The sequence below is a fragment of the Carassius gibelio genome, chromosome B9 (genome assembly GCF_023724105.1).
Source record: "Carassius gibelio isolate Cgi1373 ecotype wild population from Czech Republic chromosome B9, carGib1.2-hapl.c, whole genome shotgun sequence".
NCBI classification, from domain to species: Eukaryota; Metazoa; Chordata; class Actinopteri; order Cypriniformes; family Cyprinidae; genus Carassius; species Carassius gibelio.
The window spans coordinates 27,275,587-27,388,883 of record NC_068404.1 but is presented as its reverse complement, the minus strand read 5'-3'; the positions used below and the strand labels follow the sequence as shown (position 1 = coordinate 27,388,883).

General features: G+C 35.5%; 1 protein-coding gene and 1 long non-coding RNA gene across 5 annotated transcripts; both read right to left on the bottom strand.

Moving 5' to 3' along the window:
- Window positions 1-37,186: 37,186 nt before the first annotated feature.
- LOC127964865 (uncharacterized) lies at window positions 37,187-37,525 on the bottom strand. The gene is made up of 2 exons (XR_008155146.1): window positions 37,417-37,525; window positions 37,187-37,287 (listed from the first exon to the last, which is right to left on the bottom strand). It is a non-coding gene; the product is annotated as an uncharacterized LOC127964865 (long non-coding RNA).
- A 23,913-nt stretch (window positions 37,526-61,438) lies between these two features.
- LOC127965365 (growth factor receptor-bound protein 14) lies at window positions 61,439-104,238 on the bottom strand. Of its 4 annotated transcripts, none has more exons than XM_052566159.1 (14): window positions 104,069-104,238; window positions 100,473-100,599; window positions 77,011-77,167; window positions 74,552-74,673; window positions 74,064-74,138; window positions 72,816-72,953; window positions 70,980-71,090; window positions 70,081-70,176; window positions 69,135-69,197; window positions 66,929-67,045; window positions 66,367-66,436; window positions 66,190-66,277; window positions 65,998-66,091; window positions 61,439-64,484 (listed from the first exon to the last, which is right to left on the bottom strand). In XM_052566159.1, exons 1-14 carry the CDS (start codon window positions 104,236-104,238, stop codon window positions 64,338-64,340), a joined length of 1,575 nt encoding a protein of 524 aa, XP_052422119.1. In that variant the 3' UTR covers window positions 61,439-64,337. The 4 variants fall into 4 exon arrangements, with proteins under 4 accessions (XP_052422119.1, XP_052422120.1, XP_052422123.1 ...); XM_052566160.1 differs by having other exon boundaries at window positions 100,473-100,596; XM_052566163.1 differs by lacking the exons at window positions 100,473-100,599; window positions 104,069-104,238 and adding an exon at window positions 84,976-85,396.
- Between the last annotated feature and the right edge of the window lie 9,059 nt (window positions 104,239-113,297).

Sequence of the window (113,297 nt, the reverse complement as noted above, 5' to 3'; positions counted from 1 at the left end):
AAGCACGGCGAAAACAGGTGGGATTTCTTCCCTCCCCCATCCGCTCCCCTTCCCCTCTGCCCCCTCTCTCCGAGCCTGACATCGGCTGGCTTTTGAGGGAGCCAGTGACTTGTTAGTACTCTAAGCAACACGAGGAACAGATGTGTCCCTGGCAGTGGATGGATGGTCACACTCCATCTGGTCAGTGCAGCTCTGGACAGGGATGATGAATACAGCTTCATCACTGAATGAGTGTCATCAATCCAGCGCGGCGGCCGTCCTCTCTGACAGCAGCAGGCCCCAGGTGGAGACGCCCAGAGAGAGGCCATTCCAGAATGCAGGTCAATCAGCACCAGCCCGAGCCAATATTAGCTCTCAATATATAGGATGCTGGACGCATTATGCCGTGAGATCAAGTCTAAGCTTTGCGGGAGAGGAAAGAGGCTAAATCACGAGGCTTTGATGTAGACACCGAGCAGGAGGACAAAAGAAAAGAAAGAAAGTCAAAGCACTGCACAGACAGACCTGGTAAACCGAACAGTAGTGACCGGATGTTTTGTTTTTCTAACAGCCTTGCTTCCAAACGTACGGTCATTAAAAAAAAAAAAAAAAAAAAAAAAAAACGTTTCAATCAAGAATTTGAAGCCTTGAACTAAACCAGCTCGGGCATTAATCGCATTACAAACGCTGATTTGAAGCACATTCAATATAAAAGTATAAAATACAAAAAGGGGAAGAATGCGTGGCTGCAATCTTGAATAAAGCTTGAATGCAATGTAAGTGGCTATGGATAAAAGCATCCGCCAACTGCATGAACATAAGCATTGAAAATAACAATCAAATCGGGAATGTAGAATAACTAGTGAATTAAAGAGTTTATGTGTATAAATATACATTTATTGATGTGTAATGCACAATATTCAGAAATATACAAATATTTACACACACACACGAACACGCATAGAGAGAGAGAGACAGTATATAAGATTAGTATTTCTATATTAAATTTAAAAAATGGCTTGTTTATTTACTTTTTATGTATTTTTTATTATTTTAATTTATTTAAATATTATTTTTTACTGAAAAACCCATGCTTTTTAACCTAAAATTTTTATTTATTGAATTTATTTTTAATCGTGATATACGCATGTTATATAAGCTTTAAAATTAATTATCGCTCTTGAGAAGTGTATATATATACACTGTAAATAAAATTAAAAAGATATTTTCATGTTTTCTTCTTCTTCTTCTTGTTTATTGTTATTAATTAATTTATATATTATTTTAATTCAATTTATATATTTATTGTGGGGGTGGGAAAGTTGTAATTGTTTCTGCTGTGCTTTTTGTTATTCTTTTGGATGGTACAACAAAATGTAATCAAATAAATAAATAAAATTGTGCAAAAACAACAAACAGAAATTGTGCCTAATCCATCCACAATAGACTGCTAATGTATAATTTATTTTCTAGTGCTGATCATCTTAAAAAAATATTATTAGTTCTTGTCCACCTATTTTTGTTAATAAATACCTATCCTTTGATGCTGCTACTGCTGTTCTTGATGTATAAATTGTGCATATGTACAGCTGATGTGTGTGTAAAGCTTCACTGAATCAATCACAGAAAGCAATAGATGAAAAGAAAGCCACAGTGTCACGACAGAATCAAATAAAATGTGCAGTAGTCCTGTACGGCTGGAATGGACTGACAACATATCGTAGGCCTGACCTTGTCATGGCCCATTTTGAATATGTTAACACTCCAGGGTTCCCTTGAACTGTCACAACTCCAGATCCAACACTTTTAATGCTTTCCCAGAGCTGCCTATAATAAATATCTCACTGGACGGCCGCTGGACGTTTCACCTTGTTTCCAGAGCTCTAAACAGCTCCGGAAGAAGATCGAGTCCATTCACCTGCTCTAGTTTCTGCACCTTTATAACCGTCTGCTGTACTCTCCATCATAGACGTGAAGAACGAGAGGAAAGAGATGAGAGAGAGAAAGCTCTGCAGGACAGTTTGTGATAATGAGTTGCAGTATTGGCTGTGGGAGGGGCGATTCGGGGCCTTGATGTCAGCGCTACGAGGACACGTTAGCTAGCACGCCGTGGCTCAATAACACACGTGTTTATAAATGATAGCGGTTCCAGCGGCATGCTGGGAAATAACAGGTCTGAAACCCTGAACCCTCCAGCCATGGCGCCACCTGAAAATATCCTCCTTCTCCTGCTTACCAACGCTTATTCCTCCGTTTAGCTAATGCAAAAACATCTATATAGTTTCCTGAATTGCTTCTGAATAATAATATACATATGTACAATTTTATATTATAACAGCCATAGTGTTTAAGTCAGAATCATAATAGATATAAGATTTTTTCCTGTAATTGAGATACTATTACATCTTTCAATAATATATTAAGTTTTATTCATTTTATTCATTAGAACATTTTTTTTTTTTCATTTTGGTTAAAGTTTTAGTTATTTTATTTTACTGAGTTTTTTTTAACTATGCATATATTTTAATTCATATTTATATAAGATAGATAATTTTTAGGACATCAGATTGCAAGAACATGTTTGAATAAAATATAAATGTAATGTACACATAAAATAGCTGAAATTATTTTAAATTTCTTTTATTTCTAGTAAAAAACAACTGTTAATGTTAAACTCAAACCTTAGCTTAAACTCCCAAAACCTGTTTGTTTTAATGAAACAGTTTGTTCAGATCAATAATGATTCACTGATGAAAATAATGATTCTAAGAAAAAAAATAAAAGTGTGAATTCTGAGTAGGGATACGCTGGTATCAGATTTTCATGTTGCGATTAATTGCTAATGATTTTATCACGGTATACGGTATTATCACGGTATTGGAATTTAGTTTTAAACAAGTGGTCATAATACAGTATTACAGGTTTAATAACTTTTTTCCTTGTAACAAAAATAACTATACAATAAAGCAAAACAGAAAAAAATATATAAAGTTAAAAGTTTTTTTCAGATTAAAATGCAAAAGACTATAAAGACCAATAGGTGTCACTTCACAATAAGACCTCATCAATTATCCATTAACATTCACAATGAGCAATAACTACATTTACTACAGATGTTATTCATCTTTATTTAAAAATACAAGTTTTAGTTTGTGTTAGCTCATTAAATAACACAGCTGCAACTTTTGATTTTAACAGTGTGTTATTAAATATTGAAATACTTAAGATTAATGAATGTTCAGAAGAATTTTTCATTGGCAGTTTGTTAACTAATGACTTAACTAATGTTAACTAATGAAGCCCTGTTGTAAAGTGTGAACGAACAATAAAGAATCAAAACACTTTCAAACTATATATATATATAGGGCATGTTGTAGTCCAGATTAAAATGAAAAAAGCCTATTTAGTCGAAATATTGAAGTATTTGGTGCTGTGATGAACACCATAGCAAATCCACAAAATCTGAATGGCTATTTAAAATTATTTAAATATGTTTTAGAAAATAGCACAGCTGCTTTATTTTTGGGGTTTCCAGAGTAAGTGCTGCATTTTCTGCAGTTTAGCGCCATCTGCTGTCAAAGAGTGAATGTGCTTTCATTCACGTGTTCCTCAATGTGCTTCTCATTCGTGCTTGTTTACATCAGAACCGCAAACTCATCTTTCAAGCAACATACAGCAGTGTTGTGCATTTTTACAAGTTGATGGGAATATTATTCTTAAAATGCATTCCAAATTCGGAATAATTTGTAATATATTATTATTCAGGGTATTTAGAAGCGCCCATATTCATATTCATTACAGTGATATATTGCATTACCGAATAAATCACATGTCTAATTCTGAGATATATATGCATAACTGCAAGAAAAAAAAACTACCTTTGCAATTACCTTTAATAGGTTTCCACGTTAATAATCAGGCATTGTCATCATGGAAAAAATCAAAGAGAGTCGTTAGCTACTTTTGTTCTCTGTTTACATTAATAATGTTTCTCAAAGCAGCCTGTCTGTAGATTAATTACAGTATGAGTAGCTCGGGAAGATAACACTGCAAAGAAGCTTCCAGCACTGCACCAAGATTACTACTAAACTACCCCTTCTTACTGCTCTTATCGAAAGATTTGTGATAAATTAGCAATTAATCCTCTTCCTTTACCTGCTGTTTGTGAGGTGGTGGCAGAGAGGAGGCCTATAAATAGCGTTAGCATATGTACTTAGCTGTCAAAAAGAGCAAAGAGGAACAAGGGCCCGAATGACCTCAGTGAGCGCTGGAATCCAAACTCACATACATATTTATTGGCGAGGTTCACCTCTAGTCTCGCTGACAGCAAACCTGAGCCTGCCACGGCAATCCCAGCCAAAGGGAATGTTAAGCTGCTCTTGTGGCATACTGCAGAGGCTAATATCTCAGATCAAACACATCTAATCATGCTTTTGTCTTTAAATAGCTAATTATTTTCACCATCACACATGCAGAGGTTTGTTTTAATGGCTGGTTCAGTGACAATTCTGTGTGCTGTGCTGCCAAAGCCAGTGGTTTCTGTGTGGCACCAGTTAAAAACATGAATCTTTTGTCTATTCCTCTTAATTCATGCAGCCTGGAATTAAACATGTTAAACAACAGCCAAGCGAGATATCTTCTGCTAACAATTACATTAGATTTGGACTGAGAACAGGACCTTCAAGAAGCTTCTACACTACCAGTTAGTGAAAAGAAACATGATGGATTACAGACTAAATCATGTTTGCAATAATGCAAATACTGCAGCGCGAGTCAGATGCCATGCAAGAGTCTTAAAACAATTAGTTGCATTTGATCATTTTAAGTTAAGTCTCTTTTAAATCAGAAATAATGCGTAGTTTTTTTTAATAAAGCAGTTCATCATACACATATAGGCTATCTACAGAAACAATAGAAAAAGCCAGCCATTACATTTTTTTTGTAATTAAATAAATTACATGCTTTGGATAAATGAATTAGTCACAATTAAATTACACATACTAAAAATGTCCAAAAAATGGAGACAATTATGTATACACTAATGTGTACATTAGGTAAATAATGAAATATAAAAGTGCCTTTACAAGTCTGTTTATTATTGGTTGGCTTTCCATATCATTGAACAACTTGTTGTAATTAATTCCACTAAATGAACACTTTAAATTGAAAGTGATAGTAAGTAAATCCCTAATATGCACACGGTTTCTATAAAGTTTGGGCTCAGTAGTTTTTCTAAACACTTTTATTCAACAAGGATGTGACAGTAAAATACCTATAATCTTACAAAAGATCTCTATATAAATGCCTTCTATTCATCAAAGAATCCTGAACAATAAAATGCATCTCAGTTTTCACAAAAAAATGAAGCAGCACAACTTTTTCAGCATTGATAATAATCAGAAATGTTTCTTCAGCAGCAAATCAGCATATTAGAATGATTTCTGAAGGATCATATGACACTTGGAGTTATGATGCTTAAAATTCAGTTTTTTTGCATCACAGGAATAAATTACATCTTAAAATATGTTTTTGTAAGCATAAGAGATTATTTATTTATTTTTCACCATGAGGAACACTTTGTTGCCCAGAATGCTCTGAATTACCCAAAAATCATCAAAAGATGTTTTTTTTGTTTTTTAGCAGTTGCAAAGAAGTATATACCTCTTTCTGTCATTCTAATCCTATTCAAATATCAGTTCATGCTGCATAATATGGTCAATTCAATTCAAATTCACACTCATGAATTCAAAAGGAGCTGGTTCTTAAATTCAAAGTTTTGCCTGCTCGTGGTGTGTGTGTGTGTGTGTGTGTGTGTGTGTGTGTGTGTGTGTGTGTGTGTGTGTGAGAGAGAGAGAGAGAGACTACAGGCCTCCCAGTGTCAGGCTGCAGTGGTTGAAGAATGTGTGTGTCTCTGTACTGAGTGCCACTGGCTTTGTGAAGCCTTGCTGAAACTGACAGTTCTCTGCTTTTACTCAGAGAGACTGACATACAGAACCAAGAGCAAAGAGACACGGGGTACACAATCTGGGAGCCATCAGCCGGGCAGATGTTTAGCTATACCAACCCATTTAAAAAAAGAAAAAGAAAATCACAAACAGGTCTTGTCTCAATTGTTTAGCAATGCAATGAGATTAAATAGACATATTGGTTGCAAGATGATGTGGTCTTTCATCTATATATAGTTTTGCAAAATGTATTTTGAAAAAGACTTTATTCTTCTAAATAGTTAATTTCAGTTTAAATTCTACTTCCTTAAGTTAAAATATAAACGGAAATTCTGCATTCCCCAATCTACCTCAAATGAAGAATTTGCTTTGAATGTAAAATTCACAATGCAATTCTAATCGATGCACAACTCTGACAATAAAAAGCAAGCAGATACGAGGAGCTGGACAGTGTGTAAATGACTCCTGCTTTCTGTCATCACAGGGGTTCAGTTCAACCTTTCAGAAAGACTTTAACATCAATGCTGCAGAAATATAGAAGAGAGACTACAGTAGACCAAAAACTTCAAACTCCCTCAAATTTTCACAAACATGCAACAGGTTTCTTATATCAAGCTTTTCTACACATGAACATGAATTAACATTAACTTTTAACTCAATAAAATAACATAAAAACCCAATCTGATGCAGAATCTGGGACTTAAACACTGAAGTAGTGAGAGTAAGTCAATACACAAGTGAATGTTATAATGAAGTTCAACTTTAAAAATCTGTATCATAACAGAACATTAAATCAGTGTTCATTTATGATTATTAATAAACCACTATAGCATTCTTTGATATTTTATAATCAGCTTTTATTTGTATAATTTATAATTGTTTTTCAGTTTTATTTTAGTATACATATATATATATTTTTTTTTATTAGTTTATTTTTATTTTTTTGCATTTTTATGTTTTAGTAATTTCAGCACTTACACTTATTTTACTTATCTGCCAAGCAACATTTCTAATTTTCATTCAAATTTTGTTATCTAATATTTATATTTTAATTTATTTCAATCAACAACATTTATTTTAATAGTTTTAGATTTAACAATAAAAACACTGTATTTTGTATTCCTGCTAAAACACTTGCGTTATAATTATTATTGTGCATTACTGACAAAAATGACGTAAGTGTAGTTGGCATCATGCATATGCTGTACATATTGTGCAAAATTTGTATATAACAAAATGCTAAGAGATTTTTGTGTCTATACTTTTTACTGCAAGCAAATTACTGTGATTGTGATTTTTGTTAAGAGCCGAGTCAAAACCATTATCTGTAGTAACTGACATTAAGCCATAAACGCTGTACTGTGTTTCTCTGTTGATGTGAGGAATGTGTGACGGTTTTCTTCAAACAGCTTCATTCCCTCAATGGCATGTGTCTGTTGTGTGTGAGTTTATCCAGGTTTCCTTTTATACCCATCAAACCACACACACACAAACACACACACACACACACACACACACACACACAAATACACACAGTCTAAACTCCATTACCTGCAGGAATGTGACCTGGTCAGATCATGAAAGCTTCTAAGATCAACAGCCCGAGTGTTTAAGAACAGCAGACCGACTCCATTTTCCATCTTTACTATGAATTTCCCAAACACTTCCACAGTGCAGCATCATTGATGACCAAATTCAGTGTCAGTGAGCTTAAAGGACAATCGCTTGAGAATCTGAAGTAAAAGAACATAAAAATACACAGTGCAGTACTTAAATCAGCAGTCCAGCCATAGTAAATACCATCTTGCATTTCTTCGTCTAAAAGAACACTTCTTGCTGTAATGTCTGTTCGGATGAGAGCTTACATCCATTAAAACAGCAATATATTCACAATATATTCACTTTGAAATAATGTGCTCCTAATAGGCATTGGTCATAATAAGTTATAATTATGAATGTAGGCTGCTTGATTTAATTTATGCACATTTTATGCACAGTGGTGTGTAATTCAAGCTTAAAGTATTTATCATCTTGTGCTGCCACATTCAAATGCAGTTCGGTCACAAATGAGTCATCTCATAAAGCGGCTATACATGATAATTCACTATTGTTTGTTTAAAAACCATACGATGCATGGCAAACTTGAACAACTGCAGTCAACATTCACAATTACAACTTACTGTGATCAATACTGATCTGCTTACGACCTTAACTCAGATGTTTTACTGCAACTACAAATATTTATATAATTATAAGCTTCAGTAAAGCAATTTGAGGAAATAAAAAAGTGGTAAATTTAGGCAATTTAAGGGGCCATTATTTTTTTTATACATAAAGTATTCTCATTTTTTTTCTTTCTGAAAATAAGATGATGTTATAATTCTTGCCCATTTTGTTTACCAAGATGATCTTCACAACCAAACAACTGTATACATTTTAAAATAAAAATACAACTGGCAGCAGTAAAAAGCTACATACTTAATTTCAATCATTTAACCAAAATCATAAAAAAACCCATTGATTCAAGGATGATGGAAACAAAAAAGCTAAAATGTAAACTCATTTCTGTTTTTCATGTCTGCACAATATTTTGATAATACAAAATGAAACTTAAATGCCACGCATGGATTCTTTAAATCATTTTTAAACGAGTTCATGAACCATCTGAATGAACAAACTAATTCATTCAAATGAATCTGACTTTCTGATGCAACACAACAGTACTTATTAAGCTATACACTGTAGAATATCTTTGTAATTATTTGTGTAATCCTTCTACACCAATTATTATTATTATTATTATTATTTTCCAGTCTACCACCACTTCAGTCTTGAAACTTGTTACTAGAAAAGCTGAACTGCAATTGAAATAAAAACTGAGCCATTGTCATGCAACATACTCATACTTAGCATGCCAGAAATCAATGTGGGCTTGTGGCAAAAATCGCAACAAAAATGCCCACAAACTCAAGATAAAGCCCTTCTTAAAGACCCGCCCCCTTCGTAAGGGTTGCTATCTCTGACAAACAATGGCGTTCTCACGCAGTGAAAAATACATCGCAGAGCAAAGAGAAAACTGACAATGTGCCAACAGGCCAGACAGAGCAGGTTACATCAGGTATGAAACAAAGTCTCAGCTTTGAAATTTTTAAGAAATTCAAACTAAATAATACCGTTTTATTGCTCTGTAACATGTGAACCGAACATCTCTTCCTCTTTACTACTAGTTATAGCATGAAATAAACATGAATGAACATCAGAAGGTATCTTGTTTCAACCACAGAAAGACGTCAATACATACAGACAAAAAGTCAGGCAGAAATAGCAGATTCTGCATTATGATTGGTCAGCTCACCTGTCAATCAAACTCCATGTAAAGGATCAATAAAATTAAATCTATAATGGCTTTTGTGATTAAAATTAAATGTGGAAATTAATAAATGTCAATTACATTTCGATCACCGTATGCTACATCAGATTGCCTTTTAACTTGTTTTTTGGAGCCATAACCAATCACACAGGTTTCTTCTGAGCTTATGAATGCAATGCCCAATCAGAGGTGTTCAGAATAGTCATTGAGTTGTTGAATGAGTGCACTTATTGACGGAATTCTGCACACTCACAAATTCTCTCATAAACAACAGAGTGCAGAAAAGTTTTCACAGCTTCAGTGATTAACAGGATTTTTTGCATAACTTGCAGTAGAATAGATTAGCATCATGGATTGGTCTTTGTCCGTGTAGCCAGAATATGTGACGTGACATTTTCACCAAACACAAAACATTTTACGTATGTTGACAATATATAATCATTAGTGTCATATAATCGACAATAATGATGTTATTGCAGACCTACCCTTTATTGAGTTCCTGTTTTTAAAAAGTATAATTTCAATATCATTTTAAACAGTTACTGGTAACAGTTGAAAGTATTCTGATTGAATTGGTTAAATGGTTTAAGTATTGTAAAAATGTCCCTGGAAATCAATTCCAGGGAGCAAATATTTGCATTTAATGTAAAAGTTAATTTCTCACCCTGCAAGTTGAGTAATTAGCTCAACTAGCAGGCATTGCACAGCATTGTGGTGGTGTATACAGGCTTGTTTCATAAATATGATAATGATGACGTCACACAATTTAACAATTCTTTCATTTTCATTTTATATAGCACCCAGCAGGTGTGAGTGTCTGTGGTCTCTATGGCCTACAACACTCTATAGCTGCAGAGACAGAGAGAGAGAGAGAGAGAGAGAGAGGGAGAGGGAGATGGAGACTGAGAGGTGACGGAGGGACAGAGCGGTGAGGGGGAGGGTGCAACTGCCGGCTGGGATTAGATACCTGAATCCAATCTTGAGGAGCAGTGGGTTCCAGCCACGCTAAAGTGTTTTCAGGAGAATTTCTCATGTTCCCCCGCTAGCTGATTACTTCCAGATTTTAGTTCTGCTTCAGCGAAGATGAGCTGCACGGCACACTTTTTGTCAGCTGTGGTTAAGATGCGGTTTGACACACGAGCCGTCCGGAGATGTGCTGTATAATCACGGTTAAAAGAGGAAAAGAGCGGGAGAGCCACTAGCGAATCATCATATGAAAATAGACGTGACATTAAATCATAAAACGTTACAAATGCAGACGTACAAGAGTGTGTGCTTTGATGTGAAATTGCATGTAAAAGTGACGCGTGTGATTTTTTTTCAGGGTGAACTTTAAGTCACTTGCAGATCGATATTGAAGAGTGTAAACACTTGCTCTGTACCTATTTATTTCAGCCTGACACAGCAACATGGGTGTGATTTTTCTGGGATGGGATGATCTGCTTGTCCAACCAAGCAGAGACAGGCAAGTGTGTCTGGGGAAACCTGTTTGAAAATAGTCATTATTTTTTATGTCATTTTGGTGAACACAACACAATGACAATGCAAGAAAGAATTATAGATAGAACGTTAGAATGATTGAAAGATAGAATGATAGAGAGAATGATAGATAGAATGACAGAACAATAGATAGAACAAAAGATAGAACGATAGATAGATAGATACGTTTCCAGGCTGTTGCTTTGAGTGGATTCTAGGGTGTTGCTAGTGTGTTTAGGGTCAATATTAGGGTGTTGCTATGTGTTTGTAGGATATACAGACAGAAGTATAATCAGTCAGAATATTAACAGCACATCAAGTCAGCCTAAGAGATTTAGAGGGAAATGTAGAGTCTCAGATGAATACATTTAAACAGAATACCAGTATGTTGGCTTTGACAAGCCAACATAATAACAAAAGCCTTTCCATCTTTAGCGCCACTCATTTGATTTGCATTTCAAACACGATTACATTAAACAGCAATTAAAGATTCATCATACAAACATCAGATGTCAAAAACAGCAAAAAAGTACCAAAACAGAATCGTCTTGCTTAAAGTTCTGAGACCGTGGCTAAAACTGTCTTGAGGGAGTTGAATCAAAGAGAAGCTGTCTCTATTTCTGATGCGACAGGACTAGCAAGCGCTCGTCTTCTGCAAACGTACTCTGTTCTTTCTACTCTTTGTTTTAAACTAATGTCAGTTCTGCTCTTTTTACTTCTACTCATTAACCTTGCTTGTTCTTCCAACTACACAGGCTTCTCAGCGCACCTCCTGCGACTCCTGTAAGGCTCTGCGTCTCTCCTGGGACTCACACAGAACCGAGAGGTTGCTTAATCATATACCCTTAAGCTCTGTGATTTTATCTGCCAAGAGTTTTTTTTTTTCTTATTCTCACTTTCTCCCAATCGCTTGCTTTGTTTTCTTTTTGACGTTTTTTTTGTTAATATTATTATTTCATTACTGTTACTTTCTTTGACACACGTCCTGAGCTCATCAAAGCACTTTATTCTTTACTTTCTCTAAGACAAAACAGAGAAACTGTGTTTGTAAAGTGGCCAAAATATAGTATTCAGGTCATTCATTCAATGCAGTACATTTTTATGCCCACATTAAATGTCTTAATATACGGAATAAAAATGGATTTAGGAATGGAAATCATATAATAGTAAGTTTTAAGCCAGGTTTTCTTGGAAATATTGTTTTTGTAATGGATGATTCATTTATAGTTTTTTGTTTTAGCACCTCTCATCTGTTACACCACACCCAAATTACATCTCCCATGAGCCTCTGTATCACTATCACCTTGCCACACCTGCACCTCATTCATCAGCTAATCTCCTTGCCACACCTGCACCTCATTTACACACACATATAAGCAGCACTCACACACAGCCACATTGGGAAGTCTTGTTTAGCCTGTCTGACATTTCCGAGTGGTTTTCCTAGTGTTTGTTCTTCCGGTGTATGATCTTGGATTGTTTAAACTGACTCTGATTCTTTGCTGCCTGCCCTGATCTCTGCTCATTACTGTTTATGATTTTGGATATCGCTAACATACCTGACGCCGTTCCTGATTTCTGCCTGTATGACCATTCTCTTAATAAAGTTTCTGTACATAGATCCGAACGCCTCTGATTCCCTGTTACAATATGAAAATTGGATGGATGGATGGAAAAAACAATAGATGGAATGAATATTAGAACAATAGATTTGTAATATTGAATGTATTACAGATCTGAAATTTGGGTTGATGGATGGATGAAAAAAACAGCAGATTTACAATTTCTAGACAATTACAATTACAAAGACAATTACAAATTTTAAAATTGGATTGATGGATGGATAAATTATAGAATGAGTGGTAGAACGAAAGACTTATAATATCAAGAGTTGATTACAGATATGAAAATTTTATTTATGGAGTGATGGATGGATGGATAAAACAACAGATGAACTCTAGATTAATTTTTGATCATAAAATTATTACAAATGTGAAAATTCTGTGGATGGATGGATAGAATTGCAGCTAGAATGGAAGAACGAACAAACAATAGATTAGTCTTAAAATATACAATTTTTACTGGATGAACGAATGGGATCTAAAATGGTAGCGCAAACAATAAATAGAATAGTTGATTCTAATTTTAATATCAAAAGGTGATTAATAATATGAAAATGAGCTTCACTGAGCTTCGAAGCTTTCCTGAGCAAACAGTGACTTTAGCTGAAAATGCCCAATATGGCTCAAAATGATGGTTTATTCTCTCTAGTGGAAAGGAGAAGCAAAAAATCACTGGTTTAAGCCATTTCAGAAGAATACACAAATATTGGGATATGTTCAGATTTTTTTACATAATATTGCCAGAAGTACTGCAATATAATTTTTCAAACTATCACCCAGTCCTGCACTAAGCACAGAAACGCCTCTTTTAAAATGAGCAGCTGTATGTTCTGCTCTCGGTGTGTATTTGAGAAAAGAGATTTAGTCCATCTCTGGCATTGTCCATCTCAGGAGATGGCTGTGCAATCTCAATAATTCAGCAGTGGAATTGCTACACTGTGTAAACACAGCAGAAGACAAGCCGTGCAGCACATCCTCTCTGTCTCTACACCTTCATCACATCACACTTTACCCTGAATATAATCCACAAGCCGGAATTTAATGATTCTGGTTCAGGTTCCTCAGCGATTCTTTTATGATATTTTTTAGTACTTTAGTACCACCAAGCTGCCTTTAAATGAGTCTTAATTATGCTAAATGCCATGTTTAATTTGATGCGAATGATAACGAGGCAGTGAGGGATAGATGTACGGTTCGTTCAATGGAGTGCAATGTCTTAAAGGGGTAGTTCACCAAAAATGAAAATTAGCTTGCGTTTTACTCGTCGACTTACAGCACTGATACGTGGATCCACTAGGTGGCAACACTCATAGATGGGCTGCTGTTTTCAAGAACTATTCGAAGAAGATTTAAATTGTCAGTAAAAACAACAGAGGACGAAAGCCATAAAACAGGGCAGGCTTAATGTGCTAGGAGACCAACATTATTAAAAACTGTTTTTATCTACATTTTTTATCTATACATAACATTTTTTGTGTTTTATCAACTAAATGATGACAATATACAACAAATTGTAAACATCCCTCACATGAAAACAAAATTGCACTTACACTTACCTTATATTGTCATTTTATCACAAGACTTCAGAACACATAAATCAATAAATCAAGAGTCTGAAACTGACGCATGAGGCTATATATATATAATTCAACTATGTATTCATTGAAAATGTATTTAAAAAAGATAAACTGAGTAAATAAAAAGCCATTTATAATAAGCAGATAATAAGCCATAAACCAATAACTCATGAGTTTGAGATTGATGCATGAGTCTTTCCCATAAGATAAATAATCTTACAATTTTAAACAAAATTATTAAAGGGGAAAAAAAAATTGAGCGAATCATGTGAAGAATAGTAGGCTAATACATTAGTAACAAAGACTTAGCAAAAAATTATATCCATGCAAATATATTTTAAAAACCATATACAATATTATATTCTCACCACTAACAGAACCAGAAATCATGAAAATTCCAACCTTGCTGTTGTTGCATTCAACATTATATCTGCTAAGATCATTACACAGAAGATGTGCACAACTGATAGATTCCCATATCAAAACCATCATTTGCCATGGTGATTAACTCATCAAGCTGTTACTATAGTAACAATACACCAACAGTGGGGTGCAGTCATCACAATTAACCCCTCTCACATTGTCTGTTCTCGTTTAATATCTCCGACTATGTAACCCATATAGAATTATCAAGGTAACACAGAAAAGAGAAAAAGAAAAAAAAATCTCTTGGGGGTTAGTGATTTCTTTTCTCCCAGATTTTTTTTTTTTTTTTTAATGATTTCACAGACCAAACTCAAAAAGTATTTGAACTGGTGCAATTACTAGAGTCAGGCCACAATTTGGAGACAGCATGCACACTATTTTGAATAAAGTCAAGCTAAAGAGCCAACACAGCAGCGATGCTGATACTTCCTCTTGTCATTAGGGCTTTAATTAGAGCTCTCACCAGAAACAGCCTGTCTCCATTCACGCTCCCTGAAGGAATACACCATGAGCTCTCTTTGTGAGCATTAAATGTGCCATCACTGAACATGTTTTCCTGGCTGTTTATTCAATTTCTCATCCGAGTAAAGCGATTAGCAGCTCTCTGAATGACATTTACAGCCTGTGTTATGTTTGTTGCGTAGGATTTGTGTGAACTGTTAAACAAAAGCGGTTTAATTGAAGGACAGACAGTGTTTAAACAAAGAAAATTAACAGCTTGGATCTTAAACACTACTGGGATTCTTCCGATGCTCATCAGATATTTTCTTTTTTCTTTTTTTCCACAGCACACATTATAGAGGTGATTCTTCAATTACTTAAATCATCTTCTTAAAGGAGCAGGACTAATCCAAAAATGAAAATTCTGCCACTATTTACTGTCGTTCCAAACCTGTAAGAGAAGAGTGAGTACACAGATTTGTTTTTTTTTTAAGTCCAAATTATGTTTTATCTTTGTTTAGCCCTCAGTAAGTGGTGGTGATTGTGTTGCAGTAAAAACTGACAGATTTATTTTATTTCAATGAATGTACTATATTTTAGTTTATTTAATATTTAGAATTTTGGGGGGATTTTATGGAACTAAAATATTTATGGACTAGTTTTGATCCATAGTGCCCCAAAACCACTTTTTGAGCATAGACCTGAAAATTTAATTTGTAACTTAAATTATCGTAAATCCTGAATCCTTTTGAGCACAGTCTTATATCTGGTCTCTTAAAAAAAAAAAAAAAGCAAAAATACACATTAAAAAAAAGATTGTTTACTATTATAAACAATGCACAAAAATAACATTTTATATGAAATATATATTTTCCAAAAACAGGTTTACTTTGAAAGCCAAAATCTAAACAACCTGTGTTCCAAATTTGAGGTTGATATAAAAAAAAAAAATACTTTCAGTAAGATTTTGTTTGGGCACAGTACCGAGCGTTTTCCAATAGATGAAATTCGCTTTCCATTTATTCTCAACGCAGTAATTTCTGACCACAAACAATACAAGAATGACTAGTTTTTAAGGACCAATTAACCTTTTCTCATCATGTTTTGTGTGTGTGGTTGCATTTGCTCACAGCAAGTGCCAAAACCTGTACCAAGTTTTAGACAATTCTAATTAAGTAAAACATTCTTAAAAAAACAAAATATAAAAAACGTTGGTCAAAAATGACTGAACAACGCAGAGAGTTAAAAAATTGAGGAATAATTCATCCCATAATGAAAATTGTTACATTTTTTTATATATTCAACTACTCTATGTTGTGTCAAAACATCTGCTGGCCAAAACAAAGCACATTAAAATGTATCAATAAAGAAGTCCATGCAGCGTAACAAGAAACACATCAATGACACTGAGGCAAATTTGTCGTATGTAGTTCTGTGTGAAGATTCTTCAGGATTCTTCTTTAGTTTTCCACAGAAAAATACCAGCAAATCATGAGGGAAAGCAAATATTGGCAATATTAAACTTTTGATGAAAAATAAAATAAAATAAACTTTAAAACCAGAATTGTGTGTGTTTTTTTTTTTTTTACCTTTCTCTTTACAAGATCCTCTAATTGAAGAATTACCCATATAAATGTATTTTAATACCAACTCCATTTCCACTCAGGTTATGATTGCTGTAAGGCTGGATGTACTAAATGTGAAGCCGTGTCTGGGTCATGCAGGTTTTTCCCTTCAAGTCTTCAATCATGTCGAGATGCGTGGGTCCCCTGCCGGTGCGTCTGCTTTTCGGTTATGCCACATTTAACTGACTCCTCCTGTCGGCTGCCAAGCCCCACCAGCCGGCCGTCCAGCCAGATGAACACAACACGACAGGTACGGCTGGCTCTCCAAACACCGCCCTTGTCCTCTGCTTCACCCCACAATCACAAATGCTGTCGATTCGCTTCACTCTTATGGACAGTCTGAGATACAGACTAAATAGACATGTTTTGGTTACATATGACTGATTCTGTCCAGAAGAAGCACATAACATCAACCAAACAGGATCTGCAGACCTTTTTTGTCCCTTTATCATGCAGCTACTGGTGAAACTTTTAGATTCTGGCGCTGATTTGATTGAATATTCTGCAGAATGGTTAAACAATCTTCCTGATAACTGAAAGATAATCATGTCATCCAAATTATTATTAAGGAATTAATTTGATAGACACAAAAATAGATAGAATGTTAAACAACAGATGACATAAAAAAAATTATAAAAACAGATAGAACGATGCAATGATGATAAAATGAAGAACAGCAGATAGAGTGATGAACTAACAGAACTATAGATAGAATGATAGAATAGTGAAAGAAGAGATTCAATGTCAAATGATAGACAAAATAATGAAATGGAGATAAAATGCTAATACGACAGAATGATAAAATGAAAGAACAATGAAACAATGAATAGAATGATAAAGCTATAGAAACAACAGACAGAAGGAATAAATGCCAGATACACCAACTGATAGAATGATAATAAAACAAAATACAATAAAATGCTAGAATGATGAAACTATAGAACACTCAGAAGAGCGCTAGATAGAATAAAATTACAAAAAAATATAAAACAATAGATAATATAAAAGATAACATTAAATCAATATATATTCCCTTTGTATAATAAACAATAGGTCGATAGACAGAATTAATTAAATTACTGAATGATAGATAGAACAATAGAACAAGGGAATAAAAGACAGAATATAATGATGAAATAGAATGATAGATAGAACAATGAAACCTTAAAACAAAAGTTAGAACAATAATGGCAGAACACTAAAATGATAGACAAAATGGATAAAACAAGCTAAATACAACATACATAACTATACATAGATAGACGGACGGATGGACGGACGGACGGACAGACAGACAGACAGAGATAGATAGATAGATAGATAGATAGATAGATAGACAGACAGACAGACAGACAGACAGACAGACAGACAGACAGACAGACAGATAGACAGAAAGACAGACAGACTGATAGACAGATAGAGACAGACAGAGAGACAGACAGAAAGAAAAGACAGACAGACAGACAGACAGACAGACAGACAGATAGATAGATAGATAGATAGATAGACAGACAGACAGACAGACAGACAGACAGACAGACAGACAGACAGACAGACAGACAGACAGATAGATAGATAGATAGACAGACTGATATACTGAAAGAAAGACAGACAGACACACACAGACAGACAGACAGACAGACAGACAGATAGATTGACAGACAGACAGACAGATAGATTGACAGACAGACAGACAGATAGATTGACAGACAGACAGACAGACAGACAGACAGATAGATTGACAGACAGACAGACAGATAGATTGACAGACAGACAGACAGACAGACAGACAGATAGATTGACAGACAGACAGATAGATAGATTGATAGACAGACAGACTGATATACTGACAGAAAGAAAGACAGACAGACAGACAGACAGAAAAGACAAACAGACAGACAGACTGATAGACAGAAAGCCAGCCAGACAGACAGATAGATAGATAGATAGATAGATAGATAGATAGATAGACAGACAGACAGACAGACAGACAGACAGAGACAGACAGACAGACAGAGACAGACAGACAGACAGACAGACAGACAGACAGACAGATAGATAGATAGACAGACAGACAGACAGAAAAGACAGACAGACAGACAGACTGATAGACAGCAGTGTTAATTTTGACACGAAATTTTAATTTAGTTTTAGTCTTAGTCTTTTGACTATAATTCTTTTTAGTTTTAGTCAAGTTTTAGTAATCTGATTTGTTTTAATTTTAGTCTTATTTTAGTCGACTAAAATTGCTTGGTATTTTAGTCGACTAAAATTGCTTGGTATTTTAGTCGACTAAAATAAGACTAAAATCAATAACAGATTTACTAGACAATTTTTTACAGCTGGTATAGGAAACAAACTTAACCAAAATATATAAAACACAAATTCAACTTTATTTCAACACAACTGTGTCTTTATTTTGATTCAAAAGCTTTTATGCAGCAACAAACACTGTCATGATAATGTAAACAATAACTAGCTGCCAATTGACCATCAATAAAAGAAAAATAACGTTAGGTCCAGGACCTTAAAGCTTACAGCTGAGCTGAACAATAAGTGCATACATTTAAAGTAAATATTTAATAAGTTGGGTGGATAAAAAAAGTAACAAGATTTTATAAGGTATTCATTTGTCTAGCAATATTGTATGTTTTAAATACTACAATATTGCTAGATTTGTATGTATAATGATAGGATGTGAACATTCATGTTTCACATGACTAATATAGAAATATTTGTGATATTGTCAACAAGTAGAACATTATAAAATATACTAAACATTAGTATTAATCAAATGTATTTATCATGATATTACGTATTAGTATTGTGCTCGCATCTAATTTGAAGAAGGGGCTATTTTACAGTACTTTTCAGTTCGTAATATTTAATGCTACAACATCTACGCACTGCACTATTCCAATTTTGCTTAGCTCAATAAACAAAAGAACATCGTTGTGAAATTACATTTGAGAAAATGTCCGGGTGGCTCGTCTGTAAATGTCTTTTCAAATTGGTTGTGTTCTTGCCACGAATGAGCGCTCCGCGTGCTTTACACTTTGTTTTGTTTTGTTCGTCGTCAAACGTGAAGTGAGCTGTGGACATTTTGTCGCTCTTTTAGACAGTAGGGACTTTAAGCAACAGCTGCGAATGGAACGGCTACAGCGACCGGAAGTTTGCCGTCACACCGCTGTAGCCAAGAACGTAAAAGTCAGTAAAGCAACGGTAAAACAGAACAGCGCAACGCAGCATTAATTCATTTATTGAGATCCCAAAAAATATATAATTTAAAAAAGCAAGAGAAGGATTGCTTTTGGCGTTAAATGACAATCTTTTGTCAGAAGAGGAGTTTTTAATATCGTATGATGTAAATAAGTCTAAAAACATAACATTTATTTACCTAACCTCTCACGTTGTAGCGACTCCGGCAAATCAGCTGTTCTCCCGTAGTAGACCGTTAAATTAGAACGTCACAAAGTAGCAGTTAAATTCGCGCAGGCGCAATACAACGCCAGAATGGCGTTGCCGTTCCACCAGAGGCTGTTGCTTAAAGTCCCTATCACCTCTTCGAATGCCGACTTCCCGGGAGCTCATAAAAACTGAAAACCTTCGCTTCACGTCTCAATAAGTCAGGCTCTGATTGGTTCTCTTCTCTCATGCAGTCTGTTCTGTTTTGCCGGTTCTTTTGCTCATTCCTCGCATCTCTCCCGTCTGCTGATTTGATTTTCGTCACAGTCTATTTTCGTCTCGTCCTTTATTCGTTGACGATAATGTCAATCAATTTAGTCATAGTTTTAGTCTCCATCAGTGCTTTCTATTTTAGTTTTCGTTTCGTTTTCGTCGGCAAAAATATATTCGTGACGAAAATAATGACGAAAATATTTAGTCAACGAAATTAACACTGATAGACAGAAAGCCAGCCAGACAGACAGATAGATAGATAGATAGATAGATAGACAGACAGACAGACAGACAGAGACAGACAGACAGACAGACAGAGACAGACAGACAGAGACAGACAGACAGACAGACAGACAGACAGACAGATAGACAGACAGACAGATAGATAGATAGATAGATAGATAGATAGATAGATAGATAGATAGATAGATAGATAGATAGACAGATAGACATACTGTAATCAGTCTTGACAGGTACCCACAGAGCCCATAACAGTTTGTTTGTGTAGGTTTTACAGATGAGTACACTGGTAAATAAGTTCCATATGTTTACAGATTGCCGTGATGCTCAGCAGCACAGCGTGTGTGTGGTGTTCAAAGAGTGTTAATTATACAGGCCGCTAATAAGTATGTATATGCATAATCGCATAAGTCTATAATTACCTAAACAGCGTCTCATTACATGCACGTGGTTAGTGTGTAAATAGTGCAGTTTTGCAGAAGGTTAGAGACAGTGCATTTAGTTACTTGATTACAGCTTAAACTCAACAGATGTAAAATGGAAAAGAGCGCAAATGTAACACTTCATTGGCTGCAATCTTAGAACACCCATAAAAATGATAGAGACGTTAGATGCATAAGAATATTTAATGCTATAGATTGAGAATAGCATAACTGCTGCAATTGGAAAAAAAGCTTTCAATTCAGAGAATTTTCATAGATAGATAGATAGATAGATAGATAGCAACCAATAGATAGAACAATACATTTATTGATAAAATGATTAGACAACAAAACGTAAGACAGATTCATGAAACAATAGAATAATGTAACAATAAACAAACAATAGATAGATAGAAAGGAAATGAAACAATAGAGGGCTAGAACCAATGAAACAATTGATAGAAAGATAAAATGATAGAGTGGTTAAGTCGAGAAAACGACAGAGGAATGACTGATAGAATGACAGAGCAATAAATAATGATAGATAGTACAAGAGAATGACAGAACGATAAAATGAAAGACAGAATGTCTGAACGACAAATAAACAGAATGATAGCTAGAATGAGAGAAAGACAGAACCAGAGAGCAAAAGAAGGATGGATATAATGATAGAACAACAGAGACAGTAGAATGACAGAGTGATAATAGACAGAATGAGAGAATGATAGAACTATAGATAGAATGATAGAATGTTAGAACGACGGATGGAATGGTAGAATGATATAATGAGAGAATGATAAACATGAAAACAACAGGTAGAATGACAGAACGATAAACCAAATGATGAGAATAATAGATTGACAGATGGAACAAGAGAACGATAGACAGAGAGACTGGATGGATGGATGGATGGATGGATGGATAGCTGGTGTTGTGGGAGGTTGCTACCTGAGAAATACATTTTGTAAATACATTTCCATGACTTTTCCACGCAGATTTAAGATCTCAGTAATTTCTATCACTTTTGTAGGCCTGTAAATCACTATTCAGAAACGTCCAGGTTTTCCATGAGCGTGTGTGTGTGTGTGTGTGTGTGTCAACTCAGAGATGTGCTGCTAGTGCTATTCTAATAAAAGTGCTTCTACCCAGCACTACGAAACTCACTGTTGGAACTAATGATGACATTCAGGGCCACTGCAGCCAGGGGTTCTGAGGGAATTTCGACAAAAATGTTCATTAAAAGGTCTAATAATTAAGATATTGATTAATTAGTGCAGCATTGATTTACAGTCACACTTTATCAAGTCAAGGGGTTCTAATTACCGTGCCATTATGCCTACAGTCTGACCCGAACATTCTTTTTGTCACTTGTAATGAAAAAGAACATTTCGTTTGGCGCCGTTTGGATTTTTGACCTGTAAAATTTTAATAGGGACTACAGTGGGAACAGGACATGGATTGGCGGTTAAGTCAGGGCCAGGCTAATATCCCTGAGTCTGGTTAAGTGGCTATACACCCAGAGTGCTGAAACGCCTCTCTAGAGGGATCTGATTTAACTACTGACTACTTCCTCTTCTCCATATGAAAACACTGGGGCTGAATGAACAGGGCCCGCAGCCAACCAACAAGTACAGGCGCCACTCTAAGCACTTAATAGAGCTTTTTCATTGCATTCTTGAATCCTCAAAAAATGCAATAATACAACAAAATTCTCCAAAGTATAATTGGGATGGGTAATAATATACAATTATTACTCTACTTGGATACAAGCATGCACTTTCTGTGGATGACATTCTGCGCTCGGTTAATGAAAAGGCGTTGAACAGGAATTGAATCATATTTTCCACTCCATAGAGTCAGAAAATGGTGCTTCAGACACTTGTGAGTGCAGTCAGGAATCCCAATTTGCCTGCTGGAAATTGGAAATGGTGGAACAGCGAGGCGTGATGTTGTTAAAGTGTGTGTTCTGTCTCAGCGGCCCCGCGGCTGTAGAGCGCGCGTTTGCTTTAAGAGGGACTGCGGTTCGGTGACGGGATTGGACTTGATTACGTTCCCCTCTACGGTGGTTCTCTGAACGCTTCACTTCTCTGGCCAAACAAACATTGTCGAGCCTGAAACCTCTGCTGACTGTCCACTCAATACACTCACAGATAGATGGGATGGACAGACGGATGGACGGATGGGTTGAAAGATTAGATTAGATTAGATTAGATTCAACTTTATTGTCACTGCACATGTAGGTACAAGGCAACGAAATGCAGTTAGCATCTAACCAGAAGTGCAATAAGCAGTAAGTACAGAATAAAGGTCTATAATATGTACAATAACTATACAGGTAAGTATTATGGACATAATTTACAGATATTAAATACTATATGCACGATATACAGATAGGTGTACTATGAACATACTATACAGATGGATTATGTAAAAGTGTATGTACACTATAGGCAGAACTATGAACATAATTTACAGTATTGCAATGGACAGTAAAGTGCATAGAAAATATTACAATGTGCAAATGGATTATACAGTGTTCCTGGATGAACAGACAGTAGTGCAGGTAATAAGTTACTGTTTTTGCTTGTTGTGAATAAATAAATAAATCAGTCAGAGTGTTGAAGAGGGGGAGGAGTCTATGTGTGGTGTGGGGGGTGTTGAGGGGTGTCAGAGGGCAGAGTTCAGCAAGGAGACAGCTTTAGGGAAAAAGCTGTTCCTGAATCTTGTGGTCCTTGTCCGGAGGCTCCTGAAACGCCTCCCGGAGGGCAGGGGGTTAAACAGTCCGTGGTCAGGGTGAGAGGAGTCCTTCAGAATGCTGCGAGCTCGACGTAGACAGCGTTTCCTCTGGATGTCCTCAAGAGCAGGAAGTGGTGTCCCTGTGATGCGCTGGGCAGTTTTCACCACCCTCTGCAGTGCCTTGCGGTCAGCCACTGAACAGTTCCCATACCAGACTGTGATGCAACTAGTCAGGATGCTCTCGATCGCACACCGGTAGAAGTTAACCAGGATGGATGAAGACAGCTGGTTCTTCTTCAGTGTCCTGAGGAAGAAAAGGCGCTGGTGAGCCTTCTTGACCAGGCTGGAGGTGTTTGTGGCCCAGGACAGTTCCTCCGAGATGGTGGTTCCCAGGAACTTGAAGCTGGAGACACGTTCAACAGCCAGCCCGTTAATGTGGATGGGGTCATGCGTGCTTCCATTCTTCTTCCTGAAGTCCACAATGAGCTCCTTGGTCTTATTGGTGTTAAGGAGCAGGTTATTGTCAGCGCACCATGTGGCCAGGTGCTGTACCTCTTCCCTGTAGGCAGTCTCATCGTTGTCACTGATGAGGCCAATCACCGTGGTGTCATCTGCAAACTTAATGATGGAGTTGGATCCATGCACAGGCTTGCAGTCGTGGGTGTAAAGGGAGTAGAGGAATGGGCTCAGCACACAGCCCTGTGGTACGCCAGTATTAAGTGTGATGGTGGTGGAGTGGGTGTGACCTGACCGAACATGCTGAGGCCTGTTGGTCAGAAAGTCCATGATCCAGTTGCAGAGGGAGGTGTTGATGTCCAGGTCTCCAAGTTTTGTGGTCAGCTTGGAGGGAATGACGGTGTTAAATGCTGAACTGAAGTCAACAAACAACATCCTAACGTACGTGTTGTTATTGTCCAGGTGTGTGAGTGCAGAGTGCAGCACTGTGCATACTGCATCCTCTGTGCTCCTATTTCTGCGGTAGGCAAATTGGTGTGGGTCCAGTGTGGGTGGGAGGCAGTCTTTGAGGTGTGCTAGGACCAGTCGCTCGAAGCACTTCATAATGATGGGTGTGAGTGCTACGGGGCGATAGTCATTCAGGCACGTTGGGGAGGAGTGTTTCGGTACTGGCACAATGGATGTGGACTTAAAACATGTTGGCACAGTTGCTTGGGTGAGGGACAGGTTGAAAATGTCTGTGAAGACCCCTGCAAGCTGCTCTGCACATGCCCTAAGCACACGTCCAGGAATGCCATCCGGGCCAGCAGCCTTGCGTGCGTTGATCCGGCTCAGTGCAGTGTGGACATCTGTGGAGGTGAGTTTGAGAGGTTGGTGGTCTGAAGAGGCTGAGATTTTGGTGGCGATCTCCTTGCTGTCGCTGTTGAAGCGAGCATAAAAGTCATTTAGCTCGTTAAGGAAGGAGACGTCCGTGACTGTTGGTGTGGAGTTGCTTGACTTGTAGTCAAAGATGAATGGATGGACAGACTACGACTACAGTCACAATCACACTCAATTACAGCCTTATTTCTGTTTACAAGCATGCGTCTCTGAGAATTACAAACAACACACAGCCTCCTTATTTGTCATAACACATTTTATATAGATATTGACAGGGTGAAATGAGGGAGAACAGCTGCATCGCATAGCATCCAACATCTATACTGTGAAAACATGCAACAGAATTAGAAACACATCGCAATAAATAGTCTAATGAGAAACGGGGCTGTTCTTTTCTGTCCTAATGAGATGTGAGCAGTATTACACCTCTGTGATTTGACTGGATCTGCACCTCTGTCCATCCGGACCTTTGTTTGCACTCTTTATTTGCATTTCAAAGAGAGCCCTGGGGAACCTGCCTTGCATATTTACATGCGATTAGCAACTTTAAATGAATATGTCAAAATCTGTAAAGTGTTCAGCACTGACTTTGACGGGCAAACCTAGGCCACACACATACATACCCATAGTGCTGAAAAGAAATGGCTTCTTTTTTTTTCTTCCGAGACAAAGAAAAATATATAAAAAAATAAATCTCACTGCATGTATGTCAAATCCTGTCCTCTTTTGAAAATAATACAAGAAGTTAGCATGTGGGGGATGCGTTTTGCAGTGCAATCAATAAATGAAACTATGTGCATATGAATAAAGGCTTTTAGCCAGTAATAATTTGATTAAATAGATGAAGTTGTAAAAAGTGCTGGTTTGGGCACTTTGAAAAGCTTAATGCTAAAGAGCATAACCGACAGTCCAAGGTCATGCAGAACATGCTTAGAATTGTGTGTATGTGGAAGAAATGTTGGCTAGTGCTGTTTTAGATATATAGATATATATGATGATGTACATATATGTGATTATTGTAGTAATTTCATACTTAATGTTACATTTAAAAAAATTTACAGTGTTGCATTTAAAAATTGTAATGTTTGCATTTATTTGCATATCTGTGCGTGAAACATAAATAATTTATATTAATTTGCTTCAATCTATGAAACTATTACACCGATCATTTTCATTAATTATTTTATCAATTTACATTTAAAAAATCTAAATGTTTGCATTTATTTGCATTCCTTTGAAAATACTGAAAAAAATGTTTACAATTCATATTCTTGCAAAAATCAAATCAATGCCTATGCTGCAAAATGTAATATGTAAAAAACTTGATGTTTGCATTTATTTGCATATCTGTCTATGAAACTTATACACTAATATATTTTTAATAATAATAATAATAATAATAATAAATAACATTTTATTTATATTATTTATATATTCTTTACAAGTTTGCATATCTATGAAAATACTACATTCATATTTTTTATCTAATTTCTATATTTTCTACATTAATCATTTTATGTAATATTTTATTTTATATATCTGTATCTATCTCACTACATTAAAAAATATTTTATAGTTTATAATTCAAAGTTTGTACTCATTTTCATATCAATGAAAATAATACATTATTTTTTTTGTAGTGTTTTTATTCACATCTTTTTTTTTTTAAATCTCAATGTTTGCATTTATTTGCATATATGTATTTGCATATATGCTGACGGTCAATAGGTTACATATGTTTTTAAATATAAAGAAGTCTTTGTCATTTCATGGCCATCTTTTGGTGCTTTTAGCTGTTTTACAGAATCAAAGCAGATAGAGACAAAGAACAGCCAGTGGAGGCCATCATCAGCTCGGCCATGCAGAAACAGCAGAAAAACACTGACGAAAGTTCAAAATGTTAAGGTAAGTACTGGGCACGCGCAGGACAGAGAGCAAGAGAAAAAATTCAAAATTTCTGCTCGGCCGAACTTTGTTGGAGCTCAAGAAGTGTGGCGTATAAAATATGAACTATGTGATTATTAATTGGGCCCCATTTTGATTTCTGTATTCCGGGCTGCATATTGTTCTCCGGCTCTCCACGGGGTCCGTCTGAGCGCGCGCGTGTCGAGGGGTTCGGCGAGCCGCGCGCCTCAGCCATTTAAAAAGCAGCTCACCACGCACACCACGGAATACCAATGAGCGGGGTTAAAAAGGCACGGCTCCTCTCGGAGACGACTCTCCTTCTTCCGCGCACCTCCGCCGGGTCTCCACGGACTAATTTTCAAAACCACCTCTTAATGTGGGCTTGTGTCAATCACCTGAACAGACAGCTTCATCCCCAGATATAGAACAGTCCCTACATTAGAGCAATGCACACCGGCTCCTACACAATGGGGCCCTGGCTAAAAGATGAAAAGCCACTTTAATGCCAGTTGGGTTTAAAATAATGCCTTATTCATGTGTTCAAGCACACATTTATATTATAATGATAAGGGCCGTATCAAAATGTGTAAGATACTGGCTTTTCATGTTTGTGGTTGCACGCACATGCACGCTAAGAAGTATACATTTCAGAAAGCAAGGAACAGTTTCTTTATTCTCCCTCTCTCCCCTCGTCTCTTTCAGATGAATGACCACTCTGTAAACTTTCATCTGTTCATGCCGCACGTCTGCTTTCTGACATCTCGTGGCTGTGGCACTTCCGAATCAAACTTCAAAAGAACCGGCCGCAGATAAAAAAAAGAATACTATGGGAACTCATTTGGCCCTGAAAGCTGTGTGTTGTAGTCATTTCGCTCCAGACTTTATCACACGTGCTTTCAAAGGCCGGGGTCTGAGGCCGAACGGCGAGGACAGGAAATATCTCATTCAAAGAGAACAATGTTTATCGCGGTGTCTTGTTATTTTCAAGGGGCTGCATTTAAAGAGAGTCATTTGGCTTGCATATTAGAGCTGGAGCGATGCTTGATGTTACTCGTGCAAGAAATGACCAATTTGCACTTCTGATGGACAGACCTAAGAGCTGACTTTTGCATGTACTTTGGTTAAGTACAAAACATCATTCTGCCAAATCTATCGATCTATCTTCCATTAATCATTTGTATTTAATATTTTACTTCTTAAAAATACAGAAATATTACATTATTACGTAAAAAAAACTTTATACTTTATAAAATCTCAATATATGCATTTATTTCCAAATATAATTATAAATATGTAATAAATATGTTTCTCAAAGTTTGCATTTAAGGGCATATGTAGGAAAATACTAAATATATTTTAAAAAATACAAAAAATACAAAAGAATTTATTTGCATGATATGTAAATATTCCATTTATATTTGTATTTAACATTTTCTTTTTTTAAATACTAAAATGTCATATTAAAAAAATAAATGTCATCTATCTATCTATCTATCTATATTGATTTTTATAAATTTTTATATATTTTTAAACATCTACATTTTTGCATTTATTTATATCTATATATAAATATTCCAATATTCATTTTTGTATAATATTTCATTTCTATTTGTAAATGTATGATTTTAAAGGCATGTTTGCCTCGAAATCAATCGACAGTGTCCTGCTCTTTCTTTTCAGAGAATGATACATATTCAGCGAATCTGTAACTGTCAAGCAAATTTCTGTCTTTGTTTTGGACAGCTCTCTTTCCTCTTGTCTTGTGACAAAATCTCTCAAGCCCATCAAAACTGTTTATGAATGTGTTGTCGGGAGGCTTTAAAGGATTCGGGGAGGCAGTCAGGTATGACAGGGCTCTACTCATCAGCATGCGAGCGGATGAAAACATACAGGAAGACATGAAAGCAGCACACACACACACACACTTGTAGGTAAGTTATGAAAAGAGTGGTCCAAGGATAAGTATATTTTTATAGAAATCACATACGAGTATTTTGATTCACCTCAGTGTTAATGAAAATAGCATTTATCATTCCTGCCACATCTGAGAGACTGCACACACACACACACACACACACACACGCAAAGTGCATATATCAGAATTGATTGTCCTTGTATGTGATGCTTTGCATACAGAAATGTAAATTTAATTAAAATGCAATTCAATGGCAATTCAACATTTTCCAGCCCCAAAATCAGAATCCTTTCTCTTTTGGGTCTTTAATTAATACAACATACATCTAGACAGATTTTCAAAAACCCAAGGTCCTATCCTCCACAAGTACCAATGGGGATTATTGAAGAAATTATCTTGTCAAGGACTAAAATACAGAAAGTTATTAGAAATCCATTAAGAGGAATTCATGTGAGAACGTATGCACCAAATACCAAAGCAACGTTAAATCCACTAACCAGTCAATGGGGATATGAAATGAAATTGAAATGAGAAAAAGAAGAGGGAAGATATGTTAAAACAAGAAGATCAGAAAACAGTATATGAATGGCTTGAAATGCTTCACAAAGTGCTACTGCTGCTTTAAGTGTACTTGGTGAGGGCCTGCTGATGGATTAACCAATAGATATTACGATATGTCGTGCATTCAGGATGCCAAAATAGAATAAGAAACATTTGACCTGAAAAAAATCCTTAATTCAACGAATAATAAATTCATTTTGAAAAGACTCTTTTCAGAAATTGGGTGCACACTGGTATTTTTAAAGCTAAACATTAACTTTTAAAGTTAAATATAAAAAAAAAATTGACCTACTTTTCTTGCTGTGTTAATCATTTATTTAATTCTGATGTTTAGCTTAATAACTTAAAAACATAACAAAAACTTAATAATGAATACATATTTTTATTGAGGATTCATTTTTATATTATTCATTTTTTTATATTTTATTAAAACATCTCAAAACTCTGATTTTTTGCATATTCATCTCTATAATTAATTAATTTATCATTTTCACTTAATATTTTATTTAGTATTATAGAATATTTTATTTAAAAACCCTCAATGTTAGCATTTCTATCTGAAAATACATTAAATGTTTTATTTAATATTTTATTCATTTCTATAATCGCTATTTTTAAAAACACTGTCAGGATATACACAGGAGACAGAGGTAGGTTGGATCCTTGATGCGGGGAAGGTGTGGCTGGTTAGTACTCAGGAGAACGTGAGCATTGTGGATTGTTTGGAACCGGGCTTGTCAGATGCCTGACACTAACTTACTGGAGGAGGCGGTAAGTGACATGGTTTATTTGTCGCTCCACTGGAAAAGATCCTATATACTTAGGGCTTATTTTTTTGCAAGGTTGTCTTAGTCGAATGTCTCGAGTTGAAAGCCAAACCAGTTGTCCAGTTTGGTATGTTGGGTTCTGTCTTTGGTGAGTATCGGCAAAGCGTTGGTGATGATTTATGGCCAGCTGGAGATGGTGGTGGGCCTGGTTCCATACCCTTTCAATGTTCTGTAACCAGGTGCTAACTGCAAGGACTTCAGATGGCTCACCAGACCAGGGGAACAGAGGAGGTTGATAGCCTAAGACACATTGGAAAGGGGTTAGGTTGGTGGATGACTGTTGGAGTGAATTCTGTGCATATTCTGCCAAGATTATGTAACGGTTCCAGAGGTTTTGGTTTTGATGGCAAAAGGTTCGACTGACATCTTGAATCTTGCGTTCTGTCTGCCCATTGGTCTGGGGGTGATAGCTGAAAGAGAGACTTACAGTGACATTAAGGAGTGAGAAGAATGCCCGCAATACCCTTGAGATGAATTGGAGTCCTCGATGTCTTCTGGAATTCCAAAGTTACGAAACACATGCTCGAATAGGAGCTCTGCGGTCTCAAAGGATTTGGGCAAAGCTCATATGGGAATTACTTTTCAGGCTTTAGAAAATCTGTCAATGGCTACTAGGATACAAGTTTTACCATCGTAAATGGGAAGGTATGTGATGAAATCTACCCCGATGTTGGACCAAGGGCAATGTGGAACCGGCAACGGGATTAATTTCCCTGTGGGTAGTTGTCACTGGACTTTGGTCATGGCACAAAGAACACACGCTCGGATTAATTCCTGGATGTCCTCTTGCATACCTGGCCATTAGTACTTGCGCTGCAGTGAAGCAAGAGTTTTATTTACCCCGGGATGACCTGTTCCTATGAAGGAGTGTGCATGGAAGATAAGGGTTCTACGAAGGTTTTCGGATACGTACACCTTCCCAGGTGGGCATGCAGGTGGGATGGGTTGGTGTTGAGCCTGTTCGCGCAGCATTTCATCTAGGTCCCACTGAATGGGATTAACAAATAACCTGGTGGGCAAGATGGGTTCTGGTTCCTCAGGGATTTCCTCAAAGGCGTGGAGGCGGGACAGAGTATCAGCTCTGATATTCTTGGATCCGGGAAGGTAAGCTATCTGGAAGTAGAATTAGGTAAAGAATAATGCCCACCTGGCCCGACGAGAATTGAGTCTCTTGGCCTCTTTCAGATATTGAAGGTTTTTGTTATCAGTTAACATGAGAAATGGTTGTCTGGCCCCCTCCAACCAGTGTCTCCACTCTTCAAGTGCTAGCTTTACTGCAAGGAGTTCTCTGTTGCCAAATCATAATTTCTCTCAGTTGGAGACAATTTCTTGGAGAAATAAGCACATGCCATAGGTTTGGTTGCATTCTCGGAATATTGGGACAGGATGGCGCCGACACCAGTTGTGGAGGCGTCCACCTCCACGATGAACTACTTTTCTGGGTCTGGGTGTTGAAGTAGTGGAGCTGTTGTAAAAGCGGTCTTTAAGGCTTGGAAGGCCTGCTCAGCTTCGGGGTTCCACTGTAGGGTCTTTGGTTTTCCCTTTAGGAGAGAAGTGAGAGGTGCAGTAATCATACTATATTGATGAATAAAACACAGATACAAGTTGGCGAAACCCAGGAAACTCTGAAGCTCCTTGATGGACTTGGGAGTTGACCATGAAGTGATCGCTTGGGTTTTCCAGTCATCCATCTTCACCCCTTTGACGTTGATGTTATATCCTAGGAATTCAATGGACGGCTTGTGAAAGACACATTTTTCTGCTTTGACAAATAAGGAAAACTCTTTGGAGCACTTTGGTGACATGACACTGGTGATCCTTTTCATTGGGAGAGTAAATGAGGATGTCATCTATATAAACGAGAGCAAAACGGTTTAGATACTCACAAAGAACTTCAGCCATGAAGCTTTGGAAGACTGAGGGGGTGTTTACTAAACCGTACGGCATCACCAAGTATTCGTAGTGCCCAGGGGGATGATGAAAGCCTTTTTCCACTCATCTCCTTCCCGAATTCTGACCAGGTTGTATGCACTCTTTAAGTCTAATTTAGTGAAGATGCGGGAATCCCGGAGTTGTTCAAGAGAGGATGGGATCAGTGGAAGTGAATAACTGAACTTTACCGTTATCTTATTTAGAGCTCTGTAGTCGATACATGGTCGCAACCCTCCATCTTTCTTCAGGATGAAGAAGAAACTAGCAGCTGTTGTGAAAGTGGATGGTCGGATGTACCCTTGTTTTAAGGCTTCTTCTACGTATTCCTTCCTGTCTTTTTTTCATGGATGGAAAGGGAGAAAATTCATCCCCCTCTCCAGGGACTAGGTCGATCACACAATCCCAAGGGCGGTGTGGCGGAAGCTTGGAGGCTGCTAGGGGGTTGAAGACATCTGCAAAGGAGACATAACAAGATGGGACATTGACAGACAGATTTTCCTTGGGACTCTCAATTGGCGTGGAATTTATTGACATGGAGACAGGATGGTCATCGACAGATGGTGTGGGATGTGTTACTTGAGTGATATGGCAGTCACAACCCCACTGTAATATTGTCCCCATGGTCCAATCTATTGAAGGTTGGTGCTGGATCAACCAAGGGCGGCCTAATATCAGTTCAGCATGGCTATTAGTGAGTATGAATGGTGTGAATTGTTCTTGGTGGTTATGCTCAACACAGAGGGTGATTGGTGCTATTTGAGATGAGATGTCACGTACCCTTTAATTATCATCTCTCCTGTCACTGCGTAGATGGAGTATGGCTTTGGAGTCCTAGACTTTTGGAGACGATAGGTCTTAACAAACTTCCCTGAAATGAAATTTCCAGCTGATCCGGAGTTAACATGGTGGTAGCCTCAACATCGAGACCTCTTAACTTCAGATTCACAAAGATGGTTAGTGGGATTGATACAGAGGGTTGAGGAAGAACCGAACTCACCACTAACCGTGGAGGGCGAGATGGACAGGTGCGTATGAACACAGTATAAGCTCTCGCCAACGATTTTGTTCCTCCAGGGATAAACATTGGGAATCTACTTGCATCCATTCTGGCTGTGGCTCAGGAGTTTTCTCAGTTATGTTTCGGCGAGGAGCGTTATCCATAGGGTGTGCTTCCCAATAGCAGGACTGGGTGAACTAGGATGGTTCACCTCAGGTGAACTAGGAGAGCTTGTTACATGCATTTTTCCAACCCCAGATTGTCATCATATATGGAGTGCAGGGTTTAGTCCTCATCGATAAACTGTTAGAAGAGCCTTTTTTATTCCATCCACTCGCTGCGGCCTAAGTACGAAATTCAAGTGGATACTCTGAGACGGTCTTTTTTTACCTTGTCACACGACAAACACATTGTTTACTTCTGAAAAGAATGACTTAGAAATATAGTATTTTTTATCATAGCATTTTATTTATTATGATATTTTATTCATTTTGAACACCCACCAGTTATAAACCTTAAATGAACAACTAATATAATATTTAGCTTGACAATCAACACTTTCTAAAGGTTATGGATCTATGTTCAATGATCATTTACTAAAAAGGCAAATATATTGATCTTTTTAGGAATTTTGTGGAAAGTTTCATGAAACAAGCCAAAAAAAATCTCATTAGTCAACTATTGCATTCACACCATTTTAAAATTATTGAAATTCATCACTAAAAAGAAAAACCCATTCACTTCCATACAACCCTTTCCAACCTCTCAGTTTCCCATTGGTAAATACAACTTCACTCTGTCATCTCTGTGTGTGTGACTCGTAATCATGCTTCTGACTCTTGAAGGCCTCATGAAAGTGTGAGTGAGTGTCTGGTCCCTCCAGAACGTTCTTACATCTTAAAGCGAGGGTTTAACAGAAGGGAGGGACTGTCAAAGTAAGGATTCCTCAGAGTGTCAGCACAAAACTGAATCATTGATTCAAATACAATACTGCTGAGGTGGTTCCAGTCCTCACAGCCTGATGTGCCCATCAGCAGAATCACACAGAGCTCCAAAACCAAACAAATATATACACTGACAAATGAGACACACGGCCCACCGCAGGCCATTCCAGACTCCACTTCATCCCAGCCCCCTTAAAAATAAGTGATAAATCTGTGATCACCTCAGTCTTAAAACGCTTTCATTGTGGATCCTTTCCAACATGCAGTAAGCTGACTACATAGGCAGCATTTTAAGGCATCATAGGTGCACCTTCAACAAAAAGGCTGTTCCAATAAAGCCTGCTGTACCTTATTTTCTTCACACTGAATTAAATCATACACACACACACACACACACACACACACACACACACACACACACAAACACACACATATATATATATATATATATATATATATATATATATATATATATATATATATATATATATATATATATATATATATTTATATATATATATAGAGAGAGAGAGAGAGAAATGATAGATATATAGATAGATAGATAGATAGATAGATAGATAGATAGATAGATATATAGATAGATAGATAGATAGATAGATAGATAGATATTTATTAGATATATATTCTATATTTCATTTTAATTGAATAATGTCAAGAAAGACACAGCCATGGAGGTCAGATAGGCCAAAATAAACATGTTAAGTGACCATTTTTTGCAATATGCAAGATACATGTGAAGTGAATTATGCTTTATTCTATTAAAATAAAAGTACAAAAAGTTAAAGTTTATTTTAAAATGTTTTAATTAAAATACATATTACCGGTAATAACTACAAGCCAATATAATTTGAATTCAAACTATTACATTTATTTTAGATGTTTAAAGTATACAGATAGAAAATCATTATTTTATTATTTTATTTAGTATTATATTTCATTTATTTCATTTTATTTATATTGACATTTGTGAAAAAACTTCTACAGCCAGTGTCTTGCAGCTGAATTGCAATCTTGATTGTGCAACAGTTTGAAAGATGACAGAATTGAATTGCCCATCACTTCTTGAGTACTGAGGTTTGTTACCAGCACAGAAAATACAGTACAGTTGGCAGCATCACACACTTGCAAGAGTTGGTCTAGTGTTTTGTGTTGGGTGAATGCGATTTTCATGCGCATCTCATCAGTAAAGACAGTAATCAGTAATTAGAAGTATGTCTCCAGCACGTGCGTTCAGATCAGGGTTGCCAGGTTTTCACAACAAATCCTGCCCAGATGCTTTGCCTTGGTAAAATTCGCATTTTAGGGGCTAATATTTTAACCCTGGGAAGCATTTTTATTGGGGAATCTCCTGGAAACGTGCTTGGGCATGTTTTGGACTAGTTTTGAGAAGCAACTGGGCAGAACCTGGCAAGAGGGAAACCTGGCAACCCTGTTCTGAACGCACGTGCTGGAGATAAACTTCTAATTACAGGAGCGTCTTTACTGATGAGATGCGCATAAAAATAGCATTCGATTTTTTTGCACAGCCCTAGTTTTGTGTAAAGTGTTTGTGGCCTGAAATCCCAGAATGGCCTCTGCTTCCCCCAATGAAGCTTAAACAAGCACGACGTCTGCCATCTTTAGCAGTTCCCCGGACGCTGAGGGGAAAACACGGCCGCTCGTGTAACACTCGTCCCCGCTGTGAGTCTGAACACAACTCATCTCCCTCACTCATTCTATCAAAATCACTCTTTTTTTCTGTCTCTCTGACTCTATTTTCTCAGTCCGTACTAAAAAACCCCTTTCATCCCACATACTGAGTTTGTTCTTTTCCCCTGTTATGGACAGAGATGACACACGACACAAGAAGTGATGAGAAAACTGTGGGGAGGCTTCCAGTAGATTGATTCTCCCATCTCCTCATTCTTTTCTAGTTAGTCTTTTATTGACTACAAAGGTAGGGGCGAAGCACGGGGAGAGGACGGGCCTGGCCTGTTTAATCCTGAGGGCATTGCAGGAAGGTGATCACTTCTTAAGGCCTACAAGGAAATCAGCAGCATGGAGGAGCACTTAAGCTGCTTTAAAACACAGGATGGGAAGAGTTCAGCGCCGCTTCTCACCGGGGAGGACAAGTAGAGACAAAAACAATGAAGGAGAAAAAGAGACACAGCGAGACGGAGGGAATCAGAAGGTAATCTGGTTCAGCCAAACGCCATCCGCTAGCTGTTTCTCTTCAGCAATGTAGTATATTAATAAGTCAAATGGGAGATGAAAGGATATGGAAACAGGAAATGGATTGTGAAAGTGGATGTTACATACCAGATTAAGAAATATAGATTTTCTATCTAGTACAGTCTCAGAAAAGAAAGGTATAAAAGCTGTCACTGCGGTGGTATCTTTTCAAAAGGATCGCCTTTGTACCTAAAGCATCCATTAAGATACATATTAGTAACTAAAAGGCACAAAAGTGTACCTTTTGAAAGGTACCGCCCCAATGACAGCTTTTGTACCTTTTTTCCAGAGAGTGCATCTTCTACAGTATCTAGTAGTAGACCTACACTTCTTCAGAAAATGTATATCGCCTATTACTAAATTATTTTTAATATTTAAGCAAAAGCCTAAAACTAACTAAATAAATATATATGCTAAAGTAAAAAGGACTAAATTAGAGACATTCATGGGTTTTTATTATTATTAGTAGTAGTATTATAATTAATTATTTCATTATTTCATTTTCTAAAAAAGGAGTCTTAATACAGTATGTAACATTTGATCAGATACATAGGATTGTGAAAAGTGAATGTTCCATTGTCATTTTTATTTATTTGTATTTTTTATTAAGAATTTTTTTAGAATAGAATACTGATTTTCTAGTATAATTTTCTCATTATCTCTTTTTCAGTCAAAAATAAATGAATAAATAAAATAAAAACCAAACATCCCTAAAACGAGAAAAATACTTATTTCTGAAAATCCAGATTTTTGTCTAATTCAGATTTGTGCTTGAAACTAAAATTATTTATAATTATATTTTGTTACCATTCTTAACATTTTATGTAACATTTAATTTGATCAATGATGATTAGATGTTTAAATTTACCAAGATAAAATAATAATACTTGCAAATATGATATTTTCTGTATGCATTGCAGGAATCGTATCGGTGTATTATGATGCAGTGCTTCATCCATAATGTTAAAATAACACAGGTATTCAAGTACGGAAACAAGTCATGAAAATCATTCTTCATTCCAGTATTTTTTTCAACAAATGGGACTGTTCTCATGAGTAAACAAAAGGAGTATTTGGGTCTAGCTGATGGTCTGGCCTGCTGCATAAAGGACACAAAAAAAAGCAAAGTCGTTGATCTGTCAACTATTCTACCGGTTGACTGTGTTATTTATATAATTGCAGGCTCAGTGGATTTCAGAGATTTAGATACACAGATTAAACATTGTACCTGGCGTCTAATACCAACGCTTCAACTTCTAACAATGTCCTCCTGCTCCGCGTCCCTCCACCCCCGGCCATGTCAGACAGACAGCGACGGCGATTACCCAGCGTCCTCTGGGAGAGAGAAGAGGACATGCAGTAAGCTCTCAATACACAGCTTAAACTCTATTGCACTTCAAGGCAGATCAGTCGTGTTTATTCAGGGCTAAACCAAATGCTTTCCCAAATGTAATTCTTTCTAGATCTGACACAATGTGAAGAAACAGATATCACAGCCGTAGTTGTTTGATATGGGTCATATGCATCTTACAGTATGTTACATTCAGGAACCAACTCAATAGTTATTTTGTAGTGAATCGGCTTTGGAAAGTTAAAAACCTAGCAGTGGCTGCTTATGTTATTCGGCACTGGTCGAAGTTGGCAGAGAAAAGTAATCTTACATTCACCGATGGAAATGATCCACTATATATATATATATATATAGACTATATATATATATATATATATATATATATATATAGACACATAATTATTTATGTGCGCAAACATTTATGCAACATATTTTACAAATATTTAATGCCAATCATAAGAATATATATTTTTAATGACATAATATATATACAATTAAAAATGAATATGCTTATGGTTTTATGTTGCATATTTTTAATTCCAAAATTCATCATTTACCTATAAAAAAAATTTTTTTGTTGTTTTTTTTTCACTCACTTTACTTACCCCTTGACAGCTGTGAATAAACATTAATTTCTAACCTTGTTTAGATTTGCATGTCACGTTATCAGCTAACACAAAGGTTAGCACAACAACGCTGGTTTAGCGACTGTTTTGATATTCATTTCCGTTTCCACCGCCGTCTTCCAGGACTGCTTGATCACAGGCCACACGTGTTCCTTCAAGCCTGTAGGTTTGCGCCGTCAAACGCGTGAGCACAATGCACAAAGCATCTGCCGCATTAACCTGTTCACCTCCACGCATGTGCAACACTCGTGTAGTAGGAAGATCCATCCCACACAACAAATCTCTCTGATAATGATGCTTTTTTCATCTGGAAAACCGCAACATTGTATCATCTATTACAGAGGAAATGAGTGCTGTTTAGCTCTAAACTCTCCTAAATAGCCCCCTGTGAGGTGTGTATCAACACACGGCTGAGCGATGATGATAAAACGCCCACCATACATTTGAGGGGATAAAATATGGAATTAAAGTGTGTGATGGATATGACTTCAGTGGAGTGGGAGAACAAAAAGTAAACTCTAGATAGAGCCGAAAGGTCAGCGGCCGCCGTCATGTTTGGAAATGATGAGCGACACGTGGAAAGCGTTGGTGGGCTCTCAGAGTCTTTGGCGAGGCCACGCTGAGACTGAGCAAAGAGCCGGCTGTCCCAACACATTTCCAAGTCTGAGAGAGCGACTTTAAAATTAATGAAGGGGGAACTCTGACTTTTAGTCAATGTAAAATTTTCATTAATATTATTATTCCGCTGTCTGCATGGTGCTGAATTTATATCACTTCACGTTCCGCGCTCTGAATTTTCATGCCCTGAATCTCGAAAATCACTGGAGTCACAGAGGTGGGAGTGAAAGAAAGAAAAATCTGTATTTTTGCCTTGTTTTCCAGTTAAAATATTTCAAAAACCTTAAAACAGAATACATTTACTGAAGAAGCAAAACAGACTTGTTTTCCTAGATAGTATCTTGAGTATAAATACATTTGGCGTTTTTTTTTTCACTCGTTTTTAATCTTTATTTTACTGTGAGTGCAGAAAGACAAAACACATATTACATAGTTAATAAAATACATATATTAATGATTTATAGATATTTTTAAACAAACAGAAAAAAAAGATGAATTAAAGGGATAGTTCACACAAAAATATTATTTATTCACCTTCAAGTTGTTCCAAATCTGTCTGAATTTCTTTTTACAGTAGGTGTTGCACACAAACAAAGATATTATATTTTTAAAGAATGTTGGGTATTTAACAGCCATTGACTTGCATAGTATGAAAAAAAAAAAAAAAAACCTGTGGATATCAATGGCTCCCAGCAACTTTTCGGTTACTAGCATTCTTTAAAATATAAGAAAACAGAAGTAAGAAATTCATACAGGCTTAAAACAAACTGAGAGTGAGTAAATGATCAGAATCTCTTTAATTAGTCATTTTTTTCAGTATGACAACTTTCACAAATTAAGAACCCATTGACATTTGACAACTGAATTCCAATCAAATAATTCCATATACCAAATTACATCATTTTTACAGTATCATATCGTATTATGACCAAAATGTATGGTGACACTTTAGTGAATTTAAAACAAGTCTACAGCATGCATTAATAATTTTCTGGGAAAACAACATCCAATTGGTTTGTGTTTTAAATATCAATCTATTAAAGGCATTTTTGGATAATTAATCGAATTATATACTTTTTATACTATTATATACTAGCTACAAACTGATAACTCTTTCAAGTCATTTAAATCCTTAACAAAATATATTTGAGACCCTGCATTTAGCTAAAATGGTCTTAAATGAATGCATCCATAAACCCAAATCTACACAATTATGCAAGCCTTTATTAAGAATGTTTTAATATCTACTTCCCAAAACAACTGAACACATACATTTTAAATGTATTCATTTAGCATCTGCTTTTATCCAAAGCAACTTACAAATTAGGAAGACGAGAAGTGATTCATCATAAAGAGGCAAATAAACACATGCTCATAGTACAAAGTTTCAGACATCGTTCAGAATATCAAATCACCATGCAAATAAACCCAATTTATAAAATTTAACCACTACTTTAAACCATTACAGTCACACAGCAAACACAAAATACACACACACACACACACACACACACACACACACACACACACACACACTATGTCGACATATCATCAGTTACACCTGCCACTTCTGCATTAAATCTGAGGTCTGTATGATTTCCCTGCCTGATACAGTCCCATTTATTCCAGCATTAAATGAATGAGTAATCTTGAAACAAACAAAAAAAACCATACAGATAAAGAGAGAAAGAAAGCACAACAGCTCCACAGCTGTACAGAATTGATTGTCTGTGGTGTTTAGGGTGCCGATGGCTGCGACTGAAGAGGCCCGAGCTCTTGGGGCGAAAACGCTCTCTGTCAATAGCTCTGAAATGCTATCCTTGTCTCAAGTAGCGCTCCACTTCACAGAGGACTGCTCCATTCTGTGGAGCCTCTAATAACAACTCTCTTCAGATATGAGGAAAACAGCCCTATCAGCCAAACACCATCAATTGAGTTGAGAATGAATTTGTTTCGTTGTTGTTTTTTTTCAGAGGGGGAAACTTTGGAGATTACATCTGGGTTTTTGTAAAGTTTCGAATGTAGATGAATCCGCATGCACAAGAATATGTTCTTCTTCATGTAATCTATGACTGGAATTATGGACGTATATCATAAAGGGACTGTTTACCTAAAAAAATTAATTTAATCACCCTTGGGCCTTCCAAGGTCTACAGTAAATAAGATTGTTTCTTCATGGGAACAGATTTTGAGAAATTGCTCACCAATGGATGCTCTGTAGTGAATGGGTGCCGTCAGAATGAAGGTCAAAACAGCTCATAAAAACATAACAGTAATCCACAAGTAATTCAAACCAGTCCAGTCCATTTATAAACATATGGTGAAGTGAAAAGCTGCGTCTGTAAGAAACAAATCCATCATTAAGGCATTTAAACTTTAACCCATTGCTTCTGGCCAAAATATGAGTCCATAATTCATAATAATGCTTCCTCCAGTGAATAAGTCCATCCCCCATGATGCTCCCATGTCAAAATCATCTTACATAATTTTTTTAAAACTGTTTTGGATGGCTTTTGCTTTGTGCATATTTCTCTCCTCATTCACTTGAGAAAACTACATTACATACAGAGGACTCATATTTTAGCCAGAAGCAACCTGTTGAAAATGGTTGAAAATGTCTTGATGGATTTGTTTTGTAGAAACAAAGCTTTTCACTTCACAAGACATTAACTGATGGACTGGAGTGGTGTGGATTACTTGTGGATTATTGTGATGTTTTTATCAGCGGTTTGAACTCTCATTCTGACGGCACCCATTCACTGCAAATGATCCAATGGTGAATCAGGGATGTAATGCTACATTTATCCAAATCTGTTCTGATGAAGAAACAAACTCATCTACATCTTGAATGACATGAGGGTGAGTACTTTTTCAACACTTTTTCATTTTTGAGTGAACAATTCCTTTAAAATACAAAAAAGAATGTGTTGAAAATGGTGTTTAATTGTGACTCTAAAGAGAAAAAGACAGAATGAAATTGTTTGCAGACAGAAACATTTCCTGCTGCACAACAGCTGCATCAAATGCCAAAGCATGTGCAAGACGGCACACAGATGGTGTTGCCATGTAAACAAAAGCAAAAAGAAATGTACCGAGCAATTACATGCTAGCAGACAAATGAGAAAACACACACAGGGTTTGTTTAAACTAGCACACTACCACACTTTTCTTACAATTTCTACAGTAAAGGGGGGTCATACATTGTGTAAAATATGCATACTGTTGGCATGCATGCAATACTCAGATAACAGATAAAACAATTCTTGTCAAGTGTTTACCTAATCTGACTGAAAAAAATAAAATAAAATAAAAACAGAATGTCATAAAAAATTTAAATGAATAATTTAAACTCTCAGATGATAACGGACATCACTACTGATGAGGTCATGTCATGTTGCAACTGTAGCAAAATGTGCAATTTAAAAAAGGCAACTGTTGCACATACTGTATTTAAAGAGAACTATTTGCATGCAATGTGCATGAAGTAAACAATAAACTTGCATTTCCTTCTAAACCCTGACAGTGTCTCAATTCCTGAAAAAGACTTGCTAAAAAATAAAAAATACTCTTTTGCCTTTCAAATGTCTGAATGAACAAACTCATGCAACTCTGAAAGTAGACGTGATTTCTTTCATTCTGCAAACTCCGTGACCCTGAGGAATCACCGTTCTACCAGCAATCCCGCTTCCTCTTTAATCTCAGGGATCAAAGTTGGGTCAATAAAAATCATCTTAGCATTTGCTCAGAAGGGGAAAAGAGCATTTGCTTTCGCACTAATTGGGAAGCATCATATTTGTTCGTAAGAGTAAGCTCATTTAAATCCTAATAAGCTTTTTAGATTCTCGTCAGGGGATTTTGCAAGCGCGCCATTGTGCATCGTGTATTATTGATAACGGGCCTTGTTGCTAGACGTTCAAGTTTGTTAGTTCGGCCTAAATCAATGTTCACTTCATGGGTCTAATTTGCGGAATCTGTAAGGAAAGAAAAGCCGGAAAATGAGGAAGGTATTGAAGTCGTAATAGCCGTGTCAATGTCCTGCTGTTTGTCTGGCGGAGAAAATCCACAGGAATGAGCCTTATAAATACAGCTGCTCAAAGATTATGTTCATTAATTCAAATCCCACCACAATCTGGGAACATGCCCAATCTGTGGGAGGAAGTGTGCTTGAGAATGGTAGCATGTATAGATGCTGGCAAAGTAAAGATGACAAATGGGTTGAATCACAATTAATGTAATCTCTAACAGGTAAAAGACTGTAAACATGCTACAATACAAACCCATTGGTTATTTGGTTCAATTATGCTATATGATGAAAAACTGTAAAAGATTACTGTAATTTTACAGTAAAATACTATTAAAACTACAGTTTTTGGACGTGTAAAAGAGCAGGCCATCTTAGCATTTACAGCAATTTGTGGCAGTTTTTCATTGAAAAACTTCTAGTTTTTTGTATGTACATTTGTACGTTGTTAAATTAGTGTTTACTGCATTATTTTACAAATTGAAATGTGCAGTTTTATTCTAAATGTAAGTTCAATTGGTAAAATTTAACCTTTTGTTTTAGGTTTTTTTTACGGTAAATTTCTATTTTTTTTTTTTTTTGTATTATTATTCAAGGTGCAGACAATACAATAAATGCATTTTATACATGCACTAAAAACCCATATTAGACACTCTGGAGATCTTTATATAGCTTTATATGTTACAGATCACGAGATAAACTGTTGCAGTTTGATTAGAAATGTACAGTTTAAGAACATCTCTGCTCATTTTTAACCAGCTTTGTATTGTTAGATGTTGGTAGCGTAACAATATAACGTTTGACAACAAATAAATTGGAGTATCTGGGTGCAGGTAACATGGAGAAAGAGTACACAACTCTACTTATTCAAATGTTTCTGCAACTACAGGCACGTTTAAGTCATAGCAGTTACATTTTAGATTTATGTTCAATTTTATCATATGATGCTTTATAAATATATTCAAACACCTTGACAAAAAAAAATATAATTTACGGTTAATGTGATTTAATATAAAATTATGAAGCATTTATAGGTCCCACAACTCTGGTTGAGATACTTAAAATAAGATAACTGAATTACAATTTGACATTATTTCAAATGGAATTGTTTAATATGCATGCTAATATATAGCATTTTAATTGTTTTTGTATTATTTACTGATAATTTTTTATTTTTTTCAACTAAATGTGCCTGTCCCCCACTTTTGAGCCCTTTCCACAACAACAAAAAAGGCTTTTATTATGACATTTTAACAAAGACAAACAAGTCTAGTTTCTGTGGAAACAGAAATTAGCACATGAGCACATTGCTGACAGACTGGGCCACCTCAGTACCTCACTCACAAGATCCCAAAAAAAATAAGGTAAATATCATATTTTCTGTGTCAGTTTTTATTGTGTGTCCTTGCCATACAGCTTCTGTACTTTGAACTACATTTAAAAAAACATTTATATTTCAGTTTAATTAATGTATTTTAAGATGCTAAGAGTCAAAACTAATGTTATTAGTAATGATCAAAAATGACATTTCCACAACATGTCATTACCGCAGCAAATTTAGGTGTTGTGGTAAAGACCCTGTGTTGCGGTAGAGAAATGTTTAAGGTTTACTCTATATTAAATTACAAATGTCTAGTCTATACGTTTTCTTTCTTTTTTTTTTTTTTTTTGCTGTTTTTCTCTACAGTAGCCTGTTTTTGATTTCATGGCACTTTAACATTATCTCCTTACCGCAAAAAAACACAAAAAACTATAAACAAAAAAACAATTGAGTTAAGATTATTTACATTTTGAAATTGAAACATCTGTCATAAAAAGCTAAATATGTTACCTTTAGTGTGTATGGAAACAACTGAAATTTAAGGTCACTGTCTAATTTTACATGGCATAGAGAAAACCATGAAATTTTGAATATCAGTATTTTTAAAACTGCACAAAAAAGTGAAAAAGCTATTGAAATATATTACATTTTTATAGAAAAAAAAATGTATACAATGAACATTATTCTAACATTGCGGTAAAAACATTTTGTAAAAAGTGTTAAAATATGAACGTTCAATAAAAAAAGAAAGAATTTTTTTCCATTTTGGCGAGTCAAAAGCGGCAGTAGTTGCAAAAACAGCCTTGTATGGTTATTTTTCAGAAAAGGGAGAAATTTTAAAATCTCTTTTGTATAACACTGGTTTGGACCACAATTATAATTTTTTAGGGTGAGTGTTTCCTTTAATGCATTTACTTCTATACAGTACATCCACTCGCAGTTGGCTGACGAATCACCTCGCAATTGAGTGAGTGCTCACGGTGTCAAAGGTTATCAGTCTGGAGAAAGAGCCGCTGCAAACTGATATTGATGAGGGATCTTCTCAGGCTCAATATTTGACAATTTAACAAAACGTGTCACATGTTAAATGCGTTTGCCATACAGCCCTTTGCATGCAATACGATGGATCACTCCACTCCAGGGGTTTGAGCGCGAGACCATGAGCCTGTGCATTTCACCCATAATCAAAAATGACCATACAATCCTGTAGTGGGCCACTGATTTAGGCAGTAAAACAAGGCATATAACTCATTTCTCTGCAAGGGAATGGGATTGAGGTTAAACCGTGGGCTGCTTTACTGTTTACAAAATGTAGGATGGTTTCACACACTTTTGATCAATGTGAATTGCCATCATTTTTCTACTCCACATAAAGACTCAACAAACAGAGTTCTGACAAAAGACAGATGGTGAATCTAAACTCTGCCAACTCAAAATACGCCAATCCCAAAGCAAATACTGTTCACAGATTTTTAAGTCCCTAACTGATTTCCTTCCTTGATGTATAGGTTGCATTAAAAATTAACATAGTCAATGCCCATGGTCATAGAGAGAGAGAGAGAGAGAGAGAGAGAGAGAAAACACAAATCCTGATGTCATTCTAGATTTTTTTCAGATGTAATGTTAAAGGAGGATTTAAGTGTTGGTCTACTAACTATTAAAAATCAACCCTTTGGGCAAATTATAAAACTCTGCCAACATCAGAAAACCATATTTCATTTTGTTTTTCTCCAGTCCTGCTGTCAAAATGTAAAGAGAAATTCACAAAAGACATGCACATGTTGAATAAGTTAACTAAACACAGATAAAGGTGTCAGCATGCAAAGCGAAACTGAGGTAATGAGTCAAAAAGTGCAGTGTGTGTGTTTAATGCACAGTTACAGTTTACAGTTGCACTTAAAATGTACTGTATATGAGCTTTCCACTGTACATTTGTTGCTTATTAGTCATAACCAATGTCAGACTGTGAATTTAAAAGTGATCAATTATAGAAAAACTCGAATAAATATAAAAACATGTAATATTAAATTATCAAAGGAGAACGGATAACCTGTAAACATTTTTTAAGACTATTCTAAGTTGGATATTTAAGATGAAATTTACACTTTTAAGAGAAGAATCTTCAAGTAAATAATATAAAATAAAAATTCAATACTTAAAAATAAAATAAACAGCCATTTCCAGTTTAAGAGACAAATCCTCCAGAAATTAATAAATGAATAAATATATAAAAATATATATATATATATTTTTTGTAAGATTTACCTAATTCCCACAGATTTTTCAGGTCTAAAGCAGATGTGAGAGAAATAAAAAATAAAAAATATAAACTAGAAATATTTAATTTAATTTCCTTTTCCATGTTTGTATGAGCCCTGTGTCTCCTAAAACAGAAACTGAAAAACAAATTACAAACACACACAGATCATCAAAGCCATAAATAAGAATCAATCATATATTTCTTACTGTATGTGTCATTCTAAGCTTGCAGCTGTTTTTGTTGGGATATTTATGATGAATTTTTCACTTTCACAATTCCAGACGACCAGGTCGTTTAAGAGACTCCAGCTAATGGCACTGGGTGCGCGGCGTGCTGAGAACTTCTTTCTGAAAATGGATCCTGGTGGCGAACAAAACAATAACAGGTTTTTCTCATTCGCTTAAAAGCTGCATAAAGCTGTATTGATAAGAAATACTGCACGCTTCCATAAGCTATCAACTTCCTCTTTGCTCTTAATAGAGAATCTCTTTCAAAACTAATCTTTCAGAATTACACAATTTGTCTATTAGAAAAAAGCCACGGAGGTTCAGATTCTTTCCACAGATGAATGCATTAGTGTGTGCAGGGCAAGCGTCTATTGTGATGTCCGTTTACACTATTGTGAGGCGCAGTCACTCTCGGAGAAGCCTAAAAGGTGCGGGCTTCGAAGGGTCAGGGCCGTTCTAACTGCGTCCATATCTGAGACGAAATCAACAGATCTCGTCTCTTTTCTCTCCGACTTCTCTCCTTCTGCGCTGAACACACAAGCAACCCTGGACTTTCCACGGCTGTATCAATAGGCCGATATGTACCAAGGTCAGAGTGTAATCTTCTTGAATGGAGCCGCCATCAGAATAATGTCCGAAGAATGTTTACAAAGACAAATCTGCCGTCCGCCGCGAGGCCGAGCGCCGCAATGGAGATCTTTAATGGAAATAAGTGTTAACACGGACACACCTGCACCAACACTTTGTGTTTTCCCTCCGAGGAGCATCTGGACGGACGAAGTGAACTATGATTCAATTAACTCGTCCTGTAACAAGGGCCACAGTGAGAGGAGTCGGACGCGGAGGACTACTCGGCTCTAGCCTTCCTTCGCGCCCTTGTATTGAAAGGAGAAGCTCTGGGTATAAAATATATCTGAACGGACAGAGTAAAGGTAACTTACTGCAGCGCTGGAACTAAATGTGTGATGAGAAATAAAAATGCAATTAAAGCTCAAGTGTGTTATTTTTTATTTCTGTAAAAAATGCTCTCTCTCATTCTAGCTTAATATGAGACACCTATAAGTAAAACTTTCGTAGGTTGATCACACTAAATTTTTTGGGAAGGGTTTTGAACCCAAATGGCAGACAAAGCAACACTAACTCAACCAATGGCATGCGTTCGGGGCGGGACAAACTGTTATCTGACCAATGGCAGACTTTGAAGAGCATTAGGAAACCTGTTTGAAAATAATCATCTACTCTGCAAAAAAGTTTGGGGATGGTATGATTTTGGAAAGAATTAATTCATATTATTATTTATGCAAACAAAAACTTATTTTGGACGCGATTAATTGATTAAAAGTGCCACTTGTTACATTCATAAAAACAAATACAATTCTGTTCTTTTGAACTTTCTGTTTATCAAAAACAGTTTTAAACATTGATAAAAAGTAGAATAATTTATGAAGGATCATGTGACACAGAACACATTAAAGAACATTGATGCTGAAAATTCAGCTTTAATCAAAGGAATAAATTACATTTCAAAATATATTAAAATACAAAACAGCTATTTTAAATGGTAAAAATATTTCAGAATATTACAGTATAACTGTATTTTTCTTAGATAAAGGCAGCATGATAAAGGTGAGCATAAGATAATTCTTTCAAAAGGGTTTTTTCAGAATTCTGAGTCGTTGAGTTTCAGATGTCGAATATATAAGGTGTAATTGTGAGTTTACATCTCATATTCCTGCTTTCAGAGTGTACATCTTGAAATTAACAAATCACAATTTTGAGATATAAACTTCAAATTCTGAAAAAATAAAAATTTAAAACATCTGAGAAAATAACCTTCCATTGCTTACAAGCTTTAATAATCTGGAAAGAGTTAGAATACAAGTATTGGATAAAAAAGAATATGAACACAATATTGAACATATAACTGCATATTAAACATTACTGTTTCGGCTTTCAGTGTGAACAGACAAATTACTTTAGGGGTGGAAACTTGTGTCTGGTTAGGCAATGGTGTAAGAATGAAATGCTGCCATTGATGATAGTCCCCTATTGTGGTGTGACAAACCAGAGCGCGGGACCATAAATCAACTGGTGAAGGACACCAATGCAAGACACCAGTCTCTGAGAGAAAGGGGAGGTAAAGACACAGCGAGTAATGCGTTTGTAGCTCTCCGTAACAGCGACGGCACGTTTTACACGTGTAGATCAACTGTCATCTCGCACTTTTCTCGCTTTGGATCTGGAGAGACGTTCAAAAAACAAAGCGTTTAATGGCGAGGAGGCAGATTTCGGGGGCCGCTGTGAGGAGGCAGTGCTGCGGGGGGTTTCGGGGAGAGAAGGGGCTTTTTATCTGCGCCGAGCCGAACGACACCGTGTCACATCCTGTCTGGAACCTTTCATGTTTCACTTCACTGCACACTTCACAATCCCTCTCCTTCCCTCGGCTGCCACCGAATACATTAGTCTTGTTGTTCTGGCAGTTGTCATGTTTTGAAGACGTTCAAGTGAAATACAGAATAATAACAATAGCTGTGATAAAAGCTAATGCACGTGCAAAGAGAGAAGCCTCAGCTCTATATGTGCAATCCAAACAAAATGTTATATATATATATATATAGCATAATATAAATAATAACTGCTACGTTTGGAATAAATAAAGAGAAAAGCAAGAATTTGTATCAGTTTTTCATAGAAATTGCTTGATGTATGATTGAAGAAAAAAACACAAGAAATGAAACAAAAAAAATTATAATTTAGGTGCTAAAAAAGTAATTTAAATTTAACAGTTATTTCTATGCACTTTTCTGTAATTTAGTAGTCTTTACTCATAAAACTGGATTTTCAACAGAAAAAAAAAGTAGGGTGGGATATTTTTTGAAGTGCAGGAATGTGAGTGAGTTAAGTTATTAATTTTAATTTCAAACTGACTTTTAAAACCAAAATATTCAAACTGTCTCATGTAATGCAGTATTTTTACTAATTTGTGTTTTGTTTGTCCAAATATATTTTAATGACATATGTAACATTCAAATACTAATAATATAATTAGCGTATGGTGAGGCTCTCTTTTGCCTTAACAGTTCAAGTGCCAATTCTTGTAATATTACTTGACAGAAATCTGCGGTGTTTGTAAAACGTGTGTATGTGTGTGTTTGTGTGTGTGTGTGCGTGTGTGTGTGTGTGTGTGTGTGGAGAGAGAGGTTTCAGTGAGAACTGTAGGAGTGTGTAAGTGTCTCTCTGATCCATGACATCTGTTCCTCCCTGGCAATCTGTGGAAAAATCGCTCACACACACGCACACACACACACACACACACACACCCACACACACCATATACTTCAACTGTGTTTATCTCAAGCTAATAAGCTCATTCTACCTTACACCCCAACCAAAAATAAATAAAAGACTGCTAGAAAAAAGTATATTAGTTCTGTCAAACGATTCATCGCAATTAATCGCATCCAAAAGAAAGTTGTTGTTTTCATTATATGTGTGTGTATTGATATGCATATAACTTATATTTTATATAAATATATCTAATATATTAACATATATAAATTATGTAAACAAAAATTTATATTAGATGCGATTAATTGATTGACAGCACTACTGTATACATAAAGTAAATAATTTTTCAATATGCATCCTTAGATGTTTACTTGTAAGTCTATGATAATAATGTCTGTCAGTAAGTCCATATGTCATCTATCCATCCATCCATCCATCCAGATAGATAGATAGATAGATAGATAGATAGATAGATAGATAGATAGATAGATAGATAGATAGATAGATAGATAGATAGATAGATAGATAGATAGATAGATAGATAGATAGATAGATAGATAGTTAGCTGGCTTCAATTTTCCTGTTAAACTACATCTAAGTGAACACACACACAAGATGTGCGTTTCAGAGCAATGTGCCAAACTATTAATTATTTTTACAATTGAATTATTCTTTTCACTGATTTTCACAGCAGATTTCATTTCATCCTAAATAATATTTTGCAGACCTTTTCACTAAATGCTAGATGCTTGTGTGAAGATGTAGAACTTTAATGTCCTGGATCTGTCCTGCCCTCTAGTGGCCATCGGCTCTAAAACAACCTCAACTTCAACTTCAACTCGTAAAGGCTGAAATTGTAATATATTCCAAAAATGAATACCGGATTAAAAACCAGATCAGAAACTAATGCACAGTCTATTATGAGCGCTATAAACAATGCTAGAATATGTTTGTAAATATGCTGCTACTGTGTCACTGAAAACTATGACATCTATGATCTACTAACAAAAACCAACAACAACAAAATAAATAGGATCAAGACCATATATATTTCTGTTCCTTATTTCATCAAACAAATGACTATGGAAGTTCTTTAGACTATCATTTCAGATTTGGACTTGCCCTTCCAACATTAATGCTTATTTAATTTTATATCAGTTATATCAATATGATCTCAAGTGTTTGATATTGCTTACTCGTTTACAATTTTAACATCACTTTTTAAACTAAATCACATCTTGGCCTGCTAGATAACCTTACCCTGCTGACATGATTTCATCAGCCAAGTTTGTTGCAGAAACCTGCAAGACTGTCATGTCTCCTGTCAAATCCTTGCTGATAATTAATAATAACACATCAGTATATATTTGCAATCTATACATAACCTAGTTGCTAAAGCAATCTGTTATTGTGTGCTGAGGCAGCAGCGAGAGAGACAGAGAGATGGAGAGAGCGAGAGAGGCATCAGATGCCCAGCGAGAGGTCAGCTCGATATCGAATTTTTTCGAATATTTCGCTGAATACCTCCTGGCACTGTAAATATTTTTGACTACAGCCTGGTACTTTAGGGAAGCCAGTTCTCCCTGCACAGCTCTGTTGCACTTCTAGCCTGCCCAGAAAGAGAGAGAGAGAGAAGAGACATCGCTTCAGGTTATTCATGGATTGACTCTTCAAATCCCAACATATGCTCCTCTGTTTCCATTCCCAAGCACCGGGAGAAATGGACCATTTCCTCTCTGCAGCCTCCTCTCTACCACCCTGTCCGCTGCTCGCGATGTAAATCAGAGAGAGAGAGAGCAACCCAAGCGCATGTGGGGTGTGTGTGGGCTGCCTGAGTGAAGTTAAAGACCCCATCCAGCAGCCTGGCAGCCCATCGTGTGTGTGTGTGTGTGTGTGTATATGTGTGTGTGTGCATGATATTCTTTAAATAACAGTTTCAGCTAGATCTGCTTCTCTTGAAAGAAACAGCATTTTTTCTGTACGTTAAGGCTATAGGTTTTGATTCTGCATAAATGATATTGTGATAAGTGCACAAATGACTTCTGCATTCATAATGCATTATAGAAAAAATGTACAGTACCTTGTCATATTCACAGTATGACTATAGCGTAATCTGTCCTCTGCAGTCAGATTTTTATCCTTCCTGATAAGGTTTGTTCAAATGAGTTCAGTTCAGAAATATTCAGTAAACATGCATGCACTGGGGCTGCTGCTGTTGCATGCACTGGAGAAACAATACACAACATAAAAACACATTAGAAGTAAGGCAGCATCTGTAGATAGTTAAATACACTACCCATAAAAAATTAGGTTTATTTTTTTATTGTTTTTGAAAGAGGTCTGCATTTATTAGATCTAAAATAGAGTAAAAATACCATTTACTATTTTAATATATTTTAAAGTTTAATTTATTTCTGTGATGACAAACGTGAATTGTTTTATTCTTTGGTGTCACAAGATCCTTCAGTAATTATTCTAATATGCCGATTTGCTGCTCAGTTATCATCAATTAATAATATCGATTCTTGTTATTTCCATGGTTGGAAATAGTTTTTCTTTTTTTTTTTATGCTTAATATTTTTTGTTGAAAGCCTGATACAATTTTTCTGGATTCTTTGAGAAAAAGAAAGGTCAAAAGGTCAGCATTTGTTTGAAAACTAAATATTTCGGAACAATAACAGAAGATGCAAGAAATAAAGTACGTATCATAATTTAGTATGCAAAGACCAGCGACAAGAATATGCATTATGCAAATTCTACAATGATGTTGTCAAGAACATTGTCTGTCTATGGCAAACAATGCAAGTCAATTCTTGCATATCTTAAAAAAGGATCAGGATTACTATTACGACCAGTAAAGAAAAAGAAAGTCTGAATTATTTGCAGTAGTTTAATTCTCAGGTTGAGAATAAACCCAGTCCAGAATGTTTGAAGAATATCAACAAACACTGTAATCCTCTTCCAAATATTTTCATTTTGTGTGCGGTTCTTTCATCCGGTTCGTGATGCGTCTTCAGTTAACGCAGCTGATGTGTCACACTTAGAGATCACTTTAATAATAGTGTCTGAACTGACGATCAAACACTAACGCCTCATTTTAGACAGATTTTCCAAGCTGTGTCAGAAGATCACATTTAAAAGCATGTCAGGCAGTGGCATGTGTGTATTTTTGTTTGTTTTTTGCACGGTATGCTGCTGTCATGCATCTTTCAGCTTGTTTTATTTATTTCTTTATTTTTGTTCTTAAGATACTCTCAATCTTTTCTTGCTTCCTGTACAAGAGATGTTTTTTTGTTTTTTTGCTTTCCGCACCTTCCTGATCCAGCTGTGTCATTGCTTTTTTCCTTCAGCCTTTGATCGTCTGTAACAGCCATCCATCTTTTCTGTGCTTCAATCTGCTGGAGAGTCTCACTGTATAAACAACATCTTCACAATGGTCTGAAATCTTTCTAGATGTAAATAGACACGCTTTGCCACTTTAAGCAGGATATCAACTAGAAGCAGAAATTAGATTTTCCTTTAAAACAATAATTTACACCAATAATTTAGTTTTTGCCACAGCAGTCTATTATTATTGTGATATCAACTGTTTCAAAAAGACCCACCCCTAATGACACATTCCAAGTGGGCCGTTCTTGGTTATAAAAAAATAGCATGCTTCAAACTGGAGCAGACTTTATGCCACTAGTCAAATGTCTGGCTACACAATCTTCACTTTAACTGAAAGACTTACTGTAATAATTTATAAAAACCATCTTACCACCCACACACACTGGCAGACTAGACTAGTCTAGAAGTCCGTGATATTTCTTAATGAAAACGCATGAACATTATATATTGACCATTAAAAATATTGACCAACATCCCTTTCTTGTGTGTTACCACCCACTGCATGATGCCGGGGTCACGACAGCGGTGCCACGGCTCAGGTGGGGAGAACTGCCCTCTGGGTAAAAAAAACAGATGATGCATGAGCTGTAGAGTTAATGCTGTTGTGTTGAATTAATGTTTAGATTTGAGGGGGGGGGGGGGTAATTATTGAAATGTCATACATTGAGATTAAAAGAAAAAGCTAGCTGAAATGTCAAAAAAAGAAGAGTTTAAACACTGACACTGGCTGAAATTTCTGTTTTAAATTGCAAGCTGAAGTTCCACTGAAATTATGAATAAATAATAATTATTGCTCTTTTGTTGCTTTTGATCGCTTCTATGGCATTTATTTTTCTAAGTCGCTTTGGATAAAATTGTCTGCTAAATGATTAAATGTAAATAGAAATAATATATAATAAACAAACACAAAAAGGTGGTACAATACAGTGTTATTTTAGTATCACAGATTATTTTATTGTTTTTATTAATATTTTAAGAAGATTTTAATTTAGTAATTTAGTTCTGTATTTGTCAATTTCTTATAGTTTTACTTTTTGTTCAGTTTGAATGTTTTTGTATATCAAGTTAAACTACATTAAAATGATAAATGTTGCTGTCAGCTAGCTGAAATAAAAAGGTTTTATTTATTTATTTTATTTCAGTAAACGTTTATTTCAAGTAACCAAAATTTGTATTTTTATTTTAGATTTAGATCTAGTTACATATAAACTGCCTATACAGTAATCACTTACACACACACACACGCACACACAAAAGGGAAAACATTCATTCAAGCAACCAACTATACAATTTCTGGATCACTTGAGATGGAAAGACTGAAAAAAGAAGTCTTATATAAAGCAGTTATAAAGCGATCAATATGTACAGGTGATGAATGTGGGTAAAGCATCTGTTTTCAGCATATTTTATGCCCAGCGAGGTTCATAAGTCTGAGATCTCATTTGAAATATATTTTAAATCTGGAAATAAACAGAACACGTTAAGACTTTATTAAGAAAAATCTGATGAAAAATGACTAAGAAATACTTAACATTCTGCACTGAAACATTTTGAGGTCTGAAATGTTTTATTTTGTATCAAGTAAAAAAATAATGCAGCATGTTCATGAGTGATCTCAGACTTCTGGACCCCACTGTACAAATCATTGGTTCAGCATCCCTGCTAATATTTTACAGTCCACATGCTTCGCTCCACACTTCACCTCAAAAGAAATAGATGCCACAAGTCAGCCTTTTTCTATCGGAATTACATTGGCAAATGCATAGGAAGCGCTTTGAGCCAATTTCCCTCAGGCATTTGTAAAAATAGAGCTTTTTTTCCCCTTTGCCTTTTGAGACATATGACTCTTTTGCAACTCCATGGAGAATTGCTCTCAGTAATTGATTATTAAAACTTGAAATTGCAAAGCACATCCATTATTTGATGAGTGAATGTGTTATCCTCGTAATTAACAAAGCAGGGTACTCGCCGTCCTTTCACACCGAGACCTCTGGAATGAAAAAAAGAAAGGAGAAAAAAAAAGGACAGAAATCCTGGGGTTAAGCAGACGAGAGAGTCCGCTCTGAAACACTGCAATTAGCTTCAACTACAATCTATCAGAACGAGGGAGAGAAAAAAGAAGAAAAAAACATCCACAAGCCTGTGTCCGTTTATTCCCTCGATCTGAGAGAGAGACTAAGGGAGAGAGAGACATTAAAAGCAAGAAAGTTTGAAGAGGAAGTATGTTCATTTGTTTTAACTGTCTGCGTAACAAAGTCTCCGAGTACTGTGTTAATGGGCTGTGCTCTGTAAATAACTCTCATCTTTAAAAGAATAGTTCAACTCAAAGGAAAGTTCTGCCATTATTTACTCACCCACATGTTAATCGGAAAGATTTTTATACAGATATTTTGCATACAACAGCAATTCAGTGACCATGGGTGTCAAGCTCCATAAAAAGCACCATAAAAATAGCTCATTTGATTCATGCTCAATATTGTAGGTCTTCATATGAAGTCACGTTTGTGTAATGAACAGAATGTTTTTTACATGATAATGTTCACATCCACCGAAGCTCTGAAATCTAATTTGTGTAAGATTCAACAGACATGCCAGTGCTTCAGGATTGACATTTTTGTATCTAGTTTGACTGGAATGAGATAAACATTGACAAAATAGAGCACAAGTCATGGATTACTTTTGTAGACTTTTTTTGTCAAACAAAATAGTATGCGGGTTTGGAACACCATGAGGTTTTTTCAACTTTGGCTCAGTTTCTATTCATCACTTTTGTCAGACAAAACAGATTTAATTAAATTCCAATGTGACTGAATTACTTCCAAAATCTTCCAAAGTCTCATTGTCTTTATTGTCTTCAACCAATGACAAAATCACTTGAAGTAATTAAAGATTAGAGCAACATAATTATCCGGTCACTATCAGGCGTCAGACTTTATACTACACACGTCTTAATGAGTGGCATGAATAGCATTTATATCAGTGATTGTTTACATGTTGCCAATATATGCAAGCAGATTTACTGTAATAGCAAATGAGACTTATACCAATACTGAAATTGAACGAATGCTTATATACAAAGTATTTACACAAAAAGTATGGTTCACATGAAAACAGAAAATGTACATAAACTGATGAAGGGCCTTTGTACTCTGTTTGCACTATACAGCCACGTACATCTAGCATAATATCTGTGTAAGTTAATACTCAGTTAAACTTACATTTTAGACAAAATATTTGCAGGTACATTAACAAAAACAACTCCAAAAAGCATCAGTAATAACAATGTGCATCATAAAGTAGATTCATCCCTAAATGAATCAGTGCTTTTGAGTGAACTGGCTGGAGTGAATGATTCAGATGACTCATTCATAAAGGCAGCTGAACCAATCAGTGACTTTGAAAGAATCAGCTGAGTAAATGATTCAATGGCTTGCTCATATAGTAGAAGTTCTTCAATCAACATAATACAGATGTCACATGTCGCCAACTACTGGTGTAACAATGTAACCAGCAGAAAAACTGATGTAAAATAAAAACGGCTATAATATTCTCAATCCTAATGTCTAGTGACCTGCTTTCAGAAATTCTGACTTGTTTAGTAAGTGTTTTTAATAAAACCAATATGAATTAGAAATAAATGTCTAGGTTAATATTAAATAAAGAACGGAAATCCATGCATAAACACATCATTTCATGCATGCATTAATAAACGACTAGGTGAAACAGGAGTTTTGATGATGTTCCTGTTTCACAGGAAATGCTGCATTAAGTCCTCAGCTACAGACTGAACCCTACGGTAGTGTCTCCTTCTGTTGTTATGTGTGTGTCTTACAGGAGCACGACAGGATTGTTTACAGTAGAGTAAAGTCACTTGCTCCTGTAATCCTTGCTTACTTTGCTGGCAGTTCACTACCTTAGGGGCTTCGCTGACATTAGCGCTGGCATTAATGGGAACTGGAGTTGTTCATGCCTCTGGGCCCAGCTTGACCCCTTTCGAGGGAACACTTCCTGTGACACGCTCTGGTTATGTACCCTCACCTTCAGCCCCAGCATGCTTCATCTCACCTCATGACCAGGTGCATCCAGCAGACAACAGACTGGGCACTACGGCTGATTTTCACTAAGTACTTACAGCGGTTTTGCTATAAGTGTATAAAATTGGATGAATTATTGCAATTCATTTATGATACCAGCCTATATGACACTAAAACAAACATTCTGCTGGGAAAAGGGTTGTATATTAATTGCACCAGTGCATAAAGCATTAGCCTACTGTATATTAAAGATAAATGACGGCCAGTGAATGCTCTTTGCCACTGCAGACATCTTTTTGCGCCAATGCACAAACAAACAATTACTTGTCCAACTATGCATGTAACACAAAACCTCTTTCCATGCATCATTTCTTATCATTTCTTAATAATGTCCAGATTATGGTCAGAGATATGCTATAAAATATTCACTGCACAGACTGACTTCTGTCAACACTGGACTACAATACTCTTCTTCTACATAAAGTTACAATTTTGCCAAAAATAAAAGTTGCTTGCCTTATTTACAGTTTTCTCAGCATGTTAATACAGTATATATATATAAAACAGTTCAAATGATTTTAGTGAATCAATTCAAAACTCTGCATTATCATGCATTATTAAAATGTGCCATTTAGATTAAAAGGTATATTTCTTAACATTAACATTACGTCAAAGCCAATTAATGCACTCTTTGATTTAACAAGTATTTTTTAGTTAACTAACATTAAAAAAGATGAATAAATACTGTAAACTACACAATGCTCACTGTTAGTCATTGTCAGTTAACTAATGCTACCAAATGAGAACTTATTGCAAAGCGTAACCAAAATGTTGTTTTTTGTGTGTATTGCAGTTGATCATGAATATAAATTGTTATACTAGCAATATAAATTAAATTTATTCAATTTAAATCACCAGCTGAGGAGTGCATTTTTCTTTCTAACGATTCTTTTTAAACATTTAAGAGAAATGCACACGTCAGCATGTACAATTATAAAATATGCAATATATATAAATAACCACAAGGTTGAATAAAAAATAAAATATGTAAATAAAAATGAAATACTATTGTTTTGAGCAATACTGTGGAGCACTATAGGTAGCAGGCAGGCAGTCAGAGGAGGGCCCCAGACACAGGGCCCTTATACCGAAGCAGATCACAGTTATCCACAGGCACTTTGGACTGCATTTAGCAGGATGAATTCATTAAGGAGCGCTCTCTCTCTGACAGCTGCTCTCTCTGTGTAGAACCCTGCAGCCAAACACAGATCAATTGGAGAAATACATCCACAGGAGCGTTTAACAGCAGACCTCGGAAAACGGGAAGTGTGTTTAAGACATCAGTGCATCTCCATCCTCCAGATCTGAGAAGTGAAAGTGTTCTGCCGCTCGGGATGGGTGGAGAAGAGAGATGCCGTGTTTAAACTGTGGTTCAACTATCACATGCACGTCATGTCATACGAACGCTGCACAGGGTTTCTGATCACTACAGATTCTCACATGCGGGTCACTCAGCAGATGGCAGAAAGAGAGACATGCTAACTGTGCACTACAGATGCTGACGAAGGCAAGGTCTCTGACAACCGATCTCTCAATCTCTCAATTTCAAAATACTGTATCAGAATGATTTGGCACAGAATATTGTCAAAGTATCAATATGCATGCTATCAAACAGAGACAGAAAACAAGAAAAGCACAGTGTATTTACACCAAGTGAAGGTAGATGATGCTTTTTGTAAACAGTGATAAGGTTTGGACAAAGTATACTGTAAATAGCAACAAACAGCATTGTGTTTACACAAAGAGCAAACATTGATGGTATTTGCACAAAGTGTAACATGCTGTTATACTATTTGTACTAGATTGTCTGACCAGTAGTAGGCTAGTTGCAATTGGTGATGATTATAAAAAATAAAATAAATAACAGTTGAAATAGGAATAAAAGACAGGAAAATATAGGAAACAGGAATGAAAGAGAATTAAAATTATGTTCCCAGTCGAGTATAGTAATAAAATAAACACAAATATGCAGTTGTCTTACAAATCTAATAATGTTTACCTCATCAAATATATATATATATATATTATTATACATGATTTGTTATATTTTATTTTATTACGTGCTGTTTATTAAAAATAAATGTAGAATTGTATATATTTAAAAGGAAATTATATCTCTCTTTCTTTCAATTTCTTGTTTTATGGCAAATTAGTACAATTTTAACAATCAAACAATTAGCAGGACATCAATACGTTTTATGTGTTTTCCACAACTAAGGTATCTGTAAAATAAACTATTTTTAAAAAGGAAATCTCACCTTTTAGAAGTATAACAGCACATTCGGAAGACAACCCACAAGGTAATCCAAGTGATTAGACAGATTGTGTTTTTTATTGCTAAAAACTAACCTGAAGAGCTCACCTGAAGGAGCGAAAACAGGTTTAACAATCATTTACTGCCATCTAGCGGCGAGCGCCATGTAACGCAGACCTCACACTGTCCTAACGGAGCAGATATGTTGTTTTTCACTGCTCTGTTTATTTGATAAATAGTTAAGTAAAGTATAATGTACTCTGAGCCCACAGGGTTAGCGATAATATGTCTTAACTTACGTTATGTTAGTTTTTCGGTTGACGCACTAACCGCCACATTTGAGTTTGGAACGCCGACATTGACCAATCAGAATCAAGTATTCCAGAGTCAATAATAATATAGCATAGATTAAACGTCTATCCATACAAATTGTGAACGTTAGTATGACAACGTTTTTCGCGTTAAAAGAAGATTAAAACTTCTTATGGTTTATATGGTGCTTAGTTTCAGTAAAGGGCGATTTGAGGTGAGATAGCAAGCTTTAAAAGTAATTTATGTCTGGTGGGAGGCTGCTGAGGTGTTGCTAGGCAGACACGGCGGATAGATCAAAGGTGTTAGCGGCTGCATTTTGAAACTTCAAAGCTAACAAAAATATGTGGAACGTTTTGTTACAGTCACCATTAATATATTGAAGCGTCAAGTTTTCTGAACAGTCAATTTTCTTTTCTTCTTTTTATTTATTTATTTATTTATTTATTTATTTTTACTTTTTTTCTTGGTTATACAAATAGTCCACTTAATCATTTTGCAAACATTATGGGAATGTTACTTTTGTATGTTCTTTACAAAATGTAAAACATCTAAATAAAAAGTTTCAAAGTTTAAGTTAAAAGTTCCATGAATAAACTAACATTCTATTAACAGAAGAACATTTGTTCATTGCAACCAAATATGTGGCTTAGGCCTGCTTTCAAAAAATAAATAAATAAATAAATAAAAAAGTTTGTCTCTCTCTCTCTCTCTCAAGATTGCTGCAGAAGTTCCCTCAGCTGTGCCTTCTGTCCAGTTGTTCCTGAACTGACTCGGTGGGGTTTAAGTCTGGACACTGCGCTTGCCGTCCATCATTTGAAGTGAAGGTTGTCCTGACATAGCCTGGAGGTTTGTTTTGGGTTCTTTTCTTGCTGTAGGATGAACCCCTGACCCACTATCTGAGACCTGAGCGTGCAGCATTGTGCTGTGAGGATGTGCTAGTGTTCTTGCTTCAGGGAGCCACTAGACTCTGAATCCAGCAAAAGATCCCTGGAGCATCATGCGTCCTCCTCCATGTTTGACAGCTGGTGACACACAATAAGAAACATCCTTTCACATACACAGTGGTGTACAACAACCCTGTGTCATGAAGTTTAATGGCAAGTCCACCATTGGGTCTTCATGGGCTATTTTGTGATTCAGAAATTCCAAGTCTAAAACTTTCATTAAAAGTCAAAGTTTGTGCAATGAAAGTAGAGCAAAAAATAAGTTTTGAAGTTGCAGAAAACCATGGAAAAATACAGTAACACTTCATATAGGGACCAATTCTCGCTATTAACTAGTTGCTTATTAGCAAGCACACTACTGGAATATTGTCTGTTTGTTAGTGCTTATAAAGCCTATATTAATGCTTTATTCTGCATGACCATATTTCAGATCCCTTAATCCTAATACCTAAACTTAACAACTACCTAATATTTACAAGCATCGAAATTAAGTTTATTGAGGCTAAAAGGCTAATAGGCCATTACAAAATAAGAGATACAATCATTTTGGATGGAACAAGGTTTTTCAAGTTTATTTGCTGTCGGTGTCATGAAACATACAGGAAATAAAAGTACAAAAATGTGTTTCATAATTATTATGAAAAACAACAACAGTTCAGTGCTGCACTGAAAAAACAAAAACAAAGAAGCAACATTGAAAAGTAAATCTACTGTGAATGAACAGACACAGTTATTGAAGAGCAGACAGACATGATCTGATTGATATACTTTATGCTGGAAATATGACTGCTAGTGTAATTGAAATTATGTTTTATTCAACCAGAAACATAACATGCAAAGGCCAAATTTTATCTTCAAACTGAAAAAACAAAAACAAAAAATTATTCTTTGTCATAAGAAAATTCATTTTAAGGATGATTACCACAACAAAACCTTTTAATAATTGTATTTTTTTTTGCATTACAGTAATGAGAATTATTGGGGAAAATGTACTAAATTATCATAAAAATAAAAAAACCTTATGACCCAGTTTTTGACGTTTTGTGAAATTGCACTGTACAAAAAGCATGAATTGAGAAGATAGACATACTGTACACTCCAGCATTCACACAGCTGTAAAAAAAGACAGATGAATATGACAAGCAATAACAAAGCTAAATATGAAAATAATAATAACAACAGTAATAAAACTAACAGTCAGAGAAAAAGAAATCTTATCATATACTGGATCAGAAGTCAAGTTACCAGTGTTCCAACTACAGTGCAATTATGACCTTGGCCATCAGAAACTTTTTTTAAATGCTTTTCCATTTTTTATTTTATTTTTTTTCTATTAATACACAGCTGTAAAACAATTTAGAATATCGTGTTAATTTTACAAGTCATTCTACAAGAAACATACACAGAAAAGATCAGAGAGGACGCAGAAAAAACACACCGATTGTTCATTTCTACAACAGAAATCGCAGCCCATGACGGTCATTTAGACAGTTTATTTGTTCGTCTTATCGAGTCATTTATTCTATAGAATCTATAGCTTGGTTATTGTACAGTTACATCGGCTATTCAATTGGTTATTAGTTTTTACATGAGGATCTGTGTCATCAGGTTTATCACTTTTGATCATTTCACTGTTGCAAATATTGCAATCCAGGTGCGTGACGCCGTTTACCTGAATTACCTGAAAAATCAATTTCAAATGTACAACAATCGTTTGATCCGTCATTTGTGTTGATGTGATTTCTCTCACCCATGCATGCAGCTCTAGAGTGTAAACCGTCATTGGCCATCATCGGGAGGAAGTGAAACATTCCGTGGCCTGATACAGCAGAGGATAATGTCAAGTGTTCATGTTATGTGCATCGGTGACGGGTCGTCATTTACGGCATGCACGGACACAGATTCTCTTCAGCAAACAGGACATTTCTCGCAAACAAACACGTCATTTATAAAATACCTGAATTTTTCTGACGCATGATTAAAAGAATAAAAAGGAACCCCTGGAAAACAGCAAGAGTTTGAGCTTATTAAGTGTTCAGATTATGGCTATACCATACCATTTTAAGCCGAGTGCACGGGGTATGACTTTTTCCTGTCGGACTGTGCAATAAACATCAGGTCAGATTGAACATCTTATATATCTGAGCTTAAACTTGAGTCTTGACTGGATGCTTTGTTTAACTGATAACAATAGTTATAATGTTGCCAAACAGATGATAACAAATAGTTGTATTTTTATAGAAATTTGGGAACCAACATTTTATTCATCAATAACTAAAATTTGGTTCCAGTTTGTTGCAGTTACTCATACAAATACATTTTCTCTGTTTAATTAGTTTAATTAAACAATAATTGTATTATTTTTTATTTAATAACAGTTAAATATGTATTATATTATAAGCCACAATAATAATAATAATAATGATTATAAATAATAGAGTTATATTTTGTATCCTATTCCTGCTGAAAGGAATATTTTACCCAAGATTTGTCTTAGATGAAAAAAAAAACTATTGAAATATGTTTAATTAATTAAAAAATGTTAAATGAAAATATTATTATTATTATTATTATTATTATTATTATTATTAAACTGGTTAGATTAGTCATAGACTGCAAAAATAATTTCAGTAATTTTAGTTAATAAAGAATAAAAATTTTCACATTAAAAAAGTCAAAATAATAACAATAATAATAATTATTATTATTATTTTAAAAGGTTTGTTTAAAAAATAGCATTATACTGTATTTTGTACTCTATTTATGCTAAAATTAGTTGTTGTTTTTTTACCCAGGATTTGTCTTAAATGGCAAAAAAAAAAGTGAAATATTTTTTATTTACTAATTAAATATTAATAATTAAAAATAATGAAAAAAAAAAAAAAATAATAATAATTATTAGTAGTAGTATCATAAACTGAGAAAAAAAAATCAAGGTTGTACAGTATTTTGTACCCTATTCATGCAGAAAGGAAGTTATATAATTTTACATAAAAATAAAAATGTCATAATAATAACAATACTACTAATAACAATAATAATAATTATTAATATGATTAAAACATTTGCTGAAAAAAAAAAAAAAAATGTACCCAGATTTGAGCTGGAAGTCGTCTTTTACCCAAGATTAGTCTTAGATGGCAAAATGAAAAATCGTAGCATGTGCACCCGGCTTCAGTTTGCTCACACCATACAGAGACCCAGCTGGTCTGCCGTTAAACCTTAGTTTTGATTGATAGCTTAATAATGTGGTCTCATCCACACTGAGAGTGTTTGTATCAGGACAGAGTACGTTATACATTCCCACATACATTTGTGCACCACAGACCACAGGTCATCCCTCGCTGAATATCAGGGTCCTCAGAAGTCCAGTCTGTTTAGTGATCTCGTCCTCATCACAGTCTCAGAGTTCAGACTTTCCTGTCCAAGGCACAAGCTGCGGTTCAGAGGGTGATGCGGGCACAGTGATGTTTGAGCTTGCAGGGCAGGACGCCTCTGTTCAGCTGGTAAAACTCCACTAGTTGCAGCAGGTCAGTGAAGCGCGTGTGTCCGTCGTCCAGACTGTAGAAGAGCTCGCCGTTCTCTTCAACCTGACAGTCACACACACAGCACCAGCGTTATGGGTTAAACGCATACATCATAAATCCCTTATTTCTGGGAATTTTCAATTGTACTATAATCTAACATCAAACTATGCTCACATAAAAAGGTCATTTTAGACGGCAAGGTCTGTCAAGTTGATACTCGTAAATGTCTGTGAGAGACACGCACACACTCAGATATAAATTTGTTCTTCACTCGCTGAAACTGGCAGGTGGTTTTTATAAAATGCTTGTTTAAAAGATTACTTCAATTATGAAAGCATCATGAAATGTTGTTTTATTTTCCAATGCATAAAAGATACATGATTTGTTACATTTAAGTACCTCTTAGCAGATTTTGATATGTATTTTTCATACACACACACACAAGATTTTAACCATGTTACCAAAGTTATTAAAATTATTAAATATATATATTTTCTTTCATATATGGAAATATAAGCTTATCACTAACTATAAACTAACATTTCATCACAACCTAGTTAGCTGAGGGACAGACAACATAATGTAGCATATATTTGCAATGCTGTTACTTTCCACTAATTTAGCCATTGTGGCATAGCTGTTGTTATTATTATTATTATTTAAATCTATTACATTTCATAGTATTTTTATTTCATTTAATTTTGTTTAATTCATAGCCGGATATTTTTTTTATTTACTTTTTTGATTTACATTTACTTATATAAAAAAATAAAAAGAATATTAATACCTATAAGTAAGTCATTCATTTGTTCCTATTTAACCCTCTGGAGTCGATTAACACAGATACACGTTATGAGTCATTTTCTCCTGATAACCCCGAAAAGAACTTAAATTACACTTTCAGTTTTGATCGTACAGATAAGAGCAATACATCAATCGAATCTGTAAAGGGTCTACTTTTTTTGGATACAAACATAATAACAACAAAACTTTGTGCACTTATAAAATAAAGATAACAAACAAGGTGTGCTGTCTGCAGCCTTTGTCTGCGCTGATCTTCATTTAGACACGCGTCATTAAAATGAAGTGTAACTCCGTGAACACTCAACGAAGAGACATGAGAGAGATATCTATAGAAAGCCTGAAATGTCTACTTTTAAACTAAACAAGTGCTGCCGAAAACAGATATTCTGTGATAAAGTAATCCATATGAAAACAACGCGATGTCTGTTTTTCACGTCTCCCTTCATTATCTTCTAATGTGACCATGCCCCAGCGCTGAACGCGGGTTCAAGTGATTTAACATTTTGTTTTACACTAACCACGCATACATTTTTTTTCTCAAAAACACAATCATGTACACACATGCTGCTCACATATTATTATAGCCCAGTTTGTGCTGATTACAGTCAGATTAGACTTTAGTCATTTAGATATTTATAAGAAACTGAAAAAAGCACAAATGTCAGGGCATGTCAAAACTTCTCCAGGCCCCAAAAATACCCTTAGACTCAAGAGGGTTAATACCGCATTTGTAGAAAGTGGCTATAGTTAATGTGTGTAAGTTCAGACTTACCGGTAAAATCTGAAAGTGTTTGATTTTCTGTGTATGGCACAGCGACAGAACAAACGTCCTCGGGTTACTTTGACTGTCCCTTACCAGAAACACCCTGAGAAGAGAGGAACATATGACTTCATTTAGATTTAGAAATGCAGAAGCCTCAATTCAGCGCATCTTTAAAACCAAGTGCTTTTAAGATGAATATACCCATCGATGAGGCCCTGCTGAGTGATTAGTTTCTGAGCCTCGTCCCGGGACAGTTTGCTGTGAAACCACGGCTGAGCCACATGGATAGCTAGAGAAGAGCATGATATCCTTATGTCAGACAGAAGAAGGATCATCAGGTTTTTACTCTGTTTTGTGGACGTGTGTTTGTGTGCTGACCTATGCTGGACATGGAGCTCTGAGAGGTGGACGGACTCCCATGAGAGCTCAGCCTGTGGCAGCTTTTCCTCTAGAGAAAAAATGAACACACACACATAATATACTTTTTATTGGCGGTCTGAACAAAAGATGTTGGAAAGTACAGTGAAAGCAATAATTCTGGTCAATTGTTCACCCTGGAATAGTGAACAATTAGTGTAAAGAACTCTATGCAAATGCAGTTTTAGTTACTTTAAGGCTGAGTTCACTGAAATATACAGTTCTGTCATCATTTACTCACACTCAAACCTGTATGAGTGTTTTTTTTTTTTTTTTTACACAAAATAACATTGTAAAGAATGTTGGCAACAAAACAGTTGACGGTAGCCATTGACTTGCATTGCATGGAAAAGATATAATAGAAGTCAATGGCTACCATCAACTGGTTTTTGTTCAACAGAAGAACGAAACTCATTCTGGCTTGAAACTAACTGAGGTTTAATACAGTGTACAGATGCTATGAAAATATCTGTGCACAATGTTCATAATCTAGTATGTAGTGTGTTGTTTGTGAGTATGTTACCCTCCACGACAGACCCTCCTCCACAGCCACCGACAGCGCCTCGGACGGGTTCTCGATCACCCGACTCTTGTGTCCTGAGAAGTCCATGGCCACCAGTGAGTTCTCCGAGATGCTCCTCTGAACAAACATGCAAAAATGCAATAGTGAACCAGATTACATTTCACACCAAAAACAATCTAATTTAAGCATCATATTGTACTGTATGTGACCCTGGACCACAAAACCAGTCATAAGGGGCAATCTTTTGAAATTGAGATTTATGTATCATATGAAAGCTTTCTATTGATGTATGGTTTGTTAGGATGAAAATCTGGAATCTGAGGGTGCAAAAAAATATATATATTGAGAAAATCAGCTTTAAAGTTGTCCAAATGAAGTTCTTAGCAATGCATATTACTAATCAAACATTTAGTTTTGATATATTTACAGTAGAAAGTTTACATAACATCTTTATGGAACATAATCTTTACTTAATATCCAAATGATTTTTGGCATAAAAGAAAAATTTATTTTGACCCATACAATGTATTGTTGGCTATTGCAAAAATATGTAATTTGGTGCAGATGCTGATATTCAAATGGTCAAAAAGTAAGATGACGGCTAGTTTGAGGTTGAATATTTAATAATAATAATAATATTTCATTTGTGCTTCAGTTTTAGTTTAAGGTAACTATAATAACCCTGCCTCTGTGGTACAGCTACATGCGGTTTCATGTAAATGTAAAAAGTTGTACATTATTAAACAAATCATATTTTAGCTGTAAAGCAGCTCTACAGAGGATAATAAATAGTGTTATTGGACGGTCTATGATTTCTATGACGAACAGTCATTTGAACTCAGTCCTGTGTTTGTTCTGCTCACTCTCTCTGCTCTTAAGGATGTTGAGTTGTGAAGAGCTTCCAGCTGTGTTGGTTCACAAGAGCACACTCACTCATCAAACAAAAGAAGCATAGTGATCCCCGTAGCGAGAGAAGTGTGATTATGACTTCTGAAAGGTCCTTAATCTCAGCCGTGTGTTGGTATCCATACAAACGCACTAATAGACGAGCGGTGAGAGTTTATGACACTTGATGACAGAATGATTCCACAAAGACAACAGCTTCACCTCATTCTGCATCGACTGCTTCTTTGTGTTTGAGTAACAAAGTGAAAGAAAAGTAGATCCAGACACAGAGAGCCGAGTCTCATGAAGCCTGTCAAGAACACGTCGTGTCATACTTAGTCCCAAAATCAAACGAAATAAGAAATGACACACACATATGTACATATAAACTCTCATAACTGAATTTTAAAAAATATAAATATAATTAAACTGTAAAGTAAAGTATGTGTCACATAGTTTGTTTGTGTTTGCATGCGTGTGTATGCAAGATAATATATATGTGTTAAAGGAGTTAGAATTTATTGGAGATTAAAAAAATGCTTAATTTGATTAATGCCTTTAAGCATGTGCACAATTGAATTGCACAATGAACAAATGTCCTAAATGTAGGTGTAATCTTAATTATTATGATGAAATATATGGAGAGCATAAAAGACCATGATTATTATTTTATTCCATCTTGTTTTCTTGTATTTTCATGAGCACATCATAATTTTCTAGCAATCTTGAAATAACAAAAGCTGTTTTCTTATGATCTGGACTTCAACAACTCACCAATTCTCTTGTCATCTGCAAACCATTTAATCATCATCTTTCAAACATCATCTATAAGCAAGGTTTCTCGAGTTGGCTTGGCTGGCATTGAAATCGACCGCTTTGACCCCTACAGACCCCCTTCATCTCAAGTGTCAGTCACTGATTCAGAAGTCACTTACAGAAATATCACTTACAGACGTCAAACTAAAACCAATTTCACTCATGATGTAGCAGCAGGATATTGAGTTTAAATGACTTCAGTTCTCTCGAAAACCAAGGAAACAAATCTTAATTTTAAGTAACCGTTGTTATATTTCTGAACTTTACATACATCTTGAATTTTTAGCCATGAACCTTCTTGAGTTTTAAGTTTCTTTTAAAACAATGAAGTGCTTTCTAATGAAAAATAAACTTACCAAAGAAGTAACGAGCAAAAATGACAGTACTTCAGTGATGTTTCCACTGTAACGTGTTTTTATGGTTATCGTAGCACCTCTCGGTGGTTTAAAACTTCTGCTGTGCCGAACATACATGACAGATTATGGACTGAGAGTTTGTGGCTCACCATTGGAGAACTCTTCTGCTTCTGATGGGGCTGGATGAAGTTCTGGTAAAGCTGCATGCCGTACTGAAAATAAAGAAACAAACACATTACAGCTATTAATTGGAGATAAATAACTACATTGAAACCATTAATGAGACAAAATCTTTTTTTTTTAACAAATTCTTTTTTTTATTCAGCAAGGATGCATTAGATTGCTCAAACACATGTACTGTATACTGTTACAAAAATATATATTTTGTAACAAATGCTGTTCTTTTGAACTCTATTTATCAAAGAATCCTGAAAAATGCAAGTTTCCTGTTTTCTAACTGTTTTCAATATTAATAAAAATCAGAAAAAATGTATTGGTCATCAAATCAGCATATTAGCATGATTTCTGAAGGATCATGTGACACTGAAGACTGGAGTAATGATGCTGAAAATACAGCTTTGCATCACAGGAATAAATAGCATTTTCAAATATATAATAATGGAGAACAGTTCATTTTAATTGTAATATTATTTCACAATTTCAGAGTTTTTATTTTTGATCGAATAAATACCGTCTTTGCACGCAAAAGAGCCTTTAAAAAAACAAAAAACATTTATTCTAAATGCTGCTTCTAAAACTGTACAACACCTCATAAATAAAAATAGGTTTAAACTGCTTCACAAGGACTGAACTGAATTATTCCATTTGTTTTTTTTATTATCGTATAGAAACCTTAGCAATGGATATGCATTATATAAACAAAAATAACTCACATCACTTTGCCACTTATGTTGGCAGAAATCGGCAAATCGAGTTGAAAATGAAAGACTTCTGGCTGCCTTGTTGTTGCAATTTTTTTGTCAGGTGTGCATTTTAACACAGAGCCTCAGATTGAGGATTCAGCAGGACCACTGTCACTGAGAGATACGATGGAGACAAACCTTACGGAGAGTCAGAGAGAGAGGCAGTCCTCACCTTGAAGAGGCGCATGGCTGTAACCCAACACGTCCTGGTTTGCTCATCATCCGCACAGAGCAGTTTCAGATCACGTGCAGAATTCAACTTGCTGGCCTGGATATGAGGAGACATCAACACTTTATAGCTCAGTTTTCCTTTTTATAGCTCAGATCTTTATCTGACCTTTTGTGAATGGATTTGACCGTGCACTCCCTTTAAATCTCAGATTTAGAAATGCATCACAGAGATCTCTGTCAATGCTGACTGATACTGTGCACTCATTTTACTTTGCCCCATTTATTATATATGTCTCTTATTTCCATTTCAGTGTAGACTTAATCTCATTTTAACTTCACTTCGGTTGGTCTGAATGAAAATGCAAATTCATTCTTCACCACTAGGTGCCACTTTTGGAAGGGTAAACACAGAGGTTTCCCCGGTAACGGCTGTAAACAAAGCAGCACTGGGCTCACAAACTCAGCTTTTATTATGAAATGGAAATTAAATCAGATCATTTACCACATATTAGCATCACACAAAGGAGGGGTTTGGAAAAATTAATCATTGAGTGAATCGTTTGGGAGTCATTGAGCAAATAAGGTAAAAATAAATGCATATTATAAAACTATGAAAGTGTTTTTGACCTTGCATGCATGTGAGAGCAGAGATCAATGCTTTAACTCGAAAGAAACATTACAAAGTTACAGAGAGATTGTTGGGTGGCAGTTTTATATAACCCACAATAAACAATAAATCTGAGACATAATGATGCTTAATAAATCATAAAACCATTGGTAACACTGACCTTGACTGCTGCAGTCCTGTATACTGAAGTATTACAGTAAGACTGATTATAAAGTCAAAACACTGTGCAATCTGAAGACTGAAAGTGGCTGAAAGTCCCTGCATTGAATTACCTTCACACAGAAGCCGTAGTCTGTCGGGGCGCCGTAAACTTTTTTGCCAGATAATAACGTGTAGACGTCACTGTCACTGAACTCTGCAATGAACTGCAAGTGTCTGGGTTCCTTTAGAAAAGAGAAAATAACAGGAATACAACATTAAAATAGGAATTCACACCCAAAATACGTGTCATTGTTATTTATTGCTACATGGACCATTAAACTGGCGAGTTTTCAGGCATCTGACAGACCGTCAGGACTGGAATTTGTAATGTGATATAGAGAAGATAATGTGTGAGTCTTCACAGACTCCTAGAGACAAAAGACTTGACCTGTTCACATGAGGAGAGACTGGGAATCAAAATTTGTTTTTTTTTTTTAATCCGGTTCACTTTGGCTACACTTCTGCTGCTCATTTACACTCTCACATGCTTTCAAATTGGTTATCAAAAGTACAAGAGTATCTTAAGTGGATTTGAAGAACATTTCTTTGCTTTTTTACATGTTTGAAGTCTAAATGAAGGTTGCAAGCTCAAAGAGAGACTACGGCTGCTGGCTTGAGTTACACCGAGGCTGTAATATGCAAAACCGTGGCAAGAGATAGCATGGAAACGTGTTGTAACGGCAGGAGCTTTATCTCAGCAACACCGCTAGTGAGGAGAGCCAAAAGAAAAAAGATAGAGAGAGAGAGAGAAAGAAAGAAAACCCCACAAAGCCAGGTTTGTTTCCAAACAGACAGAGACAGACTAAAAAGGTGTGGATTCACAAACTAGCACAACTCTTTTCACCTTTGACACAAAAATATATTGACCAAAACCACAAAAAAAAAAAAAAAAAAAAAAACAACAAAAATGCTTGGCTAAATAAATTGTTTTTATTAAAATTTCTAATAATAAAATTAAAAAACAGAATTATACAGATGTGAATTATTATTTAATTGTATTTAATAAATAAATGAAATAATTGTTAAAAATATAAAGAAAATAATTGAATTAAATTAAATGTACAAAAATATTGTCCTATTCTAATAAACCATACGTCAATGGAAAGCATATTTATTTAGCTTTCAGATCATTATAAATGAGTACACATTTAGTATATAGTATTCTCTATAGTATTTTAATTGTACTAATTTCTTGTTATTATTCTTATTTGTGTGTGATGCTATATCCACATCAGTATGTCCCAGTATAACAAATACGTTTTGAAAACTACCATGTGCAAACGTGCCTAAAGAAAGACAAAGCAAAGATGCCACGCTTTTCAATCCACAAATGCTTAAGTGTGCTGAAAAACAAATCTCTTGGATGCATATACTGTATACCCAGTGTTTGTGGACACAATAAATATAGTAATGAGAGTATGAAAAGTGTTTTAAGAGAGTTATATCATGAAGTGGAGAGCGAGCTCCCCTTGTGTCCTGAACAAAAGCTCTATTGTGGTAAATACAAAAAAAAAACAGAGCAGGCTGGCACAGTAGTGTGCGAGTACACAGCTCACCTGTTGTGTGACTTTGAAGGGTTCAGCTCTTGGCATACCGGGAGTGTTACACAAAATCCGGCTCGACCAGTTTTACTGAGTTAAGCCACATAAAGCTGCACTGTTAGATCTCACTATCTCATCTAGTAATGAGGCTGCATCAGATAAGAGTCAGAACCAGCACCTGAACGAACCCGTGATAACTCAAGACTCATTTCAGACACGCAGCTCACCTTCAAGAGATTCTCACAGTAAGAGCAAGTGGTATTGTGAACGATTAAAGCTGATCCCCGCTGACTCTGTGGCACTGAGATCTGAGGTGGAGAGTTTTAGTGAGTAACCGCGAGCAGGACGTGACCCATCTACACCCACCTTCGATGTGCCCTTGTTGGAGAAGTAGAGTCCTGATCTTCTCAACACAAAGTAGAACTTCTTCCAGGACTTCCTGCCGTGCTCTTTGGCGTGAAGGAAACCGTGAATCTCAGGACAAGAGCTGGAGCTGAGAAAGGTCTGCAGGAGGAACATCAGATACGACACGCTTAAACTTAAAAAAAAAAAAAAAAACAATAATCAACCTAAACAAAAATATTCTCAATCAGTTACAGTGAAAATGGCAGTGAGAACAACAACAACAACAATAATAATAATAATGCATGACCTTTAGTTATTCATTTAATTATTATTATTAATACAACCTGAATTTATCTATCGATCAGGGTTATTACAGTTAAACAATAAAAAAGAAATTGAAATCAAATATAAAAAAATAAACATTATATTTTAGCAAGTGGCCAAGGCAACATTTCTCATCTGCAATCATATGTACTAAATTAACTAAAACTGAATTAATATTAATAAACACTACATAGACTTATTTTAATAATAATAATAATAATAATAATAATAATAATAATAATAATAATAACAAAAAAAAAAAAAATGACTTAAATGAAAACTGAAACAAATTATTAAATTAAAAAAAAATTAAAAGTGATACTAAAGCAACAATAAGAAATTATTAATAATAATAAATAGCGTTATATAATTAAACAAATTAAATGAAATTTTATATATATATATATATATATATATATATATATATATATATATATATATATATATATACACACACACACACACACACACACACACACACACAAATTAAAATAAAGTAAAATGTATTTTGGTACTGAGTGTTTGTAATATCGTACTGGTACCGGTAAGCATAAATGTAAAAATAATAATAATCATAATAAATAATAAATTAATTAATTAATATAAGAGAAATGCCACAAAAGAAAAAACTCTTAATGGTCCTCATTTTCTTGAAATAAATGTTTATTTACTGATTTACCAAATCGTTTTGTTTCTATCTTTTTAATTTTTTTTTTTTATTTTAGAGAGAAGATATAACCAACCCTGATTGGATGACACATATGCTTGTGAACTGAACGCTTTAACAAAACTTTTGTTTCTAGTTTATGTGTGCAGCTACATCCACATTGTGAATGTGCCTGTATTATGTCCAAAAGAACTAGCTAGCAGAAGAAACAATATCTCTGTATTCCTTTAATAATAATAATAATAATAATAATAATAGCATGAGATGAAGATGCTCACCTGTATAAGCTGTGAATGGTTCATGATTCCATTGGTTTCACTGGATATAGACACCATGTGCTCTGGGAAAAAGTCCTGCAATGACCCACATACTGTATAAATACGATCTCCAACTTTTTAAGTAAAGGTCATATCAGTTTTTATTGTTTGCTGTCTATTTCTGTGATAGAGATCTGTCGCCCACTTCAATGAAATCTGTCAGAGCCTTTTACAGATTTTACAAAAGAAACCACTTAAAGCACCTTTGTTAAATCTGGTATTAGGATCCGTGACCTTTAAAATCACAGGAGTTCGTGACCTGTACTTGATTATTTAGGCATTACCTTGAATTCTTAACCAGTACAATTAAAGAGCCCTATCATGTGACTCTGTTTCAATCGTTAATGACCTTGAATAGGTAACCCTGGATGTTTGGCTAAACCTCAGCAAATCAATTATACATTAGCAGGGCTGCATGTGTCCTGATACACACACACACACACACTTACAAGAGGCTTCTTGAAGAACTCGTATTTGGCATAATTCTTCCTGAAGTACAGACAGCAGTGTGAGTCCATTCCCCAGCCGGACTGAACCTCCATAACCGACTCATGGTCTTCTATGGTTCGCTCTGGAAATCACAAACAAGAGTCAGTTTAGTACATGCTTATGAATTTATGAACCGTGCACTAAAGCACAATATGTGCATTAAAGAACATAAAGTAAAATGTGTAACCTATTTACTAACATAATGCAATTAAAAGTGGATATTTAACAAAAAAGAAATGTAGGGTGGGACTTTGTATCTAAAGAAAAGTGAATTATTAGATTTTGATGAAAGATTATGAAAAAAATGTATAATTTTTTTTTTGTAATTGATCCAAAGTAACAGAAAAGGCATTTATAATGTTACAAAAGTATATTAATCTGTATTTCTATTTTTAAGTGAATGCCGTTCTTCTGAACCTTCTATACTTATAATAAGAAATGTTTCATCAGCTTATTGATTAGCATGATTTCTGAAGATCATGTGACACTGAAGACTGGAGTAGTGATGCTGAAAATACAGCTTTGAATCAAATAAAGTAAATTACATTTTAAAATATATTACAATAGAAATACTTTATTATGCAGTTACAGGTGAGTGTTTATCTGCATTTTATTAATTTAAATATAGCTTAACCAATCAGAATCTAGAGTCCTAACAATTTGTTGAATGAATAATATGAGATTTTACTGCCCTCATTTGTTTCACCGTCCCACTGCTCCGTGGGCTTGACGGATTAATTATTAACACTCTTTTCAAAAATGATGCCTTGATAATGAGCAACCTTCAACAGTAATGAGAGGGATGTGTGGGAGAGTTCGTTATTCCACTTTATCATGAAATATTATTCAGCTCCTGCAACCCTAAATGCATGTTTAATGACTGAATGGAAAGCATCTGTTTCGAAGCAGCCATCTGGAAGAGTTAGGATGCTGTTATGTCATACTAATTAATTCCCACAACGTTACTGCAGTGAACAGACAGATCTGCATTGGCTTTGACCAAATGAGCTATACGTCATCTCCATGCTGTTTCTCTTCAGTTCTTGGTTTCACCTGCAGCTTAACATCTACATGTTCAGCCTTTTTGATGACATTCAATATATCTCAATAGAGTGTAAAGGCTTACAAGACAATCATTTGGAGTCATTTTCGTCAAACAACAAATTAAGCAATAAAAAGAGTCCAAGAGTCAAAATTCCAGCTTTATAATAAGAACAAACGAGAACAATAAAAATAAAATAAAAAGTTTGCATAGACAGATGTGTAATTCACAGTAAATGATTCTCTCTGATCAAATTTCAGCACTGTGTGGCAGAATTTTTACTGCGTAAATATTGATATATTTTGTTGAAAACTTGAGAACACAATGTAGCAATTCTGTTTCTAATAAATAGTTTTCTGAGCACAATGGAAGTATATAGTCATAAGTCAGTGATATCAGATCTGATTTAAGTCATTTTAGTCAAACAACAAACTAATTTAAACTTTTATTATATTACACTAACTTAAAAATCAAGTTCAAGTTTGATCAGTTAAAGTAATGGAAAAACATTTGAACATATCAACTTGTTGATAATATCACTGTTTACAGTAAAAGTTTAAACTTGAATGTAATAAAACCGGTTTATGTGCATAAAAAGATGCATTGCATTACATTTCCTCTTTTGTTATTTCTTTGTTGATCATTAAACAACATCTATTCTGTTTCTGTATGTACATAAAGTATGAATATCCCACAGTTCAATCAAACACAGCATCTCTATTAATGTTATTACATATTAAAATATGTCACTTCAATGTTAAAATGTAAATACAATTTTTAAATAATCAACAATTCTGTGGTTTCACTCAGTAGGGAATAGCATGTTTCAAGATCCCACTTTGGTTTGTTCTGCATGGAGGTCCTGCCAAGTGTTCGCACTAGCACTGAAACTCCTGCAATGAGACAGGTTCCCGAGAAGATAAATAATGCAGGCTGCATCTTTAACCCCGGGACGAGGAACAACGTGCTAGAATGTGAGCAGACGGAAACCGGCTCTGGAAACTTGTGTTTAAATAATGCATGTGAATCAGTTCTGATCTAGCTGGAACTAAGAGACTAATTGACTCATGAATGAATCATTCAGACCGGATTTGTGAACTGGATCAACTGATTCAACTCAAAGAACAAGTAATCTATAAATCAGACATCACTACTGTGCTCATGAACTCTTATCAGTGCATCGAGGAAAGTAATGGCGAATCAGTGTGTGTGTGTGTGTGGATGGATAGATAGAATGTGCATCCTCCAGTTTCAATTAAATGTTGATATATTTTCAATGTGACTTTTATGTTTGCCTGCATTACATTCAGTGTCAATGTACCAAAAATATTCAGTTTATGTTGTGCATTATGCATTTTTTCTTGTTGAGAAGCTTACCGATACTAAGATGTGGGATCTGCTCAAACAGGGTCCAGCTGTGGTCATCAATGCAGTGGTTCTTCAGGATGAACAGCTGGCATATGTCCCGGGCGGTGATGTCACTGGGCACCTCCACTGCACGACTGGTGTTGTCTTCACTGTACACTTTTATTACCTGCAACACAGCAGAAAATAAATCTACTAACTAATACTAACTTACTGCTTACTAAATAAATAAAACAAATTACCATTTAAGATTTGGGGTTAAGATTTTCTACGTTTTTTTGAAAAGATGTCCCTTGTGATTACCAAGGCTGCACAAAAAAATACATTAAAATCAGGAATTTTTTGAAAAGATTTTACAATATCGAATAACTGTTTTCTATTTGGATATATTTTAAGATTTAATTTATTTCTGTGATGCAAAACTGAATTTAAAGAATCATTACACCAGTCTGCAGTGTCACAGTGTCCTTCAGAAATCATTTTAATATAATGATTTTTATCAATGTTGAAAATAGTTGTGCTTCTTTTTTATGTGGAAAGTGTAAGATAGAGAACGATAGATAGATCGATCACTTGAGAATATAAATTTGCACGTAAAATTTTGCAAATGCCACCCATCCTTATTTATTTATTTATTTTCAATTTGTGTAAAACAGGTTACCTTTTGGCAGGAAAGACATGTTTAAAAATGCTGATATTACTTAAGGTTCATTCATCAAACCGAAAACAGAAGTTCAAATCAAGAGCACTGCATTGTGGGATACATTACCCCATATAAGCTCTGTTGTATACTGAACATTTTAGCATATCTAGCACTGTAGGTCAAAAAAAACAATCACATATGCACAGTATACACACTACATACTGCAGCAATAGTAAGAGCAGAAGAAAGTCAGGTCACCTTAATTTATATAGCGCTTTAAACAAAATAGATTGTGTCAAAGCAACTGAACAACATTCATTAGGAAAACAGTGTGTCAATAATGCAAAATGACAGTTAAAGGCAGTTCATCATTGAATTGAGTGATGTCATCATCCAGCTCAGCTCAGTTTTGCAATAGAAAGCTACTATGTTATTTCGAACACAGCCACATTTTTACATGCACATTTATTTGTCACACTGCCGTTTTATCAGATAAAGTGACACTCCTTTACCATCCCACGAGTGCTCGATTTCACTTCATGTCCTACATACAGTATGCAACAACACACTTATTCAAAGTGCACACAGCCTGTGCTGCAGAAGAAGTCATGAATGTTCCCTTTCATCGGTGCTTTAGTTCCCTGCTACACCTCAAACGCAGACACCCTACAGGCTGGAGAACTCTATATCATCTCCCATACCTTGTTTTAAGGCTGGAAATCGCTCTCAAATGATCCCACAGAGAAGCAGAGCAGCCCTCCAACAGATCGCATCGATTTCGCACGCACACATACAAGAAAAGCACACATCAATTGCTGTTTCAGAGCAACTTACCCCTGTGCTGGGCGGCAGGCAGGGCTGTGATTTGAGACAAGCTCGGCAGCTTATGTAGGCCTGAGTGCACAGCATTTCTCAAGAGTTGAGTGAACATAAAACATAAATGCAAGTATCTGCCGGGGAGCAGCGAGCTTCCTCTCTCTCTCTCTCTCTCTCTCTCTCTCTCTCTGTCTGCAGACGAGCTCAAATGAGGTAATTAGAGAGAGCGGCTCAGTGCAGCCTCCGCTGCTGCATGTCACCATGGTTCTGGCCAATCACCTGCCACTGTTTATCTGGCTGCCCCCCGCACACACACCGGAGGGGGAGGGAGGGGAGGGTTTGCCCCACCTACCTATTCACACAGTCTTGACAGGCCCCTGCCCTTCACATAAATCCCAGCAAGCAATTAGAAAAGCGCTGGTTAAACGCCAGACCCGACGGGTCGACCCGGGCTGAAGGGTGGAGGGCGAGAGGGAGAGAGAAAGTGAGTGACACTTCTGATATGAGGTGGATTTTCATGTCCTCACCGTGTATGTCATATTCACTTGTTCAGTTTAATCACAATATTACATGTGTAGTGCAAATAAAATGAAATTATGTCATTATTTATCACACCTGTATGCTGTTGAAGAAATGTCTCCCTCTTTGATGTAGTCTTATGTTAATAATATTATTTATAAACATTTTATAATAGTCTGAAAAAGCTTTAATTTATATTCATTTATATATTTCCAGTATATTTAAAGTTTAGGTTAAGTTTTCGTAATTAATGTGCTTTTGTCAGGTTTAATGTTTTTTTATTTTATTTTTCTATTTAGCCTTAATAAATTTTTTAGCAGTTTAGTCATTTTTAATAGTAATTGTTTTTAACATTTCTGTTTAGCTTTAATTTTCTTGTATTTTTCAGCTTTACTTTTAGTAATTTTAGTACTTCAGCTTACACTTTTTTCAGTTTAAGTTCTTTTCCTTTAAGTAATATTTTCCATGTAATATTTCTATTTCATTTTAGCTTCATTTCGATTACTGAATTTTTTTTACTAGCAGTTGATAACATTTTTAAAAAATATATATATCTTGCTGCAGTTCTCAAAACTATTAAAAAATTATACAAAATCATATTTTGTTGTGAAGTGTTATTTTAGTATTATTTACAGTATATACTAGGCTAATAGTATTTTTTACTATTCTGAATTAGCTGAATTTTTTATGTTAAGTCTTCATTTAATTTTAGTTTAGTTTTAGTAATTATGCTAAGTGGTTTTGTCATGTTTATTAGTTTGTTTGTTTGGTTTTTAGCTTTATTTATTTATTTATCTTAGATTTACTTGTTGTAATTTTGGTGCAAAATAAAGTTATCTATTTATTTTTTTATTTCATCTTTATTTCAGACACCTAAAAGTTTGGATTTAAAAAAATAATAATAAAAAAAATGCTTAAATCACAACAAAGAGGACAATAAGATTTGACCTTTTGTCACGTGACTTCAGAATATTTGGAATAAAGTGCACAATCCACATGGACAGATTTTATTTGATCCTTATGCCACTTTTAAGGTACTTCTTTGTGGAGTTACAATCAATGCTGCTTGGAAAGATCTGCATGACAAAAAATAACAAACAAGGTATGGATAGACATGAGGGCGACAGAAACATTTTTTTGGGAGGGGGCGGCGTGGAATATTGTGTTAATTGATAATTGATTTATAGGGTTTTCATGTGTCCTCAATTTCCATTCTGTCAATCTTTCAAATATCCTTTTAAATAACAAACGGCAGTTCCAAAATGACATCATCCTCAAGGAAGTGACATCATTCAAGTGGGAAATCAACAGCACAGACATCAGAGAGCCTTATCAATAGATCCGATGTGTGCACTCCACCCTGTCTGATCAAATTACACAAATCAGCTTGATAATATCAAAAGGTAGATAAAAGCTTTACCCCCAATAAACATTCTGATCATCTTCTTGTCACTATGTAAACAACAGTCATAAAGTCTACTATACACGCTTATCAAAATATGTCCTTAAATTACAAGACAAGCATATCAGTTTCTTCAAAGTTGCAGAGTTAAAAGGGTCTGTGGAGCAGGAATGACCCTGTAAGGTATATGGGAAGAGCACTAGATGGGGGTTGAGAGAGTGTGTGTGAAAGGCAGATTGGTAGGGAGGACACGCCAGTCCTCTTTCAGAGAGGAAAAGGAGGTCAGTGCTCCCCAGCAGGGCTGGGGTTAGCAAGCCTTTCAGCCAATCACAGCCTCCCACAGTGACATCATCTCCAAATGAGGTAAACGATCCACTGTTTAATCAGTAAGAGAGACCTACAAGCCACAAAAAAGAGGAGGAAGAAAACTCCTCGCGAAAACCAGCTCTATAAATCTCCCTGACAAGCATTCACCGGACCTAACCTGCTAAACTCACAAGGTAATAAAACAAGCAGGATTCTTACAGCTCCCTTATCAGAGTAAATACAAACAGTCCTTAAAGGTAAATGAGTAATGGATGGTAAAGTTCAAGAGTGGCCGGTACAATGCACTACAAGGGGAAATGTGATCTTCAAATAAGTCACACCACAGACTTGTAGTCTTGTACTTGTAGTCAACTGCTAGACACCACAAAAGATGAGAGTCACAAGAGCATTCATTCACTATAAAAGCATACTAACTATCAATCAGAAGACAGAAGGCATGTAGTAGATTGTGTACAACAGTTTTCCAGGACGGGTTTAAACATGTTGATTATTAAGAGGCCTTAGAAATTTGCATATAAAACAGGAAATGGTTAACTGTAATGTAACTTAACCTGGGAAGCCTGGGTTCCTCACTAGTAATTGTGATTGTGAGATGGTGCATGTGCACTCAATAAATATTGTGACCTGACTAAAGACGGAACGAGATTCACTGACTCAAGGACGGGAACATGAAGACCAGTGAATGAACCTTGAACTGCTCTTCCACAGCTGCAGCGCTATCAGAAACGTTCCCTCCATCCATCATCCATCCAGTTTATCTCGTTCGTATCAATTCTTACATTTCATCTTTTCCATTTCTGATGCATTTACAAGTAAATATATGTGATTTTCACTGTACATTTGAAAAACAAAGCGGTCATTCTCTATACAAGCTTAAAATATTAAATATAAAATTCCAGTAAAGTTCACCAAAAATGGCATTCAACTTGCACAATTCATGAATAGTTGGTCAATGTACAAAATTATTAACAAAAGTTAACGTTTTTACTTTTTAGATTTACAATCTCCCTAATTTACCTAGAACTAACCGCCTTAAATTAAAATTAAAGAAAGAAATAATTAAACACAATTGGATCTCATTTGAAAGACTAGAATTGACGGATGGATGGATGGATGGACGGATAGATAGATAGATAGATAGATAGATAGATAGATAGATAGATAGATAGATAGATAGATAGATAGATAGATAGATAGATAGATAGATAGATAGATAACTACACTGTTGAACATCATGTCATTCATTTTCACTGAGAGTTTGCTATTAGCGCAACATAAGTGACAGCAACCTTTGGAAATGCGACGGAGTTAAGCAGAGTTCAGCTTTATGCAAATGAGCTGCAATGTCATGCACACAGTGTGTCAAGAGAGTGTTTCAAAGGCAGCATGACAAGTTAAAAATAATTCAGCTTTTAAAAATGCATTTGAAAGTCACCGAGTAAAATGTCCTTGTCCAGCCGTCCCAACTCAAACCAAACCAACTAGACCCGTCAACATGCCACTGCAGCCAGTAACAAAAATTAAACTGAAATGTTGAAAAGTCTTTAAATACTCAAGTGCAATCTCTTTTAGTCATGGTGCGTAAAATGTGCACGTATAGTACATTTGTCATGGTTAAATGAATAGTTTATCCAAAAATAAAAATGGGGATTAGTTTAGTTAGAGGATTACTTGTGGATTATTGTGATGTTTTTATCAGCTGTTTGGACTCTCATTCTGACGGCACCCATTCACTGCAGAGGATCCACTGCTGAGCAAGTGATGCGATGCTACATTTCTCCAAACATTCTCCTATGAACAAAACAAACTTATTTACATCTGGGATGTAATTGTATTTTTTTGCTCAACTATTCCTTTAACGGACTCTGAATTGCACAGCAACGTCTTGACAACAAAACATAAACCCTTAGGTGGTTGAAATTTTGAGGAGTTAAAGTGTAAACCCTTTTATGCATGCTAGAAGCACGTTTACATACAAATACCACTCACAAGCAATATACTTGGCAAGCAACTGCCTTCCACAATCATGCATATGAAGACTTTCAGACAGTCGCTCACAGCATGTTAAAAAAACCTCCAGCATTGTGCTTGACCTTTCCTCAGCTCTCGCACTAATGTCATTTTATCACCGTGGCTTTTCCAAGAGCACTTCCAGACAAGTTTTTTCCACAAGCTGTCAGATTTGCAGTATTTTGGCCAGCACACTACAGTCAGGCCATTGTTTCGCTCATCTCAGTTGGGTATGAGGCTGTCCGACTGAGTGCTGAGAGTACGTCTTTTGGCAGCGGATAGGGTGATGACAACAGCGATGAGGAGATCAGTGACATTTACAGGTGTAAAGAAGAATGCTGCTCTATATTCATATGCAAAAAGAAAAGATTGTGTTCATATAAAACAAGCTATTGCCTGCAATGAACTGGATCTACTTCCAAAAGTGATTTTCCAGGGAATGTTGCTACACTGACATTATGATAGATGGCGAAATCTTTTGACATAAATGCAACTTAATAGTTTTGGATATGAATGGGTTTCTTTTTTACTAGCATCAGTGTTTTGAAATCAATCAAAAACCAAGTATGAATAGTTGAAAGAATTAGCAGGGGACAAAACCAGTCAAAAGTTTGCACACACCTGCTCATTTCTTCATTATGACTCGTTTCCTCATATTACAACAAGAGTAAAGTTGTCAAAACTATGAAGTGCTCAATATGGGAAAATGCTATCTTCTCCCCCGATAGCTCAGTTTGGCCAGACGGCCAGCTCTAGGAAGGGTTCTGGTCGTCCCAAACATCTTCTGTTTAAGGATTATGGAGTCCACTGTGCTCTTAGGAACCTTAAGTGCAGCAGAAATTCTTTTGTAACGTTGGCCAGATCTGTGCCTTGCCACAGTTCTGTCTCTGAGCTCTTCAGGCCGTTCCTTTGACTTCATGATACTCATTTGCTCTGACATGCGCTGTGAGCTGTGAGGTCTTATATAGACCGGTGTGTGGCTTTCCTAATCAAGTCCAATCAGTATAATCAAACACAGTTGGACTCAAATGAAGGTGTAGAACCATCTCAAAGATGATCAGAAGAAATGGACAGCACCAGAGTTAAATATATGAGTGTCACAGGGTCTGAATACTTAAGATAAGACCATGCGATATTTCAGTTTTTCTCTTTTAATAAATCTGCAACATTGTAAACAATTCTGTGTTTTTCTGTCAATATGGGGTTCTGTGTGTACATTAATGAGGAAAATAAATAACAAATTATTTTAGCAAATGGCCACAATATAACAAAGAATGAAAAAAAATTAAGGGGGTTTGAATACTTTCCGTACTCATTGTATATATATATATATATATATATATATATATATATATATATATATATATACACACACATACACACACACACAAACACATATGATGGACCATAATATTATTAACACTACTATTTTACATACCAATTATATCACAAACTGTATATATATATATATATATATATATATATATATAAATCTATAAATACATTAATTACATATTATATAATATTAAAAAAAATGGTAACACTTTAGTATAGGGTCCAATTAACACTGATAACTAGTTGCTTATTAGCATGTCTATTATCAACATATTGGCTGTTTATTAGTGCTCATAAAGTACATATAATGCATGACATCCATAATCCAACCCAATACCCTAAACACTACCTTATAAACTATTAATGAGCAGCAAATAAGGAGTTAATTGATGCAAAAGTCATAGTTAATATTGAGTGAGCTAATGGTTAGTTAATAGTGAGAATTGGACCCTAAAATAAAGTGTAACCAAAAAATCATTTAGTTTTAATTCAAATAATTTTTATAATATAATATAATATAATATAATATAATATAATATAATATAATATAATATAATATAATATAATATAATATAATATAATATAATATAATATAATATAATATAATATAATATAATATAATATAATATAATATAAACGTTTCACTGGAAGTGTTCACCTAGTTATACACAACAGGAAATAATGACTGATGGTCAGATGACTAACCGAGACTTTGTTTAGTTTTTTCTCCTTCACAAAAATGAAAATAAAGGCAGAAAAGAGACAAAACATTGCTGTAACTGCAGTCTGAAGGCAAACAACTGAGAAAATACAGTTTGTTATTGTTCAACGCTGTCAAACGCTTCTAAAATCTGTCCCATAACCAATTAATGCAATGTTTCTGTAAAAAATTAAATTAAATTAAGCAACACAAAAAAGTTTGTACCCTTTTCGGCAGGCAGAGAGGCGTGATAGCAGGCAGCGTGACTCTTCTGGCGTGGAAATTCATACTGAATCCGTACACCTTCAGATCGCAGTGACGTTTGTTGTAAATAAACAGCTGTAGCGGTGAAGTTAGTGAACGTTAATGTCTGCTCTTTTAAGTCTACGATAAGACTCTGGAGTCTGCCTTCCGTCGAGGGACGACGTCCGTGTGTGCCTCGACGCGAGATCTGTCCTTCTTTAGACTCATCCTTCTCTGGCCTTGGGAACTCGATCAGTGGTTTTTTTTTTCCCTGCAGAAAAAGCTCCCTATTCTAATAAAAACTCCTGATAAAATAGCCACATAAAGGAGTATAGTTAAAACATCAGGGAGGTCTGGGAAAAAACTAACGTTATCTCACTGCAAAACCGACTTCCCTCGAAAAGGGAACGATGTGACCTTCACTGTACACCGTCTCCCATTAAAGAGCTGAGGACAGCAAAAACTATTTTTGGCTTTGCAAGCATTAAGAGTTATTTGGTCACATTACAACCCTAGTGTTATAGGGTTAACCGAGGCCTTCAGGGTACGACGCTTTTAGATCGCAGAAATCCCCCGCTGAGAGCACGCATTGATTCACGCTCCTAATCGGACCCCAAACACAACTTCTTTCATATGAATATCCTCATCAGGACATGGAAAGAGGTTTTTCTTCTTTCTGAGAACTAAATAGTAACAAACTGATTTCATGATGCAGGTCAAAATGAGATTCAGGCTCAAAGTCCAACAAATAAATAAATAATGGGGTTCTAATTTAAAATGCAACTAAGTTAGACAGTAAGAAAATAAATAAATAACGAGAATCAAATTAAAACAAAAGATGTCGGTCTCTTGATTGAATCCATTTTCGTTTAACCGACAGCTTTGAAAAGCTTAAGGTGAGCCAAAGGCCATCAGGGAAACTAATATTGGTGCATATAACTGCAAACGTTTCAGAAATCACCTCAACTTTCCAGTGCAGAAAGGTCTGATTTGTCATGCATTGACTTCCAGTCTCACATGAAGTTATGCACGGCAGCTTCTATCTGATATCTGACTGTGTAACACTTCGAGATTTGTGTAGGCAGAAAGGATCTCATTGTGAAGGGAGCAGATTGCTGTCAAGAACCCAAAACTCGCTGCTGGAGAAGGAAAGAGGGAGGTGTTACAGAGGAGTCTCAGATTACACCAGCGTGCAAGACTGGAAACACTGGAAAACTGGAGCGCTCATGAGGCCTGTGCTTTATGAACTGAACTTACATTGACAGTCCGGCTGAAACCGATTTGCAATTAACCCATATATTTGTTATTAACCAATACATGGCCAGTATGATAATTTACACACTATTTTGCAAAGAAAGGAAATTAAAACACACAGACAAACAATGTGTATGTTTAAAATTGGCCCAGATACAAAAACTATAAATAAAATAAAAATTAAATTAAATTAAATTAAATTAAATTAAATTAAATTAAATTAAATTAAATTAAATTAAATTAAATTAAATTAAATTAAATTAAATTAAATTAAATTAAATTTGAGCACAAACATGAAAAATATATATATTTAAATAAAATAAAACAAAACAAAACGAAATATAAGTACAAACAGGGACCTTACAAAAAAAAAAAAATTTGAAAAAAAAATTAAATAAATAAATATAACTGAAAAAAAAAGGAGAAAATGCCTCTCCTGTCTTTTGTTTGTGACATACATATAATCAAACTTTGCAGTAGACAGGTTGCGTGACATGCCCTCATGCTCAAATAATATGTACAAAACTACAGAAAAACAACAGCAATAATATCCGGGTTCACTTGCAGTGAAAATAAACATGGTTTGTTCCAATCACAATGGGTTTTGTGTGCTGAATTAATGGCTGCCAAGATATAATAGTCGACAATGTGTTTCATTATTGTTTAGAAAGCCTCTATTAGTAATATAATTTTACAGTAGTACTGAAAAATAATTGCTGTATTTGTATAAAAATATTATATAACAGATTTTTTTTATTTTTATTGCAGATACAGAGGTACAGGAAAAGAAATACTGCTCTTCAAACGAGCTCATAAGCACAACAGTTTCATGTGGGCTGAAGTGACAGGTGCTTTGATGGATTATTTCTGCTGTTTAATGCGCTTCAGAGGAGATTTCAACAGTGTGCAACTTACTTTAAATGGTTATCTTCTTATCTCTAAACGTCTGAAGTTCAGAGTATTTTCATTTTGTAAAAAGGCTCATACTAACAGGCAACAAGTTCTCAAAGTATCCACTTCTTTTCTCATAAACGGTTGCAAAATCACACTTTTTTTAAATAAACGGCAATAATGAAAGAAAAAATCAACAACAGACTAAATATCAACATAGTAATTAGCTGAATTATGAAACCATTGAACTCCACTTGCAATTTAAAAATGGTCTGTTTTCCTTTTCGGCCCGTGTCATGTTAATACATTTGCATTATTGTGCATATGCATTTTGCAGTAATAAAAAAAAAGATTTTTGTGCTATTAGCCTACTGTGCTGAGTCGCTGCTTGATGTCCAATGCGAAATCTGAGTCCTGAAGCAAAACCATTTGAGAAGCAGTGATGTAATCTCACACCATCCCCCATAAACACACACACACACACCCCTATACCCAAATAAACACACATATTCTTATACCATCCCCCAACACACACACACACACACTCTGTTCTCTAATCCCGCTCTCACTTATCGAGCACAATCTGCAGTCAGACTCTGTTCATTCAGCATGTCCACACAAGCTCCACATGCTGTTAAGATCAGAGCAGAATTCCATCGTCCTCTCATCCGAACTGACCTGAGAGAGCGAGAGGCTCGCCGTCTTTATCAGCAGTGGGCAATGGTAGCACAGACAGACAGGCGCTACAACTTATCACAGAAATGGAGAAAAAAAAAAAATTTGAAATGAGTGAAGCAACTGATAACATAGTCTCTTGGATTCTCAAAACACTGACCGACACAGACACAGCAGCCTTGACCGTCCCTGAGAGCCAAACAACAGAGCCGCGAGCTACAGCTGCTGACACACACATCTACATACATATATCGTTTTGAAATGCCTATTTATTTATTTTTATTATTTTTTTCATTTATTCATTATTCATTTATTATTGTTATTAATATAATAAATATAGTTCATTTAAATAATTTCAAATTGCTTCATAGTATCATATATATAATTTGTTAAAAAACATTAAAGAAAAAGCATTTCAAGAAACTTTCAACAATTTAAGTATTAACTATCACTTTTTATCAATTTAACGCATCCTCTCTGAATAAAAGTATTAATTCCTTTCAAATAAAAAATAAATAAAAATACAAACTTTACATTTGTTAACAGTAGTTAGCTTGTTGTTACAAAAGATCTATTTTGAATGATTTCTGAAGATCATGTGACACTGATGAATGCAGTAATGATGCTGAAAATTCAGCTTTTCTCACGGAAATAAATTGTATTTTAAAGTAAAGCAAAAAGAAGTGTAAAAATGTCATATTATATCTGTTTAACAGTATTTTCGATCAAATTAATGCAGTATTGATGAGCATAAGCCTTCCTTAAAAAATCTTACTGATTTCAAGTAAGATTACCCCCCCCCCAAAAAAAAGAAAAAAACCTATAAGCACACTAAACTAACATTTCAACCACTGCAGAAAATTGTGTCACCCTCAATAAGCAATATTACTGGAGCTTCAATTTCACAACAATATACTATAATATACACTATACTATAAAACTACAACATTAATTACAAGTTAATTTACAGTAACTACAAGTTATTTTTTTGGTATTTAATATCTGTTTAATGAATGGTTATATTAGTGCATACTGTTGTATGCGTTGTCCATATTTGTACAAAAAAAAGCATGTTTTTGCAGTGATGCTTTCCATAACAAACCCCACTGATATCAGAAAAAGCTAAATGTGGGGCAGATTCCAGCTGAGATTCTGAAGGCCTTGTTCTGGATTGAGTTTTGGGATCAAGTATCACTGCTCCAGACATATGTAGAGCAGGCCGGCGAGCCGGAGCGGGACACAGATAGCCCCTCTGCAGCAGACATACTCTATGAGTCATGAGCCTAAAGCCAACAGCAGCACGTCTGCAGGCCATGTGTCTGTCTGCCGACAATCCACAGACTCTCTAGACATGTCTTTTTCTCCTCTTTCAGGGATCCTGTTTCCATCCCTCTCTTTTTAAAGATGGCTAGAGTTGCTGTGGAGTTCTATGTAAAAGGGAAAACCATTGATTGTGGTTCGCAAAGCTCATTTAGTTCTTCTTGCATCAGCTGAGCCCTAAATAGTCACATTTATTATCAAAATAAATAAATAAATACAACTCTTCTGCAAAGTGATATAGTTCATTAGTATAGTTGTAGATTGATTAGGTTTCCGAAAGTTGCAACTTAATCAGATTATATTTTATTTATATATTTTTGAAACATTTTAATGTCCCTACTCTCACTTTTAATCCATCAACTAAATGCATGCTCTTAGTAATGAAGTAATGTCTTAATGTAATCACTGCACCTCACTGACAGAAGTTTTGGGTAATTGGTTCATAAAATCCTTCTTTAAAAAGAATGTTTTAACCAGATGTTTGCTCAGTCAGTCATGAATGAGTCTCACTATGTGTAATTAAACACAAGCTTTTTCTCACTGCGGACATTGTTTTCTTCAAGCTGGAGTAAAATGTCTCATTTACATGTGAACGTTCCTCTTCTAGATGTGCGATGTGAGAAAAGGGGAAGTACAGAGCTGGAACATGCCAGGCCGGGAAGACACATCACCGTCTGTTTGAGTTTAAAGCGCATGAAAGGAGAGCTGGGAATTCGCAAATCTTGGGAAGATAAATTTAGCCGACTCAGCAAATACTGCAAGGCCAGCAGTGGTGCGGAGAATGAGGGCGCGATAGCATTTATGGCTAATAATACCTTGTCCGTTGCCTTGAAATATAGCAGCATGTTCCAAGTCAGTGTCGGGGGAAGCAAGTAACCCAGCGGTCCTTGAACTGTAATGGGTAGTGTTGGGTTGTGCTGAATGAAGCTGTAATTTGCTCAGCCACGGTTCAGGCTTACATTATTGCTATAAGTTGATACACGCCTGCATGCCTTCTTAACTATTATAGTGATAAAGAGAGATGAGAGACGAGACGCTGAGATAAAACTTCTGATGGACAGATTGGCTGCGGTCTATAATTTATTTGTGTTTAACTTGATGCATTAAAATAATTTAAACTATAACTGAAATTAAAAATTACAAAAATTACTAAAGCTTTAAAAATAAACTGAAAATGTTTACAAAACATTTAAGTTAAAAGTATGTGAAAGTGATTTTGTGGCACATAAGTCTGATGCAATGAATTTAGGTAAAGGGGTGCAGAGCCAGTGGTGGTTTTGTAGGCAAACATCAATGCCTTGAATTTTATGTGAGCAGCTATTGGTAGCCAGTGCAAATTGATGAAAAGAGGTGTGATGTGCATTTTTTCATCTCATTAAAAAATTATCTTGCTGCCGCGTTCTGGATTTATTGTAAAGGTTTGATAGAACTGGCTGGAAGACCTGCCAGGAGAGCATTGCAAAAGTCCAGCCTGGACAGAGCAAGAGCTTGAGAAGTGAAGCAAAAAAAAAAAAAAAAAAAACCCAATAAAAAACATTTATATAAATGAAAACTATAAACAAAATATATATTTGAATTATTTACTAATATATATTGTTTTCTGAGTCAGTGTTGCAAGGATGAAGTTGCCGATCCTGACTCGCCACCTCATTAGACGCGCTTTTAGAGAGAAATGCATCTTTACGGATTATGGCTGTAATGGAAATTTTTGCGTTTTTGCTTTTCTTTTTATTAAGTATAATTTTATAGCTTTCTATATATCTGTGAGGCATGTATTCGCTGAGTTTTGGTCCATTTTTGTAAAGAGTGCCTGTTCAAGATGAGGCGGCAGAAAGTGCATCATGTTTGATTTCTTTATATTATAAAAGCTCAGCATTTTGTTAATATTGTGAGTCCACACAAATAAAAGTAGACCCTTTACAGCTACAAAGGATTTATTACTTTTAACTTTTTGAGTAAAAAAAGCTATCACTCTCCACACAAAATATTGGATATAGCACACATTTATCTAGGGTAACGTTTAAACAATGTTATATGCTTGAACTGATTTATATCTATAGATTTTTTTATATATCTATAGAAGTCTTGATGTTTGAGAAGACTAAACTGATCAAACATACAGTATGCTCACTGTCTGCCGCTGGCCGCTTGGATCTTACTACAAAAAACAAAAACATATATTAAACAAACAAAAAAATGGCCAAATATTTTTCTAAATTAAATTAATACAAAATGTTTTACTAAATATAATCACTTTGCCATTACATGGAAAATTTAACTATTTTAATAGCTGGAACAGTAGTATAAGCTATTTTGGGAGAATGGGAAAAAAAGACAGACTCAGATTGGACTCGGGCTGATAACAACTCTCTGATTCAGTGGTCTGGTGAGAACGAATCTCCGGTTAACAACACTCTGATTCAGTGATCTGGTGAGAACGAATCTCCGGTTAACAACACTCTGATTCAGTGATCTGGTCAGAACGAATCTCCGGTTAACAACACTCTGATTCAGTGATCTGGTGAGAACGAATCTCCGGTTAACAACTCTCTGATTCAGCGATCTGGTGAGAACGAATCTCCGGTTAACAACACTCTGATTCAGCGATCTGGTCAGAACGAATCTCCGGTTAACAACTCTCTGATTCAGTGATCTGGTGAGAACGAATCTCCGGTTAACAACTCTCTGATTCAGTGATCTGGTCAGAACGAATCTCCGGTTAACAACACTCTGATTCAGTGATCTGGTGAGAACGAATCTCCGGTTAACAACTCTCTGATTCAGTGATCTGGTGAGAACGAATCTCCGGTTAACAACACTCTGATTCAGTGATCTGGTGAGAACGAATCTCCGGTTAACAACACTCTGATTCAGTGATCTGGTGAGAACGAATCTCCGGTTAACAACTCTATGATTCAGTGATCTGATGAGAGTGAATCCCCAGTTAACAACTCTCTGATTCAGTTATCTGGTGAGAATGAATCTCCGGTTAACAACTCTCTGATTCAGTGATCTGATGAGAGTGAATCTCTGTTTATCAACTCTCTGATTCAGTGATCTGATGAGAGTGAATCTCTGTTTATCAACTCTCTGATTCAGTGATCTGATGAGAGCGAATCTCTGGTTAACAACTCTCTGATTCAGTGATCTGATGAGAGCGAATCTCTGGTTAACAACTCTCTGATTCAGTGATCTGATGAGAGTGAATCTCTGTTTATCAACTCTCTGATTCAGTGATCTGATGAGAGCGAATCTCTGGTTAACAACACTCTGAATCAGTGATCTGATGAGAGCGAATCTCCAGTTAACAACTCTCTGATTCAGTGATCTGGGGAGAGTGAATCTCCAGTTAACACACTCTGATTCAGTGAGGAATAAAGGGTGAGTAAATTATGAAATTTACTGACCCTCTCATGCTTTAAGTACATGCTTTTCTATTCACAGGCTCTTTTCAAGACGTTCTCAATTCTGTGTGAAACAGAAAACCGTCATGCAGTGCAAGGCCTATCAGACCACTCTCATTCATTGTGGGGTATAAAAACAGTTTCAGTGCATATGGATCTACTCGAGTGTGAAAACGGATCAGGGCTGGTGTCTGGGAGAGGTTAGAGAGGCTGACGGACCCAGAGGGCTCTGAAACAGCACTTCTAACTCTGTGAGCCTTTGTCATGTAAATGTACCATGACACTGCAAGCACAGAAGTGCTTTCTCACGACTAAAATAGCTTTTAAAGACCACATAAAAAAATCTGTGCCAATAGCCAGGGCCACTGGGCTCAGCTGGTAATATAAAAAGCATGGGACAAGGCTTGGTTTTACATCAGCAAGATGAGTTTGTGGTAAGACGCTTTTCTTGCAGAGTGGCAACATACCATGTGTTTTAAAGTGAAGTCTTTGTGGGTTTGATATCAGTAAAATGCTGCCCTCTTGATGCCAATGACAGCCACACATAGCGACTGTCATGTATTTGTTTCATGAAAGTTATATCCCAAATCTCTTGAAAATCTCAGGTGGTCTCAGTTACGTTTAGGTTATATTGATGCATCACTTTGCCTTTCATCTAAAATCCCTTCGGAGGAATAAAAGAAGACATATATTGACAAACAATGATAAATTACATTATGGATGTGTAAAAAAAAATATTTTCAAAATGAATAGTTGGTGTGTTGTCTGAAAGACCCTCAGATACTGTTTTGACAAACAAAGTAAAAAAATGGCTTATAATAATGGTAAGATGCTCAAAAAAATTAAATAAAAGAGAGAAGCAACAAAGCAGTCAAAGATGAATTTCAATAATATCTATCTATCTATCTATCTATCTATCTATCTATCTATCTATCTATATCTATCTATCTATCTATCTATCTATCTATCTATCTATCTATCTATCTATCTATCTATCTATCTATCTATCTATCTATCAGGGGCATGTCCTCAGAGGAAATGCAAATAATCATTCCAAATAATGCCAAATAACCATGAAATCGCACACATGATTGATGCTTCACAAGCAACAAAGGAAAGAAAGAAAATCTCTCAAAATTACTTTCAGTGTCTCCAAATCTAAAAACCAATACTCCAACACAGACAAGAGGAGTCATTAGCATTGTGGGGTGAAGGGGCGGCTGGGACAATGATGCAACACTTTACTCAGGCTCTCCACATCTATTCATCTGGGCTGGGGGCAGGGCAGGGCGATGATGTCATTGCTTTCTGCATGCTGACCGTGTGACTCAGACGTGCTGTCAGACAAACAGCTGTGGTCACTAACATTCTCCTTTTGTCCCGCTTGGAGCAACGTCTCAAAAAGACCTGTCAATCAAAACACCCCGGGACACAGACCTGCGCAGGAACTGACCCTTCGCTAAGCCCCGCCCCTTTGATTACTAATGACAAGACAAGTTTTTACTGAAGCAAATTCATTTAAATCTTCTTGGAAATTATTCTTTTGACATTGCAAAACATTACATCCAACATTTTTCTTTAAAGAAGCTATTAGACGGTACACAGTAACATGGCCAGAAAGCGTAGAGACCACAGCAGGAATTTCTCAACATTTCTTTAAAGATTTTAAATAGTAAATGTATTATGATTTTGAGTAGCATATTTGATACTTTAACAGCTTATATGTATGATATAGTGAGAATATGAAGCTCATATTCAAGGCTCATATTCAGAGGCCAAACTGAGCAAAAAGTATATAATTTTACAATTATACTAAAAAAAGGCCTTTTACTTGCTAAAAGAGTTTAAACTCTCAATCAGATGACAGAAGGCATGTAGTAGATTGTGTGCGACAGATATGCGAGTATCAAATATGATACATTCATTAAAGAGTTAAATACAAAAAAAAAACCTCATATGAAAAGATTGACCAATAAAAGAATCAATACAATTAATAAAAGAACAAAAGGCAACAGGTGCCAAGGTACGATTGGCTCAGTAAGATTGGCTCAGTAAAAGGCGGTGCTTAGCAAAGGGTCAATTACACCAACAAGAGCTCAGGAGGTCACCGAAGAGGCGTTTCGCTGTCACAGCTGAAGCTTAAGTATTCCCTGCTCTCCTAAATCATCCAAAACAAAAGCAAATCCCCCATAATCCCATCAGCGCACTCAAACAATGACAGGCCAGGCACAGGAGAATTGCAATCAGAGGCTGATGCAGTGAAGTGCAGCCAGAGGCATGTATAAGAAAGAATCAGGCAACAAGACCTGGACTGTATCTTGAGAGGACACTTCACTCCCCAAAAAGAGGAGTTCGGCACAATCAAGCTCTTTACATGATGTTCTAGGGAACAAAACATATTCTGATAAGCTGCAATATCTGTGAATTGCACAATTAAAAAAAAACAGTTACATTAAAAAATTAAATAAAAATTAATTAAAACAATAATACATTTTTTCTTTTATATTAATTTAATATTAATTATGAATAAATTATATGAATATGAATAAACATGAAAATAAACAAGTTTAAGAAATAAATACATTTATTATATATAATTGTATATGAATTAAACATTTTTTTTATTCAAATAAACAATGTTGTGGAGTAGCTAGCTACAAGTAGTGACGCTACTAGCATAACAAAAATTTTCAGTAGCTTTACAGTAACTTTTAAAACAGTGTAGCTTTTCCTGTAGCTAACTACTTTTTCCAGGAAGTAGCAGTGTCGCGTGACCAAACGCTGACGAGTCACGAGCCTGTAATGCATTGAAGAGGCGCAACGTCTTCTTGTGACGAGATCACAAACTAAATTTGATCATAACTATCATCTGTTCCTATATCACGTGTCGCGCGGCTTTACAGTCTTTCCACCGGCAAGAGATCATCTGATGAAATTGCAAAAGATGTACAGGAGAGTATATTTCACATGAATCAACTCTAATTTACGCAAAACAAAGATTGAAATGCGGCCTACATCAAAGACTTAAAGCACATACAGGAGGTAAATAATAGTCTTATTAAACTGATTTTTTTTTCTTTGTGGCGGGATTCATGCAAAGTGCAGTGTTCACACGCAGCTGATGATTGACGTCTCCACTCACAATCAGTAAACACTGCATGTGCTGTGAGTTTAACCTGCTTATTTTATGACTTCTTCATATCTAGTTTAAGTATTGGTGTTACGTTTGTAGCAATATACTAATATAATTAAAATAACTATTTAACTATACAGTATTTTATTATTGTGTGTATCAAATACTTTACAAAATCAAATGATTGGGTCACTTTTTGTCAATGAAATGCCTTTGAAAAGTATCAAGCAATCAACCTGAATTCACCATACTCTTTGAAATCATGATTGCAATACAGTGTGTCGTTTTAAACCCAAAATCTTTTACTTAAAACTTTATTATATTTTACTTATAACGTCATTATAATTCCTTGTTAATAATTATTTAGTCATTTGTAATGTTAATTGTACAAAAAAGGAATAATGAAAGAAATTGAAAGTAGTTTCAATGTACTACTTCTGTAGTGCAATGTAGCTACTTTTTCAAAAGGGTAGCTTGAATGTAGTTTAACTACTTTAATTTACAAGTAGCTTGTAGCTGGTCAAGCTACAGTTTCAGAGTAGCTTCCCTAACACTGCACAGAAATAAATAAACTGAACTGTGTTTTGATCACAGGCTTTGCTAAATTGTCAAATTTGACCACCAGCAAACTAATGTTGCCAAATCTTGGCCTGCTTTACGATAAATGGTCTGTAATTTCAGCCTGCGGAGGAGTGAGCAAGCCTTTCTGACATGCAAACACACAGAATCTGATGGTAATTAGTGCCATTGTCCATCTCTGGACCATCTTTTATGACCGACACAGTCTGGGTCATCGTCTATGTTCTCCATACTGCAGAAACTAGCACAGTAAGAAGTTTTGGTGACACTTCCACCCCATCCCCACTCTGATTTCCCTCCATTTCGCTCATATACTGCGGCCGTAATTGCTAGCCTCAGATATAATACGAGAGGGATCATTACTGCCAGTCTCAAATATAATGAAGGCCCCATAATGGCAAACTGCAAAGCCACATTATGACGGCATATTTCAATATGCTGTAATTTGCAGATTTTGCTGCAGGTCAAAGCTGTTCCGGATGGCCGTTCATAACATATATTTGTCATAAAATAAGATCCACAGGGGTCTTGGTTTTCCCAAATCAGCAATGTAAGCAAATTGCATTGGCCATATAAGTTCTGGAGCAAACTCGCTGTGAGGATGCATCTCATTTATGGCTCTTAGCTTTCATTACACAAAATGCACCAAAATAATCTCATACAAAAAAATTTAAGCTCTTCACAGTTAGTGCTAAAATAGAAAGAAGACATTATAAAAACTTTTGACGCATAAGTGATATCTCAACATTTACATTAATTTACATTTCCAATCTTCCTGAAATTAGTAACTATCATTTCAACAAAATTTGTCAACTTTTAAATCCATTATCCATAATGCAAGAAATTAAATACTCAAAAAAAAAAAAAAAAAAAAAAAAAATATATATATATATATATATATATATATATATATATATATATATATATATATATATATATATATATATATATATATATATATATTACACTGTTTTTTTTTACTAAACACTAAGAATGATATAATGTTAGGCTACTTTTCCAATCTGAAACACTTTGATTCACTGAAATGAATAAAACTCACCAACTATAAGGTTGCATCCAAATACTTCCTTAATACAAAGTAGGCAAAAAACAACAACTGAAAAGAGTAGTATGTACAAATTCATAGTATTCATAAAACAGAAGAAAAAGAAGGCACAATATTCATTGTTTATAAGACAAGTCAAGTCTGTTTTATTGTCATTTCTTCCACATGTACAGCACATGCATACAGAGAAACTGAAATTGCATCACTCTCAGACCCTTGATGCATACAGATAACAGTAAAGCATAAAAATACAGATAGATATAGATTAAATATAAAATACAACTATACAAATAAGGGCATGTTAAAAAAAAATATATATATATATAAATTAAAAATAAAATACAGTTAAAAAAGCAGCACAAGGCACATGGTAGATATAGTGCAAACCAGTGAAGTAAACAAACAGTGCAGATAAAATGATTGTAGTGTAAATTAGCTTATTTAGACTGATTTAAAGAGACAAAAAGCTCAGAGAGCAGTTCTTTATTTAAACTGACTGAAGAGGTAGTTGAATGAGCTAGTGAGCAGACAAGTGCTACACAAAGTGACGGGTGCAGGTCAGAGTTTGTTAGTGGGAGTGGGGGGAGGGGAAGGACCTGGGAGTGGGAGCGAGGGTGGTTTTACTGTCGCCAGTAGAACCCAGAATACTCAGTAAATTAATCTAAATGTAACTCATTTTAGATAAAGTCTAAATGTAACTCATTCTAGATCTTTTAAGCTACATGCACCAAATTCGGCACAGATCTTCAGCCTATTCTGACTCTGTACATTTTTTTTTAATTGAACAGACATAAGCGTTTTTCTCTAGAAAATGATCAGATATCTCTAAAATCCCATTGACTTTTACTGAAAAATTATGATTGTAATTAATACAAAAGTTTTAAAGCTACATCCACCAAACTTAATGGGATAGTTCTCCCAAAAATAAAAATGTTGATGTTTATCTGTTTACCCCCAGGGCATCCAAGATGTAGGTGATTTTGTTTCTTCAGCAGAACACAAACAGAGATTTTTAAAACAAACTGTTGTGGTCTGTTAGTCATATAATGCAAGTGGATGGGAATCACGACTAAAACATACAATATAACAAACCAAAAAAATATATTTACACAAACAAAGCCAATTTAAACCATGCGCCTCGTGACGATACATTGATGTGTAAAGACATAAAATGATCGGTCTGTGCAAGAACAATATTCATATATATATTAGAGGTCGAGAGCGGTATACAGTGCGAGAGTGGCCTCTAGTGGCTGAAATCACTGACAGCACATGCTGTTTGTTCAGACACTTGACTCTGCACGCTGAACAGAGTGATCTACAAAAGAAAATCCTGCTGAGCCTCAGAGTGCCATTCAAATAGTTTTCCTTTAAATTACATTATATTTGTCCCAAATCATTGTAAATGTACATAATAAATTGTGTATTGAGCATTTCCATCAAACGTTTGTATTTCTGTGGCTCTGATAAAGTCTGTATGCTTCATTTATAGAGCTATAATATAGATCACTCTTTTTGATCGCCTCCGTTTTTTAAATACTGAACATCAAAATTCTCTTTGCCTCATTGTTCATTCTTGAAGTAAACATCTGTCCATTTGGTGAATGATTAAACTGTTTTAGACCACTGCTCTAGTTGAACGAGACGTGTCCATAGTGTGTGTGATAGAGGTGAGTTCTGCTAGACTCAGCGCTGCTCTTTCATTTTCAATAGATAGTCACTTGAGTGTTCAATAACAGAAGCAGTTCAAGTGTGATAGTATACATTGTGTTGGTATAATTCTAGGGTTCTTTGTTTTCCCGCGATGCAGAAAACGCGACCGAAATCGCGGAATCCATTCATAAAAACAGAATTCACAGTTTATTTCAGAATTCGCTGTGATTTCAGCATCTGCCATCTCACTAAATGAGGAAGAAAACACATGAAGAACATATCGAGAACTGCTCTTCATGAGCATCTGGCCGTTTGATTTGAGCAAAAGCATCATATCAAATACCAGAACACCGTCAAAATAAAAGTCCGGTTTTGAAGTCTATTGTTTAGTAGAACGTACATAGCCTACTACTATAACTTATCCATCCATCTGTCCATCCATCCATCCATCCATCCATCCATCCATCTATCCATCCATCCACTCAGTTCATCCATCCATGTATCCATCCATCCATTCATCATCCATCTATCCATTCATTCATCCATCAATTCATCCATCCATCCATCCATCTGTCCATTCATTTATACATTTATTTATCCATTCATTTGTCAATTCTTCCATCCATCCAACCATCCATTCATCTGTCCATTCAACTGTTCATCCATTCTTCCGTCCTCATAAAACCAATTAAACTACAGTATTATGTTTTTAAACCTATTTTAGGCACAATTCTGTCAGGCTGACAAATTAAAGTCTGTCAGTATACATCAAGTGCATTCCTTCTCTAATTATAAGTGCTGTTAAAAATGTCTATGTTGTCCTTTGCCAGGATTTTCCCTGGTACTGGATTCGAAACTACATCCAAAAATGGACAAATTCAGAAAGCTGACACAGCGATTTCATTCCCCATCCCAGTTCATTTCCATTTCAGCTAAACTGGTTCAACATCTCTGTGCTCCAGCGTACGTCATTAACACTCTGGGGAGGTTAACATATTCTGCCTGTTTATCAGTCTGCATCTGTTTGTATGCTGTATTTTTAGCGTTGGTCTTTACTAGTGGACGTACACTGAAATATTACCTCCATTTAAGTGTTTGTACTTTAGTTACTGACTGGGAATGAAACTAAGATGTTGGAGCAATGAAATGAGAAAGTGATGAAAGTTTGTGTTGGCTTCTGGATTTTTTAACCAAATGAGAACAAGACCATGGACAATCAATCAGTCAACCAACCAACTGTTTAACCAATCAATGCACTCATACAAAAACATATGCTTCCATATGATACACTATGACTTTGTTCCACAGCCAAGATGCCTATGTAGGCAGCATTTTAAAACATTATAGACACAAAAGCTGTTGGAGCCTTTTAAGAATCATCCTTTAGCCAACTGCATCTATTCTCCAAACTGAAACCATTTCCATAATGAACCCTATATAGGCTGCAGACAGCGAGGCAGCTCTTCTGAACAGCAGTGGCTTGAGTAAATCATGCGTGGCTCACCTGAGTCGCACTGCTTTTGGTCCAGGGTAACAGACACTCAGACACTAGAGAGACAGAGGACGGCAGCAGCTCTGGGAAGGGATTTGGGACGTGTCCCATTTGTGTTTCGTCCAGTGTTCTACTTCTTCTGAGGAGAGAAAAATCAATGATGAGAAACACGAATCAAAATAATGGTAGACTGTAGCACTGTTCAGAGAGTCTGAAGGATTGGAGGAGTGTTTTTGAACCAATCGTCTGAGCCAGAAATATCACGTCTTCCAAAAGAAAGAAAGAAAGAAAGTAATCGGGTTACTGGTTAATAAAAACCCCAACAAAATTGTGTTCTCATAGGTGTAGTTACAGTTTTCATTTTAGTTAAAGTTTTCTCAAAACATCATTTTGTTGTGCTTTTGTCAAGTTGTATTTATTTATATAAATGTCTATAAAGTTTAAAGTTTTTATTTTAGTTTTATTTAGTTTTAGTTATTTTAGTACCTGTGCTATATCAGGCAAAAGTTAAGATACTACTACAATTTTATTAATAGTTTGATTTGGATTTTATTCAAGATTTTCTGTCTTCATTTAGATTTTAGTTAGTGTTAGCATTTTTGCTGCATTTCTGTATTCATTTTTATTTCAGTTTTAGTTGAAGTAAATCAAGTTAAACTAAATTAGAATAAGGAATGTTGCCTGGGCAACTAGCTGATGTTTTGAAGTTTTTTACATTTTATTTCATATCAGTTAACATTTATTTCAATGTTTTTTTATTATTATTGTTGTTTTAATTTTAGTTTTGGTTAATTACAATAACCCTGCTTTGACTGAGAAATGAGAACCTATAGCACCTATAGCAATTTCATTGAATTAAAATAATTGTACGTTTTACGCACGTTTTACGCACGTTAATGTTTATTTCAAGTAAATGTTTTTATGGTTTTAGTTTTAGTTAATGATAATAACCCTGGCTGAGATCACAAAGTACAGTACGTCTGCGAAACTCAAATTTGCCTCGTCAGGGACGACTAGCACCATCAAAATAGCACTTATCATGTATGTGAGATGCGAATGACATTTCGTAAACCAGACGTTCTGCATTCTCAGCGCAGCAGACAGCAGCTGTGCGAGGCAGTGGTTGATGTCATATGATGACAGACCGGATGACTGAAGTTCTGTCTCCCAGGCAACAGCCAGTCTTCAGCCAGAGATGACTTCATCTGCAGTACCTGAACGATCCCGGAGGAGCGGCGGTCTGATGCTGTGTGATCATGTGCTTATTTATAATCCGTTTAGAGAGTTCTGTTGATGGGTAAATCTCAGCAAAACGCACAGGTCATATTTCAACTGCATTATTTGCTTAAAGAAAATGAAGCTTGCATGTAGGAGCACTGAGAAATGTTGGATTATTTTCATCCTATAACCCAAGAAAATATTTTTCAACTGTATAATGTGAGAACAAACAATGCTAAATGATTTCAATTGAAAATTATTTATATACATAACTTTAGTAATTATTGTACTACCTTTTAAATAAAGAAATTGATATCATGGACATAAATCAATGTGTATAAACAGTAACATGCATGGGCAGCAAACTCATTTGGTCTGTCTGTGTGAGTTTTGCTGTATCTCAGCTGGCACACCCAACTAAGAGGATGAATAGATACTCGAGAAGACTGGAGAGAGAGAGAGAGAGAGAGAGAGAGAGAGAGAGAGAGAGAGAGAGAGAGAGAGAGAGAGAGAGAGAGAGAGAGAGAGAGAGAGACAGAGAGAGACAGAGAGAGAGACAGAGAGCGAGTCTGCTTTTATTTACCGGAATCTAACATGTATATGTTTTAGTATGATTTTTTTTTTTTTTTTTTAAGGAACTATTAAACAAGGATGCATTAAATTGATCAAAAGCAACAGTAAAGACATTTATGTTATTAAAAACTATTTATATTTCAAATAAATGCTGTTCTTTCGAACTTAACATTCATTAGAGAATTTTGAAGGAAAATGGTTTCCACCAAAATGTGAAGCAGCACAACTGTTTTCAACACTGATAATAAAGAAATGTTTCTTGGTCATCAAATCAGTATATTAGAATGATTTCTGAAGGATCATGGGACACTGAAGACTGGAGTAATCATGCTGAAAATTTGCAACACATAATTTTTTTAAATTATTTATATATTATAAATATTAAATAATTGTAAAATATTTTTCAAATATAAAAAAATATATTTTAAATTGTAATTATATTTCACAATATTATTTTACTGTATTTTTGATCAAATAAATGCAGACTTCGTAAACAGTTTTTTTCAAATGCATGAACAATTTTACATATGAAATCAATAAAACATTTTACATAAGCAAAAATAACTTCAAAGAGAATCACCATAGCAATTAAACTAGAGTGCTGCATTAGCAAATCACTATGGCTTAAAAAAACATACAGATGCACAGAAATAGAAAGAAATAAAAATAGAAAAAAAAACAAAACAAAAAAAACATCTTCTCTAACAAGTATTTAACGTATGTGTATATGAGCTGTGTACAGTTTTTGTGTGTGGCCGGGTGACCAGGTTTACTTAGAGCAGTCCCAGTTTCACGAGGTGTGTCCTAGTTAAACCAGGAATTGTCCCGACAGTGCTCTTAAAAATGTCCTGTTTCAACTGACTTGCCCAGCAAGAACACTGAAATACATTCAACTTAAAGGCACAGAGTAAATCATGATCTTTCATTTTAAAATGAACTATTTCTTTACCTACATCTTTGTTGTTATTTACACTGCAGGCGCATCAAATCAATTATTTTTTCACGCAGCGGTCAAGTGCACTTTCGGACAGCTGGAAAGTAAATAATGCAGTACAAAGTGTTTTTTGTTTGTTTGTTTGCACTGTATTTATGTCTATAGACTTCAATTACAATGCATAGCTTTAAAGACGGTTTCTCAAAATGTGTGTATGGCTCATTTGCATAATTAAATATAACATTTCAGAAACCTTGTATTACACAAAATGTTTGCAATTCTTAATGTAATCAACCAACTAAGGGACTAGGTTAAAGTTATTAGTTTAATGTTTTACCCTATTCACCTAGAGCATCTTCACTTTAAAAAAAGATATCTGCAAATGAAAATACGGTCAGCCTAATCTAATTTAATTCACTTGTTTTTGTGTCTACATATGAGCGAGCTCAGTTGTTTGTTGGTTACGGCACAAATAAACACTTAAGAGGCCTCCTTGGAGGGCCGCATTCGAGCCGTGCCATCATGATCTCACAGCTACCGTATCACAAACACGTGGAAGACGTGACATAAAGTCCCAGCGCAGAGGGACTCGCGATTCCTCCCCAGAGTTGGAAAGTAACAGGTGCTTGATTTGATTCCAGTTTGGTTGCGCTCAATCAGTCTGTTTACAGGTACAAAGTCTACAGTGTTTTCACATAGACATTGCAGAGAGCACAAAGGCTGCTCTATTGCTTGTCTGATCGCATGCGTTAACGATTAACCGCTGGGAAACGAGGTACGGTATCGGTGTAGGGAATCGTATAGTTGTTTATTATACAGTGTGTAAACACAGTGGACATTTGCATGCACAAAAATGAGTTGCATTAGAAAAACTGTGTCCTACCTATTTCCCTTGAAGTGTGTGGAGACCGCAGCATTGGGTGGCTGCAAGGGCGAGCGCAATGGGATCAAGGCCGACCCGACGACGTTCCCACTGCCTTTCGTTCCCCGAAATATGGCCGATTTCTCCCCGAGGCTGCGCGTCTCATCCAGGGAGTCATTCATAGCACTCATGGAGCCAGGTTACATCCAGCAGCTCATCTGGAGCACAAGACAGGACAGACACCATCAGGACAGGCCCGGAAAAGAGTGTATTTGTGTGTGAAATCAACGCGCTCCTGCCGCTGCTACAAAAACACACACGCACATGCACAAACGCATGCACACACACTCCGCCTGTGCTGCCCCTGCATGGCAGGCTGTCCCAGCCTGGGAAGTAGATCCCTCCTTCCAAAACATGATCCGCAATAAAGTTATTTTTAACTCTATGACTCCTGAATGAGCTTAGCTCACTCTTGCACACACACACACACGACCCGGTCTCAAAAACTCTTGATTCTATTTCCCTCGCAGACTTGCTTAGACAGACAAAAGGTTTCTTGGTTATTGGTATGCAATGTAGCTTTGCTAATGAGAGCTGGAGGTCAGCCAGACAGTAAAACCTACTGTTCCTTTGTCATGGACTTTCCTCTTCTGCCCTGCACCCACAGCTGCTCTGAAGCCATGCATGGAGGTTGACCTCCTCAGATAAGATGCAGCATGTGTGTTTGGGACTTATGAAAAGAACTGATAACAAGAGCACTTAATTAGAAAAAAGAATTACTTTCTTGCAATTCTGAGAAATTTTTTTAGATATAAACTCTTATATCACTTATTGTGAGTTTTCCATTTTATCTCACAATTTTGACTTTTTTTATTTTTCATATTACGTTCAAATAATGTTAGATACTATTTCTATTTATTTGTAATTTGCACCTCAGCATGCAAATAGCTGAGTTGTTCTCCGTCTCATTATTTCACTCCAATCTACATCACATGGAAAACAACCAAAATTGAAAACATAATCTTTTGTGTTCTGCAAAGGAAAGTAGGTCATACAGGTTTAGAATGACATGAAGGTGAGTTAATGAAGACTTCAGCATCCTAATTAACTTTAGACCAGACTCAGTAGAAAAACCATGTTGGTTGACCAACACCAAAGCAGCATAAACTTGCATGATCATTTCTTGTTAGTGTTAACAACACCGGAGACCAGACAACATTGGAAGATGAAAAAAACAACCCCCCAAAAAACACAACATTTAGAGTGAAATTGATGCTTTTCCGATCATGAATGTGAATTCGACAAGAATTGGCACCACAGGAAGTCGAATTGGAAATAAATTGCAATTCAGTGCAAATTAAAGATACATTTGAGAAATAAAGTGTTCTTCAACATAAAATCCTTATAAATGTATATTTTGTTCACAAAATGAATCAATTTATTAAATATACGTGAGAATAAATACATTTAAATTAAAGTAAATCCCTTCATGTAGAGATGCATGATATTGGATTTTTACCAATATCCAATATGCCGTTAATTTTCAACTCATTTTTGACGATAGCCGATGTGGATTCGATATATAATTATTTTACATTTTGGTTAGTTTTTAACAGGAACTTATCTGTTACAATTAAATAAACAATAATAAAGTTATTTTATAACGACAGTACATTGAAGATTTGAAAATAACTATAAATAAACTATATTAATCACTGCATTTATCACTGCTTTATTTAATCAGAAACAGTCTAAATATTATTAGTGTAGTTTTTTTATTAGAAGTAGGCCAACAGCGCCCCCTACACCACTGCACATACTATTACTGTTTACTCTCTTACTAATCGTACACCGAACATGTCATTTTGTACATGCTTTCTCAGTTTAAATGCAGCAATCAAAACAGTGAATTCAGTCACCATTCCAGCAAAACCTTGCTTCAAGAATGAGCCACAATTCATGCGTGATCTAATCGCTAGCACACCCTGAGCAGATGTGGGTTAATGAATCTCTCTTATCGGCAAGACATATGGTCAAATCTTTCATACTGGGTTGATGCCGATATTTACACTTAAAGCCATTATGGGCCGATTCCGATATTGGTCCGATAATATCGGGCATCCCTACTTTCAAGACTTTAAACTTTCAAAAAAGGATTGTCAAGCCATCACTCAAAGTTTGACTTGAAGCTGACAAACCTTTTCTTGGTTAAAAATTAAACTAGCAATTTGAATTTAGATTCCATTCTAAATCATTTAATTCAAATTGCTATACTGCATTTACATTTAGGGCTGTTACGATATTAGATTTTTCACACCACAGTTATTGTGTCCAAAAGAATTCACGATATCAATATATTGCGATATCTATAGAAACCTTAGGAAATCTTAGGGAATGAGCCAAATACATTTTATTTAGTTTTTGCTTTTTACCCAAATGAACATAAAGATACTGATAAACACGGGGCACATGCATTTTCACTTCTTCTTCTTCAGGTCACAGCTTACCTGAGACTCTGGCTTTCTCTGTCTTCTCGGAAGCTCCTGTATAATGAATATGTATTAACATCAAAACTGATAGTTTAACCTGTTAACTTGTGTACCTGTATATTAATCTCTTTAACCTATAGTTGCGCCAGTGCCAATGAAGTCATGGAGTTAACGCACTTTTAATTCAGTTTTAATGAGCACCTAGAACGACGCAGATGAGGCATTAAGTGAATGGCACTGCGACCAACTTTACATTTTACAGAGTATAATGTGGTTGCTCAGTTTTTCTAGATCAGTTAATCATGTAATAGATTTGAACAAAGAAATCAATTACAACACAAAGGCAGTTTTGGCAATGACTTGATTACAAACACAAAAATTAGATGAGTAATGAAACGCGGTATTTATTAAAAGAATTACCCTTTTATTTAAATATATGTAAAAAGTTAACAGATTAATATAACATTTCCCATTCAATGACTAGTAAAATAATGGCAACTTACTGTCTGGATAATATTAAACTTCTGCAGACCCACAGAATGGATACTATTGATTCTTATCGGAGTAGTGCGGCCGCGAGTTGCATCTTCTTCTTGATTGACAGGTGTCAGCGTTAAGGCGCAATACTGCCACCTGGGAAGTCAACCAGGTACTGGTGTTGGAGTAGGCTATTTGAGTGTCGTGTTATCATAAGAGTCCTGTTCATTTTAAATATCATGGTTATCGCCAAAACCAGTATATTATCACACTCTAAATTAACACGATGCCGATATTTCATTATTTGAATATCACGTTTATCGTCAATACCGGTATATTGCGACACCCCTAATTGCATTCTGTTTCCTGCCTCAATTAACATTCATGAACCGAATTCTAATTTAAAAAGCATCTGCCTCTGAAAGCAAGATACTTACCGCTTTTATTGTGATTCATCTGCATGCTCTGAGGCACTAATAATTTATTATATTAAAAAAAGACACACAAACAGTGGCTTCTTCTACTGCAGTAAATTACTTTTTCTTAGCACCAGTCTATCAGGAAGGGACAATTTTGTTGTCTTCGTCTTGCTGGATGGAAAAGGTGGTCCATTCGTAAATGTTTTATGCAATATTCCAATTTTGCGCGTAACCTAAATTCGTGATCTTGGGTGGAAACAAACAGCTAATGGCGTTGGGAACTCCTAGTGAAATGAATGACTTTCTGTTTGTTACTTTAGATTACAAATACCACACAACCAGCCCAGGGAATGAAGGTAGATAAGAAAGATAAGAGATCTGAACCCTGCTATCAGATGAGATAATGATGTTCTCTGTTATCATGTGTCAACATCTGTCTTCATTACCAATTTACCTTTCAGATCAAGTATTAATGTGCTGCTCTTTGGTCTAGGAGTTTCACAGCAGGATGAAATAAACACAAAGTTTAATGCTCTAAATTATTTGTACCAGTAATGTTTATAGCTCAGCTCCCAGAGAAAGCATTTTGGAGGACTATTACAATACAGTTTTAAACTTTAGTGCATTTTCCACATTTGCTGTACTGACTTTTCGTCCACCCACGTAAGTGCTAAACTGCTCTGAGGTGATTATCCATCATTATGACATCCCTGAATGTACATATACTTCACAAATTATGGATCCGCTGATACCGATACTGGCATCATTATTGGGTCTCATACTGTGCTCTTCTACTCATTTGTCTGTTGCATAAACGTTGCATCACATATAAAGACAGAAGAACAAGACGTTCTAATATTTGTAAAACAAACTGGAACACAGCAAAATGGAAGATGCAATATTATCCATTTCAACTTTTTCAACATTAAGCATTTGTTACTGCCAGGTATGCAATGCACAATTCTAGATGGTTTAATGCTTAATGCAGAAAATAATGCATTGGTTAATGCAATGAGCTGTGATGTATGTCTTACTATTAAAACTTTTATTTATTTATTTATTTATTTATTTTAGAGTGGCTAAGTAAAAGGACAGGAAATGGTTGATACAGACTTGAATCTGTCATGGGACCATTTCCTGTCAAGAAAATGATACTTTAAAATCATACTTTAAAAAGATACTTTATCATGTGCATTTTACTTTTTATTCATCAAAGTATCCTAAAAAAGTATCACATGTTCTGAAAAAATATTAAGCAGCAGAACTGTTTCCAACTATTAGAATTAGAATGATTTCTAAAGGATCATGTGATAATGATCCTAAAAAATCAGCTTTGCATCACAGAAATAAATGATAATTTAAAGTAGAATAAATTTAAAAACAATTATTTTAAGTTATAATAATACATGAAAATATTACATTTTTTTCTGTATTTTTGATCAAATAAATGATGAGCAGAAGAAACTTCTTTCAAAAACATTAAAAATAGTAATGTTTCCAAACTTTTGGTCTGTAATGATATATATATATATATATATATATATATATATATATATGTTAAAATGAGTGAACCTCACATCACTACTGACCTGTATTTCTCTTGTGTTTACATAAGCCTCATCACCAAAACTTCTGCTGGGTCTAAGACAAGGGCACCAGAGGACCGGACAGCATGACGCTCCCAAAATAGTTGCTGGGCCGAAACACATTCTTGTGTTATCAGTCAATGCAAACACTTTCTAATTACATTAGCGGGACGTGAGAGGCACAGCTATTTCAGTTCAGGCCGGACTCTCTCGCATGCGGCCCTACATGACAGTGGCAGCAACAGCCACAGTGCAACACAAAAAGTGGGTTCAAAAATTCTGATGATGAGGAGGAAAGACGAAGCCAGAGCAACAGCGACGTGCTGAATGAAGCCTGTGCTGATAGATAGCCATATAAGTGCATTCACACTGATCATCTTACCTTTCCATATCTCAGCGGTCATGAGTAAACAAATCTCTCCCAGCGCTCACAGCCAGTGTTCAGTGTCATTTTTGTTGCTGAGCAAAATCTACTTCTGTGCATTGGCTGCTGTTCACTGTACCATTATTTACTGAGAAATTACTGTAAAAATTATTATTATTAGTTTTAGTTAACTATAATAATTATACAGATACAAATAAATAAGCATTTGGACACTTAAGCTATACTTATGCATGTACTTATATAAAAAATATGAAAATGATCGCATTACTGTAGATCAGGGTTTAGCCAAACTGGGGTTTATAAGAGACTGCAAGGGGTTTTGAGTTCATGAAATGCTACGAATTTATTAAATGATAATAAGGTAAAATCAAAATGAATATATAATTGTAAAATAACAATAAACATAAAACACTTAATAAAAGATAAAATGTTTTATTTGTTTCCATATATATCGAGGGTTAATTAAATGAGATCACAGAACTGTGAACATTTCTGTCTATGTATTTCTGTCTATGTATTTCTGTCTATGTATTTCTGTCTATGCATGAACTGAATTAATGCATGATGCCTTTAATGCAAGTTGCTTTGGATAAAAAAAGTCTACCAAATGCATAACTGTAAATAGGGTCAATTTAATTTCACATTAAAGTTATAAAGAGGCTGATTGCTGAATCATAATGCATGTGTAATCTCTCTGTGTTCGATCGTACTGACCAACTGAGAGAGAATAAACAGAGACCTCCTGAGGGTTTAATTCAGTGTTCCTTTGCTGGATTTCTTGTAATGATTAATGCTGAGAGAGGAGATGTCCAGAGTAGATCAGCAACAAACACTTCTGCTGCTGTATTTTCCCCCATCATGATTCAACATCGCTAATGATGCAGAGAGTCAGAGCACAAGCAACACATCTGCCGTCTGTTTCCTGCTTGTGCGTTTGCTTTGGGTGTGAAACCCAAGGCCACTGCTAAATCAAACAATCTGACTTCACATAAACCTCTGTATATGTCAGGTTACATATTAACATCAAACAGGCATGATGGAGATTTCTCCATTGAAATTTAACTTCGGATGCAACCTGGATTTACGGAAAGGAAACACAAGCCATCAGTCAGTCATAGTCCAAACCCACAGGAAAAAACATCACACATCTCTTCCAGATCTCCACTGTTTCTCATGGATGCAATGAGGCTGAGTAGAAACTATTTCCTGCTGCTCAGAAAAAGCCCAGGATTTTCACATCATTTAGAGTTTCAGATGTGGCTGTGTTCAGTATGGATATTAATATTAATTTATTAATATTTTTAATACATTTTTATATTGTTTGTTTTAATTTTTGAGTTTTGTAATGTTCTCTTGTTTTTTTAGTAATTTTATTTATTTATTTTAATACGTCTATATAGATTTAATTAATTTATATTCCAGTTTTAGAATTGGATAATCAAGATGAAATAAATGAAAATGAAAAACTACAGCTGACATAAAATATATTTACATTTTTTTTTAATTATTATTATTTCAGGTAGCAAACATTTTTATAAAATGTTTTATAGTTTTAGTTAACCATAGTAACTAACATAGTTACTCTCACTAGCACTGCAGAATATAGTATGTATATTTTGCACAGTATGCATAAAACATATAACAAAGATATTCTACTTTGTTGTGGTTTCTTGACTTCTTGTTTGGACTAACAAAATATCATTTACAAAAAAACTGAATTATTGCAATATTTTTCCATCAGTATTAACTGGATGTCACTCATGCAACATAATGAGGTCATGAAAACAATGATGTAGTACACTACAGTTGAAATAGTGCATATTGACACACAGAATGTACTGCACTGTATTCAGTGCGTTGCGAATGCAACCCGTCTCAAACGTGCAAATTGCTCAAAAGTGCCATTTAAAATACTGCTAAATATTTCCATTTTAACATTTATGATAGTTATAAATGTTTCTTGGGCAGTACATCGGCATATTTTACTGATTTCTGAAGGATCATGTGACACTGATTACTGGAGTAATAAAGCTGAAAATTCAAAAATCGATTCAGAAAACAGTAATTTTAAATTGCAATAACATTTCACTAATTTCACTGCGTATTTTAATCAAATAACACAGCCTCCGTGAGCTTAAAAGTCTTCTATCAAAAACATAACTCCAAAACTTTAAAACATAGACAGAAATTATGAGCTGATCTATTTGATGCACATTGACTTAATTAAAAAAACTCTTACTATGTGTCACCAATTGTCTAATTTCCATGTATTTTTATTAATATCCAGTAATTTTCAGGGCAAAATTGATCCTTGAATGAAGTCTCCCGAGCACTGAACTCAGCAGTGGGAAGACATTAGTGAGTGAAGCGTTCATCGGACGACCGACCGCAGTGTCAGAGGTCACAGCAGAAATACGAGCTGTCGTTAGCATCGCTAGTGTCGTCTGCAGTAATTATCAGATTAACGAGATCCCGCAGGGGAGCGAACACATCATCTCTGCTTACAGCTCAGCATTCAAGCATCTGTGCTGTGAAGGACGTCCAGAAACGCTTATTCTTAGACCGTCACGTACCGCCATAATTGCACGTCAGAGACATGACACACACACACTTAACCCACCTATTTAGTCGTTTGACCTTGAAAATGCCACTAGATGAAGTCCACTAGAGCTCCAACACACGTTGGGTTCACACCCATAGACTTACGACACTCACGTTAAGAAATATAAAGTATGTAGCAAATCTCAGAAATGTTTGATATTATATCCAACATTATTCACATACATACAGTATATGCCTAAAGCAATAAATACTATGTAGCAAAACTCAACTGCCTGATTTTATCATCTTGACGCAAAATTTTAAAATATTGTCAACCAGCTCATATAAAGTTGGATTTATAAGTATGTGCAACTTAATCAGCATTCATACAGTATACTAGCATAGATGAATCTCAATCTTAACTGCTTGATTGCTTGTTTCATCAAAAGTGTAAACTATATAATCTAGCAGATATTATAAACTAACCTATTTTTTGGAAATCTACCTTAACACAATGCATATTGTGAAAAGCGCTATACATCAAAATTTGTCTTCACAAAACTTATTACATTATTGGTAAACTATAATTACGGTACAGTACAATGCAAGTTACTGTACAAGTACAGTACAATATAAGTACAACAAATATAAAAAATAGAAAATATGATTTAATTTTAAAGTTAAATGTCTTAAAAGTTTGAAGATCTTATTTTGTGGAAAAAAAAAAACATACAGTGCAATTTTGGTTTGATTATAAGCTGGAATTAAAAAAAAAAAAAAAAAAAAAATTGTAACGGCAAAAAGAAACTAGATTTAATGCACCTTCTTACTATTATTGTGTTACAATTAATCAAACGATAAATACGAGTTATTGTGAAATATAGCTAAAACATTACATACCGTACACATTTTACACTATAATTCTATATAATTCTTTTTTTTTACAGCAAGATGGAATTATAGAGAAAATATCACCAAAATGAAACCATATTTAATGCACCTTCAGCTTTTATTATATAAAATAATTAATTAACCTACGTTTCTTACAGTCAGAAAATGTGTTGTGCCTTTAAATATTATTCTATAAACTTTATTAGTTTTAATCTATAAATATCTTGTGAATTCATCTTATTTATGCATTTATATCTGGGATTGACCCTAAAGCCGGTATTGAAGTAGAAACTGGGTCGAATACTTTAAAAAAAGCCACGGAAAGCCACTGGTGTACAGTGAGCAGTTGCTCTCACACAGTTGGAGAACATCCCAAAAAAACCAGGTTTCTGGAATGCTGCTGTTCTGACCCACTCTAATAACTGCCACTGTAAATCACAGACACATTCATTAAAGAACCGT

Coding starts and splice junctions, on each gene's coding strand:
- LOC127965365 (XM_052566159.1), bottom strand. CDS start 104,238: ATGAGTGCTATGAATGACTCCCTGGATGAGACGCGCAGCCTCGGGGAG. Junction 74,139..74,551: donor AGTTCTTCAAGAAGCCTCTT/GTAAGTGTGTGT, acceptor GGGTCATTGCAG/GACTTTTTCCCAGAGCACAT. Junction 66,278..66,366: donor GAGCTCCATGTCCAGCATAG/GTCAGCACACAA, acceptor GCTCTTCTCTAG/CTATCCATGTGGCTCAGCCG.